General features: G+C 32.0%; 7 protein-coding genes across 14 annotated transcripts; 5 read left to right on the plus strand and 2 right to left on the minus strand.

The window, feature by feature from the left end:
- The first annotated feature begins 30,912 nt into the window (after positions 1-30,912).
- LOC134723034 (E3 ubiquitin-protein ligase TRIM71-like) lies at positions 30,913-32,580 on the plus strand. The gene has a single exon (XM_063586666.1). The coding sequence runs from the start codon at positions 30,913-30,915 to the stop codon at positions 32,578-32,580; it is 1,668 nt and encodes a 555-aa protein (XP_063442736.1).
- Positions 32,581-37,751: 5,171 nt separating this feature from the next.
- On the plus strand, positions 37,752-42,183 carry LOC134723779 (pterin-4-alpha-carbinolamine dehydratase-like). The gene is made up of 4 exons (XM_063587329.1): positions 37,752-37,887; positions 39,497-39,634; positions 40,065-40,145; positions 41,380-42,183. Exons 1-4 carry the CDS (start codon positions 37,819-37,821, stop codon positions 41,479-41,481), a joined length of 390 nt encoding a protein of 129 aa, XP_063443399.1. The 5' UTR covers positions 37,752-37,818; the 3' UTR covers positions 41,482-42,183.
- Positions 42,184-45,973: 3,790 nt separating this feature from the next.
- Positions 45,974-50,670, minus strand: LOC134723780 (phosphatidylglycerophosphatase and protein-tyrosine phosphatase 1-like). The gene is made up of 4 exons (XM_063587330.1): positions 50,443-50,670; positions 49,289-49,369; positions 48,201-48,392; positions 45,974-46,261 (listed from the first exon to the last, which is right to left on the minus strand). Exons 1-4 carry the CDS (start codon positions 50,590-50,592, stop codon positions 46,118-46,120), a joined length of 567 nt encoding a protein of 188 aa, XP_063443400.1. The 5' UTR covers positions 50,593-50,670; the 3' UTR covers positions 45,974-46,117.
- A 2,358-nt stretch (positions 50,671-53,028) lies between these two features.
- On the plus strand, positions 53,029-68,132 carry LOC134721933 (electron transfer flavoprotein subunit beta-like). The gene is made up of 7 exons (XM_063585242.1): positions 53,029-53,232; positions 59,527-59,685; positions 60,409-60,567; positions 62,596-62,658; positions 64,050-64,208; positions 65,326-65,519; positions 67,654-68,132. Exons 1-6 carry the CDS (start codon positions 53,176-53,178, stop codon positions 65,494-65,496), a joined length of 768 nt encoding a protein of 255 aa, XP_063441312.1. The 5' UTR covers positions 53,029-53,175; the 3' UTR covers positions 65,497-65,519; positions 67,654-68,132.
- Positions 68,133-73,073: 4,941 nt separating this feature from the next.
- LOC134721934 (homeobox protein PKNOX2-like) lies at positions 73,074-87,228 on the plus strand. 8 transcript variants are annotated; one of them, XM_063585249.1, is made up of 11 exons: positions 73,088-73,363; positions 76,274-76,376; positions 77,325-77,381; positions 78,877-79,048; positions 81,014-81,376; positions 81,966-81,995; positions 82,064-82,127; positions 84,094-84,227; positions 84,703-84,779; positions 85,834-86,018; positions 86,574-87,228. In XM_063585249.1, the coding sequence occupies exons 2-11, from the start codon at positions 76,282-76,284 to the stop codon at positions 86,702-86,704; spliced, it is 1,308 nt and encodes a 435-aa protein (XP_063441319.1). In that variant the 5' UTR covers positions 73,088-73,363; positions 76,274-76,281; the 3' UTR covers positions 86,705-87,228. The 8 variants fall into 8 exon arrangements, with proteins under 8 accessions (XP_063441321.1, XP_063441319.1, XP_063441318.1 ...); XM_063585248.1 differs by lacking the exon at positions 82,064-82,127 and adding an exon at positions 82,132-82,195; XM_063585250.1 differs by lacking the exon at positions 82,064-82,127 and adding an exon at positions 82,200-82,263.
- A 5,473-nt stretch (positions 87,229-92,701) lies between these two features.
- On the minus strand, positions 92,702-97,291 carry LOC134721935 (transmembrane protein 218-like). The gene is made up of 3 exons (XM_063585252.1): positions 97,118-97,291; positions 93,747-93,849; positions 92,702-93,065 (listed from the first exon to the last, which is right to left on the minus strand). Exons 1-3 carry the CDS (start codon positions 97,222-97,224, stop codon positions 92,928-92,930), a joined length of 348 nt encoding a protein of 115 aa, XP_063441322.1. The 5' UTR covers positions 97,225-97,291; the 3' UTR covers positions 92,702-92,927.
- Positions 97,292-119,324: 22,033 nt separating this feature from the next.
- On the plus strand, positions 119,325-121,434 carry LOC134721936 (C-C chemokine receptor type 3-like). The gene is made up of 2 exons (XM_063585253.1): positions 119,325-120,408; positions 121,120-121,434. The coding sequence occupies exons 1-2, from the start codon at positions 119,390-119,392 to the stop codon at positions 121,211-121,213; spliced, it is 1,113 nt and encodes a 370-aa protein (XP_063441323.1). The 5' UTR covers positions 119,325-119,389; the 3' UTR covers positions 121,214-121,434.
- Positions 121,435-144,179: the final 22,745 nt, after the last annotated feature.

Raw genomic sequence — 144,179 nt, forward strand, 5'->3', positions numbered from 1 at the left:
ACTTGATAAGTGTTTAATACAAAAAATAAACATGCCTAATACTTGGTTCGAACCGCGTAAATGGAGTGATAAAACCCTATACCTGGGTGAAGCAAAATAAAAATAGCTTATAATGTTGAGCAAAAATCTAACAACTATAAACAAGGAGACAACAATTGCTTCTATATAAAATTAAAAAAAATCAGTCAATTGAAAATAAAAATGGAGTCAGTAGCGGATCTAGAACCTTTTGTAAGGGGGCCCACTGACTGCCATAAATGGGGACTGGCGCTCAAGTCATGCTTTAATGATTCCCTACATAATCAATCATCTTTTCCCCACAAAGGTGGGGGGGGGGGGATAACAGGCCCCCTAAATTCACCTATGGGAGTTATTATATGTAAGTTTTATACATGAACTAAAGCACCAACTGATTGGTTCCAATAAAATATACACTTAAAATGGATGCGTGGTAAAGACAAAGTACACACTTATAGACGGATAATAATACATAGAACCGACAAATTGAACGGAAATCCAAAGTGGATGTTGATAGGGTTATTTCATAGACTTTCTGGTTAATAATGAAAATGAAATTTGGACCATTTACTAAGACAATTATTCACATTATACAATTCAGAATGCAAAAAAAAGGCATTGAAGTTGGACGTTTGAAATATTTTTGAAAAAACTAAGCAACTCAACATAATGTTCATCTCGGAACAAAATAATATTTCAGAGATAACATATTCATTGCGGTCTTTATTCGTGGGTACTGGACCGGACTGGTATCTTGTACTTTGGTACCATTTTTTCAAATGGACGTATGAAAACGACGAATCATCGACTAATTGAATGATGATAACGGAAAGTATCAACTCAGGGCGAAAGCTAACGACGAAGCAATAACTAATGGAGGGATGATAATGACGAAGCACAGACTTATGGACGGATGCTAACGACGTAGGTCCGACTAATCGCCGAATGAGATCGACGATGCATCAACTAATTGGTGGATGATAACGACGAAGCATCAACTAAAGGGCGGAAGCTTACGACGAGACACTGACTGATTGACGGATGTTAACGACGAAGCACCGACGTGTTGACGTGTGAAAATGACGGAGTACCGACACTGATATAGAACCCATAACTTCTACACTTTTCTCAATTTGTTAAAATAACTGGCGTACACAACAACAAAAAAACATAACTGGATCTGCTTAACATCTGTATACAATATGAATGACATGAAAAAATAAATTTCATAAACCTGAATATCAGCTATATATGAAAATAAGACGTATTTAAGACCTATATATAAATATTAATCAATCTTAATACTCAAAAAAAATTTGATGTCATAAAATAAATCTTTTATTCATAACAAGCAGACTTACAGTAATAGTGACTTTTATAATCCAATATTAATTAAAAATCACCAGACTTTTAGAGTCGCTCTAAACCAAATCGTATTTAATTGGATTATTTAACAAGCAGAATTAAAAACGAACACATGTAAGATAAATATACATTGAAGTAGCTGTAACCATTAAATATGTGATTATCAAAAGAAAAGAAAACTTAAAATTTTGGTGTCTTGTGGACGGTTGTCTCATTGACAATAATACCACATCTTCTTTTTTATATTCAGTATGGCATTGTGTTCAATTAGTATGATAGGGTACCATATGGAACTTGCTTATGTTTGACTTCGTGCAAAAATTAATTGATGTCATTTTTTGCATCCACCATTTTGTATAGCACTACGCAGCAGACGACAGGAATTTCATAACAGGTTTACAGTGCATTCATTATTATTTTTCTTCAAATATCTTCTTAAAAAGACCTTATGGTGATAATGTACTTTACATAGATATGTTCGGAGTATAACCGAGTTAAAATGTAATTTACGCCGACATTTCCGTGACTGATATTGTCTAGAACCATTAGTTTCTTTCGATTTAAAATGAATTTTAATGGTATTTATAAATGTTTGTTTTTGTTACGTTTATCAAAGAAACGTGTTGGCTATATTTTAAAGTCTGATTTAAAAAGGGATTATTAAATACAAATGTCAGTCTAAGGCGTTGGTTGTATCCAATACTTATACAGACCAATAAGGATTCATATTTAAATAGTTACAAGGAAAACCAACATATATTCAACTCTAACATCAGTTTAAAGGTAGTGGTACTAACAATACCTCGCCCAACAGACTGTGCCTATTATAGATGATTATGCAGTTATATTTTGCTCATTGTTGAAGGTCGTATGGTGACCTATAATTGTTGATTTTAATGTCATTTGGTCTTTGGTGGGGAGTTGTTTCATTGAGAATATCACGTTTTCTACAATTTTTAGATGTAAATGAAATCCAGAAACTTTCTGAAGCTATTATAAGATTGCTTTAAAAACATGAAATATGATACCGTGTCCAAGAATTTAGGAAAACAACTGGCGGTGTTATCCAATCCTAACACTATATTTCAGTAGCAAGGGAACGCTGATTTGATTATTATTTTTTTTTTTGGGGGGGGGGGGGGGGGGGGGTTAGGGGGTTCAGGAAATTAAATTCCTGGTATGGTGAGAACTGAAAAATGAAACCCCTACCTAACTAATAAGATGCAATTGTGTTCAAAAAGGACAATAGATAAGTCGGTCGAGAAGCAGGTGAAAAAAGAATTTGGCACAATTTTAAATGGTAGGCCCAAAATACACATTCAGACCTTATTATGGCTGACAAGATCTATATTTAATCATCATTAGTCAGAGAAACAGTATGATCAGTCAGGTTTTGCATTATGATGCCATTATCCATGTAGAACAAAATAGGATTGGTTTTTTTTAAGAGTCTGACATAAGAACCAAGGTTCCGAACAACAATTGATTAAAGCAAAATAACCATTTCCTACTTAAAAAGCTGAGAACTGAAGGTTACTTAGTTTAAATACCACGATACATATATTTTCAATAAATATGACATAACGTTTTAGATTGAATAAAGTAATTCTAAAATAAATCTATAATCAAACTCATTTCAAATAATGAATTGACCTTTCACTGACCAGCTGGGTCATAAAAACAAACACTGCTGGACATGCAGGCAGGACCCCCAGCAAGAAAACAAACAGTTGAAGTACTGCCATGTTTTATTACGTTATAGATGCTGAAAACCTAGTCAAAGGTCTTTGTGGATCGAATTTTAAAATATAATACCGTATGTCAACACCATTTTAATAGTATTGATGTTATTAAATGTTATTTAGTGACTCGATTGACAATATACTTAAAATCTAATGTTGACAAACCAGTTCCTAAACAAACAAACGAACTCTGATAAGTTGTATGCCATGTTAAGAATTGCCAAAAATAAGTGGATTAAAGAGTGTGTACCAAACACGAGGTGACATGGTGTACTAAAATTGAGTATTATCAAATGTTTGTCTTTTATTGAAATTAGTGACAATGCAATTTTATACCAGTGAAATTTATCTGTATTTGCATAAAAAATCATAGGTTATGTGGGAGGGCACACAAGGAAAGGAGACATGAATATAAACTACAGGTATTAAAGATTTTCATGTTCTTTGTGGTTAACAGATAAAAAGTACGCAGCATGTCTATGAACGATTACAAAGAAAATACAGTTTTTTTGGTGTTAAATTTTCTTTTTTAGGCGTTGTCTTACTTTTCTACTTTTATTGATGTGCACATAAATCAGGCCGTTAGTTTTCTCGTTTGAATTGTTTTAAATATGTCATTGCGAGAGTCTTGTATAGCTTGCATGGGTTTTGCTCTTTGTTGAGGTTCAGTGACATATAGTTGTAAAATTCCACCTCATTTGCAGAGAATCTGAAGGAGAGTTGTCATATTTGCAATCCAACCGCATCGGCTTACTATTTTCATCTAAATACATTCTTTAAGTCATTTATATCAAGTTTTATGAAATTCTTATAATACATTGATGTATTAATAAGTGCCTAACGTACCTTGGCTAACATTACATGACTTTTGTATAAAATGAACGATAACATGTTTACGGGGTAAACATACACCTGCTTTGTTATATGCAGGCTTATGTTTTTCAACGTGATAGCTCACACAATAAAAAAAACCGGAAACATCAGTTTTTAAAAACTGCATGTGTCCAATGCACTTTGCTATAGCTTTAACTTTACCAAAAACACTAAAAACCGAATATATGAAAAGCATGAATGCATAAGAACCGCAACAGTTGAAGAGCTTTCTGACCAAAGCGGATCCAAAATATAATTAACTAAATCTCGCTAAGGTAAACTTTGACTCATAGGTTTATAAACGGAAATTTTAATTAACAAACCAGTGCAAGACCAATCGCCTACTCAAACACATCAATTTGACTCTTATCAGCCGGACCAGTGTCAGTTCTTATATATGTAACAATACAGCGTCTTTGGTTTAAGAAGCAGATAATGCCGATTGTAAAGCCTTTCATTTGACCCATCGAATAAGTTTAACTCCTCACACGAAGCGAGGACCGACGGGACCTTCTAGACGGTTAATTAGGCTGAAGATGGCTCAATCAAGAATAAAAAAATACAATTGAAAGTTGAAATCCTAAAAAAATGTGAACGTCAATGCACTATAACAATACCAGGGAATGAAAATGTAAAGACTACATGAAGAATTTTATAACGCTCGTCAAACACTAACTGTACATATTCCTTTAAGCCTTTCCGATTGTACAAGAACGTGTAGCATCACTGTGTGACAAAATCATTTGAAGCCTCATTGTGAAGTAAATATTATGTAGACTTAAAATATGCCAGATTTTCCAAGAGCGGCGCAAGTTTAGTCTTATATTCTCGGATGACTATACGTCAGAAGACGACCATGCAGACGGTCTGATGTTCTTTAGTTAAATTAACTGAATTTGAAAACAGGTAAATAAAGTGTTTGTCACTATAAGTATGTAATATTCACCCTTATAATACCGTGACAACAACTACTTACATGCGGTAAGACTCCCATGAAGTTGCAATCTATTTCTCGGTAGGAATTGTAAGTCTGTACTAGAAAAGACCTCACTGAACTTTGTAAAGTGTAGAAGTTTTATTATTATATAGCAAAATAAAACACTTCTTCCCATTGTTGAATCTCTCTAAGGATAAGATTAATCATTATTGTTTATGAATAAAATTGTGCATTTTAGACTTCTCCAAAATCAGTCAAGTGATTTAGATTACTTTAAATGGACTTAACTACCTACTTGGCGAGTTAACGTAATTTCTTTGTAACGAAAATGAAATTTTGTGGGGTAAATATTTTTGTCAATAGGCGGAAAATGAGTAAAAGATGAACGCATTAATTTTACTTTAATAGTGCGTCATGCAGGTTCTTGGCTAATATACATAAACTCATCAATCTTCTGTCAAAGTTATTTAGTTTTTGTAACTGATCTAAAGCACAATAATTATATACTTAGGGACTAAAAGTGTGTAACCTGATATTGTCCGCAATATACTGGAGTCCAAAGAAAAACAAAAAAATGAGAGAACTTACTAGGGGACCATCTGTCGTGTGCAGACACGAACACATACGCATCCTATCAGGATACTGAGAGACATCAGACATCAAACGATGTACAGTCAAGAAGAATATAAAATGTATTTTACGAGCTTTAGAAACAGAGAGAAAAGTAAGACTGAGCAACACGACACCCACTAAAACTGGGGATGATCTCAGGTGCTCCGAAAGGGTAAGCAGATCCTGCTCCACATGTGTTACCCTTCATGTAGTTCATGCTGGTATATTCACAGAAATAAGTCTAATTTGTTATATCATATTTGGGCAAATATTTCAGAACATATGTAGAAAAGAACAAACATAAACGAAAAGCTGAATTCAAATTATTGAACATGTCTTTCTGATGTGTAATGGTATTGGATGAATCTGTATAGTTGAACTTTATATTGCATTATTCATGCTACAATCTTCTGTTTGTTGTCATTTCATGACATTGATTTTGATAGTTGTTCTGGTTAATAAAACATTTGTAGTAAATAAGTGATGGACTTTGTAGTCGTTCATCCAGTTAATTGCTGGAGCAAAGGTCTCTTCACAAACACGTGTGATGGTAATTGAAGTATATCAATGAATGTTGCTTCAATGCTGACTGGTGATCATAGTGTAAGGTGTCCTACTTCATCGTTGATGACGTTGTATGGTAATTGTCAAGATTTAGACATCAACACAAGTTCTCTTTTTTACACTCTTGCAATCAGTGGATTAAGAGGAAAGAACAGAAACTAGCGCCAGAAACACATCAAATACCTGAAAACATTCATATCAAACCAAACTCAAAAATAGCTTTACGGTGATCTTTGAAAGTTAAGCAAATTAAGGTGGTACCCAACATTTTCACTAAAATTAATTTGGCTCGTTTAATTTTCATAAAATTTTGTCAAAGTATATACTTTGACCCTTTAACAAAAATATAAAAATTTCAAAAATTTTGAACCAACCGTTTTGTCAGAAAAAATACACTGGTTATATAGCAGTTTGACAAACACGAATTTTGATCACTGAGAAGCTTAATATTCCTTTTACAACAAAACGTAAGTAAAACATTTAGCTGACTTTACAGAGTTATCTCCCTGTAGTGTTAGGTACCACCTTAAGAAAGGTCACCGATGGCCCTGATCACAACAGAGATCCAGTAGCATAAGTACATGAAAAAAAAGATACAAACAAGAACAAGACACTAAACAAAACTACTTCTGTGACTTAAGCTCTCGAAATTCATTATTTTTTATGTAATATTAACTATGAAGCTTAGTATCCGTCGTTGTGACATTTGTTATAAATCAAATTATAGGTTAAACATCAAAAGAACTAAGACAGCGTGTTTGGATGGACCATCATGACTTTGTAAATGTTAAATACTCATAATTATAGGCTTATGTTTCCGTATACATAGCTTGCTCTTTTGACATCAAAGAGTCATTTTATTCAGTTAAAACACCATTTTGTTAAAATATAGAAATAATGTTGTTTTGTTTCTTTTTGTTTATTCTTTGATGTAGGTAATTTGTGAAACTTCCAGCGTTCTACGAGATTCTAAAATATCCGTTTTCTTGATAACAGTGATATTTTTGAAGTGTTTGTTATTTTTTTCACGATTTTATTCACTGTCCGGGAGAACAACATCAAAGAAAATAAAAGGTTTTATGATAAAAATAAAAAATCCATTTTGTTATTAATCTTTAATGAATTCTATCATTTAGGGGCATTAAGATGAACGGAGCATTGTTTAGAACTTGACATAACGACTGGAAGGTCGGCCAGTCAGATGCAAATAAAAGTGACATGTACCGACTGACTTAAATGAATGTGTATTCGATATTGCCCTTTTAAACGGAATAAAAGCATGCGACGTCTTGTAGACTTTTAATTTAATGTACTATCCACAGACGTTGTATACTAAGATAGGATCGATTGTAAGGACTAAACGACCCGAGAAAAATCTATTCAGACGTTGTCGGCCATTGATCTAATGCCGTGTGCATACTTGCGGAAACACATGGAAGTACTTTTGATTCTTCTCTTGTTTCTCGCATAATTTGTTTATAATTCTACTTGTTATGTAATATTGCATGTTATTGAATATTTAAAGATTTAACATTTATTAATATGTCGTGCACCTGCAACAGGTGTTTATGGTCACATTTATATATCTTTGTATTTGACTTTGATATTTGATCTTCTAATATGTCATCTCGTTTCGAATACGAGTAGTGTACTCTTGTTACAATTTTTTTATCAAAAATTCTAAACATGACAACAAAGAAATTTAAAAAATATTATAACAAAATGAATGTCAAGAAAATAGTAAACATTTGGAAGACACAGTGATTTATGTAAGAAATAAACAACATAAAACTGTAAGACACTCATCATTCAGAAGAGAAAAATCATTAAGACAGAAATAATAGTTCACGGCTTATAAGTGATTAGTCGATGGTAACATCATCTAAAATGGACAATGGAAATAGGGAATGAGCAAAAAAAAAAAAAAATCTTACCAACGAGCAGAAAACAGAAATAGGCTTTTCATTTTGAATCAGTTGTACTGTCGGACTTTCAGAAGCACCTGCCAAATTTTTGTTAAATGATCTTAAATTGGAATGTGACTACTTGATTGAAGCTGTTTAACGACCGGTGGCAAATATTACATGAAATTATATAAAAATAAAAATTTAATAATCAACGAATATTCCCTGCTCTGCACCAAACCGCAATACTTAGCTGTATAATGTGTAGGAAAGCTCACATTGAAACAGTCCGCATGTATACAAGCCACCGTTATAAAGCACACGCATTGACCGCGTACAGACCCGTCATCGTTTGGTTGTGAATGCAATGTACTTGGCGGGAAAGCAGCAAAATCCTAATTTTAAAGTCGTTGGTTTGAACATCGCTTCGATCGAATGAAGCACCTCTTACACAAACAACAAAAAACCGATCTTGGTGGCGTCTAAAGAAAATACTTGAAGAATGAAGATATCAAAAAAAATAGAACGAAAAGTTCGAAAATGGGAAAAGAGGAAAAATAACGTTTTTATGAAATTTTCCATTTTGTCAACAGTACAACAAACAAAGCCTCTAACATGAACAGGCTATAAACCTTGAGTTAATGAGTCTGGAGGACAATAATATGGCGCTCATCTATTTTGTACATCGTTAATATCTATAACATATCAGGTCATACATTGGGCCACTTTGACATTTTAAAGAAAGTTATAATCACTTTGGAATAAATTATTTAAAATCGTTTTAAGAATTCAATGATTTTGAAAGCAAATAAAAGAAACTAAACGACTCGGAATAATTTGAGGTGTGAACTGAGGTCGGGCGATAAATGATAATGGAGTTGAGACGACGTCAGACATATTCACCTGAGACGACGTCAGACATATTCACCTGAGACGACGTCAGACATATTCACCTGAGACGACGTCAGACATATTCACCTGAGACGACGTCAGACATATTCACCTGAGACGACGTCAGACATATTCACCTGAGACGACGTCAGACATCTTCACCTGAGACATGCAGAATATACTTCACTTGTCAATATTAAAGAACCGAAAGATTCTATGCACTTTTTGTGTATTTTCTATATTAGAAAATTGAAGGATGAACATTAAGAAACTCGAATGTTTACAGTGGAATGCATACTATTATGTTGCAAAACTCAAAATGTATATAGGAACATCATCTGTATTTAGACTTGGCTCTTGTGAATAACATTATGTCGTTTCGGGTTTGGAAGGTCAAATACTGGTAAAGTCAAATGACACTTTAAAAAATTCAGATTTAAGATTGCAAGATATTTGCTAAACTTCTAGTGGCAAATATTTTATTCATATTAAGGTAATGTATAAATCTACAACAAATCTAATAGATTGGCTTTACAAAGTGGTATATATTGGGTCAACGTTTCGAATTTTGAACTGTCAAATGAAAAATGCGTTATTTCAAGGGTTCTTTGACGTTTAGAAATTTCTGTTGAAATTTCTTTTCTAATTTAATGCATACATTCTTAACAGACGAGGCAGCTAGTTTCTTAATCTCCAATTGCAATACGATTATTCCATTAAAAATAGGTTCATCTGGAAATTTTTAAGAGTCAATCTGACAATACATGTACTTCTATTCCCGAGTTAGCTATTGTGATTTGGTCGGCTGGAAATTACACTTATATATCCGGGTTAGGTGACTATATTATAAATACTGTTGCTCTCTTGGCAAACAAATTCGACTCAAAGTGTCGGTTTAGGACGGAGAGTGGCAAATCTAAATAAATTTAAAATAGAAAACTTGAATATGCCTTAAATTTATCCATCTTTACATTCAGTTCAAAACACACCAATCTATCCATCACGAAACCTCCAAGATTTCAGTTACTCGTCCTTGATCGACTTGATATAGAGACAAATAAAGGCAACAGAAGCATACCGTCGTTCAAAAGTCATGAATCGTTTGAGTGAAAACAAATTCGGTTGACACACAGAAACCTAGGGAAACATGCACACATCAACTATAAGAAGATAACACCGGAACGACAAAAACACTGAAGTGCAATAAAACAAATGCCAACAAACATAAAAACCAACTGGTCGATAACAAGTGCCCACATTCCTGTCGTGAGAAAAGACATGTTAGGAAAAAGATGGTGGATTGAACCTGGTTGTATGGCTAGCCAAACCTCCCGCTTATATGGTTGTGTTGAAAAATATCACTATTAAGTTGACAACACCATGTGACAGGAATGCAGCATGAACACACGCTAGCCCTCATCACAGAGAAACGCACAAACAAATAGAGTAATAGTCGTTACAACTTCCACAACTCAGAATAACAAAGAACATCTTCTATTAACGACAGCAAAGGACAAAACAAACTGTGACGTATTTTTGTGACGAAAATATAATCTAGAAATTAATACAATTATTTTCATCATACTAGTCCAAACAATTAAATGATTTTGAAAGGTTAGACATTACACTTATAGATCCGGGTTGGGTGATTATATTTTGTGTACTGTTGCCCTCTTGGCAAAAAAAAATCGACTCCTAGTGTCGGTTTAGGACAGATAATGGCATATATAAATAAATTTAAAATAGAAAATCTTGAATATCATAATGCCTTAAATCAATCCATCTTTAGATTCAGTTCAAAACACACTATTCTATCGACCACGAAACATCCAAGATTTCAGTCATTAGCACTTGATCGACTTGATATAGAGCAAAATAAAGGCAACAGCAGCATACCGCCGTTTAAAAATCCTAAATAGTTTGAGAGAAAACAAAAACTATAAGGGGATAACAACGGAGCAACAGAAACACTGGAGTGCAACAAAACTTATACCAACAAACATAAAAACCAACTGTTTGATAACAACTGCCATATTCCTGTCTTGGTAATAGATATTTAAGAAAAAAGCTGGTGGGTTGAACCTGGTTGTATGGCTAGCCAAACCGCCCGCTTATATGGTTATTTAAAAAATATCCCTAAGTTGACAACACTATGTGACAGGAATGCAGCTAGTCCAAATAATTATGACGTCTTGAAAGGCTTTTGTATTTTTTTTCTTTGACGCCTTACCTCGATATTTGGACTAGAATGCAGCATAAACAAACACAAGCACTCAGCACAGAGACACACACAAACAAATAGTGTAATAGTCGTTACAACATCAACAACTCAGAATAATATCAAACATCTTCAATTAACGACAGCACAAGACAAAACAAACTGTGACGTATTTTTGTGACGAAAATATAATCTTGAAATTTATACAATTATTTTCATCATTCTAGTCCAAACAATTAAATGATTTGAAATGCTGTAACGACGTCATTATTATTTGCACTGACACAATACTTTATCCATGGAATACTATGAGAAAGATATATATAAATAAAATGTACATAAAACACAGAACTCAAATGACAAGAAATAACAATATTCAACAAAAAACACAACAGAAACAGTCAAAATCAAATAAATGATAATACGGTGCAGTATATTCTAAGCTTTTTCAAAAGCTCTTTTGAAAAAGTTTGTTATATCCCACTCTGTTACATTTGCGACAGGGTGGGACTTCGGGAATAACTGAACAGGCATTAACTTGCGATTTGATGGTAGCAATTTCAGTTTACTGGGGTCACGTGTTATCTAATAAATTTTAATCATATCTTCTCCAATATATCATTAAATTATTGCTGAGTTTTTCTTATTTTTGTTTTTTTCTTTGTATTGCTTTAACCTGTTTTTTTTTATTATAATTTATAAAGAATTCATAATTGAAACCCATTCCCTGAATTTTCCAAACCATTTTTAAGAGATCTCTTAATGGAGAGCTAAAAAGTGGTCTGTTACGACATGTGGTCTTTTAATACAGGTCCAATCCATATGAAATGTACTACAGAGGGATCCAAAATCAATGGTCTTATAATACAGGTTTTATTTTTCTTAATACGGGTGGTCTCTTGAGTAGACTCGACTGTAACTAAATTCACTAATATGAAACAGTTCCTTTTGTGAAAACGATTTGTTTGTATATTGAAACACACTAAATTGGCATGTAAATTTTCCGAATCATGTTAAACTTTTGCGATGTCATTTTCACCTGTTGCAGACGAAACGCGCGTCTGAGGAACCAAAGCCTTGTAATTTTGATGAAGTTTTTTTCCTACAGAGTAGTGAACGTATTAAATGTTAAATATTGAGCCGTGTAAGGTTATAATACATCGAAATTGGCTAGGAATTTCCTGTGTTTTATCATAATACAGAATCCGTAAATAATGTTACTTTGATCTTACATTGATAAAAGTAAATCCTTTCAAATACAAACACAGTGCATTATATAACACTTCACTTAACACAATGCAAAAATTATTTTTATAAATATCGAGTTAGGTATAAAAAGATACACCCAGTATTTATTGATATTTGTGATGATATAGTTGTTTTATATAGAATAATGATTCGTCCAAATATAGTAAGACTCAAAATAAATTGTTTATATTAAACACATATTGGAAGAATTTACATTATAACAAAGGCCAATAAAAGATTGTAGGATAAATCTGAGAAAATTCATCAAAAGGAAAAGTAAGTGTTAAATGCATTACACGTATGTACATGAAATAAAACACGATGCATGCATGCATTGCACGTATTTGACATCATAATTTAAGGTAGCATATGGTACCTTTGATAACTATTGAACAAATACATTCCAATACTAGACCTGTTTAACCTTCTGCAGTACCGATATTTTCAACAGGGTTCGGGTTGTCTAATGTTTTGTGGAATTTTATTTGTCATTCCCTTGTCTCATTCCTGGACATAATTTGCTTAAACGGCTTCAATCAGAAACATCCGTGAAAACCGTCATGCTCTCTACGTATGTAAGAACTATTGCATCACCTTTCTGAGAGGTCAGAAGTGACGGTTTACTTTTATATTTTTTTGTACTGTCACTTAATTACCCTTTCGTCTATGTTTTATAAGTACTTACACCTCATTATATTATTGTGAGTGAACTCATTGATAGGAATCGTCCAGACAACAGGTTATCTTTACATCAATTCATTTGTCTTGCAATTGCTGATAATGAACAACTTATTATGGATGTAGTACAAATGCAATCATTTAAGCTATTATCCGTATAAGAACATGTAAAACTTGAACTAAAGCCTACAATCTATTCTAGCATTTCTAGCTCAATCAATAGAATATATTTAATATTATATATCAGACCTATACACGTTAACCATTTCATCAAGCAAAAGGATTGATATCAAACTTTAAATAACGTCATTCAATATTGAAAAAAATCAAAGATATCAGTATTGTAACAACCTTGTTCGGTCACCTTTTTTATTAGGTCTTCCTTTTATTTGGCGTCCCGATCATGGCTAGGTTGTAAATGTGATGTCTTATCGATGATTATTTTACGAATAAATCTTTAAACTCATGTTTGAGGAAAATATATAATATGAATATAGACATATACAAATATGAATAACGATTGAGATGATATCAGTATTATGCTAAACTAATTTATTAGGTGCAATTGCTAAGAAGTTGTAATTTATACTTCAAATTCGGTTCTCGTGCTCACTCATCCTCTCTCGTGTATAACCTGTTTATCTTAGCAAATGTCTAATCTATGATTTATTCTTCATTTTATTTAGTAACCTAATTTCAACTCAATTTATTGTTTCGATCTTTATATAACCCTGAGTATTTTATACACTCGACAAATTCGCTTTAGGCCCTTGAATATAGCAAAGCAACCAAAATGTTAACACCATATACAAGAATCTCCCGTACATTGTACAACGTAAAAATAACCTGACAACACTAAGTGAAATTATATCCGACGCAATTATTCTTGCAAACGAAGACGTATAATTATATACAAATCTATTGTTTTTATAAAAGCCTCAACCCTTTGAGAAGTTTGAAATCCCAAGCGACACATTTTATTTTGATGAAAACATAGTTTTAAAACAAAAAAAATCAGCTAAGGAGCTGGCATTAAGTTAATTGTCATGGTAGGAACTAATTTTTACATAAATCTTCGGGGTAAAAATCGTCAATAGAAGGGATTTTTTTATCTTGAAACTTGCATTTGAATCCTTAAAATCTGCAACACGGAAAACTGTGGTTAAGAGTAACTGTGTACTTTAGATTTCTGCTTCTGGTCGCTGGGAATAGATTATGATTTGGTTTCTTCCGTGCAATACATTATTTGGTGATCAGAATTATAATTTAGTACGCTAGACGCGCGTTTCGTCTACAGAAAAGAAATTTCGATACTTAATTAATTGTTTTTTCCTCTCTCTAAAACCGCCACCCGGCGTCAAACATACCCGAAACCTGGCATGTGGTTTTCAACGCGTTGCCCTATGTTGTCCATGTTTTTACACGTACTACAGGATATGACGTTACAATCGTGTGCCTGTGATGAATACAAAATAGAAGATGACTTCCCGACTGAAGCATGACGTGGGATATTTGAACTTTGGCAATGGTCTTACTTTTAAATTGATTAATTTACTACATTTGGGATACACAATTCCTCGTGAAATATGTGAATTTAGGATTGCATTTAAAATTTCTTATTAGAAAATAAACTGAAAAAAGAAGAAAAAAAACAAGACAAGTAATTTTACACAAAGCACAACATCTAAAAATGATGATTGAGTAACCGGAAGCCAACCAATTGCTGTTGGTAATCTTCGGTGCTCACCAATGGTAAGCATATTCTGATCCACATGTGACACCCGTCATGTTGCCCATATTGGAACAAACCCGGTAATGATACTAAATCAGAAGGTCACATTTGGGAAAAGTTGCATAAATCAAATATATCATGTTGTACAAACAGTGAACAACTTTGTTCTTTGAGCTTGTTATCGAATCTTCCTAATATTTGGCGCCCAATCATGGCTAGGTTGTAAATGTGATTTCTTATCGATGCTTATTTACGAATTAAATCTTTAAACTTATGTTTGAAGAAAATATATAATATGAATATTGACATGTACAAATATAAATAAGACTAAAGGATACCGATTTGGTTGATATTAGCATTGTGCTCAGCTAATTTATCAGGTGCAATTGATAAGAAGCGTTGATTTATACTTAAAATACGGTTATCGCACGTACCCATCCGCCTTCGGGTATAATATCATAAAATTTATTGTTTCGATCTTTATATAACCCTGAACAAGCAGTATTCTTGGCAAATTCACTCGAAGCACCAACATTTAGCAAATCATTCAAATATTAACACCATATACATGTACATGATTCTCTCGTATTCTATTATTCATTGAAAAATTTCGAATGAAATGAAATTCGACGCATAAAGTTTTTATTTTGTACAAAGAAATATTTGATATAAAAAGCGCAATTGTATTAACTTCACAAAATGGTAAAATTCGATTTCTTTTTTAAAGTTCTCTGATACAAACATAAAAAATGCATTGATGTGTGTTTACCAGCATATTTGATATTTGTCATGTTTGCTGGACATGGTGTTGAAATGTTATGTTTACGCCGGACGAGCGTTTCGTCTACAAAAGACTCATTAGTGACGCTCGACTAAAAAATATGTAAAAAAAGGCCAAATAAAGTACGAAGTTGAAGAGCATTGAAAACTAAAAATTCCTAAAAGTTTGGCAAATACAGCTGATGTCATCTATTCATGCGGAAGATAAGCCTTAGTATTTCAAAAATTCAAAGTTTTGATAACAGTTGATTTATAATTATGAACACATCAACGACAACTCAAGTCAACATATAAATGCTGACTACTGGGCTGGTGATACCATCGGGGAATTAAAACTCCACCAGCAATGGCATCGACCCAGTGGTTTGTTAATTATAAATACTAGGATTGAAATTTTATATTTACGGCAGACACGCGTTTCGTCTACAAATGACTCTTTAGTGACGCTCGAATAAAAAAATGTTGAAAAGGCCAAATAAAGTACAAAGTTGAAGATCGTCGGTATTGCTATGAAAACTATTATGTATTCCTTTAAGTTGACTTCAAGAAGGGCTTTCCACAATGAATTATAATGAAATATAGTATCTGATAGAACATTGGATAAATCTCGAAATATAACCGGTTTCATTAGTTCATATTTGAACTTTAAAAAAATCAATCAATATTGGTATGTACAAATACAAGACTGTTATGAATTGAAAGAAATACATCGTTGGCGTCAAAATTACATTCTAATATCATTTGAACAAATGATCAGCGGTTTAAAATGGTTTTCCGTGTTTTATGAAAACCTGCGCTTCTCATTCAAATAAGTAAAGTAAGTGTTATATTGTGATCAAAATTTGTTTAAAATCGTTAAATGTTGCAATAACCAAATATATCAAATATTGAAAACAACACGTTATTAATTTCTTGCGTCCGAAGCGCTTTTCTGGATTTACCTTCATCAGGAACGCTCAAAGCCAAACATTTGAAATCCGAAGATGTATAAGTACCGAAACCGTTGAAGAGCTGTATGTCAAAAATACCTAAAATAAATAGCCAAATTCATCTAAAGCCAACTTTGCCTGAGGGAGTTGAAACCTTAGTTTCTTAATAATTTATAAATTTATAAACGGACAATTTTTAGTAAAGTTTGTTAAATCATGTCAGTACCGAAATACTGACTACTGAGCTGATGATACCCTCGGGGACTGATAGTCCACCAGCAGAGGTATCGACCCAGTGATGTAAAATATTGAAAACAACACGTTATTAATTTCTTGCGTCCGAAGCGCTTATCAAGCTGACAGTTACAGTTTACAACTGTTCGTTGAGCATTATTAGGTCAGGTATACTACCCTCCTTTCGAAGTAGCATAGTCCAACAGACAGATCGATTGGTATCTGTCGGACTGGTTTATTCTAAAGGTAGGGTAGTTTACCTAACCTATAAATGACTTCACGGTTCAGCTAACAAGCAAGCTAACCAAAGATATTACCTTTGGCTACACACTCAATGGAATACGCTGTAAATCGTAGAACCTATGTTATAGGAATAATGACACGTAGAAATATATTAAGCTAAAACTACGCTGACGGATACCGATTTGGATTAATATCCGCAGTGTGCTTAACTAATTTATAACGTGCAAATGATTAGAAGCATAACCTTATACTTTAAGTATGGGGGTAGTACTCAATAAACCTCTCTCGGGTATAACCTATTATTTCAGTAAAGTATTTCTAAGTATAATGTCTGATTTATTCTTTATTTTATTTATGTGTGTGTGCAACCAACGTTAATGTGTTTTGTTATGATGTCTCTGTTTTGGTGTAGATTGGATATTGTGTTGTGTCTTATCGCAATCGTTTGTGGTTTGAATTCTGTATTTTCGGTACATTTTACATGTGTGTTACTTTTCAGTGTAGTCGAGTTAGTTTCTATATTCCATGCTCTGCGGTTTGTATGTTAACGACTATGATATTTTTTATTTGTGCTTTTCTCTGTGCTGAGTGTTCTTGTGATTGTTGTATGGTGTTTTTACGTCAAGTAGTGTTGTTTATTATTTTTTAACATTTCCATATAAGTAGAATGTTTAGCTAGCCATAATATCAGGATTTATACCCTTCAGCCCAGCCTGTTTTTTTTCTTGAAATGTTCCGTACGAAGTCAGGAATATGGTAGTTGTTATCAAACAGTTTGTTTCTATCTATGTTGGAGTTTTTCTCGGGTTTATTATTTTTTTTATCTCAATCGATTTATGACTGTTGAACAACGGTATACTACTGTTGCTTAAATTATATCTTAATATAACCACGAGTAAGCTGCAACCTTGACAAATGTGTTTGAGGTTCTTGCATATAAAAATGAACCAAATGTTAACATTATAGACAAGACTCTCACATATTTTACTCTTTGAAGAAAGAATAAAATAAAAATTGTAAATGTTATGGAATCCAACTTTTAAAGTATGCATGGATGTTTTATTAACAGAGTATTTGGTTTCAGTGGTGGACATGCTTTGCAAAATGCGTTCGTTATTGCATGCTTTGAAAATCCATCGTGTACCTCTTCAAATCAACATACTCCTTGAGTAATGAACAAAGGCAATTTAGTATTGATGGGACATGAATATATTTCAAAGTCTAAGCTGTTTTTGTTAGTTCACATTTTAACTTAAAATTCCCAATGCATGATGGGAGAACCAATTATATTATTGGAACAAAAAGTTATCAGAAACTGCCATTGTTTCAAGGAAAGTCGGTTTTGCTTTGAAAATCTATTGTGTATCAATTCAGGTCTATTTGCAAGGCTTTCCCGCGTAAAATAAAGATAATTTGATTATTCCTTGTCTTCATGTTCAGCTATAAACATGATTATTCCCTTTTAATAAATGATTCATGTTAAGTTATAAACATGATTTACTGTTAAAATGAATAATTCATGTTCAGCTATAAACATGTTTTATGTTACTGAATAATTCATGTATACATATAAACATGATTTCCTGATAATGAACAATTCATGTTCATCTAGTTATAAACATGTTTTATGTTACTGAATAATTCATGTATACCTATATACATGATTTCCTGATACTGAATAATTATTGTTCAGCTATACACTTGATTTTCTGTACACAAATAATTCATGTTTAGCTATAAACATGATATCCTGTTACTGATTTATTCTTGTTCAGCTATACGCTTGATTTTCTGTTAACAAATCATTCATGTATAGTAAATAATATGATGTGTTTGTACTGTAAACTTGAGGTTCAGCGATAAACATGAATTCATGTAAATGAATAATTCATGTACAGCTACACATCTAATTTCCTGTTACTGTATAGTTCATGTGCAGCTACAAATCTAATGTCATGTGACTGTTATTTCGTGTACATCTACAAATATATTGTCCTGTTATTGTATAGTTCATGTGCATCTACAAATATAATGTCCTGTTACTGTATAGTTCATGTACATCTACAAATATAATGTCCTGTTACTGTATAGTTCATGTAAATCTACAAATCTAATGTCCTGTTACTGTATAGTTCATGTACAGCTACAAATCTAATGTCTTGTTACTGTATAGTTCATGTACAGCTACAAATCTAATGTCCTGTTACTGTATAGTTCAATTTCAGGTATAAACACGATGTCCTGTTCATGATAAATTGCAAATTTGGTATCTGTGTTTATCGCATCTGTTCTATAACTTAAAACAGAAGTGTATATGTGTTTTCTCATACTTAACTTTCCATTTCTGATGTAGAAACATTCGAGCAATACCTGTATATTTTGATTTAATTCAACACATAAGAAAAACATTTTTTTTTAGAATAACCAAAGGATTTTTGACAATAAAATCTTATACAGTATAATGATTTTTTTTCTAAATGGTGAGAATTATCCTGTTTCGCTTATAAATTACCTCCGTTTTATTAAATTTGATCGTTGGGAACCAAAGGAAACAAGATCCTTAAGGGAAAACGCATCTGGTTATGTAAGATAACTTCAATTGTTGTTAAAAAAAAATCAAACAAGGTCTTGATAACAGTTGCAGTAGTCAGCTCTTCGTTACTGACAAAGTTCGTCACAAACGTTTCCTGAATTGTTGGTAAATAAAAATAGACATTAGAAAGAAACTCAGATTTCAACCCCCTCTGGCAAAGATGACCTTAGATGCATTTTCCTATACTTTTGTGTCTCTTTTAGTCATAAGCCCTTCAATCATTGCGGTGTGTTTGCATATTCGGATTTCATATAGGCTTTGAGAGTACCTGATAAAGGTAAATCTATATATGTAAAAATAATTGTTATAACAAAGTTATATTACCCTTGGTTTTACCAAATATATGCATATAAAAGATAATAAAAATGGAATAATAACCGCGGGAAACATTAATGGATTATAAAAAATGGAACCCATTTACAACCTGATTAAAAAAAAATAACAAAATATACAAATGATAGTTTTAGAATTCATATCTGTAGTCAAAGTAATATGTTAAAATATCAGTTACATTCTCACTTTATTTTTCAATTCAACATGCTTTCTGGCCTTAAGATTTATTTTAACGGAACATTTTACATGGGAACAATAAAAAATTCGTGATCACTGAACCATGCTTTTAAACTGTGACATTTGTCAGTTGGTTTTTATGATGTGTCAATTTTAAAAGCTTTTTGACGTAGATGAAAAGGGTATTTCAATAGTCAATGAACAATGAAATTGAGGGTAGTTACGATTTATTTGAGACGTAAAATTGTTTAATGGAATATATGTATGATTTTTATTAATGTCCGAAATTTGAAAATTATAATAAGACACTTCAATTTCTCAATTGCTTTTGTATATGGAAATGAAGTTTTATCAACATTGATTTTTTTTAAAAGAAAGCCTACAGTACAATGAAAATTATTATAGGGTTTGTTGTATTTTAGATTTTCATATAGGCTATCAAATACGCACAATCACATTAAACTGGTTGTAGAGAATCAGACTTATTCTCGGCCAAATGAAAAAAATAAACGAACAGACAAAAACACTACACAAAAGACTAAAGACAAGATTGAAATTTTATGAAAGAGAGATTTTCCATGGAAGCAATCCAAATAATCGTTTAAAACTTTAATACTTTTAGCTCTGGTGTGACTCTGTTACTTGTCGAAATACAGAAATCAAAATTTCATATGTAGATTGAGAAACAGTTTTCGTACAGGGTACAAGTAGACAGGAACAAAAGTGAACTGCAATGTTAAATTTCAGTTAAAGTAAGTACTACTTAATCCTTACATTAGTACCCTTTCTTGATTTTTTCCATGGTAGTATGTGGAACATAAATATTTACAAAATATTCCCACCAATAATTTAAATTATTTACTACTACGACTTGGACGATGCCTCTATATGATGACTGTCAGTCCCCGAGATTATCACCAGCCGAGCAGTCAGTACTTCGCTATTGGCATAAAAATATGTATTTTTATATCTAAATATTGCTGTATCAAAATTTAGAAAAGAATTTTAAATTAGGAATATATATCTCTCTTTAAAAGCTGTTATTTCTGTTCCTGCTTTTGCTAGAGTTGTTTGATCTCTTTGAGTATAGCTTTTTTATCTTTTGTATATGCTACTGCTTTTCAAATATTTGGACTCTAGCATCACCAAAGAGAAATTTATCGTCGAAATGCGCACATGGTGCAGAAAAAATGGTACCATTAATGATATAAGTAGTCGGAAAAACAGATTTTAACAATACAAGTCGGTAACATTTATTTTTTATAAATTGTGACATCATGCATCCTCCCATAATAGCGATACATTGAATATATCCTGATCATATAGATATATTAATCTTTTTATTGATTTTTTTTATAAAAAGAACAATAGGATAAATAGATTGAGGGATGGTAACGCGACGTTCTAACGGCAAATTGTTCCAAATATTTTCAGCAGCTGATGACAATATTTTGGTGCGGGATTTTCTCGATGGGTCGAATACCATTTGGTGGCCTTCGGCTGTTGTCTGCTCCTTGCTCGAATTGTTGTCTTTTTATCATATTCTCCTTTTCCATTCTCAATATTATTTTACTGTCATTTGAAAATATAATTTTTCGTATTAGATCGATACTCCGAGTCTTATTTCTAACATGTCTATTGACACTGCAGAATCAATGTGGTCATCTGTAGTTTGTACTGTTTCACTTAAACTTAGATAGTAAGTTAATTTTGTAAGTACAGCGTTTTTCTGTGAATGTGTTTAGATAGAAATTAGCATGGATAATTTTAATTGTGGCATAACAAAACCTGGAACCGATTATTGAAAATTAGAATCATCATGTAAAAGGCTATCTTCGATTTAATCACCGTATGGTAGTATCAACAGCGAAGATTCAAAATATCTTAATCGAGACAAACACATTTTATAAAGGTTAATATGTCAACAGCTCGCTTTGATTTAAAAGCAACATTTAAACAAACGGTATCTGTTTCAGTGATTTACTTTCAGTTGGCTGGGTTCATTGAAAAGGGTATTCGAACATTTGCTTTGAGCGTTGTTACACGCGCAGATGCAGTGTTACAATTTTAAATAAACTTAAAAGATCACCCTCAACGATCCATCAGATTTTGACAAAAGTGAAATTTTCCAGTTGATAGTAATTGTCAGCTTCAAACATCAGACCACAAAAAGAAGTAATTAAGTCGATAATTACATTTTACCTCGCCGTCATAGGTGATAATTACATTCAATGCTCTATTAGTCCTCATATTATTTGTACTTTTAATCTGATGTTTGACTTTGATAAATTATATTTATTGTTGCCAAATAATTTGTACCTGAACAAAAAACTTAGTTTCTTTGACTTTTGTCTCATGTTTCAGTCACCAAACAGTGGCAGATGGATTACACTGGTAATATTATTATTCCTTTTTCTTCTGCTTTTTGTATTTTAGCTTCCGTTGGCTGTTTACGAATAAAGAAATGTAAGAAAGAAGCCCAGGGGTTTTAAAAAGGACAAAGACACAAAGAATCGGTAAATTTTAATTAAGCGGAAATCAACATTGCTAACGACCGATTTATTCTATACCAGACTGCGAAAAGGTGTACAGTCTAAAAGGAAATATCAATGCCAAGATATATGTTGAATGAAACCAAGCGCTCCGTAGACTAATCATGATAGTATAAATTGTAACAAGTCCAATGTATTGAAATGCGATTAAGTTTTATCTTATTTTGATAGATAATTTGTGAGAGATATTTCGCACTGTAATATTGTGTTCAACCCACCATTTGATTACGACAAGTATGACAGTAAATAAACAAAAATAGCATAAAATCAAGAGATATTTTAAGTCGAAAAAAAACACGCAATACCATGGACCAAAATAAAAGACATTATATTTACAAATTTCTACAATTCAATACAGAATACAAATCCACAAAAAAAACACATATAAAAAGGGGATGATTTCAGATGCTCGTGAATGGCAAAGAAATCTCGCAGTACATGTGGCACACATCGTGTTGCTAACGGCAAGGACAAATCACATTCCATGATATCAAAAGCTGTGTAACTACGACAATTTGGACATAAATGTAGGAATATGTGACTTCGATAGGTCAAAACATTTAACCAAATCATAATGGTGTCCGCTAATTTTTTAAGGAGATACTTCAACTTTTTACCAATAAGAACCCTTAGTTTTATACCTTCATTGTAAGATCCATATCACAACAAGCAAATCATAAGTGGAAACACACATTTGGCATCGGACCTGTTCGTGACCTTCTGCTGTTGTCTTTCTATGGTCGGGTTGTTGTCTTTTTGACACATTCGCCATTTCCATTCTCAATTTTAATTTGGAGAAATATACTTCAATGGGATTGAATACTATTGAATAAATGAAACTAAAATTAACTATTTTATCATTTAGTGCTCAGCCGAACCTCATTGTTATATTCTATGTGTGTGTGAAGATATGAAGCAGGCTTGACTGTATCTCTGGAAATCACTATTCCAAGTTTGAATCATTGTTTTTTGGTTTTTGTTTGTTCAAATTAACCAATGATATAATTTTAAAAGTTGACATCAAATAATATATCTATAACTTTTTAAGTCATTTTATGGATATGTTTTTAAAGTTACCCCAGCGTAGTTAAAATGAAACGGTATAACCTTTGTTATTCGATCTTTTCTTAAATGTTTATGAAATTGCTATTCATCTATTAATTATTATAATTTTTATCCTACTCAGTACAATATTAAATATTGAGACATTGACATTGGTGGTCGCAATTAACATATTGTAAGCATATTAATCTTTCATTTACAATATATTTCTGGATTAAAGGGTTTAGAAGCAGATGGTGTTAGAAAGAAGCTCGCCTAAATAGCTAATTACAAAGTAACGTTATAAACTATTGTTAACTTTTCCATTTAATACACACATTGCAATCTTAAGAATAGACAGTTGTTTGATTATTTATTGGTGGTCAACAACAAAGATCTTTTTATGCTACCGAACCATAAAATACCGTTTGCAGACGACATCAAATGGTGCAGAAAATGAACCGACAGATTACTATCACGTTGTTATTAGATGTAAAAGTTGACTTGAAATCTGTTTGATTTTCTCATGCTACTTTTAAATAAGGTGCATCTATGGTTCAAAGATTGAAAAATCAGCTTAATAAAATACTGTCCAAAAAGTAGACCAAATAGGCCTTACATGAATTGGTGTATGATGATGATACTAATATATATTATAAAGTTTATTAGAGTAGATAGATATAGGAAGATGTGGTGTGAGTGCCAATGAGATAGAGTGTTTATATGTGATTCAAAGCTCGAGGTTCAGGGTTTAAATATCTCAGATTGTAGTATCAGCATCATAAAAAATATGAAAAAATACCGAACTCCAAGGCAAATTGAAAAAGGGAAACTACATCAAAACTAAGTAGATTAATATCAATAATGTGGTCATTTATATAAATTTCCTGTTTACAAAAAAATGATTTTTTTGAAAAACTAAGGATTTTCTTATCCCAGGCATAGATTACCTTAGCCGTATTTGGCACAACTTTTTGGAATTTTGGATCCTCAATCGTCTTCAACTTCGTACTTGTTTGACTCAATACATATTTTGATATGAGCGTCACTGATGGGTCTTATGAAGACGAAACGCGCGTCTGGCATATTAAATTATATAATCCTGGTACTTATGATACTTTTATTATTTTCTGAATCGTAATAACACAAACGAACGTCATTTCGAATATATTTAGCTCTTGACCTCTTTCCAGCTAGTAACAGCACATTTTGGTTTAATGATCTACATAGTAAACACAAATACTTAAGCTTTAAGACTACATACACAGAATATTTGAACATCAGTACCCCATCGGATATCACTACACATTTACATTATCGTAAGGCAATATTTTAATTGATTTCGTAACAGTATTAATTTCTATAGTTTGGAAGATTGACAAATGGACAAGAAATCAAATGTTATATATATAAAATTTTGCGACGGGAAACTTATTTTATTTGTAGCAAGCATCATTTATATTACGAAAGGTCACGTAGTCGAATGATTAGAGGCAACAGTTGTAAATCGATTTTCTCAATAAATGCAGTAGAGTTGTTTCGATGATAAAACAATTTCATTTGATCAAAATGAAGAAAAAAAATATAACTAGTATACAACAAAAACTGAGGTAATCGATGAAATCAAAAAGAAGCTAGATCGGGTGCGTTGCCAAGGTACACTCTGATATCTAAATTGAATATATATACCAAAAGAATAATCAGGAGGAACAATTACACTCAAAAGGGATCAAAAGCGGATTTGTCCATAGGTAAACTGATCCTGCTATATATGCATCACCCATCAATAATCTAGAAGATGACAGATAATTGATTTTAGACTAATATAGGACGTAACTGGAATGAATCTCTTTACAGAACGCCATGTAATCGATCGAGGCAGATACAACAGTAATTCACCGATGTCTTATAACTGGTTATCCTATTTTGAATACGACGATTCATGAGCAAATAACCAGATTGAACTCCCTTTTAATTTTAAACTTAGCAAAGCTATGGGCGTTGATTGGTTTAACAAACGTCTCTTCTATACATACACCACCCATCATTAGATAACTTGTTTTTCATAATAATTAGATGTACATATGTGTGCTGCAGTGTTTTGTAAGTAGTTTTCGGTTAATTTGTTTAATTATAGTAATAATTTGGCAGACAACTTGTCTCTTTAGGTAGCACGGTAGTATTTGCATTCCAGACTTTAGTTCACTCTTGTGTGTACCCTACTTATGTCAATGTATATTAACAGTGTGATTGGACTAAAAATACATTATCAACTGAATATACGCTTCCAAACTGATGGATGAATCAGGTGTACAGAAACACGAAATCATTTACATACAGCTGAAAATGAATTTTTGAGATTTTTTTTAATTTTGTATTTTCTGCACGATAAAAGACATAAAAAGCACTAGTTTAGGGTCCTTATGTTTTTTAAAAACGCAGAAAAAATAAACGGTCATGATACATATTCAATTTTATTTTTGATAATGAAAGTATTTCAGTCAAATGTGTATGTAGAATTTTTCGTACTGCTAGAAAGTGGTGTAAATCCTAAAAAAAAAAAGCTACCATTATCACTTATGGGACAGGAAATGTGTAAGTTAAAGAGGGATAACTCAACTTTTTTTTTTACTTGAAACATGTTTGAATTGGAAATGGGTACATTTGGATTCGTATGATACGAAAGATAACAAAAAATATGCAATGTGCAATTATTTTTTTAAGTAAAATACGTGTTTAATTGAAAAGGAATAGGAATAACAAAAAAGTTATCATGACAAAGGTTTCTCATCTGTCATATAAAAAAATCAAATAGAAAGAATCATTCAAATGTTTAAAAAAAAATATATTTGATTTTGTTACAACATGAGGTTTCCATAATATCGAAATATAATTTGAACCCGTTAATTTTCTTGTGTTCGGTCGAATATATATAAAGTTTTTTTTTTCTGCGGGATATCGCAATCTAACAATCTCATTCGTATTTAAAACAGTCATGTATATTGGACTGAAAGTAACGTCTTGAAACTAAACCCGTTGATGACATCCTTCCACATCCGATAACAGTTTAATGATAACTAGTTTACTCGGAGATAACATGATTTGTTCATGAGATAAAATTAGTTTTGAACTAACTTTCAGTAACTTTAAATGAAATTATTGGGTGGTGTTTTTTTTTATATCAAAGCAACATGTCTAAGGTTTTTTTTTACTAAAGTATTAATCAGTAAATACCAACGAAGAAGAGAAGCCAAAGCAGTTTGAGAAAAGCATGTCTTTGTTTAAATTTATCATAATATTACACCATTATTCCGGGAACAGGGTTTAAGCGCTAAAAGAATTTTCCTTTCAGTCGACTTAATACAACTGTGTTTGAAAAGAACTGTTTAACGACAGCAAAATATTTAATTATTGAAAAATAAAAAGCTATATTGATTGTGATATCTTATAATTTGAATGGTGTTCATTTGCTTCCCTCAGGTTCTATTTTATACCTTCTTTTGTCGGTTCTAGAATGAGTCAACTATTTGAAGGCACAGTTCTTAAAACGAAATATCTTTGGGAGTTTGATTTTGTCTATATAAAACAACAGCACGTGGCCCCGTATGACATTGATATCCACTGAATTCCGTTTTAGTGGTAACTGATTCACGACATTTGACCATTGGTTAACTACTATCGCTTCAATTCATTTCTAAAGACAAATTATATGTGAGAACATGATGTTGTCATTTTTAAAAACAAAAGCATGTGCCCCTTGATGACAATGATATTCAGTGATTACTGTTTTAATGGTAACGTATCTATAAAACTGTCTCCAGTAATCAATTATTTTTTGACACAGTTGAAATGTACTGGTCAATAACAGTTTCTACTGTAAAATATGAGATTACGAAAAGAATTAAATTAGGTGATTATTACATTTTACAGCCATTGGTGATTTAACTCTTCAACATTCACCTATTGTCATACTATTTGTGATTTTAATCGGATGTTTGACTTTGATAAACGATAATTATTGTGACCAAATAATTTGTACTTGAAAAAAACACCTCAACTTCTTTTACTTTTATAGTTTAATCTTTCGGGAAAAAATATTGAATTAGTGAAATTAAGTTTTCAGTTATCTTTCGGCTTTTGTTAAGCATCTTCTAACCAAGTGTATTGTTAGAGATCTAGTTAACTGACCGATATATCAAATACTGTTGTACAAAGACACAAATAAAAAAGGAAATTGTTTCTAGACGAACACAACAATAAACAATAAAAGGGACCTAAATGAAACAGGTCTTTTGAGAGACCCGTCCTTATCGTTGTTACATTTTGCTATTAACTTGACAGTTTTTCTTCAGCTTATGAATTTGTATTGTCCTTGTTTATGTTACACCTCTATTGTTTGCAATTTAAATAGCGAAAACTGAGAAAAGAAGACATTTCGACCTGTCTAAATTCAATGTTATACATTGAATAGGTTAATGTAAGTATTTCAGTAATTTTTCTTTTTTAAACTTTTATTCCAATGATGATCATAAATTCAAACTCAGAAGAACAAATTAGGGCGAAAGAGACGAACAAATTCACAAAGCACGACATAAGAGACTAAAGACGTAACAATACAATCCACACCACGTTGGAAATCATACACCAAGAAAACCCGAGCTTTGACTGGTTCAACATATCTAACATAAGGTTTTTTTATATTTTCATTTCACAATGTAGTTGTATAATTTCTTTGTTCAGATGTAATACCCGTCCAATTGACATCCGTTTTTAGATAATTTTAAATTGATAAGTATTGAGTAATATACATCATCAATATAGTTTGCGTTATGGGACTAAATTTTGTAATGTCATAAACTCGTCTCACCAAAATGAATATAACGTTTGTGCATTCATCTTTGTTTTGGAAATACTGAACACTCACATCCCAAGTATTTAAAACAAATGTTTAGTCTTGAAATTGTTTGCAGTAAAAGGTCACAGTAACAATACGAGCACTTGTCGTTTGAAAAATAAAGTAAGGCAACGTAAAGTTACTGTGATGTGTGAATCTATAAATAAGACTTGTTCAAATATTTGTCTAAATATTTATCTATGACCTCTTGTTCATCAAGGAAGAACCTAATTGATTATTGATATATAAACACTTTCTGATTAATTAATTATATGTTTGCTATCTATAGTATTCGTTGTACCCGACTAAATATGCGATACCGGTATTACAATTTAAAAGTAAAATAGTTCAGGTATGTTGATTGTTATAGTGGAAAACATTTCATATAATTTAATCGGATTAATATTTCATTTTTGTTTGTACTCTTACTTCGTCATTTAAGGAGGCTCGAGGGTACAAAAATTTCAGAAAAATTTTAAACATTTTTTTTTACATACATTATTAATCTTATTTATTACGCTATCAATTGTTACTTTATGATATGGTACAAAAATCAACAGAAAAATCGATTAATTTTGACCTTAGGTGATTTTTAAAATGTTAATAGCATTGAAAAATCTCTTTATTATCTCCCTTTGGTGCACAAATGCCATTTTTTTTGCATTAAAATTGAAATGTCTTTTTTTAACTAATCGGTGATCCATATTTTTTATTATTTTTTTTCGAATAAGCTGTACTTAAACTAATTGTAAAGTTTAGGCGATATATGTAATCTAGTTCTTTTTATTATTTTGATATTACCTATCATTTCTCCTAGCTATTAGTTCAACAAAATAAAGTACCTCAACAAAAATGCATGCTTCTTTCGTAAGCAGACTGTGAGCTTGAATGAACGGTGACCCCAATTTTTTTATTATCTATTAAGAATATATGACAAAGTTCATTTATAGCCAAAAAAATAGCGAAATCCTATATAAAAAAAAATCGATTTAATTAAGGAGGCCCGCGGGTATAAGATTAGAAAAAAATTAAACATTTATTTTTCATTACAAATTTTATTTATTACCTTTAGTAGTTGTTACTTTATCATATGGTATAAAAATCATTTCAAAAAATCCATTCGTGTTGGCCACAGGTGACTTTTTAAATGTAGATATCATTGAAAAAGCTCAAAATTATCTCTCTTTGGTGCAAAAATTCCATTTTTTTCGCATTAAAATTGAAATAATTTTTTTAACTCATCGGTGACCTATATTTTTTATTTTTTTTTTCGAATAAGATGTACATAAATTAAATAATTGTAAAATTTAAGCGATTTCTGTAATTTAGTTCTTTTTTTATTTCGATGTTACCGATATTTCTCCTATTAGTTCAACAGAAAAAAGGACATTAACAAAAATGTATTCTTCTTTCGAATGCAGATTGTGAGTGTAAATGAACGGTGACCCCACTTTTTTATTCCATTTTTCTATTAAATATAAGATAAAGTTCATTTATAGAAGAATATAGCGAAATCCTATATTAAATAAAAAAATTGATTTAGAGCGCGATCCACCTTAAACTCGCTTAATTCTATACACCCCCTTAATTCTTATATTATTATTATTACAGTTGTTGTCCATTCGTTTGATGTGTTTTGTCGTTTAATTTTGAAATTTGATTAGGGACTTTCCGTTTTTGAATTTTCTCAGTATGTTTGTGATTTTACTTTTTCCAACCGTTATACATATGCTATGTTAAATTGAAATTGTTCGTGTTCTAATACATTATTGGCTATCAAATATTCGACTTTGGGCGTTCCTGATGTATATCCAATTATTTATTTTTAAGCGCTTCGGACGAATGAAATTTTGACTTTTAATGTTGTTTTCAAAGAAAGAGGTCAAGCCAATTTCCATTGGTTTGTTTATTATTTGTTGTCTCGGTTTTCACAGAATGTTTCAATTCAATCTTCATTGCCTTTGCCTTTATTTTAAAGGCACACTTTTGTAATCCTATTTTTACCTTTTTTCATTGTATTCTGTTCACAAATCGTTGTTACTGTAATGTCATTTTATGCGACTGTCATACAAGTGAAAGGTTTGGATAGCCTTAAAACCAGGTTCAATCCACCATTTTCTACCTGCACAATTTTATTCCTTCATTTGATGTGTTTGAGCTTTTGATTTTACCATTTTTTTTATGTACTATTATTTTTCTGTTTGTCTTTTTATTTTTAGCCATGGCGTTGTCTTTTTATTTTTAGCCATGGCGTTGTCAGTTTATTTTGTATCTATGAGTTTGACTCTCCCTCTGGTATATTTCGCCCGTATTTTACAGCGATATTACATTTCAAATTTATCTTTCAGAACAAAATGGCTTCTTCAGGGTCGGCATGCCAGTCATGTGCATCCAAACATGTATCGTCTCCTGCCATCAAATATTGCTCTGATTGTCAGGAAAATTTATGTCAGCAATGTTTCGGTGTACACAGCAAGTTTAAAGCATTTGTGAACCACCATTTGGCTGAAATTAATCCTGTTTTGGAAGAAAAGAATCATTTAAAGAATATGTGTAACAAACACTCTAATATGTACCTTGACTTTTTCTGTTCCGATCATGATTGCCTCTGTTGTCGATCATGCATGGAAAAAGATCATCGTGCATGTGAGAGGCTCATTCCATTAGAAGTTGCTTCACAAGGAGTTAAACATTCGCCGATGTTTAATGATGTAAATGAAGGAATACGCAACATTGAACAAACTTTGGATAAGATGATATCAAACAATGACCTAAATATACAAAGACTTGATGAAGATGAAGAAGCTGTGACGAAGCAGGTTTCCAGTGTCAAAACAAATATCATCAAACGACTAAACCAACTAGAAGAAAAACTGAAATCCGAGATTCGTTGCGCAAAACAAAACAAGAGGGTCAAATTTGAATCTAGTAAGGATAATTTATTAAGGTTAAAGAGTTGTGTAGAAGATGTGTCAAATCAACTAAACCAAGTATCCGAAAATGGTTCAGAGAAGCAAATATTCGTTCTACTGAATTACTGTAAATGGGAACAAGTAGAATACGAAGCTAAACTACACGAGATCATACCAACGCTAGAGGAATCACATATAACGTTTCAGCCACCAGATGATATTCTTATAGCACTAAAGCCTTTGGGATCCATTGAAGTAAAGTCTTCAAAATGTTCGATCGAATATAAGCCACCAAAAGCTCAACAAGTCCAAATACCAATAAATGTTTCTCAAATAGCACGTCGGTTTACTGTAGAACGTAAAATAGAAATTCAGCGTCCAGGTGACGTGTGGATAACCGGAATAGCTATGACAGATGATAAGCGTCTTCTAGTCTGCAATCGTTATAGTACCGATCTGCTAGTCTACAGTTACAGCGCTGATTACTTACAGGACTGTAAGTTGTCTGGTCAACCATGGGATATAGCTGTTATACCTGGTGAAAACAAAGCTGTCGTTACTCTACCTGATCAGAAAGCAATTCAGTTTATGAACATTAAAAAAATGAAAGCCTCTTTTCCATTTCCTGTGCCTGGAAGATGTTTAGGTGTCGCTGTTATAAATGATGAAATTTGTGTTGGTGGAGACGGTGGATATATATATATACTTGATAAAAGGGGAACACTAAAGACTGAAATCAAAGTTCCAAGTACAACAAGCGTACTATTCTATTTGCATCCGGGTCCCTTTGGGTGTATTTGTTATACAGATAATGCTCACAACGCGACGGGTTGTGTCACATTGAATGGCGAAGAACTCTTCAGATTTAGTTCAAAAGATTTGTGCAGACCTGAAGCTGTAAAGACCGATATGAAAGGAAACCTGTGTGTTTCCTGTAGAGGTTCAAATAACATTCAACGACTAACACCTGATGGTAAATTCCTAGATGTTATCAATGTTAACGAACATGATTTCAAATGTCCGTATGGTATGACTTTCAGTCATGATTTTCTTAAGCTATTTGTATCTTATGATAATCGAAAAATTGTTATTTTCTTGTGTTCTTTATAAGATGTTAGCAACGACTTATTCGAAGAGGAAAAGAAAAGGAATTATGATCAGCTCCAATATAAACTTTTCGCTTGACGATGTTGATAAGTTTTAACAAAACGAAAAAGTGTAGATGGTCCACTTAATAAATGACACGAAATGTATAGCAAAACAACATGAAATTTGGCACAGGCATCTTGTGTTTTCAAAAATAATTTGACCTTAATAAAGGTTTCATATAAACAGCAGTCGAAATTGTATTTTTTATATTAAAAAAATAAGAATTATAATTTGTCAAAAATTAATCAAAATAACAAAATTTAAGATCATTTATAATTGTTACTTATTATTATTTTCATTGTTATTTGCATTTATTGGTCATTAAACATATATTTGATAATCATTCTGTCAGGACTATAGTGATATTTTTCTTTAAAAATCGGATGAAACCAAACGAGCCAACAGAATGACTAGACAAAAATCTTCTTTATACGATTGCATTGCTTGTGTGGCTTTTTATCCACGTGTCAAGTTATGGTTTCTGACTTAGTACAGGTGCAAAGTCGTAAGTCAGGAATCTGATGTTCAGTAGTTTTCGTTTGAGGATGAAGTTCACAAGTCTTCTTCGTTTTTTATATAGATTGGACCGTTGGTTTTCTCGTTAGAATGATTTTAAACATGTCATTTTTGGGGCCTGTTATTGGCATCTTCGTTTATCTATTTTCTACATTTGATCAACTGTTATTGGACTATTGTTTTAAGCCTGATAACGTATATGATAGAACGTACGCTCATTCATTAGGGCGTGACAAACTGTCACTTGTGTCCAATCAGTTTTTCTGTTGTTCAAAGTTTGACGTGCGGTGCTGTTTAATCTGTGTTGATTTAGGGTGTGATCAACAGTTTTTTCTATGACGGCACATTTTGAGGGACCATGCAAAAGTCAGTGACCCTTAGTGGTGGACTGATTAATAAAGATAATGGTATAAAACTAGATATCACTGCAATCAGAATGTTCTCTAGTTTATACTGAAATAAAAATAATGTGTACTTTTAATATATTTAAAATATTCCATACAATGAACATGTGGGAAAAAAGGTATAATTTTAATATAAAAAAAACTTGAAACCAGGTCATGTGCACAGCCATGAATACATGATCCATGCACATTTTTCACAATCAAAACTGTATGAAATCTGTAGGTTTTTACCTGGCCTTTCAAAAAAATCTTTTTTCAGGGTAAGGTATCCTGCTCCGAAAAAGCTACAGTGGCTGCAAATAAGTTTTCAATTTTCACTGCCAAAAAACAGGATGTTTATACAGTGTTGTCTCCCCTCAACATGCTCAAAACATGTATATTTAATACAATTTTTTAAATTATTTCAATCATTCAATCTGTTTTAGTTGAAAGCTGATTTTTACAATCTAATACAAAAAAAATACACTTTTTAACCAATTGAGTAAATAGACAGGGGTTTCCCTCCATGGTTATTTTTAATCGGGGAATAACTGTAGTATGATCTATTATTGACGTCTTACATGGTTCGAGATATCTAGTCTGTCCATCTACATCTACATAATACTTCTTAACTTCAATATGTTGAAGATTACAAGAAGGCACATACTAGGGAAACAAATTAAAAACTAAACATATTTACAATAATTTCAAGATTTTTTTTGGATTTTTTTTTGTATAGATAAAAACATGGTTTGGTTTAACAACACATATGTGGTTTTGCACCAGACTTAAAAGCTTCTAAGTTTGGGCTACAGGTTACTTGGTATGGTAGGGAATTCCACAACCTTATTGTTCTAGGAAAAAATGAATATAAATGATAGTTTGTGGGAGAGAATGGCTGTATAAATTTATGTTCTTTAGATGGTATTAGGTATGTATTTACTGGGATGGAGACTAATTGGTGTTGAATTTTATATAGCATGGTGACGGATGCAAGATTTCTTCTTTGTTGTAATGTTGGCAATCTTAGATGTTCAAGCATGGCTGTTACACTGCTTTGATAGCTGTATTGGTTGAGTGTATACCTGGCAGCTCTTCTCTGTACCATTTCAATTTTATGTATTTGTTGTTTCTGCCAGGGGTCCCAGACGACACTACAGTATTCAATTTTTGGTCTTACATATGTTTTGTAAGCCAGTTCTTTTGTTTTTATGCTGTTAGTTTTGACGTTTCTTTTAATAAATCTCAGTGATGCATTTGCTTTGTTCGTGATTTATATGAGAATTCCATGTCAGATCGTTTGTGATGGAAACGCCAAGATATTTTGCTTTGTTTGTTGATTTTAAAATATGATTATGTAATGTGTATTTATCATGTTTATAGATGATTGGTTTATGTTTTCTTGTTATGTGGATGATTTCACATTTGTCTGGGTTAAAGGACATAAGCCATTCTTGCTCCCATTGTTCCAGTTTATGTAGGTCTGATTGAAGGGTGTGACAGTCATCTAATGATGAGATTGTAAGATACACAATAGTGTCATCTGCAAAGAGGCGAACATTACTTTTGAGGTTGTCTGGCATGTCATTAATGTAAATTAAGAACAGACATGGCCCGAGAACAGAGCCTTGGGGAACGCCTGACAATACAGGACAACTATTTGATGTGTGACTGTCAAGCATTACTTTTTGGGATCTATGTGATAACCATGCCTCTTATCTATCCAATTTGTTGTTTTGTTATTTATTCCCATGCGTTTCACTTTTAGGATAAGTCTTTGGTGGTCCACCTTATCAAACGCTTTTGAAAAATCCATGACAACTACGTCAGTTTGTTTACCGTTTGCCATATAATCAAGTATTTGCTGTGTAAAAGTTAAAAGTTGTGTTTCACAGCTAACTTTTGATCTAAAACCATGCTGCAGTTGGTATAGTAAATCGTGAATGTCTAGATATTTCATTATGAATGATACAATTATATGTTCTAGTGATTTACTAAGGATACAGGTTAGAGAGATGGGCCTGACAGGGCCGTAACTAGCCTGTTTTAATTGTGAGGCAAAATATATAAAAATTTTGGAGATGGGTCTGCGAAGCTCTGAGAAAAATAAAGCAAAATCGTGCATTCTGAGCGTTTCCCGGACTCTTTCTTATATTGAAACGCAATTAATTTTTAGATTTTGTTTTCGACAATTTTCTTGTCTCAAAGCAAAAACATCGATTGGAGCATGCATTGTAATTTAAGACTTTTAAGTTTTACGGGGACAACATTAAAAGTAGACCGATGTGTAGGACAAAGGAAAAAATAGTAATTCTCATAATCAATAAAACGGCCAGATCTGTATGTCTGTTCTTGTCTTGTAATGTGCCACAGGCACTTGTTTCTATTCATTGGAAGAACCACTATCAACGTATATTTACGAGTAAATTTACGTTGATAGTGGTTCTTCCAATGGATAGAAACAAGTGCCTGTGTATTGTGCTTAGACTTTGGTGATTTTTTATGACTAGATTTTAAAAATATAGTGACAGTGCAGTACTATTCTTTAAGTACTAGTACTACTTAAGTCGACATTAAGGATCATCTTGATCTTGTTATACGGTATTAATAATTTCTGTATTGTTGACCCTCCAGCAGCTATCAAGACGAAGAACAGGAATAAAAACTTTAACCATGCATTGGTCATTTATATTTTTTCTATATGCATTGACTTTGTGTGAAATTAGGTACCGTGCACGTTTATTCCATATTCCTTTATTGTCTGTTGAGGGTCTCAACACGACTTGATGCAAATGTAATGCTTCAATGCAAAAGGTCATATGGCAAACCATTGATGTTTTAATAGATGATTTGATACTGGAAAATTTGTGGTCTAACTTTTAAATTTAAACCATGTCAGATATCTAGTTTTATCTACAATAAAAAGAACCAGTTTTGCATTCTTTGATATCGTGTTCAATTCTCCATACAGAAACGACAATTTTTTTTCTATGTCCAGTAGCATCGTATATTTTTTTATATTTTCTCGCACAATGTCTGGACATCGGTGGACATGCAACATTGCAAAATCACATGTTTACAAATGAAAATCAACACTCAGACTAGAGTAATAAAGTATGACAATAAATGAATAAAAGGCAAACCCGGGGACACAGAAGTGCAAACAATAGACCATCAACTCTGAAAACTAAAAGTAAAATGAACATGGATCACTAAAAACATGCAGGGGCGACATCAGAGAGTGAAGAGAACTTGCTTCTTGCAAGACACTTTCCGTGAAAACAATTTGATATGGATACACTCTTTTGTTTCATTTTTTTTTTTGAAATTTCAAACATGAGGCATTTGCCTCATTTGCCTAAATGTAGTTACGGAACTTCTTTTAGAAAATGAGGTGATATTTTGTCTGGTCCAATTGCTTTTGATGGGTTTAAGTTTTTTAGTAATTTAGATGTTACTTCTGGGGTGATGTTTATTTGCTTCATTTCAAATTTATGTGTTGCTGATTTTAATGATTTTAGTTCACAAATGTGAGATAATTTCAAAGGTTTAGGTGTGGTAAATGCTGAGTGAAACTGATGGTTAAGTGCTTCAGTCTGATCTTGGGGGTTTGTTTTTGTAATACCATTTACCTTTAGTGGTGATACACCTATATTTTCACTATTTTGGTTTTTTATGAATGACCAAAAGTTTTTGCTTGGTTTACTATCTTTCAGTTTACTGTCTTTAATTCTAATGTTTTCTATGCAGTTCCAATATGATGGTCTAAGCTTTTGTTGTACTTGGTGTTTTAAGGATCGGTGCTTTTTGATAGTATCCGATTTTTTTTCTAATTTTGTTGCCTTTATTTTCTTATGTATTCTGTCTCTTTTTTTTTTTATTAGTCTCTTTATTAGTCTGTTTCCCGGCCGTTATTGAAATTCTTGACAATACTTTTTATACAACTCTTTAACCTTATATTTGTATATTCCGAAGGCATACTGAATGTTTTACAGAGGGGAACAACCTAGAGATATGACGGCATGATTTCATAGATAATATCTGTGATGGTTATAAAACGAGGTGACAGGTTGAAAAACCGAGAACGAAGATTATTGCTTTGACTTGCATCCGAGTTTACAGACTATGAATTTGATATCACGGATTGGTTAACCCAATTCACGGATTGAATAGTATTTGTCTATAAAATATAAATGTGTCCATAGGGGTTCGTTATACTTTGTGTTTTGGTGAAAAGTAATTCTGGTGGTTAGTTGAACCAAATAAAACTCTTTTGTGTGAAGGCTCGATAATTATTTTAATGTTGAAAATTTTGCAACCGGTATTATTTTCTAATAAAAGCCCTTGTCAACGATATTTTGCTAAAATGGTAAGTGTCAGCTATGTTTTAAGAAGGAGCACTATTTTTTCATAGTGACATGACTAAAAGATTTACTGATCGTAGATAATATTTCCGTTTTTGTAGACTTTTTTTGTTTGTGACATACACCACTAACATGACCAGATGACCATGATGAATACATGAACCAAATTGCAATATCGATTCGTATTCGTCTTATTCCTGTATTCATGATTGTAATATTAAAAACATTTTTCATATATATCAATCGCCCTGAACATGCACATGATGCATGCAATATTTGCCACTGGAAAAAATACTCTGTGTGCAGACTTACATGTACCTGTACACTGAGTAGTCCAGAACAAAAAACTATAGCCCCCCAGAAAATCAAATGGTTGCTGCCTTATTAAATCCTACAAGAAATATAAGCCAGCCTCTTGGGAGCACTTGCAATCCATATACTATGTATTTTCATGGGCCATAACTCCTGTTAAAGTAGTTTCTCATCACCGTTTTCTCCTTTTTATCATTGTTGAATTGGTGTTTTCAAATAGTTGTGCAGAATTAATATTTGATTCAAATACATGTCATGAGTAAATTTATATTAATCATATTAATATTCTGTCCAGTTCTATGTCAGTACTCAACATTTTCTTGCATAACATTTCATTGCATACATGTAACCTTTGTTAGTCTTGTATAATTTTTAATTTTAGTTTCTTGTGTGTAATTTGTAGTTAAGTATGACATCCTTTATCACTGAACTAGTAACATATTTGTTTAGGGGCCAGCTGAAGGACTCATCCAGGTGTGGGAGTATCTCTGCATTGATGACCCATTCGTGGCCTTTGGCTGTTGTCTGTTCTATGGTCGGGTTGTTGTCTCTTTGACACATTCCCCCTTTCCATTTTCAATTTTAATTACCATCACCAGAAGTAAACCAATCAAATGTTTACTCCTTTTACTCACTTGACTCATGTTTACAAGCTTAAGTAACCTATCACCTCAGGTTTCCAATATATTTTATAGACACACCAATTAAATAAAATAATAGTGCATTGAATCTGAAACAACAAAGATTTCTGACTCAATTTTTTTCTTCAATGAAATCCAAGGTTAATTTCCAATAACTGTCAAATTCTTTACCCTTTTTGGTAATAAAACCAAATGTGACGTAATATGATTTTGTGGTATACACATTGGCTTATGTACTGATTTTCAAACTTGTCCAAGATATTTCTGAAGTACATGAAACGAATGTAAATATATGCATGCTATATAAATTTGACTTGTTTGGGTTGCATTGAGGTTCAACCAATTACATTTATACAAAATGGAAACAAGGAATATTTCAAAGAGACAACAAATGAACAACCAGACCAAAGAACAGATAACAAATGTATATATATATATATATATAGGATTTATTTCTACACTTTGGTCATGATCATTTGCAAGGTTTTTAAAAGAATACTGTGCTACAGCTGACAAATATTAGAATCAATACAGGGAAAGACTTTCTTTGTTGACAGAATTAGCATAAACATACATGGAAGGGGTTTCAAAAGGAAGTCTTGCCTAATTCAGCACCATATATTGAGTAGTCCAAAGTTCATAACATTTATACTTATTTTAGGCATCAGAAGCAAAAAAAGCTAAACTAACTGAAGTAGAAAGAGGAACTGTTTTAACTCCACTGACTGGAGCTGGATGGACAATGGTGGAAGGACGGGATGCAATTTATAAAGAATTTCTCTTTAAAGATTTTAATCAGGTAGGTATGCAGTGACTGCTTATCTGTGTAAATTTTGCGAAAGAAAAAAAAAAGAAATTTAAATTCAGTTCATTATTAGTTGAAAAATAAGAAACATGATTTGATAATAGAGATATTTAAGTGCTGCCTTTTGACATCTTGATAAAAGGGATGACATGCTTTAGGTGTATGGTATATCTTGAGTAATAAAAAGGAGGGAATGTGGGATAAAGTAGATAAAAATAGTGGAAAGTGGCAGAAAAATACAAAGAAAAGAGTGACCCTTCTTGTCACCACCTCTTAATAGTAAAAATCTAATGAGATAAACATGATAAAGGACATGTGGAGTAAATTTATGTCAATGAATCTGCAACTAAACAATATTTTAGCTTTAAATAGCTTATTCAGTTACAAAATTGCATACCTTATTAATAAAAATATCTCATTCCAGGCATTTGGTTTCATGACCAGAATAGCTTTACTAGCTGACAAGATGGACCATCATCCAGAATGGTTTAATGTTTATAACAAAGTAAGTACAGTAGTCAAAATCTTGCTTATTTAGGATATCAGTTTTATATATTATTACAGACATGACAGAAGAAGGGGGAGAGATACCAAAGGCATATTCAAACACCAGTACCCAAAACACAACATAGAAACCTAAACTGATCAATACAAACCCCACTAAAACTATCTCAGGTGCTATGGTAGGGTAAGCAGATCCTGCTTCATATGGAACACCTAGAATTAGGGTATCTACAATTCTGATTTATGTATTCAATATGGAGATGTTCTTAGGCCAAAGTAACAACTATCCATACAGATATTAAAAAGGAAAGACATGTGACAGTCAAGACTGTGATTTGGAAAAAGTACTTGTTATCAAACGTTGAGAGGATATGATGACCTCATTTGTTAATTTATCAGTCTTCCATAAATTTTTCACATTAGAAAATCCTGACAAAAATTAAACAAAGATTAAATTTTCTTAAATTATGAAAGGTGTGTAAATAAAATTTTTGGAAAAAAATTAATATGTATAAAGGTCCAGGTTGAAAGTGCAATTTGTTTAAAAGTAAAATAACAAAAATACCAAACTCAAAAGGAAATTCAAAACAGAAATTCCCTTATCAAAGGACAAAATCTGAAGCTGAAACTAAATAAAAAAAATATGGAAAACAGATGTCACATTCCTGACTTGGTACATGCATATTGGTACATGCATATCCTTCTGTAGAAAATTGTGGATTGATTTACACCTGGTTTTATAACAAGAAAAACCTCTCACTTGTATGACAGTAAACTATATCTTTAGATAGAATATCCAGTTTCCTAAATAATTCTTTCCAGAAATTTCTACCCTAGAAAAAATTACCAGTACTTTAGCTGTATTTGAAAATATTTCTCATCAACTTTGTACTTTATTTGGCCTTTTAACTGTTTTGAATCAATCATCACTGATTAGTCTTTTGTCAATGAAGCACACACTTAGCATACAAAATTATCAGTGTGGTATCTTTGATAAGGAATTTTCCAATCATCAGATTTTTTATACTCTATATTTCCCTTGTCAGAGCTACCTCTTCTCCTTACTTAGAGGACAACTTAATTAGTCCCCAAGATTAGACAAGTTTAGTTGTTCCTAATAATTCTTTTCTGAGTTCAATTTATGGATTATTTATTGACAGAACAAGTTATTAAGTTTCTAGTTCATTTGTTTAATTATGAAGATGTTAAAACTAATTCCCTCTTGTAAATTTCAGGTACAAATTACTCTCAGCACACATGATGTAGGTGGATTGTCAACTAAAGATGTAAAGCTAGCTACATTTATAGAAACAGCGGCTACAGCTGTAGAAAAATAGTCATTGAATGATCTATTAATCTGTTAATACATTCCATCAAAACGTTCAGGGGCAAGGTGCCATTTATGTTAGATATATAAAAATGTTTGTTGCTTGTGTTTGTAAATGTATGTAGGAACTTGTTATTGACTGAGTTTTGAATCTCGTAATGTAATGATATATCTAAAAACCTTTTATTATCTTATTGTCAAGAAAACTTATCATTTTGATCTCATAATTGGATGTACTAAATTAATTGTGCATTGTTCCGATTAACTTTGATAAAACCTAACAGGGAGAGAAAATCTTTTCTAAATTTAAACCTATGAGAGCAGTTGATTTTAAGTGTGAATTGATTATGGAGAGTCTCAGTCAGTTTGTCCGACAGTTCTAGTCATGACTGACAATCAGGTTCAGTGATTCATTTGTCATGTTTGTAAGAAATATAGTTGTGCTTTTTATAAAATTATACACTTAATTTATAAATACCATTGAAAGTTGAAATCTATTGGATATGGAATACTGAAATTGTTTGACATATATTCCTCAATTATGGAGAAAAGAAATTCAAATAATCTTACACTGCCCATTACATCTTGAGAATGTTGATATTTGATCTGAAATTCAACTTCCAATGGTGTTCATTGGACTATTTGTAAAGTCATAAAATTTGTTTGTGTTGAACATGAAATGATTTGAAGCAGGAATTTTGTCAAAATCATGTACTTGTATGTAGCTTGTAATAAAAAAGAAAGCAAATAGAAATTTGTTGTTACATTTTTGTGCATTATATCTCTGTCATCATACAGAAAATGAAACATCAATATCAGAAGTTGTTCTCTCTAATTTTGAGCTCACCTAGTCATGTTTACCAACACTTGTCCATCAACTTTAAAAAACAAATATTCTTCTCAAAGTACTGGGTCAAATGTTGCCAAAATGAATCTGAGTGTTCCTTTATAGGGTAAATAGTAGACTTGCTACAATTCCCTTTCTATTATTTCTCTCTTACTAATTTATGCCTTCCTCCTGCAGATGTCAGTATAATTTTAATCTCCTAGTTATAGCAGAAATTATTAAAGGGGCAAAATTATAAAAAAAAAAAAGAAGAAAAAACATGATTAGAAATGGACATGTGCCAAGTCTAGGTAAATAGTTTAAAAGTGTATCTAGAGATTTGATCAATCAAAAACCAGGTCAAGGTTTATCTCCAAACACAAACAGCAGGAAAAAAATATATTGAAAAATATAGTTTGTTTCACCTCACAAAAAAAGTAGAATCAAAGGCACTACATTTCTGTTTTTTACTGTAACAATTGCCTACTTATACCTTTCCATCTTATCCTTACTCACTCGTTTCATACAAAACTTGTACAGATGCAGTGTGTTTTGTCAGATATTAAACCATTACTTGACCTTGACATCTAAGATTTGGTTGAGGTAAGCTTCAGTAGAATATCTCATAACAGGCTAAACACATCATCAAAAAAAGAAGTGAAAGATATAAAGGGAGGCAATCAAAAACTCTAAAACTAAAAAAGACAGAAAATGTCATATCAAAAAATTAAGAAATACTAAAAAAAATGTGCACAGAAAAGTTTGTGCATCACAAACCTCATTGAATCAGAAAGAAACTCATACTCTGGAGGAGAACCTGCTTTACTAGTGATGATATGAAGCCAATCTTAACATCTCAGCTGGTATCCTTTATTTCAAGTTTAATTAATCGGATGTGATCAACATGGGCTCAAAACATTGATTTATTAAGTTATATGACTTAATTCATATGGGGAGGTGCAAAGTGAAAGGACCAAGCTAATTGTGAAACGGATTATTTGTTTTCCTTCCGTAGGTAGTTTGTTCTCTTTAAGCACTCTGGTCATCAGAAAAAACTGACTGCCATAAAATAGCTAACCGTGCTGTAATTGGCATTAAACACTTTATCAATCAATTTAAATGTAAAACTGCTGTATCTAGTTTTATCGCTATTTTGTGCATTTTTCCTTTGATCTTTTCTTGTGATAATTTTCATATCATGCTACTCCCTTGAGATGGAAAATTATCGATAGAAACTAAGGCAGCACGTGGCGTTGCTAATGAAATTGAATTGACGTCGTCATAGGTAAAATAGGGATAAACAGATTATCATTGGTCATTTCAACTCGATTGCTTTTTTTCCATTTGATAAATATGTTGCCTTGGCCTCATCAGCATGTCTCTTAACTAGTTTATGTACATCTGAATCATATTTGTTTGTGACCTTGACCTGATTTTTCAACTCCTTTAGTCCAGTTTTAAAATATTGCATTGGGTTGCTTCAATCAAGATACAATGCAGTTCAACAATAATTGGTATGTGAAAGCATTTGATGGAGTACAAGTCTAGCAAAAGCCTTCAGTATCCAGACCTAGACTGTCATGACTATTTCAGTAACAGACCAGGTGAATTTGGTACAAGGATTTTATTTTAATAGTGAATGTTTACTTTTTTTTACTTAATTGGCTTTTTAACTGTTTTGATCTGAGCGTCACTGATGAGTCTTATGTAGATGAAATGCGTGTCTGGCCTATTAAATTATAATCCTAGTACCTTTGATAACTATTCTTCACTTATGCAACAAAACTATAGTCTCTCAGAATAATAAATATTCTTTTAAAATGTAAAAAAAAGAAATTTTTTCGTTAAATTCATAACAAAATTACTCCCTCAAAATATATGCATTTGTAGAAATTTGATTATGATGGCAATCCTTTGATATAAGGGGCCTTGGTGAATTAGAATCTCACATGAATCAGGTGCAAACTACTTTAATCTTAATTAACTAGGATTGTCAGTTTTCCTACCAAAGGATTATATCGCTGGACACTCCATCTTCAACCAATAGTTTCACTTCATCAATACTGACGAACAAGAAATTGCACAATAGTGCAGAAAGTGGTCAAAAACAAAAATCAAAACTTTGATAGTCGCATTCTATTCATCTGGGCTGTTTAGATCTTATTGTGTAGACACTTGTCTATTGTTGAAGACTACATGATGATCTGTAGCAATTTTTTTTTATTTTTGTCATGTTGATTTTTTTCAAAGTATATGTGTAGACCTAACATCTGAGGCTACAACCAAACACACAATTTTTCTTTCATGTGGTTATTTTCTAATGTTTCATGAAATTATTTTCATAGATTCACATATCATTTCTCCCTATAAATATGCTTTAGGATGAACCTGATCAATGAAATATATTGTATCTGATGCAATGCTCAAATTATCATATAAAAACTTCCGAGATTATGTATTATATATAAAAGCATTTAATAACCACTTAAAAAACATGTAAACAAATCCTTTGGTTTTATTCATTGCACTAATGATTCTACAGGCATAGAAACACAACAAACCATTTTCATACAATAACATTCAACAAAACAGTCTATAAAATCAGTATAAATTAACATAAGATATTTGGTGTAATTGATGATAAAATCGCAAGTAAGCACAGTTAGCAAACTAACAATTCTCAAGTAAAAGTAAATCTCCACTATATTTACGCAGTATTTCAGCCATTACTTGTGTGCGAAAACTCCCATTTCAATAAGTATAGATTTTTTTCTTTTTATAAAAGATTTGAAATTGCACATTTTTTGTAAAAAGTATGATAATTGATAAAGATTGGGAACATCTTTTAATTTCAAAATTTTAATTTTACTATTTTCCTCATTAATTTGTTTCCTTGAAGTTGTTTTAAGGGGGCTCCTGGGTATAAATGATTTTTTTTTCTAATATAGGATTTTGCTAATTTTTTTCATAAATGAACTTTATCATATACTTAAAAGAAAAATGAAATAAAATACAATATATTTCATTGTTCATTTAAGCTAAAATCTGCCTCTGGAAGAAGCATACATTTTTGTTAATGTCCTTTTTTTCTGTTGAACTATTAGGAGAAAAAGAGGAAATATCGAAATAAAAAAATAACCTAATATAAGAAATTGCTTAAATTTTACAATTATTTAGTTTATGTACAGCTTATTTGAAAACAATAATAAAAAATATAGGTCACCGATGAGTAAAAAAAGATATTTCAAATTTAAGGCCAAAAAATGGCATTTTTGCACCAAAGGGAGATAATTTGGAGCTTTTTCAATTTTTAAAGTCATCTGGGGCCAAACTTAATCATTTTTTGGGGTTGTTGTTTTGTACCATATCATAAAGAAACAACTAATAGTGTAATAAATAAAATTTGTAATGAAAAAATAAAGGTTTTATTTTTTTTGCCAAAATTTTTGTACCCACGAGCCACCTTAAAGAATTGTTTTAAAATACTAATTCAGTTTACCATCAGTAATTCAGAACCAACACTAAATACAAAGTTAAAAAAAAAAGAATTCTATTCTAAGTCTTCAGCTGAAGTACATGTAAGTTGAACTCATCTCCAAACATTAATCATAATACAATCATCACAGGCAAGATACAGGTAACATTCTAAAATCATATAAAAATCTAAAATACATAAACATAACTTATTTCCGCATTAATGATTCTGTAAATGTAATAAAATCTGCGAACACAAGCAAATAGAATTATGACTTCCAATCTTGACTAATCAATGCACGATAAACTGTCCATAGAAATAATCAGCTAAATTGATCATGTGATATCAAGATCCTGCAGTATTTTCAGAAAATGAGTTCTGGTTTTCAAAATAAGTATGAATAGACTGAATTTGTTTATCACGTAACCACACATGAGATCTCTTAGTTTTGATAAATTCTACAGCTTCATCAGGCGTCCATTTATTTACCTACAAAGAGAAAGATGGAAAAATATTTAACTTAATGAAATAAATAAGACAGTAACATAGATAAGTCAATCATAAATAGATATAACATTGCTCTGATTTTAGCCAGTTGTTAACGAATCAACAAATTCAGACATGAACACTCACTGTGTTAAACAATTTAGAAATTATTGTGATATTTTTATTGTCAAATGAGAAAAATATCTGGTTCAAAATAATAATTGAAGTGGTTGTAAGCACTGAATGGTAAAGATTGCTTGAATTTATCAATGGAATGTAAAATTTTAAAAATAAAGCATTGGTTGTTGTTGATTCAACTACAATTCAGGACAATGGGGAGATAACATCAATATTTAGATGGCTTTGATAATGACATCATTTATATTTAAGAACAGATATTAGATTCCTGCACCTTGTAAAAGTTATGATATTTCTTGATAGGTGTAGGCTTGTAGCATTATTTTGACTGGAATATCTGAGCATATATTCAAGTGATAAATTTCTGGAAATGTTCATGGATAGGATGTATAGAATATTATGATCAATGCGCTATATTTTGTGTATCAAAAAGGTAGGGGTAAGCCTTGGAAAATTTAGATATCTAGTCAGTAAAATATGGTTTTGATTGCATTTCATGCAATCTTAAACCAAAACTGTTCATTAATAATATTACTGTGAAAGTACTTTTATTCGTGGGGTACCAATTTTCGTGGTTTTCGTGGATTACTTAATCCACGAATTTAAGTGTCCAACGAAATAAAACAACCATTGTCCAAATCAAGACATGGAAAGATCCCCCTGAAGGTTTGACTACTGATATGATCTAGAGAATATATTGAATAACCTTGAATATGAGAATACTTTAATAGCAGCCACAGAGCTACAAATGCATGCAGGATTATACCCATTTAATCTTTGATAACCTAAACTGTACAACTTTTGATCTTTTAATTTTCATAAAAAAAAGTTTTTTTCAATGAAAGTCAGATTTCCGGTATTAATATGCAAGTATGATAAAGTGTTCATTTTACATCCTTGTAGTTCTCGTTCATATGGGAAATAATATTTTCATGCTGGGCTTGATTTTGATAAGAATTATTTGACAATTATAGTAACGCTTACATCATTTGTTTATAATACTGATTTCTTTAGGTGACATGTTTATGGCCTAATTAACACCTTTGATAGTCCTTTATCTGTTGATCACTTTATCATGGGTTAATTAGTGTTGTCACTACGATTTACAGGATCAATGTTTACTTTGCAATTCCTTCATTTCAGACTATTTGTTATTAATACCTTTGTTTCTAAAGGATTTAATTTTTCAAATTTTTTTTAGAAAACTAAAATCCACGAATTTAAAAACCCACGGACATGTAAATATTTCTAAAACCACGAAAATTGATACCCACGAATTAAAGTACTTTCACAGTAGTCATGAATTCCTTCACAATCTTGTTTGGAATTGCATTAATTTATTATTATTTTTTGGCATTTTACCAGTAATTGGCAATTCACAATAACAAATACCAGTACATGTATATGCATTCATTTCTGAATTCAAAATTGAAAATGTTTTCAAAAGTTTTAACAGATTTATTATAACAAAATAGTATAAAAATAACAAAAATCACTTCTATTTAGCTCAGGAAAGGCATTTGGGGAGATACTTATTAGTTAAAAGAGTAAAGCTTCAGTGTAGTCAATAAGAGGAGATAATTAAGCATACAATTAGTGGTTGAGCAAAGCATGTATATGATTTATGTAATCTAAAGTGCTTCTTTCTCTCTATGTGATCTGGTGTATTTACCTGCATGACTTTGAAATGAATACTACTTTAAAATATTTTTAGGCAGTACTCATTCAAATATCATTTTAAGGAGTGTTCAATACATAATATAATCTGAAGCGGTGTTCAAATAAATTGTCAATTCCGACTTACATGAACTAAATAACATGCTACTATAGTTGTACTTCTGGTTCTGCCAGCTTTACAGTGAACATATACACTCTCTTCCCTCTTTCTATATTTCATAATAAATTGTACAGCTTTGTTTATATTCTCCTGTGTAGGGGTCCCTACATAATCTACTGTTTGTAGGAATAACTGGTCCACACCAAGATCCTTCCATTCCTGTGTATAAAAGTCAATCGATTACTGTAATAATTATTAATCATGGAATTACAATTTTGGATGATTTCCTGGGTAAAGGTAAACAACAATATTAAATATTCAATGAAGTAAAAATTTCCTATAGTTTTGTATGCAGACTTTGGCAGAAGCATGAAATCATGTTTTGGCAAAAAAAAAAAAAAAATTGTTTACAAGTTAACAAATGAATCAACAGTAAAATCAAATATAATTAGTTATATATAGTTATAGTAGGACACCTCTGGGTGCGGGAATTTCTCACTGCATTGAAGACCTATTGGTGACCTTATGCTGTTGTCTGTTCTATGGTTGGGTTGTTGTCTCTATGACACATTCCCCATTTTCATTCTCAATTTTATGCACCAAAATTTTTCCATTCCAGTTTTATAAACGTCAATCGTCATAAGATATGTAGATTTTTAAATAACGTTTTTAACCAAGTTTCATTCTGAATTAGTATATTAAGTGGCATTATTGAAAACTATTTATAGATAGTTATGAGGTGCTTTTTTTCAACACATTTAACATTTTATTAATTAATTAATGTTAAAAATAATCACTCTTGTAATTTGGTTACCAAGAAGTGTTTTGAGGGAAAAAGAAGTATTTTTTTTAGGCCACTTTATGATCTTTTTCTTTTTTCTTATTTGATGCACGAAGAAAGTTTAATTTGGATTCTTTAACAAATAGTACATTTTAGTTGTTCTGAATAATTCCAGACAACTCTTCATATCAAACATGTTTCTTAGTCAAACAACAGACCAATCTGAGTAAATACAGTTGTACTTAACACAAAAATGCAAAGGCAGTTTTGAACAATTCCAGATTTACTGATCATGCTGATATAAATGTAAGAACGTTGAACAGATAAATCATACCTTTTCTGTTGGAATCATGCCTTTCATTTCCCAGTCTTCATTCAAACTGATCACACCTTTAATATTCTCATCCTCAACAAGCTGTAAAAGTTCAAAGAAAGAATACAGGTTTCCAACAAATGTGATTTTTCACAAAAGTTATGACATGTTGGTTTTTTTATCATTTTTCATTGTAGTCTTCGTAATCAATAATTTTGCTTATAGCATTTGAGAAATAGACCAAAACACAAAATTTTATATTGTTTAGTGAACCATTATTGAGGCTAAGGTCAGATGAAATCTGTCAGCCAAACATGTAATTAACCATAACAAAATTCCATACACCAAATAAAGTTAACCTGTTGCCAAGTGTGGCAACAGAATTTGGGATAAGGACTTCATGTAGCTTTAACCTTGGTCACAGATCCATTTAAAAAGGTCAAAGTCAGATGAACTGTATCTAATGAACCTTTGACCTTGAAATTACCCATATATACCAAATGTATGCATCTTATTACTCCTAATAAGTAATTATTTTACTGAACAAATAAAAATTATTTTCTTTCAAGCAGGTACTGAATTATGAAAATGAGGTCAAGGACAATGGACATATGACAGATAAAAACTTGGTAACAGAGGTATCTGCATAAAACATATTAAGTAACAAGGTTTTTTAGTTGAACTGTCTAAAATATAAAGCTTAACACAAATGGTTTAAGCAGTCACTGTTGCTGGATTATTATACTTATGTCTCACATCTTGTACCTTCTGCGCTTGCCAGGTGAAATCAGACATAAACATGATAAAAATTTGTTATCAAATTAAAAGTTATATCAAGTATATCTGCATCTTCACCCTTAAGATGAAAAATTGTTGCAGTTCAAATGATGTCTATTTAGAATCATGGGGTTCACATATTGTGTGTTTTCAAATGTATCCTAGTGTTAAGAAGCTGTATTTTTGGTTTTGGGGTGGGTTTTTGTTTATATCTTTGCTTAACGGCAAAGTTGGCATTACATACATGTGCAACATTCTTTGATATAATCCTCAAGAGAGAGAAATCAATATGGCTGAATTTTTAATTTCTATAAAGGGGAGAGCACTCACTGACTATACCTTTTTACTGTATTCCTTTACGGGGAGCACATACATGACATAGTAGGACAGATAAATACCTTTTTACTATTTTCCTTCAAGGGGAGAGCACCCAATACAACTGTTTCATCAATTCTGTTGTACCATTGCCTGTTTGTTATCTTTGTCATAAGTTTGTTATAATACAATGTTGGATAGAAGGCAATTCTCCCAAATAAGCTTCCTGACATTATCAATCTTTATTGTTCTATCTCCAAGCTGCACCAACACCTAGAAATATAAAACAAATGACATATGCACGAAAGGAAAATATTAAAATACTCAAAAATATTCTTCATAAAAACAAATTCATTGTTGTATGTTGTATGTTAGCATTTTTAAAAGAACTTTGTTTATCCCATGAAATATCGAACATTACCACATACTGGTACATGAAGTAGTTAGTACCAGTGGTAATTAAAATAAAAATCTATCCTAAAGAAAATAGATTTACAGAGTAATTGAGAGTTTATATTCTAATGGACAATTAATCCAATTCATCAGAACTAGATCATAACATACTCAGATAAGATGTGGTAGGCCCTGCATTAGAGAGTTATAATGAAATAAAGCAAAATATCAAACAAAGGGTTTCTTTGGAGATTTGGAAATGATGATATAATACTTTTGAAATAATTACTAGTTAAGATTTAAAGTTGATTTTTTTTTTTATTAAAGTACCCATGTCATGCATGTTAATTATAGTATAACTAATCGCTCTATTTGAATATCCAAAATAAGACAACGCCTGACCGAACGACGCATGGATTAAACGAGTGCGCAGCACGAGTTTAATCCATAGCGGCGTTTGGTCACAAGTTGTCTTATTTTTGATATTCAAATACGGCGATTAGTTATACTTTTTATTACATTGGCTAATGGCTTTTTTTTTTATGAAATTAATGTAGAAAATGTAAGGGACTATATGTGTTTCCTACGCATTCACAAGTTGTTTTGATCCGAGGTTATCGACGTCATGACAACGCCTATTGTTGTATGACGTCAGAGAGTGAAATAACCACGTTTATTTCACATGTGAAATTATCGGTTTTTATCCACCTGGGAAATCAATGTAATTCATTGCAACCAATGTAATAATATAAGTTATTTTGATCTTATTATATAAATAATGTAATACAGCAAAAAGTGTCAAATTCTATTGGATAGTTTATCTAAATATTAAAAAACAAAAATATTATGCAATCCCGAATTAAGTTTATAACATATGTTTTTTACCATGATACAAATGTAAAGAAAAGCATTCAATTTTTATGTAAGTTTCCTAACAAATCATTTGCTGTTCTGATATTATTTTTTTACTATCAATGTGCCGCATTAGACAAGAAATAAAAAATGAAAATATCAGCATGAAAATGTTAAATCCTGAATATATAATGCGAAGGCATGTATTATAGGACTATTCACCCCAAAAACCTGTTTGGCCACAACATAAAAATTTCAAGTATATTTACAATTTTCACAATGAGTATAAAGTTTTAAGTTTGTTTAAATTAACATATGTTCCAATAGTTAAAGACTTTTTTCATTATAGGGTGAAAAATACAGGCAAAATTTAGATGATTATGAAGTGTCCTATATTTTGACTTTAGTCATGTTAGTTGAACCTTTTAAAATATGTGTGTTTTGTTTGCATGCTACTTCCTTGTGACTGTGTAATTATTATAATGTCGATTTTAAAAGCTTACTAGAGCTTGTGTTACTTTACTTACAATGAGAGGGGGTAGGAGGGGTCATGATCCCAAAATCCTGGTCTAAAAACACCTGATCGCAAAATCCCGGGCTTAAAAACAGGAAATCCCGAGTTCCCAAATTCGAAAAAAAAGAATTCCCGGATCCCGTAAGGATCAATCCCGAAATCCCGAGCTTAAAAACACCCAATCCTGTAGTCCCAATAAAGGTCCTATCCCCCCTGTACTATGTATTAACAATAAATAGTGGGTCTCATTGGGGTCTAAGCATGACGCTGGATTGTCGATTTTTTGTAAGCGTGATACGTGAAAGTCAAATTATTGTGTTGTGACAACTGGAAATGAGGTCTTGCGGGCCTGTGGGAAATGACAAAAAATTGAGAATTGCTTACGTACATAGTGTAAGCGGGATACGGGAATCCTACCAAAACAGTAAGCGGGATCCGGGATCGGAACCCCCAATGAGACCCCCTAAATCAAACTTTGATTTGATTGATTTTTTTGGGGGGAGGGGGGAAACCTATTAAACCACATCTCCTTATTCATATAGTTGCAATATTTTCAGTTACCAACTCGGTATATTGATCTAGACTTTTGTAACTACAGTGTATGAAAGTTGTTTTCTTTCACACACAAAAAACAGAAATGAGAACAAAGTTAGTGTCCAGTGAAAATAACTTAATAAGCATTAAAAAGGGGGAAATAAATTCAAAATTGATTTAAAAAAAATCATATTTCGGTTTCTTTTTTCATTAAAATCGAAAATTGCTTGTCTTTAATAAACATTGACAGTTTTTTCAAAACATTTACATTTTCACGTGATACAAACTCTTCTGTCTTTGAAAACCACAAAAGTTAAAGAAAGGATAACTTATTGTTCGAATGTTTTTATAACCTTTATTCTCTTTTTGAACTTTAGTTTGGTTGGTGTGGTAAAGTTTAATTGAAATTCTAATAAATATATATTTTTAACAGTGTAATTTTATTGACGATTTATCCATCACAATAACAATTAAAGTTGTCGTCATTAGGGCTCCAATAAATTCTCCCGGTTCAAAGGTCAAAATGTCAGCACTGAGAGTGTTAGTTGGTTGCAAAAGAGTTATAGATTATGCTGTTAAAGTAAGATATTGTCATCCTATAGTGAATATTTGTATCAGTCTAAATAGTCAGGACATCTTTTTACAAAATATGTTAAAAAATTATGTAACAAGCGTCTCGTTAAACATGTTTTTTAAAGTTTAACCTTTACCACTTTTTTTTAAAATTCAGAGCTTATATATATATAATTGACGCCCGTCAAGCAAAAACAACCCTTATCGCATTTGACGTCGTTATCGGTAGTCAACGCTAGAATGTAACGTACAACAAACCGATAAATTGCACGTTGAAATTGAGATATTTTATCTAAACATAGCGTTATCCATGCGAATTGAAAAGTGTATTCTTATAGTACATTACTTCTGTAAAACAATGCCGTATTAACGATTCACATTTAAAAACTTTTCGAATACTATAGTTTTGACATACACTGTATATGCTTATCGTCTTTAGAGGAATGATTTATAAAAAAAATATAAAAAAATCCCACACATCACCGAGTCTCATTATGAAATTGTTCCAAGATATGTAATGATGCAATACAATATTCTACTATATATATATATATATACAATAACACTAAATGTGATTTTTCGCTGCTACATTTCTTTTATACTTTTGGTACGGCAGGTTATTGAATGAAGAACCCAAGAAAATAATTTAATATTTTGCGCAACATTATGCATGCCAAACGCGGAAAATCTTGCATGGTTAATCACATGTCTTTGAGAACAATTTGCTTTAAAGAAATCGACTGACAAGTACGACAGAGAAGAAAGTATGTCTGAAAGTGTTCGTCTTTTATTTTGGCACGCTTTATAGATCCGCAATATTTACTACTGCACATAAAACAATAAATCAATTTGTTCAAATGAAAACATTATAGGCGTATTTTATCAGAAAATATATAAAAATTTTGCAATGTGTTTAAAACTTTAAGTATGAAACAAATATCCGTTCCTTATTATATCACTCACTTTAAAAAAAAAATGGGTGTATACTGTTCAACTTTGTCTGTCCGTTAGTCCATCCATCCGTCAGTCCATCCGTTCGTCCCATGACTATTTTCCTCGCATATTTCTCAGGAACTACATAACAAGGATTTCTGAAGTTTGGTTTCAGGGTTTATATAAGTCAGTTATATCGTGTGATGTGTTTTCAGATTCATCACTCAACAACTTTTTGTTTACCGAAATCTTTCGGCGGGGAATCATCATTAAGCAGGTACTGTAGCTCACATGTTCACTTGGTTTACACGCTTTTGAAGTTAACTAAAATCCCCCATCTGTTAAGTGGAAAGGGGTTGGAATTAACTCGGCACATACGACACAAAAACTATAATAAACCTACAATTCGGTTATTTGGTCAGGTTGTTGTCTTTTTGACAGATTCTGCATTTCCTTTCTCAATTTTATTCAGGGTATCTCAATTTTTTTTTTTACATTTTCTAAAAATCAAACAAAATATATGTGTTCTGCTTCCATTGAAAAAAAATGTTTATTTTTTAAATGATCTGTGTGGTAGGCCATGAAGAAACAAAACAACAAAGAAAGGGAAAAAAATCATCAGTAATCATTAGAAAATAAAAGATGCTAGAGCTAGGCTTGAGCTAATTTCGAAAAATGATTAACAATTTTGGAAGCATACACGAGATTGTTTAAGCAGTTAAACAATGGTGTCAAATATATGTATACTATTTAGTGGTCACTGTTCAATTTCTTTTGTATTAATTTTCTTTGATTATGAATAAAATGAGATGCGGGATATTTTTAGACTTAAATAGAGATGTTAACTTTGTTGAAATAAATATGCAACTTTAGTACGAAAGGTTATACACCGAGGAGCAGACAATTTTTAAATTAATGTTTATGATTTAATGATCAGAAGTCACTGACTGTATCACCCATCGTGTAAATCTCTAAATTCACTGATAGATAAGGAAAAATTAACAATCCGATAATAAACTTTCAATGGTATTTTTTAACGCCATGTAAAATCAGAAAGAGAAACAAAAGCAATTTAGCAATGTGGCGTTAATTTTTGATGCTGGATATAATAAAATGATCATCACACATATGTGGCAAGGACTAATTGGACAGCACAAGCTGAAACAATCATACAATTAGATCACATCAAATAATCTTGCCGTTCTCTATATTTTTTTAAACTTGAAATGTCATACTTTGAGAGCCGTGGTGTAGTGGTTAGTGCATCGGACTTCAGGTTCCTGGTTCGATTTCTATCTTGGATGAAAATTTCAGGAACTCAATTTTCGGCTCTCCCTTGACACCATTTGCGAGTATGGTCTTGAGGAAACGATGATAGTCCGTCGGAAGGGGACGATAAATGGCTGACCCTTGTTAAGAGAGAGCCACATCTCTTGCACGTTAAAGACACCCTTGTAGATTTCGAAAAAGAGTAGGTTAATGCCGCTACAAGGCAGCACTCGCACCCACAAAGTGGAAAGGGATTAATATAAGTTGCAAAACTTGTTTCCCAATCCACTATAAATAAATATGTTTAAACTATAAACTATACTTTAATGTTAAAAACAAAATCTATTTTACATTTGCATTATATTGACTTCGAATAAAATTTATCTGATATCTAGGCGATTTTTTTTTATAGTAATACATACAAGTAGTCGATATTTATGACGAACACGGATTGAGATTTCGCACTCGAGATATATATCTTTAATGTTATTTAATGGAGTTTCAAATGTTTTTTTCTCTCTCGTTTAAATCACTTAGTTTAACGTGCATTTTAGTTTGTTTTGTAAACATTTAAATTTACATGCGTATATATTTATTGCAAGAATAAATATCTGAAACGGATGAAATTGCACACGCAGCTGCAGCTTTCGTTTAACAATATCATTGAAGATAATACATGTAGAATTAACTTTAACATTTGAATATGGCTAAAATCACTAGAAATTGTTGTTGTCTTGTTATATGTATCAACCAATTTGAACAGGATGAATTATAAGGCGCATACTTTCTAAGCATAAACTATCCATAGAAGGCAAAGATATGTATTTATTGGGTGAATCAAAATAAGAAGGCGTAGATAAATCCCGTTCTAGATACGGAGAGCGAAAGCACGCCAACAGTAATAAAAATACCAAGAAAATATCAAAAATTAATAGACGTCCGAAAAATACATTTTTATTTAAAGGAATTTCAAATATGGTACAATATTTTGAAAAATTATGATGGTCTGCATGCTTTACAACACACAGTTCCTAATAACAGACATATGACCCTGAACCTCAGACTGTGTTATCTTGTGAATCAAAACAGTCGGGTTTTGACACATATGTATCAGCATTACAGACAAATGGAAACTGGATGTAGATATAAGAAGATGTGATATGAGTGCCAATGAAAAAACTCTCCATCACAGTCATAATTTAGAAATTAAAAGCCTTATAGGTCAAAGTACGGTCTCAACACGGAGCCTTTATAGACTAGATCTGTCCACTTAACAGAATGGACAAATGTGTGGTCGCCTTGATGTCCGCACATTATATTTGCATCCATGTATGCTGATGTTTGTCGTAGCTTAGACTCTTAGACTTGTATAATAGTCCCAGGTCGTAGTTATAGGCCTCCAACAATGAGACAAACATACCGTATCGTTTGCTATAAAAGACCCGATATAAAAAATATGAAACATTTAAGTTGATTACAGCTGATTCAATTGAGTGTGTAGGCAAAGGTAATATATTTGGTTAGCTAAGGTATAATGCCAACCTTTCGATGTAGCCTAGTCTTACAGACAGATAGATTGGTTATCCGTCTGATGAGTCTACTTTTAAAGGAGGGAAGTTTACATGACCTATTAATGACTTCACGGTTCAGCTAGCAAGCAAGCTAACTAAAGATATTACCTTTGTCTTCACCAAAAATAATCGGCTATAAATTAATACCAGTATTATACGCCCTATTGGCAAAATATAATTTATTCACTGAACTCCTTTGGATTAAATGTCAAAACACTGACCTTCCACAACAAATTCCCACAATGAGCCCCTTTAATCTATATTTCATTTCGATTTTTATTGTCAATTTGATTTTGAATGACCGAACTGTTTTAACTGGCAATATGAATTAATTCAATCTGAACCTGAGAAAGTTCGAATACGAGTAAAACAGAGTCAAGTTGATCCTTAATATCAAATAAATACCAACAAACACCATGCGGGAAATCATAAATCATAAGCAGAAAACTCAGATGACCAAAAGAGTGAAACGAAAAATAACACAGAAATTCGAAAATTGAGCAACACGAACCCCATGAAAAAACAGATGGTGCCCCGTCAGGAACAGGAGTTCACACTTCAGTGCTTTTTTTTAATACATTTAAGATAACACTGAAAAATAATTGAAATCGCTACCAAAATAAAAAGAATTCTTTTATATTTGAAATCAAACAAACGAAACTATTTATAATTATTGTTCAGGTATTGTAGGAGAACAAAAATTGGTATATGACTGACTATCTTGCTTTGTCTGTGCTAACTGGACGATATTAGAAAAATAAACCTAGTGCATTGGTCATACTAAACGTTTGGTAGATTTTGTCAAGCTAAAACAAATACTGTGATACTGCTTCTCGTGTAGCAGAATTCTTCCGAAAATCACAATCAATAAAATAAGTCATTTAACAGTGTCAGCAAGAGAACGATCAAACTACTTAGCAATGGAGAGACTAGAAACCAATTTTTATCTGTTTTGTTTAAACCTATTCTATGGTATCAGAAAGTACCATTATTTCATTGACCCTCATGATAAATCAGGAATTAATTTCGCAAAAGAAAATGCTTTTAAAGTTAAAAAAAAGAAATAGATACTCTTCATCGTCTTTTATAATGCATGAAGTTCGATATGTTGGCCCGTCCTGTAGTTATTCCGGCAGCCGGATTTGCACGTGTTAGGTAGGAACATCTATATTAAAAAATTCGTCCATATGCTAGGAAGGAATATCAGGTTACATTTTGTCAAGCACCAGAAGAAGAGTAAACTAGTAAATTGCAGCAAACTTAAATCGACGTTAAAGTGTATGATTTCAACGTTACGTTGCATTTTACGTTAGAACATATTTTCATGTGTAACCAAAATTGAAATTTCTCAACTAGTTTTTCACCGATCGTTTTCAAATTTTTTACATTGAGTTGGCATTAGTATTTTCTGTTTGATCAATTAAAAATCTGATAATTCATAATTTTTGCCATAAGGGTCGTTTTTGCTTGTCGGGTGTCATATATATATATATATAAGTATCAACAATTACATATTATCCCATATTCATTTCAGAAATGGGCTAATATGTATGGGTAAAACGATAAAGTAATGAAATGACATAATGTCACACAAAAGTCTCGGTGGCATGAAAATTGTAGCTATATTAGCCTATAGTTTTTGTCCTGTTACTATACACCTTATCGATTTTTGTCTGCCATTACTGGATATCAAACCAGTTCCCGTAGAATTGTAAGGTCTAAAACGAAATATCTGACGCCACATTGGAAAAGTGATTGTTGTATGACGCCAAAGTTCAAGCAGCAAGTCAGCCAGGAATAGCGATAAGTTGCCTTACACTAAAAATTATAATAGAATAAGTAAAATAGTCGCCCAGCTTTGCCCATGGCCTAAAGTGAAGCACATACACTAAACATAGGAAATGGAACAGGATCTTTTCGTGTAAGTGTCAACTTTGCAGATTTAGGTTCATCAGATCATTCTAGAGTTCCTGGAGTGCCCTAGGAGCTGAACTATTTATATAAGTGATGTAAAATCCTGCATTATCATTATGCCAGACGCTAAAACAGCCTGCAGAGAATACTGAACATTATTCTTTAATATCCAACTAAATCTTTAAAGGCATTAAAATACAATTGTTAGAATAGCATATATATAGGTTTGTCTCTTTTTGGAGCTTCAAGATGATGTAGAGAACCGCTTTTTGAAATTTTGAAATCTTCAATATGTTTATTGTGGCATAAATAATACACTAGGGAAAATCCATCATGTAATTTTTATGCTAGTGTATTGCTTCAAAAAGGAAAGAGGTCCTTAACAGGACCAAATCACTGTTACTGACGCACTCCACTTTAACCTTGTCTTAAGAACATTGGTGTTCATTATATAAATCAAACATAATACAGAAATTTGCAGGAATACTTTTTTGGAATACAAATATTATCTTAACGGGGAGAGTTATACATATACATTTGTATGTAAGCCAGGTAAAATTTATAATATATTTCATATGACCGATTACTGTCATAGATTTTATTCATTTCAACAGATTAGGGTGAAGCCAGATAAAACTGGTGTCGTTACTGATGGAGTCAAACATAGTATGAACCCATTTGATGAAATAGCTATAGAAGAAGCTGTTAGACTAAAGGAAAAGAAAATAGCATCTGAAGTGATAGCTGTATCATGTGGACCACAGCAGTGTCAGGTCTGTTTACATAGGAGTTAGGTCAGATATGATTATCAGGCAAGGTCAAATATGAATATCAGGCAAGATCAGATATCAGGCATAAATATTAAAATACTACTTAGCAAATTCAATGTTAGACATGTTACAGTTAGAGACGGTCAACTTGCAAGAAATGATAATACTAATAGTTTTAATAAACAGATCTTTTCATCTGAAATTTTATCATGTTTATGTAGGATTACAGATAATTGCTTTGTGTAAGTTATTTCCAATGATTTTGCAGCTAACAATTCATTCATACAACAACAACAAAAAATAAAAAATAGATAAATGATTTAATTTGTGGAAATTATAAGATCTGATTAACAGCAGAAACTGACATGTTACTTTTCCAAACAAAGTACATTTCACAAAATTTTGAAATTGTCTTTTTCCTGTGCTCTCCAAATTTACAATTGATATGATCGCCACTAACTTGTCTTGTGTTGACTTAACGGGACTTTGGCTTACTTAATTTATATGGTAAGCCTGACATCCTTGATAACTTTTGCTATTCCAATATACAGTACAAATTGAAATAGCGTTTGAGGATTGCATGAAATAATTTGATTTCATATTTCAATGTCTGCAAATTTTAAATTTTCTTAAAATTAATAGTGATGGACTTTAAAGAAGGTGAGCCTATTGTAGATTAACATGATTGAATTATTGATGGACTTAAATTTTAAATATTGGTTTCAGGAAACACTAAGAACAGCATTAGCCATGGGAGCTGACAGAGCCATACATGTAAACATAGATCCTAAAGATTATGAAACTTTACAACCAATTCACGTTTCCAAATTCTTAGCCAAAATTGCACAGGATGAAAAAGCTGACATAGTAATAGTTGGAAAACAGGTAAACAATCCTAAGATTTTAATTGAATATAAAGATATCATGGATAGATATCAATATCAATATGGTTTACAGTAGATTTCAATGTATTTGATTAACCTTATCACAGGACCCAAAGACAGGCATATAAATCCTTAAAAAAACCCAGAAATAACTTCTTTTATACATGCATTCACACACCTATCATCTATAATACTAAAATTACGAGGTCCAATTTGTCAGCCGTCATCACGTAAATACGATGAATCAAAGAATTCAACTTTATATATAACTAATATAGTACAATGCTGTTGACTAAAAATTACACCACTCCAGAATCTTTTGTTTTCCACATAATTAATATTGCCAATAATTAAGAAGTTTCGGGTCGAATCCAATACCGATACCATTAGTATATTCACCTGTTACCTATTACCTTATCTGTACGTTCCGCATCTGACAGGTGCACCACCAAAATTTATGTTTTTGCTATATACATGGGTCGTAATCACAGGGTTGACACTACTAAATTCAATCATTGTCACAATGTTCCCGATTGTAGTATTTTAATCAGTATGACTTTCTGAGATGACAATACGAATAATAAAAATCTGGACTTAAAATAAGGCGTATAGGTACAGCATGTACAGTTTTCAATTTGTTAGCCGGAATGACGTAAAACAGCGAATCAAATAATTCAACTTTATTTATAACTCATAAAGGAAAATGAAAGCAGAGAAAACTGTGCATCTTATAATCGGCGTGACTTTATCAGATGACAACACACATACTAAAATAAGGCTTACACATATTTATATTCTTTAATTCAGTCACAGACCCGCTATATCACGGGTGTGATCTAGTATTGTATATGTATACAAATAACAATTGAAATTGATTAAACATTCAGCTGATTTTTAACTCACCTGGCCCAAAGGGCCAAGTGAGCTCAGCTTTTCTCATCACTTGCTGTTGTTGTCCGTCGTTGTTAACTTTTACAAAAATCTTCTACTTTGCTACTACTGGGCCAAATTTAACCAAACTTGGCCACAATCATCATTGGGGTATCTTGTTTTGAAAAATGTGTCTAGTGACCCAGCCAATTAACCAAGATGGCCGCCATGGCTAAAAATAGAACATAGGGGTCAAATGTAGATTTTGGCTTATATCTGTAAAACCAAAGCATTTAGAGCAAATCCGATGCGGTAAAATTGTTTTTCAGGTCAAGATCTATTCGGCCTAAATTTTCAGATGAATCAGAGAAACTGTTGTTGGGTTGCTGCCCCTAAATTGGTAAATTTAAGGAAATTTTGCTGTTTTTGGTTATTATTTTGAATATTATTATAGATAGAGATAAACTGTAAAAAGCAATAATGTACAGCAAAGTAAGAGCTACAAATAAATCAGCATGACCAAAGTGATTAAGGGAGTCATTGTCCTTAATAGTCAATTTTTACAAAATATTTTCCACTGTCACTTTTTGGCAAATTTCATTACATATAGATATATGTATAAAGCAGCAAGATTGTTCAATATTGTAAGATCTATATCTAAACACACTTTTGTCATGAATCCATGTGTCTGTCCTTTGTTTAATATGCACATAGACCAAGGTGAGCGACACAGGCTCTTAGAGCCTCTAGTTTACAGAGTTATCTCCCTGTAGTGTTATGTTCCAACTTCATTCAAAATTCAGAATATATCCATATATTAATCAGGACCTCACCTCTTAAAATATTTTAGGACCTTAATAGTTCAAATTCAGGATATCCAAAAATATTAGATTTTTTTACAATATATAATGTTAAACAAAACTGCTTATAATGCTGCAAAAGGTTATAAAGATATTGCATATTTTTTGGATAATTTTTTGGTGTGACGTAAATTATGCCATAGATTTTGTTGAAACCCTCACTCACCTTGATTTTCATATTCTAAAACAAATATTTTAAAAAGTACATTATTTGAATGTTGAATGTCAGATAGGTTATTGGGAGACAGAAGAATACATGACTACCAGTTTATTAAAATTAGATACATATAATTTTGCAGGCTATAGATGACGACTGTAACCAGACAGGACAGATGACAGCTGCTTTGTTAGATTGGCCACAGGTAAACTATTTTAGATTGGTCATATTTAACCTTTTGTTAGATTTTTTTATATTGGCCACATCAAGATTACTGGGCACTTCCTATGAAGTGTTTTGTAGAGATAAAACTGGAATCTGTAATTTCTACCAGCTTTATGATATGTGATAAGGTCTAGGATCGAAGATATAATATACCACAAGGTTGCTGATTGAATAATAAGTATCTGAAACTAATCATGATTTTTGTTAGATGAGATTCAAACTATAAATCATAAATTTAACTCATATTTGTCAAATTTATTTATCAATTAATGAAAAAAGCACTAGCATGGTAGTCATAGGTATATTTTGGTAAAAAAATATATGATAGAGTATGTAGGGTATGTATTTTTGTTATTAGAATTATAAAAATAAAAAGGTGGAAGTGTACACACCACCCAGAGATGTCAATGAAGTCTGAAATTGAAATAATTTATATGACAAATAAAAATAGTTTTTGATTTTTAACTATAAATTTTGTCATCTTTTTCTTCTGATAAAAAACTCTACATAAGTTTGTTTGATATTGATATCATAAATGTCACTTCTATCAATTATGCATCTCTTATAATATCTTTTATGCTTTAAATGGTTATTTTAATTTTTAATATTAAGAACTTGATTTAAGCCCTATGCATATTTGTGTAACAGAACGGTACCCAAATTGCACCGAGTACCCAAATTGCACCTATTTAACAAAAATAGCAGCGGACATCTTACAAGATTTCCTAGGGACTAAACAATTTGTGTTTTTGTGATTTGATACCATGTACATCTTTCAACAAAGGTAAACATATTTACATAAGCACAAAACGTTCACAGTGTTTATAAATAGATGAAGTGTTTACTGAAAAAGCAAAATGTACTGAAACTTCGCCATGCGACATCATCAAAACATCACCTTTTTAAAAAGATCAATTACAATATGTTACAAATATCCATTTAAAACAAAATGAAGAGTAAGCATGGACTAATATCCAATTGTTAAAAATATTTAAAGAAATTAAACAAAAGCTCTGTTATTAGACTTTTTACAGTGCAAATGTAAGCATGTATGCAATTTGGGTACTCCTCATTTCAGAATCATTGATGGTTTGGAGGTTAGTTTAGACCATTTTTTCTCTGATTCCATATGGATTAAACATCAAATTGGTGTACCTATAAAATAAAGAAGGATATGGCTACTAAATAAACTCAGAATGGACATTTTTGTCTTTTTCATAAAAAAACGTAGGTGAAAAAACTGTCAAAAAAGGTGCAATTTGGGTACCGTCACATTAGCCAGAATGTAATATGTCAGTATGTTTGAAGGCCTGTAACCTATGACTTGCGAGTCATTCTCATTACCAAGAGCATTTATGATTTTTTTTCTAGGCTACATTTGCATCCAAGGTAGAAAAGAATAATGGAGATTTAACAGTAATTAGAGAAATAGATGGAGGTTTAGAAACAATCAAAGTCAAATTACCAGCAGTTTTAACAGCAGACTTACGATTAAATGAACCAAGATATGCTACCTTACCAAATATTATGGTAAGAATGTTTTACATTTTTAAACCACTTACAGTATATGCATGATGTTATATGATTAGAGTAAGTCAGTTATTTTTGAAATTTATTTATTGCCACAACTGGTGATGGAATAGATATAGGAAGATGTGGTGTGAGTGCCAATGAGACAACTCTCCATCCAAATAACAATTTAAAAAAGTAAACCATTATAAGGCAATGTATGGCCTTCAACACGGAGCCTTGGCTCACACCGAACAACAAGCTATAAAGGGCCCCAAAATAACTAGTGTAAAACCATTCAAACGGGAAAATGTACACTCCCACGTGGAACCCTTGATAAAGTGTGGTTAGCTTTATGATAAAGCCACAGAGGCTGTTCTTATCATTCAGATATTCATTAAGTTTCTGACTTGCTGTGTACATCTATTTATAGGCTATTTATTTGGTAACAATTTTTGTGAATTAAGGAAAACTTAATTTTTGTGAATATTTGATTTCATGGTTTTGCCAAAGTCTGCATACAAGCCTATAGGAAAAAATGATTTCATTAAAAAATGATTTGATGTTTACCTGTTACTGTCTGTACCCATAAATTACACGAAAAAAAAGGTATCCAACTAATTATAATGAATCTTTATTATTTGTTCATTGAATCAGTATTTATCAGACGGGCGGTCTTCTTTTAATGGTTAACAGCAAATTTCTTTAGGTAAATCAGTGATAATCCATTCTGATAGTAATGGAATTTCTACATTAGACCATACATCTGTGAAACGATAATTAAGAATATGACAAATATACATATATTACCTGTTTTCATGATTGATTTTTTTTGTTCATACCGAATGATATTTGTGTATTTCCAATACATCTTGCTAATGATACTGAACAATAACTGGAAGATTGTGAGAAAAAAAATCACCTGCCTCAAAATTACTGTATATTGTAAGGTCTTTCCTAATTTATCTAGAGAAAACTTTCAAATTTTAAGACACTTTATTAGAAAATTATTAGAGAACACTGCTGATATTTTCCATTTAAGTTTGATATTGCAATTTAAATGGTATAAGATACAGAATCAGATTTCAATAAAGCAAGAGCTCTGCATTATTGTCGCCTCATTGTCTGTTATTAACAGAAAGCAAAAAAGAAACCTATGGCATCAAAAACACCAGCAGATTTAGGAGTAGATGTGGCGTCAAGACTGGAGATCATCAGTGTAGAGGACCCTCCAGTAAGAGAGGCAGGACAGAAAGTAGAAAGTGTGGAAGATTTAGTCACTAAATTGAAAGATTCGGGACTTGTATGACAGCATAATCATGATACTTAGAGGTAGGTTAGCTTTGATGAAGAAAGAATATAAGGGTTTTATATTCATGATTATTTCCTTTGGTTGGTGTTAAACCCTCCACCTAACATGGGAGACTGGTCTAACAGAACAACAAAGGGACATCTTTAAAACTAGCTGGAAAGGGCCACCCTCATCAAATCATTACAAAGTCGAAAAAATAAATGACAAAAAGACTAACATCACAAAGTATTAATCTAAGAGAACTATAGAAGATACTAAAAGATAGATCAAATATAGTATCATCTTAAAAATGAATAAATAAAATGGAAAATGGAAATGGGGAATGTCTCAAAGAGACAACAAGCCGACCATAGAAAAAACAACAGCAGAAGGTCACCAACAGGTCTTCAATGTACCGAGAAATTCCTGCACCCGGAGGCATCCTTCAGCTGGCCCTTAAACAAATATATACTAGTTCAGTGATAATGACAGCATGTTCTTTCAGACTGAGATACAGATAATGTTAAATATTTTTCAAGATGAGCTTTTTTATGGCCCCGCCACTAAGTGTTCGTGGACATATTGTTTTACCCTTGACCGAAATTCCGTAATTCAGAAATTCTGTAATTCCGAAAGTCCGTAATTCCATATCTACAACAGACCATTATACAGAGTTTTTTTCAAAACCACTTCAGACATTGGGTTGACCTATGGAATGCAAGTTCTCCATGATGAGTTACAGATCAAGTTTATGTTTGGTTCTCAGTCTGCACCAAAAACTTTTTCAACTTCTAGTCCGAAGACCAATATTTTGACATTTTTCTTATTGGACCAAACAAAGTTTTGCAAAAACTAACTAGTCCGAACCAAATTTCACTAGTCTGGGGCATCGGACTAGTGGCTAACCGTGCAGACTGGGTTCTGCTCCTCTAAATTTCGCAAAAATTATGGGCTTTGGACTTTGATAAATTTGTGGGAAATCAGTTATACGGACTTTTTTCTAAGCGCTTTCAGATATTGGGATATTGGGATATTGGGATAATTTTTGGCATGTGAGTTAACCAAGATAAGTTACAGATCAAGTTTAATTTTTGTTCTGCTCTGCTTATTTTTGCCAAAATTACGAGCTTTGGACTTTGATTAATTGTTGCAAATCACAGTAATCGCTTTCAGATATTGGGCTGATTTTTGGTTTGTGAGTTACTCATGATGAGTTACAGATCTGGTTTACATTTCGTTCTGCTCGGCTCATTTTTGCTGTAATTTTGGGCTCTGGACTTTGATAAATTTTTGAAAATCAGTTAGACAGACTTTTTTTATGCCCCACCTACGATAGTAGAGGGGCATTATGTTTTCTGGTCTGTGCCTCCGTTCCTCTGTCCGTCTGTCATTTCGTTCCTTAGTCTGTGGGGCTGCTGTTGAAAGTTTTTAGTCAAGGTAGTTTTTGATGAAGTTTAAGTCCAATCAACCTGAAACTTAGTATACATGTTCCTTATAATACGAGTATCTAATTTTAATGCCAAATTAGAGTTCTGACCCCAATTTCACAGTCCACTGAACATAGAAAATGATAGTGCAAGTGGGGCATCCGAGTACTGGGACACATTTTTGTTCTCAATTCCTTCAGATATTAGGCTGATTTTTGGTATGTAAGCTAGCCATGATGAGTTACAGATCAAGTTTAAGTTTCATTCCGCTCCGCCAAATTTTTCTAAACTTAAGGGTTTACAACTTTAAAAATTGTTGAAAATGACAGTTATATGGACATTTTTCTGTATGCCTCCAGATTTTGAGACAACCATCATGTTTGTGTCCACATATATGTTATTGAAATTGCAGATTTTTCAAATTTTGGAGACGGGCCATTCGTGTTGCTTTGACACATCTATTTTTTTTTAAATTAAATAATATTTTGTATAGCCATTCAACATGCAAAGCATAAGTTGATACATGTATGTTTAACAGCACGAAATGGGTTGAATGAGACTTTTTGAAAGAATTTTACTTGTCATGAGAAACTGGACATGTGACACTGGCACAAGTTGAACATAAACTCAAATTGATTTAACAGTCACATGATCTTTCATTTCCGAACACAAGTATTCATGTTTAGTATATATATAAAAATATATAAGACTATTTGTGTTTCAATATATTTTTTTTATCTTGTTTCAGTTGTGAATTGACCAGTTACAGAATTCCACCAATCTCAGTGCAGATAGTTGTATAAAAAACAAAGAGAAGAGAACAATTTACAAATATTTATTTAATCAGATGAACTTAATTATAATTATTACAATTATTTTTAGTGTTCATTTATTGTTTTTACAAATTACAGTTATTTTATAATGAAAAATGTGTGTATCAAAGAATTTGGTTGGCTACTTATTTTCACATGTTTTACTATTTACCTAGACCTTTGACATGAGAGACATAGAGGTGCCTTTTCAGTAGCAGAGCAATGTCTATGTATAAATCTTCAATTTAAGAAGGTAGAAAAACATGGATACTTCATGTCTTAGTCTCTTAGATACAGGAAAGCAGATGCCTGGTGTTCTGAGCTTCCCATATCATGCTATACATGTATAAGCAGTAGGTCAACTATTTTTGGTGTATTATATGACAGTGTTTTTATTATTAAAGGTGTAGATGTTTGTCTGGTATGGTTCATCTTTCTTTATTGGACCACATTAAGCTATTTTTCATGTACAATATACTATGAGTTAGATGTCAACTAAATTTGGTGTATTGAATGCTTATAAGGTGTACATATCTGTCAGACCAAAAATAGAGAAAAATGGATAAAAAAATCAAGAATAGATAACAAAAAGGTGCTTAGATATAAAGAACTATGGGCTCTTTAGAGCCAGTGTTGCTCACCTGGTTCATGTGATTCTCCCTTGGTTTTTGAAATCATGTAAAAATGGATTAAAATCATAACAGATACTGTAGTAATGATTGAGGCCAAATTGGCCCTGTAATTTTATCAAAAGTAGAAGACTTTTGTAATCTATAAAGATACATTTTTTTAATGTCTTCAACAGCGCCTCAGAAGAGGCATTAATTCCATGTTTGGTTTCATTCCATTCAGCATGTTCAGTGCTCCTTTAGAAGAAGCATTTGTATTTATTTCTTATGGTAAATTCAGTCCCCCTGGTGGCGGCCATCTTGAATGATGGTTCGGGTACGAAATAAGAGCACTTGGACGGCACCTTGTTAGGAACATTCATGCAATGTTTGGTTTCATTCTACTCAGTAATTCTCTAGAAGAAAACGTTTGTATGTATTTCTCATACATCATATTTGTAAAACTTACTCCCCTGCTCACAGTCAACTGGGATGATAAATCAGCTACAAAGTAACAACACTTGGTCGGCACCTCAAGAGAAACATTCATACTATGTGTGGTTTAAATCCATTTATAAGTAGTTTTGTAAAAGAAGACCTGTGTATATATTTCCCATAGGGTCCTTTGTTAAATTAAGTCTTCTGTTGACAGCCATCTTAGTTGATGGATTTGCTACAAAGTAACAATACTTGGTCAGCACTTCAAATAAACATTCATTGATTCATGCCATGTTTTGTTTCAATCATTCCATTAAGTGGTTCTCTAGAAGAAAAATTCAGTTTGTATGTAACTCTCATAGATACTATGTTTAACTAAGTCCCTGATTGTGACCATATTGGATGATTGGTGGCAAAGTTACAAAAATTGGTCAACACCTCATAAGGAACATTCATGCCCTGATTTATTTCATTCCATTTAGTGTTTTTCTAAATAAAGACATTTGTATATATTTCTCTAATGGTCCCTTTTTTAAACTAAGTCCTCTGGCAGCCATCTTTGATGATGGTTTGGCTTCAAAGTAACAACATTTGGTCAGTACCTCAAAAGAAACATCTGTTTTGTTACCTTCAGTGGTTCTCTAACATTTGTATGTATTACCCTTAGGGTCCTATTTTTAACGAAATCTAGCTCCCGCTGGTGGCCATTTTGGATGATTGGTTGCCTACAAAACTACAACACTTGGTAAGCGCCTCATCAGGAATATTCATAACTTCATTTCATTCGTTTTAGTGGTTTTCTAAAAGAATACATATGGATATATTTCCCTCAGGGTCTTGTGTTTAACTAAGTTCTCCTCTGTTGGCCATCTTGGATGATGGATCGGCTTCAAAGTAACAACACTTGGCCAGCACTTCATAAGGAACATTCATGCAACAGCTGCACGCCATGTTTGGTTTCATTCCATTCAGTGGTTCTCTTAAAGAAGACTTGTGTATGTATTGTCCATATGGTCCTATGTTCAACGAGATCACCTGCTGGTGGCCATCTTGGGTGATGGATTTGTTATAAAGTACGACACTTGGTGAGCATCTAAAAAGGAACATTCATGTCATGTTTGGTTTTTATTCTATTCCATTTAGTGATTCTTCAAAACAAGACTTTCATATGTGTTTCACATAGCGTCCTTTGCTAAACTAGCTTAGTTTCCCGCTGGCAGCCATCTTGTATGCTTGACTGGCTACAAAGAAACAACACAAGTTCAACACCTCAAAAGTAACATTCATGCCATGTTTGGTTTCATTCCCATCAGTGGTCCTTTAAAACAAAGGACATTTGTTTGCTTTGTCCCTAGTGTCCTTTGTTAAACTAAGTTCAACGCTGCATGGCAGTCATCTTGGATGATTGATTGGCTTCAAAGTGATAACACTTGGCCACCACTTTATTAGAAACATTCATGTCACATTAGGTTTCATACATTCGGTGGTTCTCTAATTGAAAACATATTTATATATTTCCAGTAGTTTCATATGTTAAACTAAATCCCTGCTTGCGGTCATCTTGGATGATTTGACAAACTTTGTCATCACCTCGTAAGGAACATTCTTCCAATGTTTGGTTTCATTCTATTCGGTGGTTCTCTGGGAAAAGTTCATAATGTAAAAAAATAGAAGTTAATGAAGACGCCAAGTGATGAGAAAAACTATAAAATATAGACAAAACACTGAAGGAATACAGAAATGAATAACCCCATCTAGATCCTCTGATATCAGCAGTATTTATATTTATCATTTATGATTGGTCTTTGAAATAATTGCATGCGGTATGATTGCCAAAAAGGGCTTAGGCAATAATTAATTATCTACGACAGTTCAAATGGCGAAGTCCAGAAATAAGCAATCTATCTACCAAGATTAAACCTTCATTTCAAAGATCATTGACAATTGATGATATAAAAAAAAAGATGCGGTATGATTGCCAATTAGACAACTCTCCTCCCAAATGACGTAGATGTTTGCACCTACAGGTCACTGTATGGCAATTGAAAATGAGGAATCCCCATACCATATCCACATTGCAAGCTACATATCATTTAGAATGGAAATTGGGAATGTGTCTAAGAGACAGCAAACCGACCATAGAGAAAAAAAGCCCAAAGCTACAATATGGGTCCTCAGCAAATCTATAAAATCCCTCACACGGAGGCATGTTTCAGCTGGCCCCTTAACCCAAATTTTTACTAGTTCAGTGAAAATGGACGTCTAACAAAACCCAAAATGACAAATGCAAAATAATTCAAACGTAAATGCTAACGCCCTGATAAATCTGAGGCGGATTTAGGGGGGACGGTCCCCGGTTATTTTTATAGAAAAATTATGTGATTATATAGGAATCACTGAGGTAGGCCGGGAAGGTCCCCTCTAATGCCGTCTTAGTCAGTGTCCTCCCTTCCCCTTTTTTGACAATTAATGGATCCGCCACTGTATATGCACAAAAAAAACAGGTTTAAAGGGCGTTCCAACCATGATAAGTCCCTATTCAAATGCATTGCAATTTATCGGCAAAAAAAGAGGGGGACGCCTCAAATCCGCATCTGTCACGGCCTAAAACCCATACCGTATGGTCGGCTTTGAAATGCCCTGACATGAAAATATGAAAGAATTAAATTAAGAAAACTAATGGCCTAATATATAAGGAAACGGTTTACGAAAAACACATAAATATGGCAAACCTGATCCCACGACTCTTACTTCTAGCTTTGGACTGGAAGATGAAGAATGTGGCGGTGTTAAACATATTTGTGAGCGCTCAACCATCCCTCTAACCTTGTAAAGTGGTGTTACAGTACAATTAGAACAGACTATAAAATTTAGTTGCAAATGGCTTATAACACATCAGATGGATACAAAAAGAAAGACATCTAACAAAAACAGAAAGTAGACATTGTGGATAGTTGTCTCATTGGCAATCATACCACATCTTCTTTTTTATATGGCTGTGTACTTATCTATTCCAAAACAAAAATACACTAATTACAGATATGGGTGTACTCTCCGTTACTGACAGCTAGTTCAAAGTCAATAACAACTAATGAAAAAGAAGATGAAAACATTTATCCAAGACTAAAATATCAATCAGTAAACATCCAACATTCCCTGGATTTAGTGTAGAAAAACATGACCGTAAACGATGACAACTATAATTAGGATCTACAGATGTATTTGATTAATTTATGCTAAACTTTAATATAAAATCTGGACACTAGTACGGACTTGGACTTTTTTATGTTCTTTTCCTGTTTATTCATTTAACTTATTTGAAACCCATATTACAATCTTACAATTATACAGTTTATACACACTGCTACACTGATATCCTCCAGAGGCAGATTTATGGGGGGGGGGGGGGGGGGGGGCGGAGGTCCCCCCCTTTTTTTTTTAGTTCAGATTAAACTGCAATAATTTTGTGCACCTAGCTCAAGTATAAATTTATTTCTGACTCGGACAAAAAAACAATGTACCTCCCCTTTTTTTCAATGGTTGTTGTGAAAGGTTTCTGAGTGTGATTAATAGCGCACTAATTCTTGGTTTTTTTTTATGATAGGAACAAGCGGTAAAAGGTTATTTCTGTCATTGGTTATTATCATTCGTGCGTTATAAGATCTTATAAGTATAACTGGAACCGTTTTGCTAGCACCCCCTAATCCCCTCCCCCTTTTCGTTATTCTCACACTGTCTTGTCAAATTGTAGGTCTTGGAAGATTTCTTTTACTTAGTTACATTCTATCTTTCATTGCATTAGGACCCCGTACAAGAATATCCAAGGATTTGTGTAGTAAGGGATTACTATACAAATCCTCAGTATATTTGTAACCGTTTTGCTAGCACCCCTCCCCCTTTTTTCGGTTATTCTCATACTTGTTTGGGCCTTTGAAGATTTCCTTTACTTAGATATAATCTTACATCCGTCTAATTGAATTATATAATCCTGGTGTATTATAAGTCTAATTGCCATCAATTGATTATAGTTTTAATGCAATAACAACCCTAACTGTGCCTTTTACTTTAAACTTTGAAAGTGTCAATCGATCAACAATAGGTCACGGCCGACTATCAGCAATTTATTAAGAAGTTAAATAAATATGCTAATGAACCGATTTAACAAACAAACATCACGTTAAATATAGGTTTATTATTGTTGCTCTCACTTTTACTTTCATATTTTAGTTGGAAACGCAGAATGCGTGGTCATCAACCTTTATTTGATCGCCTGTCATTGTCAATCAAGACGTGTCATTCAATGAGAACACTGATATGAGGGTGTCCAATGGGATGTGCTAATCATCATAAATCAAATCTAATTAAGACGACTCCTAAATTAAATTCATTGTGCAACATTTTTGTACAATGTAATTAAACAATTTACATTAAATTACTGCAAAAACAATGTGTACTTTAATGAATTACTATGTAAAAAGTGTTAAAAAGTGGAGTTTACGTCAATGTCACGTGGTTTTGTGGGCAGTGTCGGCAAATTGATGCCCGCCATTTTGACGAAGAGTGACAACGTCTAGAAGCGAGGGTAAACTGTCAATTATATGTAAGATTGGCATGTTTTGATCTGATTTATGTATCTTTTTCTTATAGTATTTTATGTAATTCTTACTATTCTCTTGTGTGTCATTTAAATCTAATTTGATTGCAATGGCCTACACGGTAAACAGTGTTCCGTGTATGCTGTAAAATGATTTTTATTTCAACGATTTTAACAAATTTTAACTTGGTGTAATAGACGACGAGACAATTGGACATTTGAATATCAACCTGTTTTTATTATTTTCAGCATGGCTGTTTACTTGAAAATGAAAAATCTTGTCATTTCTTCCTTTTTATAAATGAATATTGATTGTGTAATTTTGACCTGGACAAGATAATTGATAAAAGTCACCAGACCGTGAAATTTGTGTAAATAAAGATTATATAGTTATGAATGTTATATTAGTTTTAAAACAAGTTAAATATGGATAAAACTCAATATGGAATAAATTGATTCCAAGACCGCCCATTGTTATATATATTGAAATGAAACATTTATGCAGGTTTTAAAATTTGAAATTGATTAAAAAATTGTAAAATACAGGTAGAAAAACATCCTTTTGTACTGTTTTAATACAGGATTCATGTATTATATTCAATATTAAAGGAATTAACTGTTGTTCATTTTAAAATCATTTTTATACATGTTATATACCGTATTTAATCTTGTTAATTTCTTGGTCTCACTAATAAGTTACAATATTTTTGCCAAGAAATGACAAAAAGAAAAAAATGAGAGACGAGATACTTTATCAGTCGTGCATCCTAGATTTTCAATAGGGGGCCCACTGATGGCCTAAGAGGGGGCTGTTCCAGTCATGCTAAATTGATTCCCTAAATATTAATCAACCAAATTTTTCCTTCAAAAAGGATGGGTACATAAATCCACCTCTGTTCATATAATTATTATGAAAACTATTAATTTATAGAAATGTGACATAATACATGTGTAAAACAGATCCAAATTATTTCCATCACATCTTGATCTTGATACATGGTTGACTTAAATTCTGAACTAGAAGGAATATTTAGATACATACATGTATAATATATTGTAACAAGAGAACCAAAACTAAACCTGTAAATACATTGTACATAAATACAAAAAAATGTAGATATAACGTCACGGTACCCAAATTGCAACGAGTACCCAAATTGCACCTATTTAGCAAAAATAGCAGCGGAAACCTTACAAGATTTCCTAGAGACTAAACAATTTGTATTTTTATGATTTGATACTATGCACGTCTTTCAACATAGGTAAAAATATTTACACAAAACGTTCACAGTATTTATCACGTGGTATTTATCAACAGATGAAAGACTGAAAAAGCAAAATGTACGGAAACATCGCCATGCGACGTCATCAAAATGTCATCTTTTTAAAATTAGCAAATACAATATGTTACAAGTATCCATTTCTTAAAAAATGAAGAGTAAGCATGGACTAATATCCAATTGTTCAAAATATATGAAGAAATTAAACAAAAGCTGTGTTATTTCACTTTTGACGATGTGAATTTAAGCATGGATGCAATTTGGGTACTCCTCATTACAGAATCATTGATGGTTTGGAGGTCACTTCAGACCAATTTTTCTATGATTCCACATGGATTCAAAATTAAATTGGTGAAACCATAAAGTAAATAATGATACATCTACAAAATAAACACATAATGAAAACTTTTGTCTGAAGCATAAATAAACGTAGGTTAAAAAACTGTCAAAATAGGTGCAATTTGGGTACCCTCACGTTAGAATGGGGGGCTCATATTCGCCGGGGACACAATTTCGCCGTTTTATGATTTTGAGGTGTAAACACTTCAAAGAATGGCTGAAATGAGAGAAATATGTTGATAAATTATAATTTTATAACAAATATGATTATTTTTTAAACTTAAACAAAATAATGGCACTTACTGCAAAAGATCGAAAAATAGATAACGATTTTCAGTCAGTTGCCTGAATGAAAAACAGGATTTTCAAAGATTTTTTTCTTCATATTTTTTTGACTGATTGGCCTCAATTTCTGTTTTTTAACACCTTTGAAATGTCTGTTGTTCATCTATAATGAAATTTATTTGATAAATATTATATAATGATGCAGTTATTTGGTTTTAAATAGATGTGTAAAAACGGCGAATACGTGTCCCCCATTGACAAAACTTCAGGAAATTTCGAACACCCTTTAATCTAACTTTACAGATGGTTATTTTCAAACAAACATGTTTTCAAGCTTAGGAATGTTTTGCATTTGAAGTTATTTTCATATAGAAATATCAGTATACTTCAAAAACATATAGACCTGAACATAGACTAGAAAACATGGAAAGATATGGCGAAAATGAGCACCCCACTCTAGGAAGATGTGGTGTGAGTGCCATTGAGACAACTCTCAATCCAAAAAACAATTCATAAAAGCGAACCATTATAGGTTAAAGTACAGTCTTCAACACAGAGCCTTGGTTCACACCGATCAACAAGTTATTAAGGGCCCCAAAATTACTTGAGTGAAATGGGAGAATTTATTTACCATGCTAACAGATGTGTCCTGTGGCAACACCTTTTTATATCTTTTTTAAATAAGATGGGTGACAGGTATTAAAGGGACATTCAAACTCATGAGTGAAAAATAAAGAGACAATGCCATGACAAAAAATAAAAAAAGACCAAATGACAATCTCCAGTATACAAAACACAACATAGAAAACTAACGACTGTGCATTACAAAACCACCAAAAACTAGGGGTGGGGTGATCTTGGGTGCTCTAGAAGAGTAAGCTGATTCTGCCTCACAATCAATTAGCTTTAAAATAAGTCTTAAGACTATAATGTGAATTCCTATATATTTGTTGAACAAAGAATTTTAAGTGATAGACTTTTTTTTTAATTAGTTAAATTCTCTTTTTTTTAGGGGTGTAGATGATGTCTGTGTTACCACCCGATATTTCACAGTACACAGGAGTTAATCTGTTAGCAGCCATTGTCACAACAGCAGGAATACAAGAATGTGATGGGTAAGTTTTTGAAAACTTATCAAATAAAGAGGCCGGGGTGGGGGCAGGGGTGGAGGGGACTTAAATACAAGAAATCCTGAGGCCCAGAATTTAAACAAATTTAAATCCCGAAATTTTGAAAAAAGAATTCCCGGATCCCAAAATTATCAACCCAGAAATCCAGAGCTTAAAGTTAGGAACACCTGATCCTGGAATCCCGATAAAAGTCCATCCCCCTTAATATAGTAGATGTTGTATGAGTGCCAATGAGACTCTCTATCCAAGTCACAATTTGTCAAAGTAAACCATTATAGGTATAAAAAATTATAATAAGACTGCTTACCTTTGTAAGGACTCGGAGAATTATGGAACAAATAGAAAATTTCAGCAACTGGAAACAAAAATTTATATAATGCAGTAATTGACAGCCTCCACCCCAAAATGTCACACAAAAGACATTGCAGCAAACATTTGGGAAAATTTCACACCATTTAACTTCAATTGCATTTTGCTTTTCACTTTAAAATTATCATGATTATTGAAGGAAAACAAAAGTGTGAATTGAAATGTTAAAAATGTTAAGATTAAGAATTCAATTTAATGCTTTTTGTTAAGAATAAAGATGAAATGAAATAATAATTGCTTCTTTTCCTTCTTTGTGAAAACTGAGTAACAAATGATTTCCAAGTTTCTTATTGAAATAAAATGTGGTTCACCTGTCTATGCAATATTGTAAGCATTTGACCTAGACTTGATATAGATATAAATCTAAACATGCAATTTGCAAAAGATACAAAATGTATTGATTTGATCAAGAAAACCAAAAAATACACTGCAGTCAATGAAAGCAATTTAACAGCTTATCATCATGATCATTCCAAGATACAATGTACTGCAAAATATCAATATGGAGAAAACTTGATTCTATTCAGTAATTTATTGTTGACCTGTATGTTTACTTTGTTATAGAAATGAAACAACAAAGAGCAGTTCAGAAACAGAGGATGAGAAAAAGGCTATTTATAGGTAAGAAAAAATAGGGAACCAGTCATCATGGTCATTGCCTAAATGTATTGATTACCTTGTTGTTTAGATCCGATTTCAATACACATTAGACAAGTTGCCGTAACCAGCAATTACTTGGATATGCAGGTAGCAAATTAGTTTGATCAGACTGCTTTCCAGGATTGATATCTGTAACATTTTGTACATGAGGCAAGACATACATGTAGCTATCAAACATTCTCACAATAGCACTGTAAACAATTTAAAATTAAGTCTGTGGTTAAAGTTTTTAAACATACCTAATTTTGTCATATCTAACATGAATTGTCATGATTGTATGAAACTTGGTCCAGAATTTTTTGTGATCCAAAAAAATAGCAAAATTGCATTCAGTCAGGGGTACTACTTGTACAATATATTTTTATTTACTTGAAAAAGTAATATTAATATACTTATATAAGTAAACTTGTAGGATACTTATACAAGTGAATTTGATTTACTTGTATAGGTAAAAAAAATATGGATTAGTTATGTCCCTTAGACATTCAGATTTTTTTTTACCTATATAATCATGATAATTAAAAAAAGTCATAATTTCTTCTTTTCTTAAATTCTTAGGATTTCTTTGTTCTAATAGAATTTTAAATTGCCCTTTGCAGTTGCTTTATTTATCATTTAAGTGTAATTTAAGAACACTGCTTATTTACAAGCTCCCAAGGAGCAATTTTTGAAGGCCTTGTGCAAATACTTAAGGTGGTACCCAACACTTTCTCTAAAATTAATTTGACTCGATTAATTTTCATAAAATTTTGACAAAGTATTTACTTTGACCCTTATACAAAATAATTAAAAATTCAAAAAATTTGAACCAAACATTTTATCAGAAAAATTACACTGGTTATATAGCAGTTTGACAAACACTAATTTTGATCATTGAGAAGCTATATATTGCCTTCACAATGCAACGTAAATAAAACGTTTAGCTGATATTACAGAGTTATCTCCCTGTAGTGTTAGGTACCACCTTAAGATCTTTGGGCAATCAGTTTCTTTGTTGAATTAATGAGATGAAACATTGAACCCTATTACAAAAATTGAGCTAAGCTGGGAAATATCATTATAGGCATCTTTTACATCTCAAAACTTGAGAACTTTTGTGGAATTGTAATAAAAATTCACTTATACAAGTAAATATTTTAGAAAATAAAGGGGGGATTATTTTAACATTATACCTCACTTGTATGATTACATTTATTTTACTTATTCAAGTAAATAAAAAAACCTTGTACAAGTAGTACCACTGACTTACATTATCAGATGAGGAAATGGAAACTCTTTACAACAAATTATTTCCAAATGAACAATCTATAGCTATAAACCAGAAATAAATTTGCAATAACTTTTGGGAAACTGAAATTTTAGATAAAACATAATACAATGTACAACAAATTGATAGGTTACTTTTATTTTCTTAAACTGATAAATAATTGCTTGATATATTTAATATCTATTTCAGCCATCCCTTATTTCCATTGTTAGTGTTGTTATTTGAGAAATGTGAGCAGGCCTCACAGTCAGCTGATTGTCCAAGTTCTGACAGTTTTGATATTGACATACAGTCCTTCGTACAACGACAAGAGAAAGACCGTAAACCTTTTTTCAGTGAAGACCCAGATTTAGATAATTTGGTATGTATGTATTACAGTGAAGTTTGATTGGCCCTAATAGCTAAGTTTATTGCTTTAAACTGTATTTTTGGGAATTTAGAAATGTTGCCTAAAGCTTTGCCTAATTTGAATAAACACTACGCTGAAAGGCAAAATTGGTGATTTGGGATACTGTGAAAGTACTTTAATTCGTGGGTATCAATTTTCGTGGTTTGAGCAATATTTACATGTTCGTGGGTTTTTAAATTCGTGGATTTCAAATTTCTAAAAAAAATTAAAAAAAAAAAATTTAAAGCCATTAGAAACGAAGGTTACAAAATGTCTGGATTGAAGGAAATTGCAAAGTAAACATTGACTCCTATAAATCGTAGTGATAACAGTAATTAGCTCATCATAAAGTGATCAACAGATTAAAGACCATCAAAGGTGTTAATTAGGCCATAAACATGTCACCTAAAGAGAACAGTAACATAACAAATGTTATAAACGTATCTTGAAATGTCAAATAATTCTTATCAAAATCAAGCCTAAGCATGAAATTATTATTTCCCATATATGGACGAGAACTATGATGATATAAAATGAACACTTTATCATACTAGCATAACAAAACCGGAAATCTGACTTTCATCGATCAAAAATGTTTTTATGATAATTAAAAGATAAAAAGTTGTACAGTTTAGGTAATTAAAGATTAAATGGGTATAATCCCGTATGTAGTTGTAGTTCTGTGACTGCTTTTAAAATATTCTCAGATTTGGCATCATTCAATATATTATCTAGATCATATCAGTAGTAAAACCTACGGATCAGGATCTTTCCATGTCTTGATTTGGACAATGGTTGTTTTATTTCGTTGGACACTTAAATTCGTGGATCAAGTCACCCACGAAAACCACGAAAATTGGTACCCCACGAATAAAAGTACTTTCACAGTAGATAGATAGACAAATGATAGAGTGGGCTCATTTTCGCCGAATACAATTTTCTTGTTCATGATTTTGGTGTGTAAATATTTCAAAGCATGGGTGAAATGGGAGAAATATGCCGGTAAATAATTTTATTTTAATGATTTTTATGATTATTTTTAATTGAGAAAAAAATTTCGGCACTTACCGCAAAGGACTGAAAAACAGACGAGGATTTTTCGAACAATTTCCTTCATGAAAAACATGATTTGTAAAAAAAATAATTTAATAATTCTTTGACTGATTGCCCTAAATTTCAAATTTACACGGTTGAAATGTCTGCTATTCATCTATAATGAAATTGATTTGATACCTGTAAATATTGTTGAAAGCTGCAATTTGCTGGTTTTAAATAGATGTGCAAAAACAGCAAATATGTGCCCCCCCACCCCCCCCCCCCCCCCCCCCCCCTTTGACTAAACATAAATTTCAAATAGCCTTTAATCTAACTTTTCAGAAGATTTTTTTTCTCAAACAGAAAAACATTTTCAACTTAAAAATAATATGTTTTTGATGTTATCTTAATATAGAAATATCAGTTTACCTCAAAAACATAAAGAACATAACCTGCAGAAAACATTGAAAGTTATGATGAAAATGAGCATCCCACTCTACATGAACATGATGTATATATAAAAATAAAAGATGTGGTAAGATTGCAAATGAGACTACTATCCCCAAAAGTTTAAATGAAGGCGATACAAGCAATTATGGGTTACAGTGAGTACGTATCAACATGCAGAAATACCCATACCCTATAAATAAAAGGCCCTTCCATGTATTGATGTAATGATCAGTTATGCTTGCATATATGTAAATTAAAAGTTGTTGAAAATTTAAAAAAAAATGTAGATCAAACTGCCTCAGTAGCTGGAACTTCCTTCATAAATTATAAATCTTACAGTATAAAGCTTGAGGCATTGGAACCTGTTGATTTGTACCTTCAGTTATGCCCTTCAATTTGAAAATTTAGCTGAATCATTATGATATCAATTATTTTCTAATTTCATGTTTACAGATGGTCAAAGCTATTCAGGTATTGAGGATTCATCTGTTAGAATTAGAGAAAGTGAACGAATTGTGTAAAGACTTCTGTAATCGATACATAAATTGTCTAAGAGGAAAACTTCAAAGTGAACAATTGTTAAAAGTGGAATCCGACTTTGACGATTCTGATGTTGGTTCACCACCACCTTCAGGTACAAAGAATGTACCGATAGCACCGAATTTAACATCTACAGCCAACAATGTCATGTTAGGACAGACAGTGTCTCCAGCCTCTGTGTCAATGCCACAGTTAGGTCCAGGTCAGATTATGTCTGGTGGCACGATATATCAAATGGTCCACACCCCACAAGGCTTAGTGGCTCAACCAATACAGGTATGTGTATGGTTTATTTAAAAAATTTCACACACAGATTAGTTTCTTTAAAAAATCCACTCTTCATTATTTCTAACATATATATCATCAACTCATGGGTTGTTGTTCCATTATGAATGCATTTTGACACCACAATTTCCATTGAGCATGCATACATGTATATAGTACTAATTTCCATGACGCACGAAAACATACATGTATGATCTGACAACTATGCAAAATTTTCCTCTTACTTCTTATTTAATATTTTTCATGATTAGCTCAGCATTTTCCTTTTACTTTCAAGAGGTGTTATGACAGACATTCACATTTAGATGTTTGAAAAATGACCTATTGTGTTCATGATGTTAAAAAACGAATTTTAGATTGATTACACTGTCGTGACTGTACAAAAATGAACATGTTATATCTCATTCTGTTCATAGTTAAATTATGAATTCATATTTTGATGCTTTTGGACTATCAAAACATACAAGCAGTAGATTGCTAACCCAAGTAAACTCTAAAGAGATTTGAAATATGCAGATTCCTTATAATTAGGTATTGTATAGATCTACTTAGAATACTATGACTAACTTTTTCATTTTAGTTTCAACAAGCAGCATCAAATCCAGTCCAGGTTCATGGAGGCACACCAATGTCACAAATTGGTGTCAATACTGTTACACCAGCATCTAGTGCAGGTAGGTTCATGGTGGCACACCAATGTCACAGATTGGTGTCAATTCTGTTACACCAGCATCAAGTGCAGGTAGGTTCATGGAGGCACACCAATGTCACAGATTGGTGTCAATTCTGTTACACCAGCATCAAGTGCAGGTAGGTTCATGGAGGCACACCAATGTCACAGATTGGTGTCAATTCTGTTACACCAGCATCAAGTGCAGGTAGGTTCATGGAGGCACACCAATGTCACAGATTGGTGTCAATACTGTTACACCAGCATCAAGTGCAGGTAGGTTCATGGTGGCACACCAATGTCACAGATTGGTGTCAAAACTGTTACACCAGCATCAAGTGCAGGTAGGGTCATGGTAGTACACCAATGTCACAGATTGGTGTCAATTCTGTTACACCAGCATCAAGTGCAGGTAGGTTCATGGAGGCACACCAATGTCACAGATTGGTGTCAATTCTGTTACGCAGCATCAAGTGCAGGTAGGTTCATGGTGGCACACCAATGTCACAGATTGGTGTCAATTCTGTTACACCAGCATCAAGTGCAGGTAGGTTCATGGTGGCACACCAATATCACAGATTGGTGTCAATTCTGTTACACCAGCATCAAGTGCAGGTAGGTTCATGGTGGCACACCAATGTCACAGATTGGTGTTAATTCTGTTACACCAGCATCAAGTGCAGGTAGGTTCATGGAGGCACACCAATGTCACAGATAGGTGTCAATTCTGTTACACCAGCATCAAGTGCAGGTAGGTTCATGGTGGCACACCAATGTCACAGATTGGTGTCAATTCTGTTACACCAGCATCAAGTGCAGGTAGGTTCATGGTGGCTCACCAATGTCACAGATTGGTGTCAATACTGTTACACAAGCATCAAGTGCAGGTAGGTTCATGGTGGCACACCAATGTCACAGATTGGTGTCAATTCTGTTACACCAGCATCAAGTGCAGGTAGGTTCATGGTGGCACACCAATATCACAGATTGGTGTCTATTCTGTTACACCAGCATCAAGTGCAGGTAGGTTCACGGTGGTACACTAATGTCACAGATTGGTGTCAATTCTGTTACACCAGCATCAAGTGCAGGTAGGTTCATGGTGGCACACCAATATCACAGATTGGGGTCAATTCTGTTACACCAGCTTCAAGTGCAGGTAGGTTCATGGTGGCACACCAATATCACAGATTGGGGTCAATTCTGTTACACCAGCATCAAGTGCAGGTATGATCACTTTAGTTATCAAAATTTACTAATAGGCATTATCACCTTCATCTGAAATGTTGTAGTTTAATACTCTGCTTGTTAAAAGACTAAACACTTTTAGATTATGTAATTGCAGCTTCTTAGACAACTTTTCCCCCATATACATGGCAATGGTCAGTACAGAGTCAAAGTTATGTGACAATGTACATGATATTTGTCTTTGATATGACTCTTCTGCCAATGGATAGAATGTGAGCAATAGGTAGATTATAAAAAAATACGAGTGACAGTTTAATAAAAGCAATGATTTTTCATATGATATAATTTTACTGTGATCACAGATAACTGTAAATGTAAATTCTGTCCACCCAGATACAGATACAGATACATAAACTTTAAAACATCTGTTACACCAATCTTAATTAGAAATTAATTTTTGCACATTTAATATATGACAGGGTAACATTTCTTATGTTAAATTTTTGTAAGTGTTTTGTATTGCAAAGCTTTGCATGACCTGACAAGATGAACATCTGAAATTAATATGAAGATAAATATCTGACAGTAAAGGCTTATATTTTCATTATTTAGAATTATTTATTATTGGTATTGTAGGCTTATTCTTCATAACATTTACACCCTTTGCTAAAATATATATCGATACTCTCCTAAACTTAATGATAATTAAAATAGAACTAATAAATTGATTTTTACACAATTGAACTATCCTAGTTTATTTTGTCTCATATGCAATATCACATACTTTATACATGTAGTAGCCTAAATTTTTACTGAGTGACTGTTTATAATATAACCATGGTAATTACAGGTGCTTTGTCAGCATTAGCAGGTCATTTAAGTTCTGATGACGAAGATGGTAGTGACAAAAAGAAGAGTAAACGAGGAGTTTTACCAAAGTCAGCAACTCAAGTGATGAAATCCTGGTTATTCCAACATATTGTTGTATGTATAGTTAAATTTTTAAAATTAAGATAAAAAGAGAGGTGTCTATGTTTATTTGGTCATGTGTTTGTAAAAACACTTTTTCATTTCAAATGTTTAAGATTGATTTTGAATAAAGGAATTAATTTTTTAAGAGGATTAGAAAACAATAATAAGGGTTAACATTTTCAGAACAATAGTTGTAGTTATTGTTAGCTGCAATAAAAGCAGTATCAGGTGAATTAAAAAAAAATATATCAACTTTTTGTATTACACACGAAACAATTGAAGAGCTTGTTAAACCTTGCCTTTCCCCAATTTCTAAGCCTCAAACAAAAAAGTTGATACATTTATTTTTCTGATATTGACCTAATATTGTATATTTAGTTATGTTTGCTAAAAGTTAGAGATATGTTTAAAAGGTGGTTGTCATATTTTAAGTTTTTTAATTGAATTTAATGTATGCACTTATTTTGCAATCCTTTATTTTATTTAGCATCCATATCCAACAGAAGATGAAAAAAGACAGATTGCTAATCAAACTAACCTTACTTTATTACAAGTAAATAATTGGTAAGTGATTAAATAAGAATATAAAGCAATGTAAATTAATCTTTTTTTTTCATTTTTTACAAATTTAGTAGCAGGTAATTTCTTCTGTGTGGCAACCTTAATAGCCAGGGAAATCTCTTTTAAAAGAAAAAAATGGCCATCACCCAAACTTTTGCATGCTTATCACACAATTAAGACTTTGTGAACTGCTCCTACGCATTCAAAAATAAATCAAGTGCCTTCCAATTTAACCCCCTTACACATATCTTTTCTGCAATAGCCCTTACTAGAATTCATTAATTGAACTAATAAAGTGGCCATATTAAAGAGAATAGCTGTACCTAATATTGATTCATTGTTGTTAACATTGAAAGAATGTTGAAGAAATTTAATGAAAATGCTGAAATTTCATTGTCATGCTAATTGCTCTGAGACTTTTGCCGTAAGTTTATATTGCATTGAAGATAAAAACATCTATTAGGACAATTTTGATATATAATGGTCTAGGGCCTCGGTTACAGTGATGTCAAGATATTACTAGATTTCTTTCACTTTACTGGGCTGAGTTTAATCGGTTCCCTCATGATAAACCAGTCCATCTATAGATAGGTATTTTAGGATAAACTCATCAATGAAATGTCCAGTAATACTTTTGATAATTCCTTTGATGACATCGATAGGTGATTAGAAATCAGTAATAATTATAACAGCAATCATCCTTATCACACACATCTTCTAATAGACTGTCCTTATGCAAAAGAATGTAAGCTCCGCCCGATCAGTTGAAATAACATCTCCGTGAGGGAAGAACAAAAAATTTCCAAAAGCAAATTTACAGATCTAACATTGTTGAGCTGATGTTTAGATGAGTTGTACATATATATATATATTTAATTGATTTCATAGATCTTGTAATAATTAATATTAGAATAACAATCAAAAGTTTGAAAAAAGTGACATTTTATTTTTCCAAGTTTAATGAAACAAATCTATCATTCCTGGTACTTATGGATGGGAATTTTGCATTGAGTGTATGATCAATCTTTAATTATAGTTAATAAATTATTGTTTTCAGGTTTATAAATGCTAGAAGAAGAATACTTCAGCCAATGCTAGAGGCCAGCAATCCAGAACAAGTCAAAACAAAAAAGTCCAAACCTCAAACACGACCATTACAACGATTCTGGCCGGAGAGTCTGGCCAATCTCCAGCCACAGATTGCTCCTGCCATTATGTCAATAGCCTCTATACAATCAGCAGGTTGGTATCATTATAAAATAATAATTTATTTTATTATTGTGTCACATTATATATTTGTTGGTGATCTTCTCTGATACTGCAAATGAATAAAATAAATGTTATGTTGCCAATGATTTATACAATAAGTTTATTTCCATTGATTTCCTTGTTATGTTCAGCAAATAAAATGAAATTTAAAAAAGAAGATGTGGTATGATTGCCAATGAGACAACTATCCACAAAAGACCAAAATGACACTAACATTAACAACTATAGGTCACTGTACGGCCTTCAACAATGAGCAAACCCCATACCGCATAGTCAGCTATAAAAGAGTCAATCTATTTTATTACAGTGTAAGATGAAGATGAATTATATAGTCAAAAATACAATCTACAGACACAAGTTAACAACTTTGTATACTTTTGAATATAAATTAACTCTTAAATTTGTCTATCTCAACAAATAAACCTTTGTCACACATTATGTAGAGTTGTTGTTCTTAAGGCAGTAAGACACAAAGGGTATACATATGTCATACCTGTAACATGTGGTAAATCATTATTCTACTTTCAGAAGAAAAACCAGGTTTCAAAGATATGAACAGTAATAGTGAAAAGACAGACGACACAGAAACAGGAAACCAGTCATTGTCTCCTGTTCCGGTAACAGACAACACAGCACTGACAATTGATGATAATTCATAGCATTTGTTTGTATAGATTCTGGTTAAACATTGGAATCTGTCTGGTTTTGTATTGTAAAAAAATTACTGATTCAGTTAATACCGGCATGTAAATGCTTTGTAATTTGCCATTTCAGAAACTAAAGATTTATTGTTGAATTCATTATTTGAAACCAAAACAAAAGAACCATCATGAAGAATATTGTTCACCAATCATAAATATTATGTCTTTTTAAAAAATACTTTTAACCAATCATACTCTATACCATTTTAAAGGACATAGTCAACCAATTATAATCATTGTAAAGGGCAATACTAATTTGGTATTTTTACACAGAAAATATGGCTTAGATTCTGAAATGGCAAAGTTCTGTTACCTTTGGTTTATGATACATAGAAAGTAAAAACTTCCCCAACCCTTCCAATGTAAATATCTAATGCATTAATGATTTGTTTGTTAAGTAGCTTTGTTTTGGAAAAGAGCAAAATTGGTTTTAACATTTTCTGTAGGTGAGTTTGTTTTAAAATCTCTGTTTTGCTTTTAAATCTTCGGTTTTAATTTTCACAAAAGTGTTTTTGTTTTACTCTGAGATGTGTTTGACAAAAGTCAGTTTTTTATTGAGTTTTCTTTTATGCCGATAAATTGCAACAATAATGCATTCAAAGGTTATATGATAATCATCATAGCAAATAATATTTGTCACCTCTAATACACCTTATCACTAGTTGTCCGTGTTAAATGGATATCAAAATATATAAACTTATTTACACTTTTGGTATTTTGGTGAATTTTGTCTCTGAATGACCTTAGATTTGTCTCTCAATGATATTCTGGTGTCGAGTAATAATCACTTTTTTTACGACTAATTTATTTCCGGTCAATAACTTTAATTTTAATGAATTGATCTTTAAATTGTTTTTACCAGAAGGTTCAATACCACTAAAGGAAAGTTTGGATTGATTTTAGGGGTTATGGTCCCAATATTTTTGGATTAAGGGGCCAAAAAGGGGGTCCAAAATAAGCATTTTTGTAGTTTTCAAACAATAACTTGTGTTTAAGTGTATGAATCTCTCTGAAACTATACCACAAGTTTCCATACAATGAAGGGATAGTAAGCAATGATTTTGAGGGTTATGGTCCGAATCGTTATGGAATAAGGGGCCAAAAATATGGTTATACATCTTACCCTGAAACCTAGCATTCACATTCAACTAAAATCACTATCAGACTTTAATTGTTGGCCTTGTTTTTGTAAATGTTTGTTTTAATGTCATTTGAATAAATTTGTACGTAAAAGGGTGTTTTGAAAAGTATATATGGACATGCATATGTATAGATGTGTTATAACTAAGTATGTAAACATGTGTATGCATAGGTATGTATGTGTGTGTTTTCAAATGTGTAGAATATGTATATGTATACATGTGTTTGGATAAGAATGTATGTTTACCTGTTTTTTGCATAAGTATTTTTACATATTTTAACCTGGATTTATTGTATATATGAGGATTATTTTTACCTCCAGAATTGTTTTCATATTGCTTTGAGCTTTCTCTATATTTTAATATGATATTTGTTAAAATTGTTTTGTTTATGGTTGTAATGTTTATGACTTTATGTATAGGGATACAACATTGTTAAAGTATTTTCTTACTTTTTGACACTTTGTACAGTTAAACAGAAATATAACAAAGAAATGTTATAGAAATATTATATTATTTCACAAAGTTTCTCAGTGGTATGCCTTCATTTATTGTAAAGTCACATAAAATTGTGGATAATTTTTGTCTGTTTGAATAGACCACTTTCTAATTTGTTCACCTGAAAAAACTCATCAATTATGTGCACCTTTATAACATCATTTACCAGATAGAGGGAATAGCCTGTATCCCTGCACTATTAACGTTCATCAAACGTCTGAGTGATCGGATAAACTAAAAATAATATTTGTTTTGTAGATACTTAATCACTATTCCCTAATGACAGCAGTGCTGATTGTCAATTATGAGAATTCATTTGCAGAAAAAATATTGCAATATAGCATTATCGCTTTTCAACTACTAGCACAATATATGGGAATGTAGAGACAACACCCCTAAACGCATGAATGATGTTCTAAAATCTAAATTTTTGACTGAAATGCATCAAACTGGAAAGTTTATTATGATGTTCATTCCTGTGAGATGTAATTTTCATTTCATCTCCTAATTGAATAACCACTCATAAGACAACTCCCCACCAAAGTCACAATGTATAAAAAGTAAAAAAGTAAAATCTTTTTACAGTCTAGATATAAATCGGGTTGGCTCCATTAAGTCAAATTTGAAAGATTCCAACATAGTGATTTGGTAATAATTTTATGTCTTGGAGTGCTCCAGAAGAAAAAAAAATTGATCAGAAAAACTCTCCTCATCTTAATTTAATTCTATCTGCTCACTGTGTCAACATGGTATTTGCCTTTCATTATCTGGCAAACTATTAACTGTTTACTATGAGATGTCTCATCTTGTTTCAGTGTCCTAAATTAATTGTGCCTTTGTCATATATTGATCTGAACATAGATGCATATTTTAATGAGATAAATATGTAATACTGACATCACCGTTCACCAGAAACGACAAAAGTTTAATTGCAGAGGTTTAAATATTTGCATCTTAATTCTTTAAAAGTTTTAATCAAAAGACACAACATTCTATCTTCTATTCCAAAAGTAAACTTATCATATAAGTGTTTTATTCTTTTATTCTCAATATATTTATCATTTAATTTGAAGATGGACATATTTATTTGTGACATTAATTGATAGTTTCCAACATGTTATTTTCATAAAACTTGGTGAAAATATCACAAAGGCAATTGTGCTGGAGAAGCAAAGTTAATTTACAGTTAAAAGTTTATTTATTGATGTATTTTGGAGGAAATAGAATGACTTACCTCCCCTGAAATCCAATGAATTCAGCTTTATTATTGATATATTGTTATTGAAATCTGTTATGAACAGGTATTTGTTATTTAATGATGTATAATAAAAGACATGGAAAAGAAATCATTTTATCATTCTTTATCTTTCCTATTTTAGACTATAAAGGATTGTATATGTTTGTCTGGCAACTATCATCTAACCTTCACCTATTTCCATGTTTCGTTGGTCAATGTCAAGATTTCATGGTTAAGTTTGTTTCTTAGATACTATAAGCAATGGGTTAACTAAATTTAATGCCTAGATCAATTGTAGATGTTCATGTCTGGTTGGCAGGGTTCATCTGACCTTGACCTTATTTTCATGGTTCATAGGTCAATATTTAGTTTTTTTCTCGCTTCACAGGGACCAACGTGAGACTAGGTATGCTGTTTCCGACAGCTGAGTCAATAATGTATTAGTTTGTGATTAGGTCGGGTTTAGGGTGAACCACTAGTGGTAAGTCAAATATAATTGGTATGCAGTTGAATAAGTTATGGCACATCTCATTACCATGGTGATTATTTGACCTCGCCTCCTTAGTTATGGTCTATTGACTTTGAAACTTTTGCTTAGTTTTCATGTATAAGTTTGTGATTAGGTCAGTTTATCGGGAACCACTAGTGATAAAGTGATGATAATTGGTATGCAGTTGTATAAGCATCAGCATATCTCATTTCCATGGATATTATTTGGCCCCACCCCCTCATTCATGGTCTATTGACTTTGAAACTTTTGCTTAGTTTTAATGTATTAGTTTGTGATAAATAGGTCAGTTTATGGGGAACCAGTAGTGGTCGGTCGAAGATACTTGGTATGCAGTTATATTAACATTGGCACATCTCATTACCATTGATTTTTTTTACTACCTCTCAGTTATGATGTATTGACTTTGAAATTTTGTCTAGTTTACATGTATTAGTTTGTGTTTAGGTTTGTTTAAGGAGAACTACTTATGATAAGTCAATAGTAATTGGTATGAAGTTGTATTAGTATTGGCACATCTCATTTCTATGGAGATTTTTTAGCCATGTACCTTCAGTCACAATTTATTGACTTTAGATATTTGCTATACTTACATGTTAATTAAAGTGTTGCTATTTTTTATTTCAACATTTGCATTATTGAAATTACAAAAAGCGAGACATATTTCTGTGATAACAGTTTATCCTTGTTAAGTCTGTTTCTTAGGACCTAGCAGCAAAGGGTCAACTATATTTGGTGTATTGAATGATTGTGAGATGAACATGTATTTCTCGTTTGATTTATCTGACCTTGACCTCATTTTCTTGGATCATATTAAGTTTGTGTGATGCTTGAAGCAAAGCTTTACATTTAGGACTATCAACCTAAAATTATTGGTAAATAAAGAAAGGGAGACCTTCAGTGTGTGCACTCTTATTTCTATTGTAAGGTGTATATCCATCTACAGTGATAATTTTACCTTATCCTCATTCTCATGTTTTGTTGGTTAATTTTTTGTAAGTCCTTCAGAAATTTTATTTTGTATGATAATACCAAATCTTTTGAAATTTTAACCATAAAATTGACACAAATAGGATATCTTTATATAATGTTTGAACCTAATTATTATTAACTGCCCCTTACTCTTTATTGTCCCTCTTTGCAGTGACATGGAAATACCAGGCATTGTTCTAAAAAGGTGGACGATCGACTTTTACAACAGAGTTATGCCTTCTGAATAATAAATAAGTTTCAATGCGGGAACTTTTGAACTCTGTTCTTTTATTAACTATAAAGTTGGATTTTGTCTATCCTACGACTTTTTGTTGCAGAAAGCTCAACATAGGGATAGTGATGACTGATCTAGCAGCGGTGTTAGCTAATTTCTTCAAAGCTTTATATTTTAGAAGGTGGAAGACATATGCCTCATACTTTGTATGTAGATGCCTTATGCTATGAAGTTTCTGTCTGTCACAAGTCAATTGACCTTGACCTCATTTTCATTGTTCAGTAACTACTTGAAAAAAGTTAAGATTTTTTTGTAAAGTAAATTTCTTTTCTTACTATGAGTTATAAGAGAACTATATTTGGTATGTGCGTACCTTGCATGGTCTGTCAGACAGTTTTCACTTGATCCTCGATCCTCATTTCATGGATAAGTGAACAATGTTAAGGTTTGGTGGTCAAGTCCATATCTCTGATACTAAATCAATTGGTTTAGTTTATTTGGTGTATGGGATGACTGTAAGATATACATGTCTAACTGGCAGGTATCTTCTGACCTTGATCTCATTTTCACAGTAAATCAGTGGTCAAAGTTAAATTTTTGAGTTTTGGTCTTTTTAATGTATTTCTTGTTTGGTTAATATGACTTTGACCTCATTTTCTTAGATCATGTTAAGTTTATGTGATATTCGTAGTAAAGCTTTATATTTAGGACTATCAACATAATATCAATGATAAGTAAAGAATGCAAGACATTTCAGTGTGTGCACTCTTGTTATTTGGGAAAAAACCTATGATTTGGCATTCAAATAGAAAGATCATATCATAGGGGACAAGTGTACTAAGTTTCAAGTTGATTGGACTTTAACTTCATCAACAACTATCTCAACCAAAAACTTGAACTTAAAGCAGGACAGACCAACAAATGCATAGACCAGAAAACATAATGTCCACAAATGGGACATAAAAAATGACCAAAAAGACTAAACTACAAAGATAAACCATGATTATGCCCCACCTACGATAGTAGAGGGGCATTATGTTTTCTGGTCTGTGCGTCCGTTCGTTCGTCTATCCAGTTTCAGGTTAAAGTTTTTGGTCAAGGTAGTTTTTGATGAAGTTCAATCAACCTGAAACTTAGTATATATGTTCCTTATAATATGATCTTTCTAATTTTAATGTCAAAGTAGAGTTCTGACCCCAATTTCCTGGTCTACTGAACATAGAAAATGATAGTGCCAGTGGGGTATCCGTGTACTGGGGACACATTCTTGTTATTAATTGACTTCTTCTTGGATTGATTTTCTCTTCATGATTCATGAAAACTCTTTAAAAACTCTATTTTTTCTTATCTAAAGGCTTCAAATAGATATCATTTATATTTTTACTATCATTAACTTACAAAAGTATATATAACATGCGTACAATGTATAAAAATACATAAAAACAATATCATTTAAAATCATTTGAACTATCACAGTTACAAGTAACAATATCTCGTGTGCACTATTCTTCCTCCTGCTGAGTCTCTGTATTTATTATCCAATAAGGAAAGTGTCAATTCTATTCATATCTATGGCACTAGCACTATATTATCTAACGTAGCCTTCTGATTGGTTTAGCATAAATTGGCATCATCATGTGATCTGACAAATATGCAACTAGTCCAATTATTATAAACAATGCACATCCTGCTATCATTAAATATCTGTATATTATTCCGTAGTCAAAAATCTGAAAAAAACAAGATCACATTTTTAATTGACTATATATACATTATACATATGTATAAATTAAAACACGTTTTATACTAGCAAAATTAATCTGCTTATATATAAATTTACCTTGAAGGTGTGATCATATAATTAAATATCTGTAAAATTGTCACTTCGAAAATGTTGTACTATCTTGTCTACAGAACTTTCAGATTCAATTTTCTTAGATTCTACACTTAGAAATAACATCAATATTTTAAATTGAATACCTGAGTGAAATTAATCTAACATCAAGCTCACATTTTTGTATTTAAAAGTTTTCTGGAATTTTCACATATTGCATTTCAACTTATTCCTGTATCTAACTCTAGGATCTACATATCGATTATCAGGTTGTTTGCATGTTTTCACATAACGATGTTTTTTACAATATCAATATGCAAATAACCTGATAATCGATTTATCAGGCTGTATTTGCATCTTTTGGAAGTGTTTTCTTAGTTTCACCAGGAATCCGTAGTTGATTTGATAAGTTAAACTTATCAACGTTGGTTCAAACATTATGATTTCGCTGATACGTTTGGGTCAAAGTTATTAATGCATGGTCAACATATTTGATGTCACAAAGCCTTGATATGGAATAATATTAAGAGCTGAAAAGAGTGATATAGACAGTGGGATGACAGATAAATTAACTTACAGTGACAGATTCTTCTATGGTAGGTACTTTAGGTTCTCTTGGTAATACCACTAATATAACAGTTATCAATCCAGCAAATAAAACAGATCCTATTCCAGCATATCTACAAAAAATAAATTTATTATATCAAATTATAATTTAAAGACACCTACAACTGTACAACATAGGGGTAAGAGATAGACATAATTAAATCCATTTTCAATATTGAAAAAGGAAGGCATTTTAAAATTCCTTGCCAAGAGAAACTTTGCAAAAAATGCAAGTACTAGATGATGAGAAACATTTCTTAATAAATTGTTCTCATAATTCAAATATTAGATTAACATATTTTAATTGCATTAACAGAGAAAGTAATTGTTTTGCTAATCTCACTGACAATGACAAAGTTATATATATACTTAACCCATCAACAACAACACAAGTGAATAAACTAGGATCCTTTATAAAAAAAAGTCAATGGAACTGAGGACAGGGGACCCTTTAATATTTACCTGAATTTGTGTATATATATTGAGTTACTTAGTTATTGTCTTTATTTGTTTTTGTTGTTGTTATATGTCACAAACTGTAAAGTTTATATGGGACAACATCCATAATGCGCCTTGAAATGAGGAACTCAAAAGTCACGTGTAAAGAAAAAATCTCTGTGTAGTGATATTGGACATGTTTCTATTTTTAGCAAATGACTGAAATTAATTATTTGTGGTGATTAGGAAAGTAGAGGAACATAGAATAAATGTGTAAAAACTATGGAGCTATTGAATGTGTTCAAAGTATTAAATTTTCAAAGAACTTATTGTGTTAAAAAGGGGATATTTTACCACAAGGAGCCGCATCACAACAGGATGTTCAGGGTTTGCTAATTTACGGAAAAAGTAATCTCACTTCGTACCCCGAAAATTTAACCACATATGTGAAAATGTCACAGCTTCGAAACAAGCTATCATACATATCCAAGTTAACGATATGGACTGAGCTACAGGAAAAAACGTTACCATTACCGCCTTTGTAAAAACAATTAAAGATTTTGACCCATATGGCAATAAAACTAACTTTAAATAAAATATTTAACCATGATGACTGAAAAAGCAGTATGTTATTAATAATTAATAAAAAAAATATAAAAGTTGAAAAAAATGGATGAATAATTTTCATCAAGAGCAATAACTCTGTGTTTTGTTTATAAAATCTCAATTTTCCAATGGACCTTGTTCATATTGATGTTTTTAGGACAAACAATATAATTAGGCACATTGCACTAAACAGTTCAATCAAATCCATTTTGGGATCCTAAGTCAACAGGTATTATATGAATAAGCTGTCTTAAAAAGTACCCTTTTCTTGAAATACTTGAATAGCCTTTAAGATATTTACTGGTACAAAATTTTATTTCAGTATTTCCTACATTACTACTTTTTGAAATTATAAATGTCATTTCCGCTTACCTTATAACCTATCTTAATTTTTAGTGCCTTCTCAAACACTTTTTATGACATTTTGGAACAAGCAGTGTTAAAGTTAGTCCAAATAATTATGATGTCTTGGAAGTCTATTTTAAATTTTTGCTTTGACACCTTGGTATACGGTTGTTCCTGCCCCAAACCAATCCAGCCCCATGTTGATCCGTCCTCATAATAAATGATAACGAATAAACTACATGTTTAGACTTTATTTAGTATAATTAGCATTTGTAAAAAGTATCAATGATGGATGACAACCAGGTAAGTATGAATATATTTGGAGTACCAGAAGATGAAATATTTTAAGTCGATACAAAAATGGTTGTGCATGTACATGTGATTGTATTTTTTTCAGGTAACACATACCTGTCAACCTCTGAAAATGAAAAGTCAGGTCATGACCTGCATTGAGAAAAAAAATCTCAGGTCATAACGCGTACGACATTTTGCGGGCTCAATTGAAGAACAAAAATATGTTTACATATAATTTATATAGTCAATATGTATATGAAACAGTTAGAACATGTATACAAGTTTATTTCAGACTATTGTTATATTCCATAGGCATAGTAGCAGACTTGGCATTCTTTAAAAGAACTGCACTTGGTTTCAGTTCATAGCAATGCAAATGTGTATTCATTTTACAAGAAAGAAGAGCACACAGTGTATCCTTATTAAGATCAGCCCTAAACTCTGTAGCTATTTTCTTTACTAAAGAAAATGCCCTCTCACTGTCTGCATTGCTGTTTGGCAAAACCAGTAATGTTTTAGCAATTTTTGACAAAACAAAAAATCTTGGCTTGTTAAGAAAAAATGTCATGCAACTTGGACATTTCTCCCCAAAATGTACCAATGTCAGTTTCAGGGGAAGTGCAAAGTGGAAGTTCATCTAATGGGGTCAACTGATAGTCACTGAACTCATCTTGTAGCTTGTTGAAAATATCGTTACGTAGCTCAGGTAAACAGTCCTACATTTTGACTATTGGTTACATTGAAAAAGACCGATAAAACCGAAGGTCGTATTACTTCTAAATACCGGAAACAATTCCGGTCAGAAATCTGGGTGAAACGGGTAATGTTAGAAATTCCCGGGACCCGCCGGGTAAAGAAAAACTCCCGGGTGAGAGGTGAAAATAACGGGTGTCACCCGCAAAAAACGGGTGAGTTGACAGGTATGGGTAACAATAAGAGGCTTCTATAACACTTGGCATTTTTTTTGTAATATCAAATATAGTCAATATACATGATATATTACAAATAATATATCTTTATTTTTATTCCTTATAAATATATTTTTTATTGGGGCTGGATCGACTTTAAATATGGGACGGATCAACATTGGGCTGCATTCGACATAAAAGCGACACCTTCCTGCGGCATTAAAGAAAAAAATATAATAACCTTTCAGACGTTATTTGGACTATGTTGAAGCAGGACAGATTGGTAGTAAAAAAACATTTAAAAAATGTTTGTAACATAAAATGATATTGCCTACCAATATATAGCTACCTAACCTATTTTTTGTCAGCACATTTTAATAATAGCAGAAACACATGTATCCTGCAACCTTTAGAAATTCTGAGTTTTTTGTGTAGAATATTCATCCTGAACATGCATGACATATTTGCCACTGGACATTAAAGCAATCAACAATCAATGTTTAGGAGTATATGACATACAGTATTGGTATAAAGCTGGCATTTAAGGTAGCTCCTACCTCATATTAGAAAGTAAACTTAATTACTATACAAATCCTTGGTTCAACTGAATGTTTGAACCATGTATGACAGGAAATATCTTGAAACCTATGTCTTTTAACCACTGAAAATATTCATTCTTTTATGAGGATCCCCCCCCCCCCCCAAACATTTATCTGTTGCCAGTGTTGGAATATTTTTTCCTGTAACTTACGCAATCGCCCCTTCCGCTCTTGAGAGAAGCAAACAGAGCAAAAGACAAATTGACCATATCAATGCTAAAGTAAACAATCCTGGCCCAACACCGAGCACTGTAGCCATTTTTCTGTCTAGAGTTTAGGTTATAGTATTTTTGCTTGACAAGTCACAACATCTTGTTTACAACAATTCCATGTTACGTTTGTAAGGCTTACTATCATTGGTCGATGTCAGTTAGATATCGATTGGTTGTTAGTTATCGCAAATATTTTTCAGCGGGATATTCAAACTTATAAAAAAAATCATGATAAAAAGCATTTTTTAAATGAGGTAGTGGCTATTTTGTCGGCTCTGATTAAAATATCTTTTTTTGTACTGGTTTGGATAGTAAACCCCACATTGACAGAAACAAGTGCCTGACAGTGTGTTAAAACTATCCGGATAATTCACATCTTTAAAAAATTAAAACAAGTAATTAAAAAAACATATCTTTTAAAAATAGAAATGACAAAATTAAGTATGACGTAAAAACTGATATGTGATAAAAAGAATATATTTTAAAGAGGTTATATAAACAGATTGCGAAGAATACAATGAAGTAACTTCTTGTTGTTTTGTTAAAAACCTCTCAGTAAAATAGTAAATAAATAGAACATGATTGAAATGAATTGAAAAAAAAATTAAAAAAAATAAATGTAACTTTGACTTTTATGGAAATACACAATCATGAATTAAAAAAAAAAATCAAATAATTTATATGAATTCATTGCAACAAATGAATGCTATTTTATTTTCTTTTTTTTTCTTGTCATAAATTTTTAATAGCTATATTATACATGTAGTATTTAAACTTTGACTAATAAATGTTTAAAAACGATTATATGTCACGGTCTCAAGTACTATAGTAGCTGTTTTCTTATTGAACTACTGGTATACAAGTAATTACTAGTATATGAATCTTTAATATTTACAGTGCACACTTTCATATATATATATATATATAATTTTATAGTACTTTCCCTTTTAAAAGTAAAAATTCAATTTCACTCTTCATAAAGAAACAGCAAAATAACAAAATCACAGAATTTGAAAATAGCCACTTCCTTTTAATAATATATAGTCAGATATAAATCTTGTCGCCGTCAAAGCCCTGAAACATGAACCCCCTTTTTATTTTTTGTGTGTTAATATTATTCGTAAAGGATTTGTATACGAACTATAATAAGTCTTATCCCTGATATTCTAATAGATCATCTGGGAACATTATATCTAACAATAGGGCCCATATATGTGCCAGAGTATATCTATATCGATTTTGTCTTTTCAATACGACATTACAACAATTTATAGGAAAGGTCTATTGTTTTTTATTAGTCTATTCACTATGCGAATCGCTAGCTATAAAAGCAGGTTAAATCCACCATTTTCTACATAAGGAGGTGCCTGTCACAAGTCCGAATATTATGACAGTTGTTTTTATTTCGTTTGGTGTGTTGGAGCTATTCATTTTCCCATTTGGCAAGGGACTTGTCTTGAATTTTCCTTGGAGTTCGGTATTTCTTTTTATTTTACGTTTTTTTAAGAGCTTAACATTTTCTGAAATCTGAACATGATAAAAACTGTTCTTATTTGGAAAAAAAAGTCTGTGAAGCGGCAGGTGATATTTGTTGAGTATAAAGATATGAAGTTTATATAGTTCATCTGACTTATTTTTTATCAAATTTGAATATCATTGTGGTGTTTATGACCTCGACGTATTGACGCAATAACATACTTATTCACGCCTCCTAAATAGGGAGTAAATATATCAAGGTTAATACGAAATTCCAAGGGCTTGCGTTTCCTTGATCATGTTGATAGAGACTTACAAGAAGATATTGGCGGAAATTAGATAGATCTGTATTTCGGAAGTAAAAATTTCCTCCTCTTCACTTAAAATTTCCAAATTGTCTTGAGTACTTTTATTACTTTCTCTGAATCTAACAAACAAAGAAGACGGCTCATGATTGCTAATGAGTCAACCACCTACCAGAGCTCAATTGATGTGGCTGTATGAAATTAAAAGTCACTGTAAGACAATGAATAAACCCTACTGTACCTATGTATAAGGCCAAGAAATGAAAAATGTACAATGTGAACCAGTCAGGGGAGACAATTAACTGCATATAGCAATACAATCTAAGAAAAACAAATAGAATGAAAATAAAAAAATTGAAACATATATTTTAAAGGAACACTAGCTACGAGATAAATTGAAAAAAAATATATATATTTTTGCTCAATCATTAATGAAATGCAATAAGTAAAATAAAATTCGCTTTTAGCAGCCAGTATGGCTCAATTTTGTCAAAATAAGCTAAAAAACATTGATTATGAATTATTCACTTGCAAGTGAATAATTCGACATCATTGAACCCGTTTTCATGTGAACTCCAATCAACCTCTTCGCTTGAGATGGGTAACACGTGAATTGTATGTGTGGATGTATTTAAAGAAAAAGAATGTGAACATTGAAAGTGAAACTAAGGTAAATTATTCGATTGACTGATTCGATCCACACAAAAAAAAACATTCTTATTCAGGTAAAAACGATGACAAACAATTATTGTTCATCTATAATATAAAATTGAACAGACCTAGAAAAATCTAACAACACGAGTTTGCTTAATCTTTTTATATCTATATCTATGTTTACATCGCTTATATGGTCATAGGATGACTTTTTTTAGAGGTCAACTCGATTTTTAATTAGATGGTGTATAGACTAAATTACACACGAAACGAAGCTACGTATTTTCACGCCCGTGTCCTGTTGAGTGTTTATTTTAGACTTTTAGTAGTTTGCATAAATGTTTTACATTGTTATGAATCAAATATGAGAATTTGATTGAAATTGGTGAACAGGAATTTGACAGCTAGTGCCCATTTAATTAAACTAAAGTGCACACGCTGAAATATGTACGTCTCACCAGCTTTATATATCATGAATTTATGTTGAAAGTCTCTACTACTAGTTATCTTTTTTTTTAAATTGAGTTTTAATTTGTCATCGCATCATTTAAGCCTATTTGGCTGGCTGTAATGTTATATTTTACTAATATGTATGATATCCACAGGTTGCACTATAATAAACCATTCATATATTCATTGATATTTCTAACAGATGAAAGCAGCATTAATTTTAATGTGTGGGACCTTTATGTATGATTGATTGATACATGAACAACGTGATGTAACAAATATAACATGCTTACGGTGGACAATATCATGTTGACGATGTAAGACTTTACCTTAACTGGTACTATAAAAAAATAAGATAACAAAAGGAAGATTTAAAACGGAAAGTCCGTAATCGAATGGCTTAATTAAAATTTAGGCCCAAATACATCAAACGAATGGACAACAACTGTCATATTCCTTCCTAGGAACAGGCATTTTTTTGAGAGTGGTGGATTAATAAAGGCAACAAGTGGATTAAACCTGGTTTTATAGCTAAACCTCTCACTTGTATGACAGTCGTATTGCATTTCGTCGGGTTATGTAATGTATTTCGGTTGTTTCCTGTAATAAGTTAATACTTCAGTTTTATCATATATCTTTTGTATAGTCATTTTATAAAATTTACTGTTTGCAATGTGATAATATGATATGGGCTTAAAATATATATTTAGATATATATAATATATATTTATATTTATATTTATGATTATATATTCTCAAAAGTATTAAATTGAATGAAATAAATACAGGGGAATATCTATTAAGAAAATCATGACCTTCTAAAAGGTTGTTCAATTGACCGCTACTTGCATATAACATATTTACATGCAGACCATGTGGTGACATGTAGTAATAACAAAAACACTGGACATACGTGCATTGCAGACCATGTGGAGACATGTAACAATTATAGTAAAACACTAGACATACGTGTATTATTTGACCATAAATCTCCAGGTTGGTCAAAACATGTCAACCAGAGACAACTTAGTAGATATTCATCCCTGTATCTTTTAAATAATAGAAACCTTGATATGTTTATATTCTGTATATATACTTGTGTATTTTACTGTATAGAGGAGACCGTTTTTGTTTTGAATGGAAGGCTGTTACACTACTCATACTTACTCCATTGAGTATTTTATATTAAAACAATAGAAGTAACACAGGGAGTCAATGAGTAACTATTTTAATTATTGGTTCAAAATTATGATATTCATAGTCAGAGTTCGTATACATCATACATTAACACACATGAATAAAAAAAAATATTTAATAGTAAAAATGAATTTTTAAGAATTTTTTGAAGATTTATAGAAATCAAACGGACTATACTTATCTATCACAAATTCATGTCTTTGGTTTTGATGTTATATTTGTTATTCTCATAGGATTTTGTATAATGCTTAGTCCGTTTCTGTGTGTGTTACATTTTAATGTTGAGTCGTTGTACTCCTCATATATTTAATGCGTTTCCCTCAGTTTTAGTTTGTTATCCCGATTTTGTTTTTTGTCCATGGATTTATGAGTTTTGAACAGCGGTATACTACTGTTGCCTTTATGTATAAAATTCCTTTATAATGACAACGATGTGCGAACAAAACAAACAGAAATATAAAGGGTACAAATGTAAAACATAGGGATACAACAGTTAACATAAGTCGGCGAGTTATTACCTTAATCACTATAAACAAACATTTACCATGAAACAACTACACAATGACGGGATGTTTAAGAACTGAGCCAAGTCACATGCAAGAAAGAAATACAAAAAGGCACACAGAGAAAGCTCATTTAACAAAAACGAAAGACCATTATACATAAATTATTATAGAAAAATAGCACAATGACGGGATGTTTATGTACAAAGCAACGTCAAATGGTTACCACCAAAAGACAGACACACTGAACTCTGGTTTTTAGCGTCCCAGTTAAACAGAAAGAAATCTAAGCATACTCGGACAACATATTCGATTTCAAACCAACCATACCTTGCTCAAATTTCTAAAAGAATCTTGGTTAGACCAAGCTGTGGAACAACACACATCCTAGCTACCTCACTCGAGGATACCACGGATAGTCGGCAAGGACATATGAACTTTCTAAGTTCACAGTACTTCCATGCTCACGTATATTTAACATATAATAGGAAATAGACAACAAAATAAACACTTATAATTTTTTAGTTTGATCTTCAAGTATTTTCTTCCTCGTGAGCGGGAGCACATGACGTTGCAAATAAAAGTAAGTACAAACAAATGAGCAGAATGGTAGATATTGATCCAAATGAAGACTTTTAACAAACAAAATCTTTTGAAAGAGGAAAGAGACAAGGAGACGCCAATATATCACACAATCTCATGTGAATGTCAAGTGCAAAATAAATAGTTTCGTTTTAATAGTTTGTAGTTATTCAATTTGCAAGTTTGAAGTATATGTATTTCTTTAATGTTATTTCAATGATATAAACATCATGGACGTTTTATATGGTGTAACATATCAAAAACTGCTTACTCAAAATGACAAGACGAAGAACGAAGAGGAGACTGTGAATCTTTAATGATCGTATGTTTTGTTGGCAGAACACATTATTTTTCGAGCATCGCCGAGAGATAATGGGGTGTTTTATATTGTCCAATGGTGGGTGTTTTATATTGTCCACCGTTTAATGTAGCATCCTTGCAATTATACAAGCTAACAGGCTTTTGTATTGTTAGGTTTATATCAATTCTAATCAGGCAGTATGCTATGTTGATGATTTGATGGGCCTCGCCAGTCAACACATGCGGGTGCACTCGACTCAAATCTTATTTGACCTAGGATTGTCAGTTTTCCTATCGAAGGTGTATGGTTTTCTCTGGCACTGCAGGTTCCTCCAGCAATACAAAATACTGGCTGCCACGAAATAACATAAAAGCGGTGGTACAACTGATAATTCTAGTTCACAATTTGAGCATTAGATAATTTCAAAAAAAAAATATATTCACACATTATTTATCCTTGAATTATCATTTTTGCACGGCCCCTTTAACGCCAATTTCAACAGATAGTCTAAGAGTAAGTTAAACAATGAATAGTCAAAGAATTTCTTAAGGAATCAACACGCAACCCTTAACTTCAAGCAATAATCCTAAACGAAAACAAAATGACAACAGATGAACAGACGATTGTCCATAATGTTACCCTCTTTGTAACTTCGTTATTTCTACGTTGAATGCATATGATGTTATAAAATCAAAACCTTTTAAGAAATAATTTCATTTCCGAGTGCAAGACGTAATCTATCTTCACTTTCCTAAATTAGTATAAAATAATATACTTCTTATATCTTATCTGTGATAAAATAAAATGAAATCCAATCCTAAAAATTAACATATTCTGTTTCTTATTTGACAAACTCATTAATGTGTATGGGCAAATAAATGAGACGAAGTCAGATCCAGCAATTTTAAGGGGGTAGGGTTGTTCCCATCATATGTTCTTATTCAAAAGCATTGAGAGCAAAATGGTAATTATAAAACTGAAAAGCGAGATCATAACCGATGACTCTATAAAACAGTCATCTTTTATTTTAAAAAAATTGTACCAATTCAACCAAATCAGAGAAGGATTTAGTTAAAATAATGTAACGATATGACGCACTGACTGATCATGATCAAGTATACTAGATAGGTTTGAGTCAATGTACTTTTCCTACTGTAGGAAGTACATAACAAATAAACATAAATACATTTCTTTGATCTTCGAGTATTAATTTCCTTGGCGCGCGTAAGCACATGACGTGGAGTCAATGTCAAACAAACAAAATTTGAATTTAAAGTACAATCATTGTCATATAACAATGTATAAATACTTTTTGTTTGGTTTTTATGACCTTTGATTTAGTGCTTGACCTTTTGTAGATTTCTTTGGCTTATGGGTAAAGGGGAATATATGCCCATTTTAAAAATACTATGATGGCATTTTTATAATATAAAAAAAGAAGATGTGGTATTATTGCCAATGAGACAACTCTCCAAAAGTGACCAAAATGACACAGACATTTTAACAACGATAGGTCACCATAAGACCTTCAAAAATGAGCAAAGCCCAGAAAGTATACTCAGCTGTAAATGGCCCGAAATGACAATATAAAACAATTTAAACGAGAAAACTTACGGCCTTTTTTATGTATTTTTTTAATTCCAACAATTGCAATGCAAAGTTAAAAAATAAAAAAAAATATGCTAAAAAGATAGACGTGTTTGTAGCACGTTATCATTATTGATTAAAAAATTTGTTTCTGAATCTTATTTGTGGATGTAAATTTATTTTAAAATTCGTAATTGCTAGATGTATCTATTTTCATGATAAAGAATTAGTAACACTTACCTCAGAAACTATCTGAGTCATATAAATCTAAGTATAGACAAGTGAAATCAAGAATTTTCTAATTATACTACAAAAATAATAACCACGAAATCTTATAGAAAATAAACCGATGATTAAAACTGCAACAATTTTTCTAAATTTTATTTTATTAGTTTCACAGTGGAATTTTTCGTTCTCTAATGTTTATTTTTATTTTTTGGGTGTGGATGTTCCTAATCCGCTCCTTACGGTGAAAATATTAACCAAATCTTTCGCTATGCCCGTATCTGTGTTGATGTTTTATTTTTCATTCAAAATATATTATATGCTTAACAGGTAAATTTGCAAGTCAATAAATCCTTTTACTTGAATAACTTAAAATTTCACATTCTTAAAAAAAACAAACACCAGAGATTTGTTTTGGAACTTCGACTGCACTTACGGGGTAATCTTATAGGAAGCATAATTTTTAAAACATCTCAGTTTTGGTCGGATCCTCGGCAGTGAAAGAGAGTATTCAGAAATACTGCGAAACATTTTTTCTCTTGTTGTGGTATTAATCATATGTGGACTCCTAAAAGCTCTAAAGAACTTCTCGATAATTTTAAATCTCGATATTTTTCTGCAATTCGTTCTTTATTGTTTTTGATTTTCAACCCTGTATACCATCATTCACAATGTGAAATCAATTCATTTTCTGAAAGAAATAATCCACAACGCTTTTCAACATAAAAATGGTAGTATACGCTATAAATTTATTACTTTGGGATATCATACGGGCTATTTTTAACAGTGAACCAAAAGATAAAAAATGCTACACATAGGAACACGTGATCAGAATGCTTGAGTTTCTTATTGACAACATATTCGTTAAATTTGGAGGTTGTCTTTATAGCAAATTACCAGCAGTCCTATGGGAACGAACTGCGCGCTTCTCCTTGCTGACAGTCTTATTATTTTCATATGAGTCAGAGTCCCCTTGTCAAAAACAAGAAGATCAAAGAAGCCAGATTATTTAATGCCACATTCAGATATATTGATGATATGCTTTCCATCACCAATACAAATCATTTCTGATTGGGTTCCATTAAGTTATCCAACAGAAATTAAAGAAACAACAAACACGACTTCCTCCGCCTCATTTTAGACTTATACCTCGAATTTGACATGAACGGTCACCTCAGTACCAGAATCATGACAAAAGAGTCGATTTTAATTTTGAAGTTATCAATGTCCCACCTCAATAGCAATATACCATCTTCACCTGCATATGGGATGTATATTTCCCTTCTTATATGGTATTGAATAGATCGCAGCTGCTACTCAGACTTTGAAAAATGTCACCAGTGTCTAAGTAGAAATTGATAGACCTGGATATGTGAAAGAACGTCTAGACCTTTTTGAAAAGGTTCATTGGAAGTTGCCAAGACCTTGTTGATAAATTTTCCGTATTAACTTTACAAATAATACATGATGGTTTTGAAGTATAGATTCTGGGTACTGACGTTGTTTCTCATCTTAATAACTTGTTATTGTATTCCTTTATTTGCCTTCATGAATATTACTGTTTAATCTGTTTAAGTGATATCTATTTGAGGTTGCTCTGTACTTATACATACGTCATTATGTTATTGTTCTATGGTAAAACTTTTGTATTCCAGTCTTACCAGATTTTTAATGTACTTTGTCTATAATATGCCTGGTTGTGTCTTTGTTACCTTTGACGTGGCTCTGTACGTATACATTCCGTCATTGAGTTATTGAGCTATATTTGATTTTGTATTCTTATTTTTCATTTTTTTCTAAGATGCTTTTATGTATATGTGTTTTGTGTGTTTTTATAGTGATTAATATTATAATTTTGACTGCTGTACCCATATTTTTGACAATTTTACCTTTTATGTCTATTTGTTTTGTTCACACATCGTTGGAAATATAATGGAATTTTATGCGACTGTCATACAAGTGAGAGGTTAAGCTAGCTACGAAAACAGGTTTGCTCCGGCATTTCCTACAAAAGAAAATTCCTCTACCAAGTCAGAAAAATGATAGTTGTTGTCCATTCTTTTGGTATGTTTGAGCTTTTGATTTGCCTTTTGAATACGGACTTTCCGATTTGAATTTTACTCGGTATCTTTTTAACTTTACTTTTTAAACATCCACAAAGGCAAACAGAATATATTTGCAGCTCTTGACAATGGTCAGTTCGACACATGCTACCCTATGTTAGTCCTACGTCATTGTCTTAGGGATTTCTGATTATGACGAAAAAGAAAAAAAATATATTGAGAGAGGTTTTCATATTGAATGATCCAACGACTATTAGGAAGACGTCAATTAGGACATTCTTACAATAAACAATCGACAAACGAACCAGCGTATCATTTATTGTATTTTTTTTAAATTAAAATTATTAGCCGTACTTGGCACAACTTTTTGGAATTTAGGGTCCTTAATGCTCTTCAACCTTTGTACTTGTTTGGCTTTTTAACTGTTTTGATACGAGCGTCATTGATGAGTCTTATTTAGACGAAACGCGCGTCTGGCGTATTAAATTATAATCCTGGTACATTTAATAACCATATTATTGTAAGTGAAAGTAAACTTACATTCAAATCTATGGATATTGATATTGTTTTCATGGTTAGGAACCGGTTTCCAAACGGAAAGTTTATATCAATGAATAAAGAGACCTTTTGTATTAAAATTACAATGGGGATATGTTCACCAGTGCGTAACCTTGGATTCTGGCTTACTGTTAGACAGTAGTATATCGACGAAGTATAAGATCGGAGCAGAATTGCAGGCTAGATCGTCCGATGACCTGCGTAACTTGTTGTTTACACTTCGTTCTAAGGTCAAATGATGTCTTATTGGCAATCATACATCATTTCATTGTTTTTATCAAGTAGAGTTCTATTAACGCCCTTGATCTGTCATTTATATATGATATTGATTTGTCTGAAAGGAAATCAACCTCTTACAAATATCACACGTCATTACACGAAATGAGTAATAGTTTCACTAAAAAAATATGACAATAGATATTATCATGTAGATGTCATGAGAAATGATGTAACAGGTCAAGGTTCGAGTAAACAAAGCTGGTATTACAACTTAAAATACAAGATGAAAGAGGAGACAAGGAGACGCCTATATATCAGAAATTCACGTGAATGTCAGCTGAAAAATAAACCACAAGTTTCATTTTAATAACTTGAAGTTATTCAATTTGCAATCTAAATTATATATATATCTGTTTGTTGTTTCAATGGTTTAAACTTGTGGAAGCTTAATATGACGTAACAGGTCAAGGTCGGATTGAAACTCAAAAAGATGAAGGAGGTAACGGGGAGACGCCTATTTATCAAGACCTCATGTGAACATTAGGTGCATTTAAATCACATGTTAAGTGTTAATAGATTTTAGTTTTACAATTTGCCAGTTTGAAGTTTTAAAGATTATATATAAATTGTTTCAATGGTATTAAGATATGGACATTTGATATGATGTTACAGGTCAAGGACTGCATTTGTGAAAGACAAGATGAAAGAAGAGACAGTTAGAAACCTATATATCAGAACATTATGGTGAACATCAGGTGCAAATGACGTAGATGTTAGCAACTAGAGGTCACAATACGGCCGTGAACGATCACAAAGACTCATTCCATATACAAGCTTCTAAAGGCCCGACATGACAAAATATAAAAAAAAACCAAAGACAAGTTCTTGTATACAAAAAAACAAAAACAAAACAACGAACGATAACCACTGAATAACAGACTCTTGAGATGAAACAGACACAGAAATAATGTGTTAATGTTTAACATGTTTGCTCCTATAACCTGGTATAATGTAACAGCACAACAAAAGAAAAACGCTGAATTAAATCGATACTTTTTTTTTTATCTACCAGTGATACACTGATGACGTTAATTGAAACATATGACAGAATAGGGAATAGAAACTGGGAATTAGTCAAAAAGACAACAAGCACACAGAAGACCAAACATAATAAAATTGAGAATGGAAATGGGGAATGTGTCAAAGAGACAACAATCTGACCAAATAAAAAAAACAACAGCAGGTCACCAACAGGTCTTCAATGTAGCGAGAAATTCCCGCACCCGAAGGCGTCCTTCAGCTGGCCCCTCAACAAATATATACTAGTTCAGTGATAATGAACGCCATACTAATTTCCAAATTGTACACAAGAAACTAAAATTAAAATAATACAAGACTAACAAAGGCCAGAGGCTCCTGACTTGGGACAGGCGCAAAAATGCGGCGGGGTTAAACATGTTTGTGAGATCTTAACCCTCTCCCTATACCTCTAGGCAATGTAGAAAAGTAAACGCATAACAATACGCACATTAAAATTCAGTTAAAAAGAAGTCCGAGTCTGATGTCAGAAGATGTAACCAAAGAAAATAAACAAAATGACAATAATACACAAATAACAACAGACTACTAGCAGTTAACTGACATGCCAGCTCCAGACTTCAATTAAACTGACTGAAAGATTATGATTTCATCATATGAACATCAGGCACAATCCTAAAGGCCTTTAACGTAGCAAGATACTACCATACACGGCGGCAGCTTAACCTGAGCCAAATACAAAAGCAATGTTCAGCCAAATGGTCGCCACGTTAAACTCAGGTACTAATACTAGTACCGTGTGAAACTGAAATATATAAATATAGGAAAGTGATTTATTAGATTCATTTAGTAAAAGGTATAATTTCAAAAATACTAAACTCCGAGGAAAACTCAAAACGGAAAGTCCCTAATCAAATGGCAAAACCAAAGAACAAAGCACATCAAACGAATAGACAACTACTGTCATATTCCTGACTTGGTGCAGGCATTTTCAAATGTAGAAAATGGATTGAACCTGGTTTTTTAACGCTAAATCTCTCACTTTTATGACAGTCACATCAAATTCCGTTATTTTTACAACGATGGGTGAACAATAACAAAACAGACAAAATTGGTAAAATAGTAAAAATATGGTTACAGCAGTCATCACTGTGTTACAATCTCGAGACAAACAAAGATAAACAAAAAAAACACAAAAAGCATCTATCAAATTTAAAAAAACACATTCCTAGTAGTGCGTAAAATGCAGGGAATTCTTCATTGTTAATGAAAACAACATCAATTTCAATTTATCAATTCAACGAAATTAAGACGGATCTTGACTAAGTTATGGATGCACTATGCTTCAATACAGGAGGAGCTTGTCTGCTATTAAAACTATTCCCCTTTATTGCTGAAACCTTCATAGATATTGTAAAGAAGACATTTTACTGCTTTAATAATCTCATCACACTTCAAATTACTATATCTAGCATGTTTAACTTTCATTAGAGATAACATGAGTTGCAAAGGCCTGACTTTTAAAAGGGCCCATTCAATCAAATATGAAATCTAAGGTTACATCAGATTGTGTGGAAGTGTCATGTAGAGAGACAAGTCAAAACTGTAAACCGAATTGAAAGGTACATCAAAATTACGTACTTTACCTTCATTAACATACCGCTTTACACTCTAGAAATGATTAATGCCATTTTTAAATATGGAGAGGCTAATGGTAACTTCTATGAATGTAGTCAGGTAGCTAGTTAACACATTGAAAATTTTGGTTTAACACACTTGTTAAGGCCGAAATGAAACTATATTTGATTTGTTTGTGTATATTATGTAGTCAGTATATAGAAGATACATTGAAATGTTTAGAATAGACAATAAGCTGATATAAGGTAATTGATTCTGAGGATTGCAGTTCGACTGGTGACTTTTCTATAGATTCTGTTGTGCGTCACTCTTCTATTCTATTCTAACTAATAGCACGCGGAATATTTTCGCTAACAACAATCAACTAAAAACAACAAAACAATGTTTCATAGAATTTTAACAATAGAGTATTTCTTTCAAAAGAAAAGAAAGAATTGCCGGAAAAGAGTCACTGTTACATAATAACTCGTTATTAGCTATGTGTCTTAGTGCACATAAAATTATATATTCATGACCTTCTAATTTTTCAAATTTTCAAAACATTTCCTCAATTAAAGACAAGTAATATTCACTTCCGTTTATCAGATGTGCCTGGTCATGTACATACGTTTGATCCCGTTCGTACCAGATACAGTTCTTGTTTAATGTGGGTGAGATTATTTCTCACAATAATTACTTCCTTAATAAAAGAATGTGGGACTTGGAGATTGGGGATTAATAGAGTAAACGTACGCGAGCTACATAAAAGAAAGTGAAACCAGTCCACAGTCCACTGAGTACTTTGTGTCGGTACCATGTTTGTAATTGAAAGCCCATTTAAACCAACTGTGCGTTTAAGGGGAGAAAGCCATTTAGTCCTGGTATCTATGATGAGTTTATTTGCTGAAAAATAATTCTGTAAATTTTATATAAAATAAAGAAAAAGTGGTTTGAACCCTTAATAAAAGTTCTCAGTGACAATTAAGAAAACAATACTAATGAAGATGTGGTTGTTTGAACCAAAAAACGAAACATTATAAATTGAACCCCTTTGGAGCAATCTGTCCATTTATAGAGGTTGATGTAATTATGCAAAGTTAAGTTTGAATATAAACATGATAAGAATCTATTCTGCCCACAAGCTTTTGTAACTGCAAAAAACAGGTCGTGCGGCAAGATGTGAATTTGCGCTAAGGCACTGTTTGAATGATGGAATTTGTGTTTGATGTTTTTCATTAAGAGAACCAGAAAAAAAAATTACCCGTTACTTCTTTTCATGATTCAACCGTTGAACTGAGTCTGTAAAAAGCAATGCAATAGATACACAACATGGTCCACATATAGATAAGCAGTGAATCATTATACCTCTTCCAAGCAATCATTTCGGGTCGCAAATGTGATCAAATGGGACAACTGCCACAGAATACAAGAAAATCAAAGATACTTTTGGGATTAAAAATACGCATGCAATCTTTAAATTCGTGAATGGAAATTGGGAATTTGTAAAAGAGAAAACAACCCGACCAAAGAGCAGACAACAGCCATAGTCCACCAATGGGTCTACAATGCAGAGAGAAACTCCTGCACCCGCAATAATCATGGACATTGCTAACCATGGACTATTCAAACCCGTATCGACTACATCCAACAGTGAGGAAAAACGTAATTTTTTTTAAGGTAGAATTCGCCAATAAAGGTTTAGATGCTGTAAATATTAGCAATATTTTCCATCAAAAATCTGTGCCAAAAAACTCTACCTGATTACTTTAAAAAAATAAAGCTACACCTGTTGTTTCTTATATACTTACACCAAGTCTAATGCATCCAAGATTTTCAACCACAAGAGAATTGTAGAGGCTTTTAACCTCAAAGATACAAAATCAAAGCCTCCGGATTGCTCAAGTGCATCGTCACAATACAATTATAGTCCAGCTGGTCATGTTATTACTGGTGACCTTGGCATCGTTACCAATGATCAACTAAGAGAGTTGTTAGCCAAGGAACCAAAATATAGAATCCCCAAGCCCATCAACTGGAAAAAGAATTTCAAGTTACTGATGGATGCAGTTGAGGACTATGCAAGAAAATGGGTTAAGCGCGAACCAGACGAACCAGAATTGGACACTTTGTCTGGATGGATCAAAGCTATTCGATCATGCATTCAGAGGCGCATACAAAAACTACGATGTTATATGAGTAAAAGAGTTACTAACCCTTTCGGGAATACGGATGTTGTGGATGTTTTATTCTCTTTGCATAACAAATATTTCGTTGTTCCAGCAGATAAAGCCTCCAATAATATTGTCTTCATATGTAAAAAACATTATTTGCAATGTCTCACAACAGAGCTTTGAATAAATAAAACTACTGGTAACTCTTCATATTCTTTAACATCATTTACCAAGGACGAGATTTTACAAAATCATAACTCTGTCCTTCTTTCTTTTGATATCAACATCAAAGAAAACGAAGAAAACTTACCTTCATTATACTGGATACCTAAATTACACCAAACTACATATAAAGAACGATACATAGCTTGGTCTTCAAAATGTTCGCCTAAACATCTTTGTAACGTCCTGACTACTATTCTTTCTACAGTTAAAGATGGGCTTCAAATATATTGTGATGATATATATTCTACCAGTGATGTTAACCAGATGTGGATTCTCAAAAACTGGAAAGATCTATTGCTTAATCTTCGATCACAATTTTTGCAATTTTGAAGCAACATGAAAACTTTAGTAGTTTTTTCTACGCTATATACTACTATTCCCCATGCTCAGTTGAAAGATCGACTTCACCATCTCATAAAACAGAGCTTTTTCTATAAAAATGGGAATCGTAGATACAAATTTCTTGTTTTGGGTTACAATAATTCATATTCTGTGAGGAATCACACTGAATCTTCCAAAAAATATATACTGAAGATGATATTATCAAAAGGCTGGACTTTTTGATCGACAATATATTTGTTGAGTTTGGAGGATTTATATTTCAACAGACAGTTGGTATTCCAATGGGTACAAATGGTGCACCCCAACTGTCCGATTTGTTTTGTACTCGAATGAAGCAGAATTCATTCAGAACCTTCTAAAAGACAAAAAGACAAAGCACCTAAGGAAATTCTTTAATTTTACTTTCCGATTTATTGATGGTGTTCCATCATTGAATAACCCATATTTCAGCCAATATTTACATCTCATATACTAGTATCCCAGTCAACTTGATATTAAGGATACTACTGATACTAGAAGGACTGCTTCATATCCTGATCTTTTTCTCAATATTGACGCAGATGGACGACTTCACACGAAAATCTATGATAAACGGGACGATTTCAACTTCCCAATTATCAATTTCCCATTTCTCAGCAGTAATATACCCTCTGCCCCTTCGTATGGTGTTTACATATCACATTAATAAGTTATTCTCGAGCTTGTTCACACAAAAAGGACTTCAAATACAGGAGTGTGCTCCTTACGCAGAACTGCTCCAACAAAGTTATGAGGACAGATTAAAATTGACGCTCCGTAAATTTTATGGTCACCATCACGAATTGGTGGATCCATACGATGTGTCTTTGACCAAACTAGCTAAGGACATTGTTACCACATGATAGATTGTGGTTTGTCATTACGTCGTATCTTTTAATTACCAAACGTGACTTATTCCCGATTGTGACTGTTTTGCTGAGTGTGAATTCGCATTACTATTAGACGTATTACGGTACTTATCTATCCCAAATTCATGTATTTAGTTTAAATGTTACATTTGTAATTCTCATCGGATTATGTCAAATGTGTTGACGTTTTGTCTATTTATTCATGTGTTCTGACAAAGAAATAAATCACCGCCTTCATTTATTAGATTTCATTTTGTTCAACGTAATTTGTACGATGTTTACGTTGGAAGTTAGATTCAAAACTAACTGGACGTAGCTTTATAATATAGTTAATTACTACCTTAGTTTGCTATTAATAATTATTGAAATGTGCATTGTTATTAAATGTTATATCAGTATTTAGTTCAAATATAACCTTATTTCAATCATAACTCTATTTTATTCATTCATATGTGACGTCATTTTTCATTTTTTGATGATCTGTTTTACAAATTCGAATGTGACCTCATTTGTTTTTTGCCATTTTTTACAATTTCAAATATAAGGTCACTTGGGGTTGAGGTTTAAACTTATTCGGATGCGCATATTTTTGGTGTTGCATTTGTCGGGTTATGTAATGTATTTCGGTTTTGTTTCCTGTAATTAGTTTATACTTCAGTTTCATCATATATCTTTTGTATAGTCATTTTATAAAATTTACTGTTTGCAAAAGTATAAATTATTCTAAATAATAGGGATGTTCTGGTCCCAAACAGGAAACCCTGGCTGTTTTTGGCAGAACTTTTTTGAACTTTTGGTCCTCGATGCTGTTCAACTTTGTACTTGTTTCGACTTTCAAACTATGGTTTCTGGGCGTCACTTGTAGGTCTTGTGTGGACAAAATGAACTTCTGGCATATTAAAACTTTAAACATGTTGCCTTTTGTTAGCTATTATTCGTGTGTTTCCTTGTCAATTGTGTTCTCCTATTTATTTATAATGTAGTACTGTAATGTTGTGTTGTCATCTTAATGCTATATTTCACATGGCCATAAAAGAGGGAGGTTTGGCATGCCACAAAACCAAGTTCAACCCACCATGTTTTCCTTTAAAAATGTCCTGTACCAAGTCAGGAATGTGGCCATTGTTATATGGTAGTTCGTTTCTGTGTGTGTTACAATTTAACGTTGTGTCGTTTGTTTTCTCTTATTTTTGAGTGTGAATTCACATTACTATAAGACGTGTCAAAGTACTTATCTATCCCAAATTCACGTATTTGGTTGTGATGTTATATTTAATATACTCATAGGATTTTGTTTAATGCTTAGTCCGTTTCTGTGTGTGTTACATTTTAATGTCGTGTCATTGTTCTCCTCTTATATTTAATACGTTTCCGTCGATTTTGGTTTGTTGCCCCGATTTTGTTTTTTGTCCATGGATTTTATAAAGTTTGAACAGCGGTATACTACTGTTGCCTTTATTTACAGAAGATATTTCTATATTTCATTTATACGTTTGTGTATTTTATTTTTTGAAAGATATACTTTATTAGTTCTCTTTGAATATCTGATCTTTTGTTGAATTTAAACATCTAATGATGATGCATTGTTAACTTGAAATTGGCTAAGTAAAATGAAAGGTGATATCAATAAAATTTCAAAACGGGAACTTCATGTAGAAACAAGCAAAACCTTTCTATCCATATAGTTAAAAGAAAAGAGCATAAAAATGCATAACAACGAAAAACAAAAGAATTTGAAATTAAAAAAAACAGGCATCAGAGCAGAGTGTAAAGCATTTGTATTGACATGATTTCTTTTAAGTTTGACTCTAAAAACCTGTCTCATTCAGAGGTCAAAATTCAGGAAATGTTCAACCAAATGAAAATCCTCATAACGAAAAACAATTGATCCAGTGTGAAAAAATGCGCGATAATGTACTTTTTCCTGGAATTATTGAAAACAAGGGGGAATATTGTGATATCAACATAAAAAAAACCTACAAATTCCGAAGGAAAATGGAGCATATGAAATTATCCAGGATGTGTTTACAGTAGATTTAGTATTCAAAATCGAAAGTGTCGATTTCAGATAAGAAAATGGCACGCAAGTAGCATAGGTATCGTCAAAAATATTCAAGATGTTGGAATACTAATGGTGAGATTGAAGAAAAATAAAGATAAGAAATTTGAATTATAAATATTGTGTATTTATCAGAATATTGGGTCAATAATACATGTGGTTAATCAATTAAAATGTTGACTAATCCTTAATCTTAATATAATATAAACAAGGGCGTGTATATGCAAGTAATGGTAACTATTAATAAGCAATTGACATTTCATATGAAACATTGGTGTGGCCCGGATTAGTGTAGCTACAAAAATGACCGGATGTAAAAATTAATATTTAATTTTTAATCACTTAACTCTTTTACAGGTGTATGTCAAAAGAACGTCTCGTCCTTTGTCTAAAAAAAAAACAGTTCATAAGGAGATACTAAGACATCGTTGATAGATATATTCCGTATCACCTTTACAAAAAAATACACAACGATTGTCTTGAAGTATAGATTGTAGGCCCCGATTGTTGTTTACTATCTTGATAACGTGTTTGGTCTTTTTATTTTCCTCGGTTTATTTTAATTTTTATAGGATTCATAAAAGTTACTGTGATTAATTATATGACCTTTGGTCTCAAATAGTAAAATCACAAAAATACTGAACTCCGATGAAATTCAAAACAAAAAGTCCCTAATCAAATGCCAAAATCAAATGATAAAACACATCGCACGAATGGACATCAACTGTCATATTCCTATCGTGGTACAGACCTTTTCAAATGTAGAAAACAGCATATTGAACCTGGTTTTATAGCGCTAAACCTCTCATTCTTTTGATAGTCACATCAAATTCCGTTATTTTTACAATAAACATAATCGATAAAATAGTCAAAATATTGTTACAGCAGTCATCCCTGTGTAACAATTTTAAGACAAACAAACAAACATATTGGTGACCTTCTTCTATTGTCTGCTCTATGGTCAGGTTTTTTTTTTTTTTACACATTCTTCATTTCCATTCTCAATTTTATATACAAAAAACACAAAAGGCATCTGTCAAATTAAAAAAAAAAAAATTCCTTGTTTCGAATGATACGTCAATCAATTGAATTTCAATAGTTTTGTAATTGGTGATTTGAATGCTAGAACTGATGATGTAACGGTTTTGCACTTAACTCAGATTTAGGAACCAACGATACTTATTTTCAGCAACAGCAGTTGACTTCGAATAATAAACGTCCGTCACATTCAAAAGAATTAACATGCAGTGGTCCACGAGGTATGAGTGTAATTAACTGCTTTACTAGTTAAGCGAAATGACATTGGGTAAGGTTTTATAATTTATTACCAGTACTTTTAAATATTTAGTGACTGTTGATCCTTTATTTAATGTTCACTTTAATAAAACTGTCTTTTCAATGCAGTGCAATGCTTCCTATCAGAATTGAAATGTTGAAAATACAACAACTTTGTATAAAATTAGGAAATTAAATACAGTTCTCTTTCAAATCAAGAAACAGTATTTTGTAAACTTCAAACTCTTGACGTCAACATTTGTATTTATTTGATTGTAATATGCCAAATGTATATTCAATGATGTCAAATCCAACCATCATTTCCAGAAATAAAATTTGTAACGGCCAACTTAAATACCCAATACTGTAGATTCATTTATTTTTCGTGGGTGTCAATTTTCATGAATTGCCGAAACATGGCATTTTCGCGGATATTTTATTTCGTGGTTTTTCTAATCTCTGTATACAAAGCCTATTGAAAATATGTTATTCATTATACATTTGAATTCGTGGTTCACCTGTACCCAGGAAACCCACGAAGATTCGTATCCAACGAATAATAATGAATCCGCAGTAACTTGGATATATTGTAAAAACTGCTATCACATACGACCAGAATCAATGAGGTTGTATTCTTTTTCATATTTCAAACTTTTCTACAAAATGGACAGTAACCGTCACACCAAGATAATGTTTTGTTAACTTCAATTAGTATAAACCTGAAGTAGCAAACAAGTAAAGCCAGACCACATCAATTACATACTAAATATTCGCAAAGAAAGACACTGTCCTGCCAGATGCTATAGAACAAAATGAATCCAACGAGTAAAGAACTTGATACATCAGTACAATAATATATTTTCAAAATGCGATACTGACAGTCGTTAGTTAAACAACGTATAGATCTAACCAACATCACTAAATTTGAACAGCGACACTAACGCATTACAACGTTAAAAGATAGCAGATATGATAGTAAGCAATTGATATCAACAGGCATCATAGACCTCTTACATTCATTAACCTCGTCTAAAGTCTGCCTAGTACAGAAGAAATATAACAAACTCTGCATATGCATATGTGTTGATTATCGTCGTTTTTACCAACTGTCCACCAAAGATAACTTCGCACTTTAAAGAATTGAAAAACAAATCTTTTCGATTCGCTTGATAGTTATAAGATTTTTATAGTGCTAGATTTGAAGTCAGGTTATAAATTTGAGCGATAGCATCAAACAGCTTTACCGTTATAACCAGTTGACTTTTAGCGATCAAAGTATTGTCAATTGGGTCACATAATTTACTTGCTACTTACAAGGCAGAGGTTTATAACAAATAGTTATCCTCATTCGAAGATATTTTTTATATATTTAGACGTCTTTATCGTCTTTAGAAAACCTTAATGAACACATAGATTGTTGCAAGAGAAATACACTATTATTGCCAGAGAATGGGACTGAGTAAGACCCACATAAGATCCACAAAGTCATCAATTGGCCGAAACCATAAACACCTTCTCCTTTTCTATGCTTCTTCAACAAAAGATACAAAAGGAAAGAAGCATAAACAAAAACTCAAGCAACATCCATGGCAATTCCAAGTATGCACATGCTCAATCATAAAAGCTTAGCTACAATGTTCTGTGTATCACTCTTACTATTGGTGTCTCATTTATCATCATTAGCATACAGATATTAAAGTGTAACATTCAATGTTTTAAATAATAACCGTTGCAATTCGCTATCATCTCATACGTCCATCGCGATCAATCTATATAAAAATTCGGTCCTTGGAACTGAAGTTCAATAATGTATTAAGGAAAGCCAGACAGAAGATAAGCTTATGAATCAAGATCTTGTGATTTCAGTTTTGATTCTATAGCTAGTTTCTGTTTTATATAATGTTTCATCATTTTCCTAAAAGCTACTTATTTTTTCCCAAATTTTGCACTTTCGCTATCGCTAATCATCTCTACATATTAGTTTTTGTGTATATCAGTCTGAGACAGTAACGATCAGTATTCAGTAATACCCATTGATGTACTTGATTACTTATCATGTCCTCGTGTCGGTTAGAAAAAAACAAATATTGAATTGTACTTAGAACGTGGTATCGACGACGTCACACACCACAAATAGTATATTTCTAAAATAAACCTAGTGTACTACTGCATTTATTCAAAAATAGTAAGCTGTGGTAATGTCTGATGTTAACAAAGGCTCTCCGTTGTATATCAAAGTCCAAACAAGTCCATGTAAAAAGTTAAAGAGGCAATTAACTGCTCGTGTGACAAAGATAATTTGTTGCCAGAAATTAAGTACACTACACTAGCTGTGTGTTTCCTGATGTCAAGTTTGTTTACTACTTATGTTCAGTATACCACGTGATCTATATGGTATATATTCCCGCTTGATAGTCATTTTTTTTAAAAGATCTTAATTATACAGTTTGATCTCAACTTCATCACAGTGAGACAAAAATGGCAAACGTAACAGTTGGAGCTACCTTGTTATTTGAAAACATTACAACTAATGCTTCTACCATAGTTGATGATTTCGATACATCAGTGTACAATGACGTTGAAAAATATTTGTGGATAATATTCTCACCTTTATTCCTGATGATCGGACTTGTAGGAAATCTTCTCAACATATGCGTACTTTTGAGACTCAAATTTTATAAGAATGCAACATACACATTGCTGTTTATTCTTGCATTTACAGATTTGACTGTTTTGTTTATTGGACTTACACGTTACTTGATTAAATATGCATCTAGTATTGACATTAGGGTACTTTCCGAATTCAGTTGCAGGTTTAGTTTGTTTCTTATTTACTTTTCCATGCAGTTTTCCTCGTGGATATTAGTCCTAGTGACAGTCATTCGTTTTATGAAGACATTTGTACCTCTACGCAGAACAGCCTCAAAGGACATCACGATCAAAAACACTTTGGTTATACTTTTGATTGCCGCTATCGTGTTAATTGGAATAAACCTGCATTTCTTTGGGACAAATGGCATAACCGACAAAGGTAAATGTTCTTCGCTAACACCTGGGTACCTTGAATTTGACGAAAAAGTATTTGTGTACATCGACTTTGTATCTCTCTCAATTCTACCAGCTGGAATTATGATTGTACTAAACGCTTTGATATGCTATGAACTCAGCAAACTAACAAAAACTCGCAGAAGAATGTCAATACAGACAGGAATGAGCCCACTAAGGAGACAGAAATCAACAAAACGAGTGACATGGATGTTGCTCGTTACGACCTCATATTTCATCGTAGCAACAATTCCGATCTCTATCTATTTTATTGTAGATTCTTATGTAAGACCTGGCGCCGACGCCTCGACAAAAAGCCGCCTAGACATAGCTTGGACAATCACTTACCTCTTCCAGTATTCTCATTTTGCGCTAAACTTTTATCTTTATACAGCGACTAATGAAAAATTCAGAAAAGAATTGACTGCACTGACTAAAAATGTATACCACAGGTAAATATTTTCTTTATGCTTAACAAACCCAATGACGATGAATAACACACGAAGAACATACTACCAAAGAAATTTTTTAAAAAAATGTGAAAATATGGCAAAAAATACTTTTTTCACTTGAAAATATGGCAAACAAAATCAAGTTTTAAGTACTGTATAAAACAATTGACAAATGTTGTTTCGTCAAAAAATAATTGACTGTTGCAGAAGTTACCCAATATAATATAATGAACAGTAACTAGAATTAATATAGGTGTTCTCTTTCGGTATTTGTCAAAGTTTATGTTTTGGGGAATATGTCTTCAATAGAAATAAAATGCACTAACATAGCATTGAAATTTTCAAATGTACTAATTATAAAACACTTGTTGACACATTTCAAATCAATTAAACACGAGATGCTTGAAGTGGGTCTTTTTCCGAATCAAAATTGTTCTCTATTAAGTACCAAGTTACAATTTCTTGTCATCTAACCTTTTAATTGCTGTTTTTGACTTTGCGTGATCTCATTTTGATACAATTATATTAAAGATATATTGATATAGTTTGAAATATAAAAAAAAAACACTATTTCATTATCGTCTTATTTAAAAATATCATTATACAGTTTGAAATATAAAAAAAAAACTATGTTATTCTTTTCTAATTTCAAAATATCATATTACAATTTAAATGTAATAAAAAAATTATTTTATTCTTTTATGTTTTCAGAATATCAACAAGTAGTAATCAGCCAATCAAACCTGCACCATCTCGTGAATATTCCAGTGATTCTAAAAAATTATCTGCGACACAATCGACGTAAGGAAAGAACAATAGTAAAATCCAATGATCTCTGTGAATCCGTCCTTCAATTGAATCTAGCGACTGTTTGCTTAATCGACATTTTGCAAAAAATCTTTGTTTTTGACTTAATGTTGCTGTATATACCGCAATATGCATTTATAAATAGATATATCAATATACTTAATTTAATAACTTCATTATGTAAAATGAAATGCAAATTAAATACATGCAAATATACAATTATTTGTCTACGCATTACTATTAGCTTTTCGTGTTTGAAAATAAGGTACTTGGTACAGGGTTGTAAATGACATATTTAATGTGGTTGAAATATGCATACAAGGTTGAATATTTTAATTCGTGGTTCACGATTACTCATGATATCCACGAAAATTAGTGAACCGTGTATAATAATGAATCCAGAATTTTACATTCTAGCTTTATCACGACGGTCACTTAACGTCGAGATTAGTAGAAATATTTTAAATATATAATAACCGGTACATGTGTTGCTACAAGAATACTTTGCACGGATATGTCGATGAATTACATTTAAAACTCCGAGCCTGAAGACAGACCATAGCCACTAAAGTTTATATCATATCAGTGCAGGGCAGCCTAAAAGTAAAATCACTAAAATACCGAACGCCGAGGAAAATTATAAAAACGAAAAATCCTTTATCTAATTAAAAGCTGAAATCCATTGAACGAATGGATAAAAACGTTCATAATCCTGACTTGGTACAGTGGTACAGTCATTTTCGTAAGTTCACTGCATTTACCCAAAAAGTATTTTCAAACACTAAATAGATTATTTCAGCGTTATTTGGCAAAACCGTTCCAAATTATGTCCTCAATGCTCTTCTCTTTAACTTCGCAATTTATTTGGCCTTTTTAACTTTTTTTATACAAGCGTTAAAAATGAGTGTTTTGTAGACAAAACTTACGCCTAGCGTAGATAGTTATAACCATTGTACCTGTAATGAGTTTATTTAGTTTGTTTTCTAAGACGAAATCACATTGATGATTCCTGCATCGATATTGACCCTCCTGCAGATCTATATCTTTTTTGAAAACGTACTTAAAGAAAGGTGATTGGAGAGTTTCAAGGACTTTTGTTCCAGAAGTTTTAAATAAGGACATAATTAAAAATTTGGGCGGTAAAGTTTTAGCGGGTAAATAGTTTGTGATGAAGTATTTCCGTATCACGGAAATTTATGTCGGAGCTGAAGGAAGCTGACAGATGACAAATCACAAGGTTACTTCTGATTAATAGGTCATTTTGTACTTAAGAACTTGGCAATAAAATGGAAATTTTATAATTATAAATACATATTTTACTAACAAACACGTGAATTGTTATTTCTGTCCAAAACGTAACAAATACGTGAATCATACCTTTAAATCATATTCCAACTTCAAGGTTTGCGTAATTGAAAATTCAGTACAGATTTATACGATTAATTAAACTTGCTTCCTGACTTGTAGTTTGGTTATACTTAACTATCAGTCCCGATGGTATAATCAGCTAAGTAGTCATTATTTCGGTAATGACAGATTTAACAATCTTTTCTAAAATTGTCAGGTTATATATTTTTTAAATTATTATAAAATCTAAGGTTTCAACTCTTTCAGGCAAGGTTGACTTTAGATGAATTTGGCTATTTAATTTAGGTATTTTTGACATAAGCTATTCAACGGTTTCGGTACTTATACATCTTCGGATTTCAAATATTTAGGTTGGAGCGATCCTGATGAAGGTAAATCCAGAAAAGCACTTCGGACGCATATAATTATAAACTTGTTGCTTTCTATTTTTAAACACAATACCATGATAATCTTAGTGATAACGTTATTTTTTTTATGAACAGGAAAATAGCAACATATAATCAAAGTTCTTAGTCGTGTTGAAGTATATAAAAAGTAAAATAACAAAAATACCAAACTCCGAGGAAAATTATAAACGAAAAGTCACAAATGGCAAAATCAACAAAATAGACATAATAGTTGTTAATTTCTGTGTCAGTTAGATCTCTTTTTGAGAGTTGTCTCATTGGCAATCATTCCATATCTTCTTTTTTATATAATAGGTAAATATGTCAAATATCGGGGTATAGCAGTTAATATTGTGTTATATTCTTAGTCGATTTAAAAAACCAAAATATGTCAACGAAGAAATACAAAAAGACGTAGAGACAAAGCACACACGCGAAAACGAAAAGACAAGAAAAAAATTACCATAGCACAATTCCACAATGACGGGATGTATAAGCACCGTCAAATGGATATAGTCACCAAAAAAAGACCTAATAGCAAAATGTAACAATAAAAAAAAAATTAAAAAAATAACACTATAACACGTTATTGAGATGATAAACAACGCTAGTTCATAAATTCTATAATTCAAAACCATCGTGTTTTTGTAGTTGATACGGATATTTGTCAAAATTTTGGCATTACTGTGCTTCGTCAATGTTTTTGCTCTAACATTGGTGACGTTTTATTCAGGTTGGTATATTGCTAGAATGGTAGTGGAAATAGATAATTTCAAATTAAAATTGTCTCTTTGAAATAAATTCATAAGCCTAGTACCTTTGATAACTAGTGTCATAGATTCTGGTACTTTGAAGACTGCTTATGTCAAATTCGAGGTATAAGTCTAAAAATGAGCCAGAGGAAGCCGTGTCAATTTTTTTCCATTTCTAGTTCTGGGGGATTTATCAATGGAACCCAATCAGAAAAGTTTTGATTGTTAATTGAAAGAACATCATCCATATATTTGAATGTGAAATTAAATGATTTTGCTTCTTTGATCTTGTTTTTGACAAGTGTTATTTAAAACTCGGAGTAATTCTAAATGAAATGATGCTCACAGTTCATTCCCATATGAATGCCGACAATTTATTGAAAACATAAACCTACAAATTCAACAAATATGTTGTCAATATAAAAACTCACGCAACCTAATCACTTAATCCTCTGTGCATCATAATTTACTTTCTGATTCACTATTAACAAAATGTACCGTATGGTATCTCAAAATAATAGATTATGCAATCATTTTTATGTTGAAAAGCATTATTGATTATTTCTTTCAGACAAGTTTTCGTTGTGGTATACATGGTTAAAAATTATAAGTTTTGATAGAACTCATTTCAGAGAAAGATCGAGATCTAAAATTATCCGGAAATAAATCTAGGAGTTTGACTGTCTCTCTTGTATTTCCCTCTCTCTTTTCACAGTATTTCATGGGAGTACACCACGAATTCGCTGCACTGTCTAAAGAAGACTGCATTTTGGCTGTGTCTATGTTGTCTTGATTTTTCCTCAGGTAAAGTTGAAATTTGGCTGATCTGTCTAGGTTCTTTTGAAGTACGCTCAGAAAAAACATATATGATACCGAAGTTTGATTGTTCTGTCTAGGTTATTCATTAACAATTTGACCGTTTTGACTATTCTGTCTTTACATAAAGTTGGTATTAAAACGCGGCTTGGCTGTTCTGTCTTGGAATATATTGGTGTGTACGTTTTCTTTTGTTGAAAGATTTTGTTATTCAAAACTTCTTGATGAGATGATAAAAGAACATTTTTGCGTTCGGGAATAACAACGCATGTTTAGATTTTTCCACATAAAGAATACGTTTGAAAAGTAAGAAGTCCTTTACCTCAGGCATAGATTACCTTAGCTGTATTTGGCAAAACGTTTTGGAATTTTGGTCCTCAATGCTCTTCAACTTCGTAATTAATTTGGCCTAAATATTTCTTTAAATTAAAAATATAAAAATGGTTGTGCTTTAAAGGTTTTGGACTCATATACATAAAAAATAATTGTCAATAAAGTCGGAGTGGATTGGTTTTTCTTTCTTCCATAGCACGATATTAATAATTGTATAGATCAAAGTGCAATCTTGAGAATTTTAATATCTATTTTTAATTTTGTGGTAAGACCTATATTTACAATGCACTTGAGTCGGTAAGATCCACTTAAACTGAAATTTTCCATTTCTTTTTTTTACATTTTAATTATACATATTAATTAATGTGATGTTATAACAGTGTCTTTGTATTTTGTTGCACAATTTGATATAAGAGTTAAAATTAGCTTTAATTTTTTTTTTTAATGTGTATTAACTTTCAAAATGAATAAGTTAGGGAGGTGTAGTATGTATTAAAAATGAGTAAACTATCAATCAGAAAACAAAAGACGTGGATATGAACAAATAAAGTTCATCGTACAGCTTTCAACAATGAACACAGAAACACAAACCGGATCATACAGTAGAATTATCTATAAAAGGCTCCGCATGACAAATTTTATAGATAAAAAAACCAGCCTGATTGATGCTAAGTACTAAAAAAACGAAAAATATTTATGATAGGCAAAAAGTCATGTATTCCATAAGCTAGACACGTCACAAACTAGAATAACACATACATTGGCAACTTATCATGTATTCCAAAAGCTAGACATGTCACAAACTAGAATACCACAAACATGGGCAACTAATCATGTATTACAAAAGCTAGACACGTCACAAACTAGAATACCACATATATGATTTATTCATCACATAAACTAAATTTCGATTTGTATAAGTATTGACACACCTTGATTAGAACAAGACAATCAGCACTTTTCGTGATTCAAGTCCCTGTGAGACAAAACTATACAGATTTATAATTAAATTAATTAAAAATAAATTGACATATTTCTCAACAGGTGTTAACTTGATTGTTTTGTCTTTTCGGATATAGGAGTACTTCAAATTACTTCATACGAGGAAAATATGATACGAGGAAAAGCAATTAAGATCAAACAAGACAGTTTGGAGAACACAGAAATACTTCCTTACTATATATGATGCAGTTAATCTAGACTTATGAGTACGTAAAACCCCTCCCTCGCCCACCAGTCAAATAAAGAAACAGAAAAGGAGTCGTTTAAAACGAAAAGATTTTTTTCATGCAGTATATATTTCAGAGAAAGTAAAATTTCAAAACAAAAACCAACTGGGAGAAAAATTGTAAATGGAAAAGCACCAAGCAAATGGTAAAATCAAAAGCTCAAGCACGTCAAACAAATTCATACTTGTCATAATTCTGACTTGGTACAGATATTTTCTTATGTAAAAAAAATGGTAGATTAACCTGGATTTGTAGCAAAATTAGGAATCTAAATTTCGAAAAAATATAACTTTATGATTATAAAAGTTTATAGCAAGAAACTTAAATAAGTGAGATCTGGCCTTGTCAATGATGTTAAAGTAATTTGACATCATAATTTTGCGAAAATAGACATTTAATTTGCCCCTTCACTCAGTAATAATAGAATAAAAAATGACCTTATTAATGATCTCACATCCCTTATCGTACTACATACACATTGACTTTTAATTAAGATGAATATGTAGGAGCAATTTCCCCTGTATTTGTTTCACTAACACGATCAAAATGATAAGATTGTAAAATATACCGGAATTAGAATACAAGTATAATATAAACTCACACCACATCTTCCTATATCTATTTTATATATATATGTTTGAAGGAATTTCAAAAGTTGATTACCGAAACTCAATCAGTCTTCTACAGACATATTTGATGTAATATTGAAATTTTAAATATTTCTATAAAATTTATCGTCGAAGGACACCGTTAACAAAAATATCAATAAATTAAAAGGTATTGTTTCGTTTAAGAATGTCTATATTCCATTTATGGAAAAATACTCAGAAAACATGTCACAAATCCGTCAGAAACGCGCTATTGCGTGTAAAAAATTTAAATTTCCTGCAACAAGTTTGATACGGTGAATTAAGGAATAGACTTAGACTTTAAAATGCTACCCCCTTCCGACATGAAATAGGTTCAAGGAAGATTAAGCTCGTTCTTTTTATGATGATATTTATCATGTTAAAACAGATTTTTTATTTACAACGTATTATTGTAGTAGTTGATAGTTTTCCTGTAAAGGAAGTACGTTTTGTAACATGTTTTTACTTTAGTATGCAGTATAGTAAACCTGAATCACCCTTAATCTCCATTATATATAATATGATAATGAAGCCGATACTGACAATTTTAGGCTGCACTATTATCAATTTATTCATCCAAGTTTTTATTTGGGCATGATAACAAGTGTTTATAATGTAGCTTACGTGTTTGGTAAGTTAAATTCATAAAAATAACTTGTTTAACTGCCATTTTTTTCACTTCAATTATTTAAGTAGGGAGACATCCAAATCAGGAATATGACAGTTGCATTTATCCTCCTTTGATGTGTTTTAGCTTTTGATTTGGTCATTTGCTTAATGACTTTTCGTTTTGAATTTTCCTTGAGTTCGGTATTTTTGTTTTTTTTTACTTTATTCGTTTCTTTTCACATAGAAAAGCAACTCTTTATACCTCAAGGTGTAATGGAGACACATTCTTTCAAGAGAAACGTGCCTGTGCTTTATACGGAAGTGACATGTTTTTTGGTAGACCAAGGTGAAAAATCTGTTCAACCAAATAACAATGAAAACACTCTACATGAAAGCTTATGTACTCTTTGTTCATTGTCAAGTTATACGTACTTATAAGTACCAGGATCGTCTAGATGATATAGGATAAGAAATACTATGTACTTCGTGTAGAACTTCTTAAAAAGAAAACAGATTTAGAATGATTATCAATTTTTTAACAAAATACCAAAAACAATCGCTTTTATAATTTTCACTTTCAAGATCCAAGAATATATCATTAATCTTTCAATTGTTAGATCATGTTAGATGAATCTTCACTTCTGCTGTTTTTCCAACTGACTATATTTTCAATGCGAGAAATTTAATTTGCTTAAACCAAATTACAATCCATGTAACGAAAGATTGTACATGTACAGTACATTCATAATCATGAACTCACAACCATTGCTAAATTTTGCGGTTGTTTGAGCGAATTTTCTGAAATACATATTATGTATATGTACATATTGAATTATTGGTATTACATTATTTGCATTTTTTCTTAACCTTACAAATAGATGATTCGGCGTTATTGTCTTGTTATAGAAAACATCCTGTTCAAGAGGTTAAAAGTATATATCTTAAGAACGTGTCCATATTTAAATCTTATACATGTATTGTTATTTTCAAATTAGTTAATAACATTGTCTTTATAGTTATACATTCAAACCTTACAATGACAAATCATTTGGTGGGATACTGCCATAGGGTGTTAAACAATTTAGATTATCAAGGGGGGTCAGGCAACAGTCGGTAAATGATATGATATGGTAAGAGCATGCATGTATACCAGATATAAGTAAGAAGAAAGAAAAGCGATACGAAATAACATGTCAGAAATGACTATCTGATACATGTACCTGTGACTTCGATCAGATAGAAAGGATATTTCACCAGTAATGACCGTTTTATGTTTCCGGAGGTATTTTGCATAACGTAATACGAGTAAGATAAGATACGAGGAAAAGCAATTGAACATCATCGTTTGGAGAACATCTAAATATTTCCTTACTATACAAGGAGCACTTACATTCTCATTTATATCTGGTGCATTTAATTTAGATTTGTGAGTACTAAACACCCCCTCCCTCACCCACTAGTCAACTCATGGAAAAAGAAAGGAGTGTTTTAACAGAAAAATATTAGCCATAAAATTTATTTCATTTAGCTTTAAGAAAAGATAAAACGTGAATAGTAAATAAAACAATACTATGAAATAAAATTGAGAATGGAAATAGGGAATGTGTAAAAGAAATAACAACCCGAACAAAAAGCAATAGTTCAACAATGGGTCTTCAACACAGTGAGAGAATCCCGCACCCAGTGCGGGCTTCAGCTGGCCCCTAAACAAAATTTGTGAACTACAGTGAATATGGACATCATACTAAACTTCAAATCTTATAAAGGAACATATATTAAATTAACACCACACAAGACTAGCAAAGGACGAAGGCTCCTGACTTGTGACAGGCGCAAATTTACGGCGAGGTTAAACATGTTTTGTGACATCTCAATCCTCCCCTGTACCTCTAGCCAATATAGAATAAACAAACACACAGCAATAGCACAGTAAAACTCAATAGTCCCAGACCGATGTCAGAATAAGTAACAAACGAAACCAATAAAAATATTACAAAAATGAACATAGGACTTCTAGTAGTAACTGACATAACAACTCTAGACCTCCATGAAACTGATTGAAAGATTATGTCTTCATCATATGAAAATAAAGCACAACCCTCCCGTAAGTTGTTCAGTATTATTCCAACATAAAAATATATAAGAAAAACATCACCCGCATTATGCCAAAAACTGGTTTTATAACAGATTTAGTTCCTATGCAAAGACCCTATGAATGAATCAATATCAATACCAAAAACCAAAATAGGCTACCTATCATGACCTGACAACAGAATCGTTACTAAATCCCTTCTAAATAAATCTGTTTAAAGTTTTGATCAGCTTTTGATGCGGATGCCGACATTTCTGGGCTTTGTAAAGAATATTACCATAAATGATTGGATGTGAAATACGTATAAGATGTCTGCATGTTGATTTATATTTACGATTGATATTCTTGTACCGATGATGAAATTTAGTAAATATTTTGAGTAGTTTATGATATTGAAAACCCTGGTGTAAATTTTTTTCAGTTGACACATACACGAGCGAATCGACCACGTTGAGATATATAAAGTTGTAAACTCTATAAGATGGTGGCAATGGTACGTCACAATCTTAAAATGGATTATTAACAATAGATAATTTTATCATGAACTTTTGTATTTGGCAGTGGCCATTGTTTGTATGAGCTATATTCAAAGTCAGTTCAGCAGGTTTTACGGCTACAAAGTAACAACACTTTGACAGCACCTCATAAGGAACATTCATGCTATGTTTGGTTTCATTCATTCCATTAAGTGGTTCTCTAAAAGAAGACATTTGTCTTTATTTCCTAAGGGTCCTATGTTCAACCAAGTCTTCCGATGGCGGCCATCTTGGGTGATGGATCGGCTACAAAGTAACAATACAATGTTTTGAGATCTTCATGGTGATCAAATTTTGAAAACTGTTGAAATAACTTTATGTAATTATAATTTGTACGATTTCATACTTGGGACTGCAACTTGGATTTGTTTGGCTTTCTTCTAAAATTTAATTTAATATATTTTAACAGGTAGATAACAGAGATTGGTTAACAGATAATGATGCAGACTTCCAACAAGTAGTGTGCGCAAATCCAAAGAACTTTATCGGTTTAATACTATATTTAAGATAGATCTTTCACCAAAAAATTTACGACTAAGATTTATCGAAAGTATTCTGAACTGTTCATGACATACGATCAATCTTAATCGTACGTTTGTTTGTGAAACGTGGAACAAACTCCAGTTCTTGTCAAGGAAGAGTAATTGTGCATTATCGTTTTTACGGAAATGGAAACAAATGCCTGCTGTCCTCGAATTTGCATAGAATTCAGTGATTATCGGATAGCAATAATCTCACAGTACTTACACCCATTGACTTTCAATTAAGATGTAGGACCAATACCCCTGTACTGTTTTCACTTACAGGATTAAAATGACAAACTTTTTGAAATATACTCGGATTCGAATATGAGTCTAAAAAGGTGGTATGGGTGTCTTTCGCCATCTTGGATTGTAAAAAACAGAGAATCTAAGGTCCATATTTTCTATCAAGTTAGCAAAATTTTATTCAGGAATTCAGATATTTAATGTGATATTTCATTTAAAAGAACCAATTTTTAAGAATATAACTTAGAAATAATAATATTTTTACAAGTGTAGATTATTTTTGGTTGTTTTTGAATATTTTCAAATTGGCATTTTAAGGGGAGGTAACTCTAAAAGAGTGCATTTTCTGAAGGACTCTACATGAAATTTTCCTATTTTGTCTTTTTGCCGGAAAAAACGTACGGTGACCCTATCTTTTCTTTTGATACTCTCAAAGCATTGTATGAAAGCAATCTTTTCCTAATTTATTTTACAATTCTATCATTTTGTTTAGTTTCTATTCACAAAATGGTGTTTTTTCCTGTATAATCCATACAAAATTTGTCATTTTGTCACAACCTGTAGCTTGAGAAAATGCGCGGTGACCTATCATTTTTATAATATTTTCGAACATGTATCAATAGATACTAAATTTTGACAAAGTATGAACAAATTCTATCATTTTTATTTTAGACTCCCATACCACCTTAATTATATATATTTCGAAGAACTCTTAAAGTAAATTAACGAAACATATTAAGTCTTTTCAAGAGACATATGTGAAAATATTGAAATTTTACGTACTTCCATAAAATTTTACATCGAAGGACATCGTTTACAACAATCAATCAATTTGTATGAAAGCTGTTGGTTAATTTAGAAATGTCCGTATTCCGATTAAGGGGAAATACTAAGAATATGTTGCCAATCCGTTCGAACCACAGTTTTGGTCAATCTTCTTTGGTGGAGGCTTAGAAACACGTTATTATGTTGTTCAAAACTCAAAGTTCCCACATAAAGTTTGATACTATGAAGTAAGGAATAGACTAAGACTTTATAATGGCCTCGACATAAAATAAGTTCATGGGGGAATTAGCTATCCCTTTTTAAATGGCTGTTTATCATTTAAAAACGAGATTAATTTTACAACGTATCATAGTTAATAGTTTCCCTGTAATGAAAGTACGTTTTGTATCATGTTTTTATATAGTATAGTTAACCTGAATAACCCTGAATTTATCGAGTATAAAGATGATGTAAAAGCTATTCCACTCGTATCAATTTATCCTTTCTATTTCTTGTTCACCATAGTACACATTTTTTCTTAGTTTCAGATGCTATTAATTTGACCAGCACCTATATGATATAATTTCTAAACATGATCATACATCATTAAGATTCGAAAAGGTAACCTATTCTAGCGGCTGATCCCTCCCACTCATAAAATAGTAAGGGGTCCAAAAATGATGGAATAACTACAATCAAATTAGTTGTCAATAGAGCAATTTGAAGAAAAATACAGCCCAAAAAACAAAACAGAATATAAATCCTTGCATGATATATCTATACAATATTGACGTTATAAAGCTGAATGAATCAATTTGTATCACAACTTGGTCTCTTTCGTTGTTTGTCATTCAATTTCCTTTCACCACGAAACGTACTAATTGAATTCTAAGCTGTTAAATTAATTTTTGTGTTATGAACATCACTTTTATAGAATTTAATACATATCATTGTGATGTTGCTTTCTTTTTAAAAACAAAACAATAGAGTAGAAATTGAATAGCCAACTCATAAGACTTGTTCTCCTTAATAATTTCAAACAAGAGTACACACGCTGAAATGTCTCGCCTAGCTTCTTTACTTATCATTGATATTATGTTGATAGTCCTAAATATAAAGCTATATTACAACTGTCACAAAACTTAACATTAACCAAAAAGACTAAACATTGACCAATGAACCATAAAAATGAGGTCAAGATCAGATGAACCTTTCCAGGAACACGTAAACAGCTAACAATTCTTCCATACAACAAACATAGTTGACCTATTACTTATAGTTTTAAAAAACAGACCCTAAACACATAAAAACACTACAGTATGAGAAAAATAGACAAAAACACAAAAACTTAAAATATAACCACTGAACCATAAAAATGATGTCAAGGTCAGATGACAACTGCCAGTTGGACATGTACACCTTACAGTCCATCCATAAACCGAATATACTAGACCTATTGCTTATAGTATCTGAGATATGGATTTGACCACCAAAACTCAACCTTTTTCACTGACCCTTGAAATGAGGTCGAGGTCAAGTGAAAACTGTCTGACGGGCATGATGACCTTGCAAGGTATGCACATGTCAAATATGGCTACTAGTATATTATCACTTAAAATAAGAAAAAAAATTAACATTCCAAAAAATGTTAACTTTTTTTCAAGTAGTCACTGAACTATGAAAATGAGGTCAAGGACGTTGAAAATGTGACTGACGGAAACTTCGTTACATGAGGCATCTATATATAAATTACGAAGGGTCCAGATCTTTCACCTTCTAAAATCTAAAGCTTTTAAGAAGTTGGCTAACGTCGCCGCGGCCGGATCACTATCCCTATTTCAAGCTTTTTGTGACAAAAATAATGTGTTCACTTATTAATACAATTTCCATTTTTTGATAGCAATAATAAATTGTAAACCTCGAGAACAGACCAATGATTAATTGGAGATGTGATTGCGAGCATTCATGCCTGAGCCTAAAACTTTTTAAAGAGTAAAATAAAAATGTTTAAAGCATCATATTCTGTGTAAATATTTATTGATTGGCTGTTGGTGAATTAAGCATTCTTGGCTATATGGAGTAGAACAGTTATTTTTGGTAAATGAACATCGAATGTGCCCAGAGAGAACCATAAAGGAAAAGAGTATCTAGACTACTTGGCAATGCTGTCACAAGTATAATATACATTGTATTACATTTTATATCTATTTCTCTTCTAATATCCAAAGTATTTACACTCTGAATGCATTTTCAACTAAACTGAGAGTATGACAGAATATGTCATATCGAATGACTAGAAAACTGAGTGTCATTAGTTGTAAACAAGTCAGAAAAATATAATTTCAGTATACATGTATATGGTAGTGACATGCTTTTTGATGGTCCAAGGTCACCAAATCTTTTAAACTATATAACAACGAAAACACACACGTCATAAAAGCTGATGTACATCTTTTTTTACTTTCTTTATCTATCTAAATTTTAGGTTTGTCAAGTTATATGTACTTATGAGTACCAGGATACATCTAGATAATGTAAGATAAGAAATGTTATGTACTTTGTGAACAAATGCTGTGACAGAATCAGAATGATTAAAATCTTACAAAATTACAAAACAATGGCTTTACTAAATTTTACTTTAAAAGTCCAGGATTTTTGTATTGATCCTCGTCTTTTTCAAGTGTAAGATCAAGATGGAGATTTCCCCATTTTTATTTTAATCAAAATTGTCACATGAGAAAGGTTATTTGCTAAAACCAAATTACAAAAACCCTGATTGGAAATACTGTAAAGTACATCGGTTGTACTTGTTTCCTAAACTTTAATATATGATTCAGCCTTATTGTATTGCGATAGAGAACATCCTTTTCAAGAGGTTGACAGTTTATATATGATGCACTTGTTCATATTTACATAATGATATTTAATTGTTATTTTACAGACTAGTTCATGTTGACGAAACGCGCCTCTGGCGTACTAAATTATACTCCTGGTACCTTTGATAACTATCATAATTTTGTTTTTATAGTTGGACATTCAAACCTTACAATGAAAAATCCTTAAGTAAGAGACTACTATGTGGGAGGGGGTTGAGGTGTTCAACAACCTTGATTACAATTTGGACTTGTGAGTACTTGATACCCCAACCTCCTCCTAGTCAACTCATGGAAAAGTGAAGTAGCTGTTCAAACAGAAATAAAGAGGGACTGTGTCTATGGGACACATATGATGCTCCCGCTTGCATATACATTTCATTCAACTTATATAAAGATTAAACGTGAATATTTAATAAAACAATACTGTGTAGACTACTGCAGAATCATTTAAGGTAAATCCACCAAGCCTTATCGGTTACTTTTCTCAAGTGGATTTGTCTTGTCAAGGATGTAAGGGATAATTGGCAGTTTATACGGAAAGGGGCACAAATGGCTGCCGTCATGTAATTTGCACAGTCATTCAAATATTTATAGAAAAGTAAATAATATCACAGCCTTTATCGTACTACACATTGACTTTTTATTATTTAATTAAAGATGTAGTACCAATTTCCCCTGTGTTTGTTTCACTCACAGGATCTAAATGATAAAGTTGTTGACATATACCGGAATTTGAATATAAATCTAAAATATACCTACATACATGTATATATATTTCGGAGAAATCTAAAGGTAAAGTATCGAAAACCCACTCAGTCTTCCTAAAGACATATTTGATAAAATTTTTATTTTTTTTTAAAATTTCTGTTTAATTTTACTTCAAAAGAATTCCTTGCGATAATGCATCAATGTTTGTAAACGCTATTGATTCCTTTAGGAATGTCTTTATTCCGTTTAATGAAAAATACTAAGAATGTTTCACAAATCCGTCAAAATCGCAGTTTTGATCAAGCTTTAAACGTTCTTAATTTGGATGAATGCTCAGCAGCACGCCATGGTGTTGTTCAAAACCGAAAGTTTTTTTACGATAAGCTCTTATACTGTAAATTAAAGTCGAGATTGGGATTTAAAAACGACCCAGATATGTAATAAATTCTGGGGGGTTTAGCCCATACTTTTTTCGATGCTATTTATTTTTTAAACCTGTCTCATTTAAACAACGTATTATAGTTGATAGTTTTCATGTAAAGGAAGTACGTGTTTTATCATGTTTTTATGCAGTTATAAACCTGAATCACCCTGAACTTCTCAAGTTATAAAGATAATGTAGCAGTTAATGAAAATGTAATGCTATACTTATATGAAAATGTTTAAAGTACTAGTATCACATGCTGACACAAAATTGATTGATTGTTGGTGAATAATACCACTTTGGACACTCTTAGACATTTATAATTGGTGAAAGAACCCATAGTGCCCGGAGAGAACCTCAGAAGAAAACTTGCAATTGTATACCACCATTAGGTCATCAAGGCCCCTCCTATTACAATAAAACGTAATTCATGTACATTATTACATTTCATATGATTTTCCAATGAGACAACTATCCACCATAGTTCAAATTTAGTGAATGCAAGCCATTACAAACGACTGCATGTCCTTCAAAAATGAGAAAAACCCATACCGTATGGTCGGCAAAACAAGGCCCTGACATGAAAAATATCAAACAACTCAATGGAGAAGAAAAACGGTCTTATTCATAACAAAATAATTCACGAAAACAAATATGACAGGCATAAACCAACGACAACCACTGAAATTCAGGTTCCTGACTGGGGATAGAAACATAAAGAACACTGGACCGTGCTGTATCAGACAACAGAAGAGCAAACTATAACCGAGGTACTGAACATCGAATGACCGCAAGTTCTTGTGGATGGTCAAAAGTACATGTCACAGAAAAAGATCACATTTCTATACCTGAAACTGAGGTTAATGTACAGAGATACATTTGTTCTGAGACAAGTTAATGCATGGATGATGAATTAATGACAGGAAATTCAACTGCACCGTAATAACTATCATATTGTAGTGATACTAATAGTATACCTGGGACTAATGTACTAATATAATAATAGCCCTTACATGAGTATACACTGGTTTGTTGTTATATATTATATTAATATAACATGAATATGTAAATTTCATCCATTTGTATATCATTCTATTCTGCTATTCTAATAATAGTGCAGTGCAAGTGTATGGTGGACACTATTATGTAATCAAAGAGCAGAATGCTCTGAGGGATACGATTGCCATAGTTTTCATTGACACATGTATAGCAGTTCTGCCAAATTTTCATTAAACAAATGCATGAGATTTGGCCAAAATTCAAAAGATCAAAGAGGAAAGAAATAGATCCAAAAATACTGTTGCAAAAAAAGCATGAACATGCGTGAGTCTCAAGCATTTTTGGCCGGTAACCCTGGTACAGCTGGATAGTATTATTCTCTAAACTAATTCAACTGCACATGCAAAATGTAACAATCTGAATAGTCACTCAACTTAAAGAATAGCCAATCCCCGTTACAAGTGTATGAGCCATGTACTTATTGTGTTTTATCGAATTATAGTTATCCTGTACCATTGTAAACTCGTACCATTAAAAAAAAAACTCGAACCATTGCTAACTCGTACCAACTTATTTAAATGCATTCAAATGGTGTTAAATGATGAATATACATGATATACGTTACTTTCACCCAATACCTCTTTAGTCTGTAAAATGTATATAATTTGAAAGTACAATGACCAATTTGTAGCTTATGTTCCTTGTATATTGGATAGAAAATACTGTGGCAGATGTAGATAATTAAGGTATATACAGTTTCACCCGAAGAAAATTTTTCATGAATAATAAAATCTTAGCAGTTAGTCAAAATTATTGCCAAAATTATTTTTACTGTCTATAAATAAATGTAACAATGAAATTTAACTGATTCCTGTTAAGGGGGTCCGCATTTTCCCCGCAAAAAAAAGCACATGGCTTTCAACAATTGTAAACATAGCATTCAATTTGTGATCATGGATTACAGGTTTAATTAACTTAAATTGGATATATACATATTCAACATGTTCAATTTTAATAAGGTACAGTTAAAGCAATGTTTTAACTTTCCTCTGGATTAAGTTCTACAGTGGCGGATCCAGAACTTTTCCTAAGGGGGAGCCCGCTGACTGACCTAAGAGGGGGCCCGCTCCAGTCATGCTTCAATGATTCCCTTTATTATCAACCAATTTTTTTCCACAAAAAAAGGGGGGCTGGATCCGCCTATGTTCTAGTTTGAAAGATCAGTTAAAACATTAATGCTTTAAAACATTCTTTATTTTTGTCTAAGTTTTCATTTAACTCCTGTGTAAAATTCAAGTAATTCAACTTTTTTTCTATTAAGTTTACAAACAGAAACCCATAAAACATCATAATTATATATTTTTCTGAATGTTACGACTTCCCAGTAGTACAAGTTAACTTTTTTGGTTCATATACCGTGGTACGAGTTAACTTGCTTCCGTATCTTATCACCGTAATTCTAGGAGGAACCCTAAACTAGACCCCTATCATATTGTGTTCACTTATCGCTACACTGACCTTCGGTGCGAAGCTATATATAGAACGGCGGACCAGTTTAGGAGGAACCCCATTTCTTACTCTTTGAAGTTCCTTTGGGTCAGAGGGCATGACTCCTTTCCGCACACACTCCTCTGTTTACATTGAGACCGTTCTTAATATAATACGACGTTTACCGACATTAACGAGTTAATTCTTCTTGACGAATACTTCGAAAAGGGAGACAACTCGAAACGATAACATGGAAGATTCCATTTCTGATGAAGGGGTGTTATAGGTAATTTTTACGATGAAACATTTATTTTAATTTAAATTATTCATGTGATTTAAAATTATGCAACAACAATAGCCCTCCATATGCAGACAGACATAAGAATCCCATGAGTTTCAAATTAATCAATGAAGCGGGGAATCACTCAATCTGATACCCCTTGAAATCAGGAAAACTACACGCATGTGGGGTCTCACTAATTAGCGAAAAAAAGCGTCAAGAAGCGACAAGAAGAAAAATAATAAGTGACAAAAAGCAACAAGAAGCTATTTAGCGACAAGAATACATTTTGTTATCACATACATTAAAATATTTTTTAGGATTATATTGAACGATGAAGAAATAAAAAAAAAATCGATGAAGAGATTGTGTACTTTTTATTATCATATTGATAGATGTAGAAGTTAAACATGTGTAAGAGCAAAGGAAATGTAAACGCTATAAATGAAAATAAAAACAAAGATTTGTCACCTTCCTTTTGAAGGATTTAATAAAACAAAAACATGAAATATTATTTCCTTCCTAACTGTACAATTAATTTTTCCTGATAGGACCAACATTAGCTGTGGCTTCACTCTAAGGTAATACACAATTAAGAGCAACAAATGAGATTAACTAGGTGTGTGTCCTTTGTTTTATTGCAACAATAACATCCATTAACACCTTCATCAATTACACGCACCAGAATATAAAATTATTGTACCGAATAGTGAACACCTGTTGAAAACTCAAGATTGTCATCAGTTTCCTTTAATCTTCAATCTATATGCATAAACATGATAAATATCGTTAAATGAGACAATACACTAAATAAAATGATGAAAAATATTCACATTTTAATTATGTTTTCCTCTTGTTTGATTTCAGTTCTTAATTTGTATTTCACAATTTGTGTATGAATTTTCTGGACAATTATGCACAAATAATGCATTTTGCAAGTTAATTATATATTGTACAAAAATGGTTTTAAAAACAAATAAAAAGACAAAATATACTTCCTGTGATACCTTATAAAATATCATGTAAATAAATGTAGCAACTGAATTAGATTTACAAGTTTCATTTCCCCCCTATCAAAATTAACTTTCCTGTCGTTGAAATTGTTTTCTTTTGCATATTTTTTTAATATTTATTTCGAATAAGTAATATAAATAAAAAAATGTTTTCTTGTCGCTAAATAGATTCTTGTTGCTAATATTATTCTTCTTGTCGCTTCTTGGCGCTTATTGTCTCTACAATTCTTTTTGTCTCTAATTAGTGAGACCACGCATGGACATTAATACATAAACAAACCGCGACTTGCGATTTGGAACAAGAACGTTTATTAAATGATATGATGAATGGTTCTCCATTTCTTTATGAGAGTACAGTATCAAATATCAGTTTCATAACGGTAAAATATAGAAATACTCCACTTCAGTTCTTGTGACAGAAATAGAATTATCGATCGGCTTTCATAGAACTCTCGCAAGTTATCAAAATTTGGGAATTCCCTCTGACGTGTTTCTAAATTTATAAAAACACTAAATATAAATACTGTTTAATTATGATTTTCCGTATTGTTAAAAACACGCATATAAGTCAAGGAAAATATCATACATGAAGATTATGAGTAAAACATTACAGGAAAGTTGTTTATGTTCAATTGTTTTGCTTGTTTTTACCTTTTAAAGCAAGACAATCATAAGAATCTGAGATGTTGCCGAATGTTTAGAATAAAACGAATGACGTGAGGGAGTGTGTCATAGGGTCAATGGTAAAAGTCTACAGATTGCTTGACAGCAATCGTATCCCAAAAAACGATTTTCCTAAAAGATTTGATATTGAGAAGCCATTCATGTTTTTCCCGCGAAAACAATTACGAGTTACCGGTCCTTGCTGGGAATGTGGCAAAACATTCTTGAGATATTCTACCGCAAGCTTTAACACAAATTTTCGGTACGTGTGCATAATTATTATCAATGATTTTTTACTTATCTAACGAGAAAACATTTTCATATTATTAATTTTGTGTTTTAAATAAAAAATTTATAGGAGTATCCATTATAAAAATGAAGTTAAAACATGCGATAAGGAATGTTATTTTGCACTAGATAATGTCCACGGATCTATGATTTTTATAGATCGGTTGAAAACCCAAAACTAATTTGCATAATGGAAATTTAGGCGATAGCAATACATCAGAATTACCTCAAAGTCATCTCAATGTAAAAATCAGTTAGACAGGCTTACTTAACTCATCCGATGAATACAAATATTGTTCAATTCTTTTTTAATATCTTACATATTACCACTATCTACTCATTATTAACTATGAACTATGCCCAATCAAAACTGGCTTCAAATTGGTTGAAAAATTGTCTGAATACATATTATTACATTATATACGGTAGTGACATCTTTCCGATAGACCAACGTCACCAACTCTTTTGTAATAAGTAACAATGAAAACACACTTCATAATGGCTGATGTGAATCTTTTTTCTTTTCTTTGGCTTTATATATTAATTGTCAAGTTATGCGTACCAGGATACATCAGGATAATATAGGATATGCACTTTGTGTGGAAATGACCTAAAAGGAAATAGAAACAGACTAAACTGTGATCACAGAGATAAATCTCGCTTTTTTGTAATTTTGATTATGCAAATGTTGAAATTAAATTGCAATACTTTCACATGTTACATAAGTTATGTAAATATTCAAAGCCAAAGAACCATGACTGAGGTACTTGGCTAGTCAGTCTCTGTGTAAATGAGATGTGCCAATGCTAATAGAATCATATTCAAAACAGTGTGGTCCTGGCCATTGATTGATGACCTAAATTATCCCATTGACTGGGACAGATTAGGTGAACGTTTGTCTGTAACGACCATTGCTCAATACTTACTTGTTATAGAATTTAAACTGTGGGGTCACCAAAGGTTATTAACGCCTTTAATAATAAAATTATTCGAAAAATTATTCAGGAATAACCTTTATGTTTTGATTTATATTATTGATATAAATCAACACATCGTATTATTCCGGATTCGTTTTTCGAATTGCTTTTTTAGGTGTTGAGAACCTTTGATGACCCCACAGATTCAGTGTCTTTAACAAGTACATAGTAAACAGTGATTGTTACCGACAAACGTTCACCTAATCTGTCCCAGTCAATGGGATAATTTAGGTCGTCAATCAATGGCCAGGACCACACTGTTTTGAATATGATTCTACATCGATACCAAACAGCATTGACTTATAATAAGTCATTCCTTTTAAACAAACATAAGAAAACCCATTGAACTTGTAAACTATGGAAAAGTTTAAAAGTCAATGAACCATGAAGAGAGGATAGAGCTATATAATCTCCAAGGAAATGATGTAGACAAAAGTCAATAAATTTGCATACCAAACATCATTGATTTGACATTAGTAGTTCATCTTAAACTGATCTAATCACAAACTAATACATGTAAACTAAGCAAAAGTTTCAAAATCAATAGACCATGACTGATGGACAAGGCCTAATATTCTGCATGGAAATGAGATGTACTAAAGTTTAAACATCTGAATACCAATTAAAACTTTTGCCTTCCACTAATGGTCCCTCTTGGACTGACAAAATCCCAAACTAATACATGTTTACTAAGCACAATTTTAAAAGTCAATAGACCATGACGAAAGTGGCAGGGCAAAACAACCAATGCTTATACAACTGAATACCAATTAACTCTGGCCTACCATTAATGGTTCCTCTTGAACTGACATTATCACAAATTAAAAGTCAATGGACCATGACGAAAGGGGCAGAGCAAAACAACATGAGATGTACCAATTCTTATACAACAGAATACCAATTAACTCTAGCCTACCAATTTTTCCTCTTGTATTGGCATAATCACAAACTAATGCAGGTTAAGTAAGCACAATTTTAAAAGTCAATAGACCATGACGAAGGGGATAGAGCCAAACAATCTCCATGAAAATGAGATGTACCAATGCTAATACTGCATACCGAATATAGTTGGCATACAACTTGTGGTACCCAACAAACTAGACCTAATCACTAACAAATACATTGTTGTTTTGAAATACTGCACAATACTTTTATTTAACTTGTTTCCAAAACTTACAAATGTATGATTCAGTCCTAGTGTTTTGTGATAAACAACATCCTATTGAAGAGTTTGAAAGTATGAATCTTAAGAAGTTGTCCATTTTTAAATCTTAAATAAATATAAGAATATATTGTATCAGTGCAAATGAAACAGCTCTCAATCCAAGTAACAATTTGTAAAAGTAAACCATTATGTATTCTTATTTAATAAAATAGTTCATATCCGTGTCTTTATAGTTGGCGGTTCAAACCTTACTATGAATAAACTCATCATAGATACCAGGACTAAATTTAGTATACACGCCAGCCGCGCGTTTTGTCTTCTAAAGACTCATCAGTGACGCTCGAATCCAAAAAAGTTTAAATGCCAAAAAAAGTACGAAGTTGAAGAGCACTGACAAATCCTTTGGTGCGAGACTACAATGGAGTGTTTAACAACACTTATAATCCATGAGGGTTCAGCAGTCATGATAGCGAGCAATACACTCAACTGCAGTAAGAAGAAAAGCTATTCAGAAATAACAATCTTATACATGTAAATGCGACCTTGATCTGATAAAAAGGACAACTGATTTTAAGTCGTAGTACATATTGTTGTGGTGAAAAACTAACAAAACAAGTAACATCAATACTGAACTAGAGGCTCTCAAGAGCCTGTGTCGATCACCTTGATCTATGTGCATATTAAACAATGGACACAGATAAATTCATGACAAAATTGTGTTTTTGTGATGGTGATGTGTTTTAAGTTCTTACTTTACTGAATATTCTTGCTACTTACAATTATCTCTATCTATAACGAACTTTGCCCATTAGTAACAGAGGAAATTATTTTGTAAAAATTTACAAAAATTTACAAAACTAATGAAAATTAACATTATTGCTGTTTACAGTTTATCTCTATTTATAATCGTATTCAAGATAACCAAAAAAACGGCAAAATTTCTTTAAAAATTACCAATTTGGAGGCAGCAACCCAACAACCAGTTGTCCGATTCATCTGAAAATTTCAACGCAGATATAGATCTTGAGCTGATAAACAATTTAACCCATGTTAGATTTGCTCTAAGTGCTTTGGTTTCAGAGTTATAAGTCAAGATCTACATTTTACCCCTGTTCTATTTTTAGCCATGGCGGCCATCTTGGTTGGTTGGCCAGCCGGTCACGCCACACACATTTTTAAAACTAGATACCCCAATGATGATTGTGGCCAAATTTAGTAAAATTCGGCCGAGTAGTTTCAGAAAAGATTTTTGTATAAGATTCCAATTTTTTTTCTCAAATTGGGTAAAAAATGACTATAAAGGGCAATAACTCCTTAAGGGGTCAACTGATAATTTTAGTCATCAAACTTATTTGTAGATCTTACTTTTTTAAACATTATTGCTGTTTACAGTTTATCTTTATATATAACAATATTCGCGATAATAGCCAAAAAAACAGTATAATCTCTTTTAAATTGCCAATTCAGGGGCAGCAACCCAATAACCAGTTGTCCGATTCGTCTGAAAATTTTAGGGCAGATAGATATTTACCTGATAAACAATTTTATTCCAGTCAGATTTGCTCTAAATGCTTTGGATTCAGAGTAATAAGCCAAAATCTACATTTTACCCCTATGTTCTATTTTTAGCCATGGCAGCCATCTTGGTTGGTGGGCCAGGTGAGCTAAAAAAGGACTTAGAATTTGTATAGATAAAAATGTATGCAATTGTAATGTTTTTGGAAATATTGTTAAACATATGTATTATTTTGATGAGGAGAGTTGTCTACCTTCTCTGTGAAAGTAAAATGCTTATTTAATT

This window comes from Mytilus trossulus, chromosome 6 (assembly GCF_036588685.1).
Source record: "Mytilus trossulus isolate FHL-02 chromosome 6, PNRI_Mtr1.1.1.hap1, whole genome shotgun sequence".
NCBI classification, from domain to species: Eukaryota; Metazoa; Mollusca; class Bivalvia; order Mytilida; family Mytilidae; genus Mytilus; species Mytilus trossulus.

Excerpts from the sequence above, each read along its gene's own strand:
- LOC134723034 (XM_063586666.1), top strand. The coding sequence starts at position 30,913 with ATGGCTTCTTCAGGGTCGGCATGCCAGTCATGTGCATCCAAACATGTA.
- LOC134723779 (XM_063587329.1), top strand. The coding sequence starts at position 37,819 with ATGTTGAAAATTTTGCAACCGGTATTATTTTCTAATAAAAGCCCTTGT. Across the intron at positions 37,888-39,496 it reads AACGATATTTTGCTAAAATG|GCATCAGAAGCAAAAAAAGC; the intron begins GTAAGTGTCAGC and ends TACTTATTTTAG. Across the intron at positions 39,635-40,064 it reads TCTTTAAAGATTTTAATCAG|GCATTTGGTTTCATGACCAG; the intron begins GTAGGTATGCAG and ends ATCTCATTCCAG.
- LOC134723780 (XM_063587330.1), bottom strand. The coding sequence starts at position 50,592 with ATGTCAGGAAGCTTATTTGGGAGAATTGCCTTCTATCCAACATTGTAT. Across the intron at positions 49,370-50,442 it reads TGAAGGAAAATAGTAAAAAG|CTTGTTGAGGATGAGAATAT; the intron begins GTATTTATCTGT and ends GAACTTTTACAG. Across the intron at positions 48,393-49,288 it reads GCATGATTCCAACAGAAAAG|GAATGGAAGGATCTTGGTGT; the intron begins GTATGATTTATC and ends TTTTATACACAG.
- LOC134721933 (XM_063585242.1), top strand. The coding sequence starts at position 53,176 with ATGTCAGCACTGAGAGTGTTAGTTGGTTGCAAAAGAGTTATAGATTAT. Across the intron at positions 53,233-59,526 it reads TTATAGATTATGCTGTTAAA|ATTAGGGTGAAGCCAGATAA; the intron begins GTAAGATATTGT and ends TCATTTCAACAG. Across the intron at positions 60,568-62,595 it reads TAGTAATAGTTGGAAAACAG|GCTATAGATGACGACTGTAA; the intron begins GTAAACAATCCT and ends ATAATTTTGCAG.
- LOC134721934 (XM_063585251.1), top strand. The coding sequence starts at position 76,282 with ATGATGTCTGTGTTACCACCCGATATTTCACAGTACACAGGAGTTAAT. Across the intron at positions 77,382-78,876 it reads GAGAAAAAGGCTATTTATAG|CCATCCCTTATTTCCATTGT; the intron begins GTAAGAAAAAAT and ends TATCTATTTCAG. Across the intron at positions 84,228-84,702 it reads GGTTATTCCAACATATTGTT|CATCCATATCCAACAGAAGA; the intron begins GTATGTATAGTT and ends TATTTTATTTAG.
- LOC134721935 (XM_063585252.1), bottom strand. The coding sequence starts at position 97,224 with ATGGCTACAGTGCTCGGTGTTGGGCCAGGATTGTTTACTTTAGCATTG. Across the intron at positions 93,850-97,117 it reads AGAGCGGAAGGGGCGATTGC|ATATGCTGGAATAGGATCTG; the intron begins GTAAGTTACAGG and ends TATTTTTTGTAG. Across the intron at positions 93,066-93,746 it reads CCATAGAAGAATCTGTCACT|ATTTTTGACTACGGAATAAT; the intron begins GTAAGTTAATTT and ends TGTTTTTTTCAG.
- LOC134721936 (XM_063585253.1), top strand. The coding sequence starts at position 119,390 with ATGGCAAACGTAACAGTTGGAGCTACCTTGTTATTTGAAAACATTACA. Across the intron at positions 120,409-121,119 it reads ACTAAAAATGTATACCACAG|AATATCAACAAGTAGTAATC; the intron begins GTAAATATTTTC and ends TTATGTTTTCAG.